This window comes from Eucalyptus grandis, chromosome 5 (assembly GCF_016545825.1).
Source record: "Eucalyptus grandis isolate ANBG69807.140 chromosome 5, ASM1654582v1, whole genome shotgun sequence".
In the NCBI taxonomy this organism is placed as follows: Eukaryota; Viridiplantae; Streptophyta; class Magnoliopsida; order Myrtales; family Myrtaceae; genus Eucalyptus; species Eucalyptus grandis.
In genome coordinates, this window is record NC_052616.1 from 58,039,912 (window position 1) to 58,182,941 (window position 143,030).

Sequence of the window (143,030 nt, forward strand, 5' to 3'; positions counted from 1 at the left end):
ACAGGACAAATTCAATGAACCTTTTCATTTTAGACTCGTGGTTATGACCAATTAATAGACATTATAAGTAGAGGGAGAAATAATAAATTGAGCCAATTCAACTGGGGAATTCAAAGTTGATTCACAAGGAGATTTATTCCCTAAATTGGGAACCGAATCGAGGTGGGTTCCTAATTTTATACTTGAAATTGGTTAGTTCTACTCGAGAATTTTCTATAAAGTTGATTCTAAGGTAGAATTTAGAACCAAACCATATTACCACTAATATTAAGTAAGGTTTTTTCTGCTTTTTTTTTTTATAATAAAATAATTTTTGGCAAATTTGACATATTGTCATCAAGCAAAAAAAAAAAATTATATTCAAATTGAACACATGCATATTATATATAATATATGAAACAAAAAATGCAAAATAAAAGTCTCGACTTATTCCAAAGTCAATAAAGTCAATTCATTGTCTGAAAAATTGGAAATCAAATTGGACAACATAGAATTCAAGTTTAGATTTGAAATCCATGCAACCTAAAATCAATTACCCTTAATCTTAACAAGCCTAAGATTGTTTTATGATATCGTGACATGTCTTATATAAGGATTGTGTGTTAAAAAAGGGGTTATAAATGTAAGGTAAAAATTATCTGGTTATTAAATATCAACTCCTGCGATTTATACCCAAAAAAAAAAAAAAAAAAAAAAAAAAGACTTAACCAAAAAAACTTACTGCGATTTATACCAGAGGAGTGGATAAGTCTTCCATGATGAAGAGGAGTTTGAATCTTGTTGGCTGCACGGGATTTTAAGTGCGACATCGGGGTGGTGGGTCCTCCACTAGCGTCGCCTCAGGATTTACCCCCGTTATCAGGGCTGTGTTTATCAATGTTGATGCGATCACGCGGGTTTTTGGGTCATCCAAAAAAAAAAAAACTTCTGCGATTTATACGTTACCAAAAAAAAACACTTCTGCAATTTATATTTTTACCAAAAAAGAAAAAAAACTTCTGCGATTTATATTCCTTTTAAAAAAAAAGATAAAATCTTTTGTCTGTTTCCACTTAGGTAATCTGTCAGATTCTACCAAGAATCCAGTACATTCAGTTCCAACTTAGAATTCCAAGCTCACCGACCAATTTTCTCTCGACCCAACGACAGATCCCTTCTCAGAAAACGCACGTCTGGTTCCTGGACCATCGATGTTCGAAGACCACCATAACATCATGGGACTCAGCAGCACAGGAACACCAGGGAAAGAGATGGGGTTGCTCCCGTTGCCGAGCACCACTCGGTAACGATGGGTTTTGATCTGAACAGAGGAACCCTCCTCCACCCACTGCGCTCCCTGTCTCACCAACCCAAAAAACAATAGGATAAAAGACTGCCCTTTTGTTAATTATCCACCATATTACGAAGCACCCATAAAAGGACATCCTTCATTCTATCACCAACCTCGTGCATTGATGCCCTGCTGGGCTTCGAGATTTGGTGGTCTTTCGTCGAGGAGCAGAGCGTGTTCTCGGGTGAGTCCTCTCTGTACGTGATGTTTTTGCTTAAATGCCTGAAAGATGAATTGGGTTCTGTTCTTTTGATCAACTCTTGGCGAAAGATCGGTGCTTTCTGTGTTGGATTCGAATCCCTCTGCAGGGCACTTTCGTTCTTGTCCTGGGAAAAGTGGGTTTTTGATAGGATCTGAATGTCATTTTGTGCTTTTGGTTGAAAATGAATGATATTCAGAGTTTGCTCCTCAGTTTTGAGACCATGTAGTGTATGTGTGTGCAATATGAAAGCCATATCTATTTGATATGTTTTCGGTGAATCAAGGCATCAGCTATTTTGGATGGGTTGGTTGTGTTTCTCATAGAATCTGAGGCTCTTTCATTAGTTTTTCTTTTCTTTTTTAGAGTATCTTTGGACAATATGGTTGGTCTGCTCAAAATGAATTCTAAGATTTAGAGGGCTGATGACCATTGTCTTATCTTGTGACCTTACATATGATGAAAGCCTGAGGTGATATAGATCTATTATTTGTTCTTTTGTTGTATGTTTTGTCTGGGTTGTGATGTCGTTCTTATGATGTTTTGCATGACCAAATGTTGCCAGTTTCTGAGAGGAATATAGCACCTGATGGGACTTACTGAAATGCTTAAGCTCCTTATGGAGTTGCCCGTGTGAACATGTAAAATCTCTGTCAAAGAATGTGCTTGCTCTTTCCACATTCGATTGTTTTAATGATGCATCATTTCATCCTTTTGCCGAAATATTCAAGTCACCATGTACACTTACCAAACCAATGCCCATCATCACTTGTCCTGATCCAATTAAAGCTGTTGTCTGGAGAATGGGAACTGAGGCGGAGAGGGGAAAAACTTAAATTGTCCTGGATGTCTTACTTATAACGTCTTCTATTTCTTTGACCAGATTTTTTTCATCTAAACATGAGAGGAGGAGGTTTGTGGCAGCTTGGCCAGTCAATCCGTCGCCAGCTTGCTCAGGCTGATAAGAAGTCTGTCGCACGTCGATACTTTGCAAGCGAAGCTGATCTCAAGAAGACAGTGCTTTATGACTTCCATGTCACTCATGGGGGAAAAATGGTGCCTTTTGCTGGGTGGAGCATGCCCATTCAATACAAGGACTCAATCATGGAGTCCACAGTGAACTGCAGAGAAAATGGTAGCCTCTTTGATGTCTCTCATATGTGTGGGCTTAGCCTTAAAGGGAAGGATTGCATTACTTTCCTTGAAAAGCTGGTCATTGGCGATGTCGCTGCGCTAGCTCCTGGCACAGGGACACTGTCTGTGTTTACTAATGAGAAAGGAGGGGCAATTGACGACACTGTGATCACCAAAGTCAAGGACGATCATATATACCTTGTGGTGAATGCTGGGTGTAGGGATAAGGACCTGGCCCATATCGAGGAGCATATGAAGGCTTTCAAGGCCAAAGGCGGGGATGTTTTGTGGCACATTCATGATGAAAGATCTCTCCTTGCTCTCCAGGTTGATCTTACTGAACACATCTTTTCCTAATTTCACAGTTTTTGGGCGGACATGCGGTTTTCACTACTTGACTCTTTATTCTTAAATAGATGGTTATTTTTTGTACTCAGAAATGGGCCAAGAAGACTGTCTGATCAACCTATCCTTGTCCTTCCAATTGAGTGATAATAATGTTGATACTAGAATTGAAAGCTTGGTTTAGGATAAGATTGAAAAAACTCTGAAAGTATCGTTTTTCAAGTAATCTGGCCTTGCTTTGTTTATTTATCTTATTATTTGTAGTTGATACTCCTGATTTCATAAATGAAATATGGAGGGACAAATGAAAGGTCACGCGCTCCGGTTTATAAAAGAATCTATTCTAGACTCGATTGTAACTGGGGGGACTGTTGTTTTCTTTATAGCCCTATCTGTCATGATTTCTGAATTCCAAAAGCAGCTTGATTTAGAAAGGGAAGTTTAAATGTCCCAAGTGTATCTCAGGGACATAACTATGATCCTCCTATCTTCTTTCATATAGGGTCCTCTTGCCGCCCCAGTTCTCCAGCACTTGACAAAAGAGGACTTGAGCAAGATTTATTTCAGCGACTTCCGCATCATTGATATCAACGGTGCTTCCTGCTTTCTCACCAGAACAGGGTACATGAAAATTTTCTCAGTTGATCCTTTTATTGCCTTTTACTTCATAAAAATGACCATAATTCTTGTATCTCCACTATCAGCTTGTCCTCCTATATTTGGTCCTGAAAGATCATGTCTTGTGGAAAGGCCTCTCTTGTCCGTCTATAATTTCATGTTCCTCACAAGTGAGCAAAGAAAATGATCCAAATATATCTAGTCAGCTGGATTGATAGTTCAAATTCTCTTCATATTTATGCCACTTCCCTATTCTCATCCAACTAGCATGAGAGCCTATTGGATGGTTTTCTGTGTTTTTGCAGTTACACTGGTGAAGATGGATTTGAAATCTCAGTTCCTTCAGAGCATGCCGTGGATCTGGCCAAAGCGATCCTGGAGAAGTCAGAAGGGAAGGTGAGGTTGACCGGCTTAGGTGCTCGGGACAGTCTCCGTCTTGAAGCTGGACTTTGTTTATATGGCAACGATATGGAACAGCACATAACTCCGGTGGAAGCCGGACTGACATGGGCCATTGGGAAGAGGAGGAGGGCTGAAGGCGGATTCCTTGGAGCTGAGACAATCCTCAAGCAGCTCGAAGAGGGTCCAAAGATCAGGCGTGCCGGATTCATCTCTTCAGGCCCGCCTGCTAGAAGCCACAGCGAGATCCAGAATGATAAGGGAGCAAACATTGGCGAAGTCACGAGCGGAGGGTTCAGCCCTTGCTTGAAGAAGAACATAGCCATGGGGTACGTGAAATCTGGGTCACACAAAGCTGGAACCAAGGTTAAGATCCTGGTCCGAGGAAAGGCCTACGACGGCGTCGTCACAAAAATGCCGTTCGTCCCCACAAAGTACTACAAGCCATCTTAATTGTTGGATGGTACATGAGCCTCATGGACATTTTCCTGTTCTTCCTGATGTCTCTCTGTTTTTGATTTGCTTTGAATAACTTGACATTGACGGTTGCAATCAATGATAAATCTTCATGTTCATACTTGATTCATAGATAGGTCGTATGACGTGGTTTTTGCAGGGCTTTTTTTCCCGGAATTTTTCATGATTTTCGAAATTTACTTAAAGGAAGAATGACATAAATGATATATGAACTTTGACCAAATATGTAATATGGTTTAATTTGTTCAGTGTCTCCTAAACTTTAGCCTAATTTGTAATGTGATTCCTAGACTTTTAGTAATGTTCAAACTGGTCCTTGGACTATATGAGAACATTCAAGTTGTCAAACAACATTAAACATTTTAATATAATGTATGGACTAGTTTTAAAATGTACCAAAAATTCAGGAGTCATACTGAACATGTTAAAAATGACATTGCATATTTGGCTAAAATTCATAAATTGTATTTGACGTATTAAAAGTTCAGGGACCATATTGTATATCGAACCATAGTTCATAAATCATTTATGTAGCTATCCCTAACTTAAATCAAGATAAACCATCGTTATAAAAGTATGCGTCGTGTTGTTTAACTAATAAAGATTAACATCAATCGGCCTTTCTTGACATTTTCAAGCAAAGCAGGCTAAGTTACACCCCTGCGTCGAATTGACCGCTCGCCACATTATAGCCACAGCTTGAAGAAGAAGCCAAAAGTGAAAGGCCAGAAATTTATGTTGACTTCAACGCCAAAATGACGAACTCAAGCCAAAAAAAATTGACCAACGCCATATTGAGAAGAATCAATTTCATTCTACTGGACCAAATTAAATCTCAAGATTTGCTCAAATAAAAACTATATTAATAATTTTATCATGAAATTTGAGCCTGAAAAAACACTTTTTTCAATGATTGAATATAGTCATCCCCCTCCTATTTTATGCAAAAGTGATCTTTTTGAATGTTGATTGTGTTTTGAATATTGTTTCAAGTATTCAACTAAATTGGGTTTTGATACCCGAGTTGAAATTTGTGACAACTTAATTTGAGAAAAATGGATAGAAAAAAAAATGTCTTTTAAGGTTTTCCAAGACACCTTTTGTAATTCTTAAATTTCCATAGTGAGATTTGCCTTTCCTTTCCTCGCGGTTTTTCCTATAAGAGTTTTGCACGTAAGTTTGAGTGTTCTTTTATTCTTTTTAGTTTTGTTGTAATTTCTGCATTAGTCATAACACATAAGTGTTACTTATAAATAAAAGATACACTAACCTAATTCTCGAAATTAGAATAATGAATAATGTGACAAATTGCCATGGTCGAAATTGAGTACCACTCACATACCTACATGTTCACTTGCACTATGTGGTATTCGTGGAAAAGTCAAATAAAAGAAACCTAGTACCATTATTAAAACATAAGCGATGACGCATTTCACGTATATAGATGGGATTTAAGAGTGGTTTTCTCCTGCTAATTTACGTAGCATTTGGATGTTTGAAATGTCCGACATCTAGAAAAGGTCAGGCCGTATGGGCAGATTCAACTCCTTGCGTTCTAAGTCAAATTTTCAAAACTTACGACCGTTTCTTCATGTTTACATCGCGTACTTTGCATGCATAAATACGAGCCCAGAAGATCCTCCAACCTCCCTAAACCAAAAGCACTCCAATCCTCAAGCGATCCTCTAAAAAACCATCGCATTCAAACGCTAGAAACACGCAAAATCCAACAGCAACACAAGACTCAACGACTCCATTAATGGCCGCTTTACAAGCTTGCTCTCTCTTAGTTCCTTCTTGTTCTTCCTCTTCGGGTCGTTCTTTGAAGAGAACGATCACTGCTTCGATCCAAGCCCCGAAGCCCTTGAAGCTTAGCCTTGACAATCGCCAAGGCGCTGCGATCACGAAGAAGCTAGTCGAGGAATTGAGTACCAGGAATGGTTATGCCTTCACGGAGCCATTACAAATGGACGTCATCCAGAATGATAGGGTTTTGGAGCCGCGCCTATCACCTACTTCTGTCAAAACGATCAAGAAGCTCTATGCCATCTTAGAGGCTGTTGAAGATAGAGTGGAGATGCACAATAACGTCGGCGAGCAGCGAGACAACTGGAACGAGCTCTTGTTGAACTCGGTCAACATGATGACTCTCACTGCCACCACCACGGCAGCGATGGCTGTGGCCACGCCGACTCCATCGCTGAGAGCATGCTCTGCTCTCTTGTTTACAGCGGCCACTGGGATGTCGCTCGTCATGAGCAAAATCCAGCCCTCACAGCTGGCTGAAGAACAACGCAAAGCCTCGAGGTTGTTCAAGAAGCTCCGGAGTGAGATAAAGTCGATGCTCATGCTCCAATCCCCGACTGAGTCAGACGTGAAGGAGATGATGGAGAAGGTGCTGGCCCTTGATAGGGCTTATCCGCTGCCTCTGCTAGGAGCGATGCTCGAGAAGTTCCCCGAGAAATTTGAGCCTGCCGCATGGTGGCCTAGGGTTTCCGACAAACACAGCCAATCCAGAGGGAGGAAAACCGTTGTGAAGACGGAGCGAAACGGATGGAACGAGGACCTAGAAGTGGAGATGAAAGCCATCGTCAAAGTCCTCAAGAGCAAAGACAAGCAAGACTACTTGAGGCTCGGGAATCTGGCTCTAAAATTGAATAAGATGTTGGCGGTTTCTGCTCCTTTGCTAACCGGCATTGCTGCAGCCGGCTCAGCCTTCAGTGGCTCGACAGCCATGACGGTGGCAGCCATCGCCGGCACGATGGCGGCAATCACAAACAGCTTCGAGCATGGAGGCCAAGTTGGTATGGTGGTGGAGATGTACAGAAACAACGCAGGGTTCTTCGATCTCATGGAAGAGACGATTGAAGCGAGGCTTGAGGAGAGAGACTACAGCAAGAGGGAGAACGGAGAGATGTTCGAGATGAAGGTGGCAATGAAGCTGGGACGGAGCTTGTCGGAGCTCCGAGATTTAGCAAGAAAATCAATGGCTTCTTGTACAGAAGGGACTGAGGTGGATGAGTTTGGAAGCAAGCTTTTCTGACTCCTTTGAACCAAGATATATAGTGTATATACTATACATGTACATGAGGCTGATTAACATGATTATTTTTATTATTTTATTTCTTGGTGCATAATTGTATCAATTAATTCCACAAAATAAATAATCAAAAGCATTAATTGATATGCGGGTCTGGTTTTCACAACCCCATTTTCTTTCGTTAATTAATTAGCCTGTTGATTCTATTGATTCCTTTTAGTTTGACTGTGTAAATAATTGCCAAACGGACAATGCTTTTATTATATATCATGGTAGAAAAGTTTGGTACTAAAGGCTTTTACTAAGACAAAATGAATCCATCTTTATTACATATAAAATGCGAAAGATCATGGGCTTTACTTCTTAACATATGAACCAATAGAAGAAGTTGCCAGTAGGGAAAAAATTGTTTCTAAAATGTGGTCTTAACATATTATCATGAAGTATATACTGTATAATTCTATGTGCGCAAATGGTCAAATCTTGATTAAATAATATGAAGTATATACTAATAGAATCATATGATTTCTTGTGCACAAATGGTCAAATCTTGATTAGATACTCAGGTAAAGATAATATAAGCTCCTAGCCAGAATTCCACATCTAATCTAATATTCCGCTTCTTAAATAAAAATTCAGTTATTCTATTTTCTTATTAAAGGATGAAGCGTTTTTATAAGGCCATGTCTTTAATTTTCATATGGGTAAGATTTGTAAAGAAAAACGAAGGGCCGTGCGTCAAACCTTTTTCACGATGTGGACGCAATCAAATGGTTGAATTCTTCAATGTCTCCTGCCACACAAACGGTCTCCGTGCGAAAGCCGCTTTTAATTTTCTGAAAGAGTTGACATCATTGACACATTCGGGTCTCTTCACCCGTTGTTCTGGACGTTGGCTTTTGCCTTGTTAGAGTATTTAAATATGTTAGAGTATTTAAATATTAAATCATACTTTCATCTAACAACTTAAACTTTTAAAACAATTAACTGTGATTCTATAATATCTCATATACTATCAGAGCTGGAAATCCTATTTTTGAGTCTTTCCAAGCCCTTTTTGAGGGTTGAATGTTTGTCAGGGCTAGAGGACTCAGGTAAGGAGTGGATTTGGGAAAACTTATAGGATGACAATAAGGAAAGTATTGAACCAAATTGTGCATCCAACTGAGGGAAAGCATTCCAAAGATATATATGTGAATTTGGAATTAATTCACAAGAAACACTTTTTTATATACGACAACATTTAGCATTGGAACACCAATGTTAAGCATGCTCAATTGAGAGCATTATTAAAATAAGTAACCTCCGAGGAAAGTGCCCATCTATACTTCAAAGGACGAAACATTGAGGCTTGGTATAGAATGGGTTAAAACGGTCAATACATCGAGTAAGTTGATCCAAGGGTGTTATAATATGGTATTAGAACAAGATCCTCTCTAGTAGGTGTATGGTTCAAGGATAAACCACACATAAACTAGTGGGTCCGTAACGACTCGGTTCAACAAGGGCAAGAGGTGTTCATGAGGACTAAAGTGCTCGGGCGAGGAGTGACTCCCGACAATCTAGTAAGATGGCTAATGGAGAAAAAAAAATTGAATTATGCAGCTAATTATGAGAGAGTGTTCTCGAGATATATATGTGAAACAGTAATTAAGTCACAAAAGATGTTCTTTGACATAACAACAACATTTGGCACTGGAATTCCAATGTTAAGCATGCTCAGGTAAGAGCACTAATAAAATGGACAACCTTTTATAAAAGCTTTAACTTATTTTCTAAAGGACAAAACCGTGAGACTTGATATAAGAAGGGCCAAAATGGATAGCGTCTCAAATAAGTCAATCCAAAAGTGTCATAATATGGTATTAGAGTAGGACCTCTCTTGTAGGTGTGCTGTTGAAGGACAAACTATGAGGAATCTAGTGGGCCTGTAATGACTTGTTTCAATGTCGGCCAAGAGTGCTTGCTGGGTTTGGGGGGCCCAGACAATGAGTGGTTCTTGGCATGCTTTTAGGATGGCAAATGGAGTAGAAATAAACCAAATTACTCATAAGATAGCTTGAGATACATATGTGAACATGAAATTAACTCACAAAAAGCATTTTTTGACCTAACAGTAACCTTTAGCATTGTAACTCTAATGTTTGTTTAGAGTGTTTAGATGAGAGCACTATTAGGATGGGTGATTTCTTGGGAAAATACCCACCCATATGCCAAAAGGACAAAACCGCAAATCTCAATATGGTAAGGGTCAAAACAGACAATATCTAAAGTGAATTAATCTAGGAGGGGCCATGATTAAACTTTTCAATAATTCTTAAAGCAGTTTTTCTAGTTTTGTGTATAAGTTTATGAGCGACATTCATATTATTTTAAACATGATGGTCAAATAAGCCAGCTTCTTGCTTAAACATATTTAACAGCTAATACGATAACAGTATAGTGGGTCTTCAAATAACCATGATATTTACGACGCCACTCATTTTCACGGCCTGGAAGTTCATTTATTTAAGATAGACTGTCTTCATAAAAGTATGTGTTGCGTTATCCAACATCTAAGGTTAACGAGAAATATAATTAATATCTAATTATACTTTTATCCACCCTTTTGTCAATCGGACTTGACATCTTCAAGCAAAGAAGGCAAAAGTTCACCCAGCATCGAATTGACTCGCTCACACATTATAGCCAATTTGAAAGAAAAATCAAAAGATTCAAACGCCCGAAAATTAGGTTGACTTGATCGCAAACATAATGAACTCAATCCAAGGCTGTCCAATGCAAAATCAGACACCGACCTGACCTAAAACCCGATGCTCTTTGAATCCAACGAAAATTCCATTTCAAGAAATGTTCAAACCCCAAGTAACTCAAGAGATTTGACTTGACAATTCTTCTCAACAATTCTACAGTTTTCCAATGAATTTTCATATAAGCAATATGCATATAGCCTAGCAAATCAATATCAGAAGGCCATTTGTAACAAGAGCATATCATATGTAATTCGAATTGGGTTCGCCAATAAATATGAATAATTAACTAATTATTTATGTATAAGAAATTGCATCGAATTGACTCGCCCACACATTATAGCCAATTTGAAAGAAAAGTAAAAGATTCAAACGCCCGAAAATTAGGTTGACTTGATCGCAAACATAATGAACTCAATCCAAGGCTGTCCAATGCAAAATCGGACAGCGATCGACCTAAAACCCGATGCTCTTCGAATCCAACGAAAATTCCATTTCAAGAAATGTTCAAACCCCAAGTAACTCAAGAGATTTGACTTGACAATTCTTCTCAACAATTCTACAGTTTGCCAATGAATTTGTCATATAAGCAATATGCATATAGTCTAGCAAATCAATATCGAAAGGCCATTTGTAACAAGAGCATATCATATGTAATTCGAATTGGGTTCGCCAATAAATATGAATAATTAACTAATTATTTATGTATAAGAAATTGCATCGAATTGACTCGCCCACACATTATAGCCAATTTGAAAGAAAAAGTAAAAGATTCAAACGCCCGAAAATTAGGTTGACTTGATCGCAAACATAATGAACTCAATCCAAGGCTGTCCAATGCAAAATCGGACAGCGATTTGACCTAAAACCCGATGCTCTTCGAATCCAACGAAAATTCCATTTCAAGAAATGTTCAAACCCCAAGTAACTCAAGAGATTTGACTTGACAATTCTTCTCAACAATTCTACAGTTTGCCAATGAATTTGTCATATAAGCAATATGCATATAGTCTAGCAAATCAATATCGAAAGGCCATTTGTAACAAGAGCATATCATATGTAATTCGAATTGGGTTCGCCAATAAATATGAATAATTAACTAATTATTTATGTATAAGAAATTGCATCGAATTGACTCGCCCACACATTATAGCCAATTTGAAAGAAAAAGCAAAAGATTCAAACGCCCGAAAATTAGGTTGACTTGATCGCAAACATAATGAACTCAATCCAAGGCTGTCCAATGCAAAATCGGACAGCGATCTGACCTAAAACCCGATGCTCTTCGAATCCAACGAAAATTCCATTTCAAGAAATGTTCAAACCCCAAGTAACTCAAGAGATTTGACTTGACAATTCTTCTCAACAATTCTACAGTTTGCCAATGAATTTGTCATACAAGCAATATGCATATAGTCTAGCAAATCAATATCGAAAGGCCATTTGTAACAAGAGCATATCATATGTAATTCGAATTGGGTTCGCCAATAAATATGAATAATTAAGTAATTATTTATATATAAGAAATCCCTAAAAGATAATATATGTGAACCATAAGTGGGAAAAGGGTGGAGAGGTCTAACTATTTGGGCTGGCCTGGTTGACAAAAGAGGCATAAGCTCACGGGCCGGTGGCGCATGTGACATGTGGTAATATCAAGTTTTTTTTTTTTTTTTTTTTTTTGGGTAAGGGAAAGAAAAGAAAAAGTAATATCAAGAAATTTGATCGTATGACAACACTTTTTTAATCAAAGAATGCTTCCATTCATTTCTAATAAGGACTGGTGATCTTTGTAAGCATTACCTAAAACTAAAAAGTATACTAATACTGATTTTCAGAGTTATTATATTAATTAAATAATATGATAAATTGTCGCTTTCAAAATTGGATACGACTTGCATGTCTAAATGCTTCCATGCAATATATAGCGTTTATTACGCATTTCGGCTACTAATATTGATTCTACTTCAGGAACGTATGGATGACATGATGTGATGTAAGAATTCGACATATACAAATTCAAATAATAGAAAAGGTCAGCCGTATGGGCTGAGTCAACACCTGGCGTTCTACAGTCAAATTTTTAACAATTCCGACGTCTTCTTCATTCGACATCGCGCACCTCGCATCTATAAATACGCACGCGAAGGAGCCTCCAACCACCAACCTCCTCAACCAAAACCACTCAAATCCTCAAGGAATCCTCTCAAAATCATCGAATTCGTTAATGGCGGCTTTACAAGCTTCCTCTGTCTTAGTTTCTTCTTCTTCCTCCTCCTATTCAGGTTGTTCTTCGAAGAGAACGATCACCGCTGCGATCCAACTCCCGAAGCCCTTGAAACTCAGCATCGCTGATGATCCAAGCGTTGTGATCACGAAGAGTCTAGTCGAGGAATTGAGCACCAGGAATGGTTACGCCTTCACGGAGCCACTACAAATGGACGTCGCCCGGAAAGATATGGTCTTGGAGCAGCGCCGATCGCCTACTTCTTCAGTCGAAATGATGAAGAAGCTCTATGCGATCCTGGAGGCTGTTGAAGATAGAGTGGAGATGCACGATAACATCGGCGAGCAGCGAGACAACTGGAACAAGCTCCTGTTGAACTCGGTCAACATGATGACTCTCACTGCCGCCACCACAGCCACGATGGGTACGGTTGCACCGGCTCCATCGCTGAGAGTATGCTCAGCTCTCTTGTTTACGGCGGCCACCGGGATGACGCTCGTCATGAGCAAAATCCAGCCCTCCCAGCTGGCTGAAGAGCAACGCAATGCCTCAAGGTTGTTCAGGAAGCTCCAGTGTGAGATCAAGTCGATGCTCGTGCTCCAATCCCCGACTGAGTCAGACGTGGAGGAGACGATGGAGAAGGTGCTGGCCCTTGATAGGGCTTATCCGTTGCCTCTGCTCGGAGCGATGCTCGAGAAGTTCCCTTCTAGATTCGAGCCCGCTGCATGGTGGCCCAGGGTTTCCAATGACTGCCGCCAATACCGAGGGGGGAAAACCGTTGCAAAAACAGAGCGAAATGGATGGAGCGAGGACCTAGAAGTGGAGATGAGAGCCATCGTCCAAGTCCTCAAGAGCAAAGACAAGCAAGACTACCTGAGGCTCGGGAATTTGGCGCTAAAATTGAATAAGATGTTGGCGGTTTCTGCTCCTTTGCTAACCGGCATTGCTGCAGCCGGCTCGGCCTTCGGTGGCTCGACAGCCATGACAGTGGCAGCCATCACTGGGGCGATGGCCGCGATCATCAACAGCTTCGAGCACGGAGGCCAAGTCGGCATGGTGGTGGAGATGTACAGAAACTGTGCGGGCTTCTTCGAGCTCCTGGAAGAGACCATCGAAGCGACGCTCGAGGAGAGAGACTATAGGAAGAGAGAGAACGGAGAGATGTTCGAGATGAAGGTGGCGATGAAGCTGGGACGGAGCTTGTCGGAGCTCCGAGATTTAGCAAGAAAATCAATGGCTTCTTGTATAGATGGGAGTGAGGTTGATGAGTTTGGAAGCAAGCTTTTCTAAACTTCTTTTGAACAAAGATATACAACAGTGTATATACGATACATGTACAATGAGGCTCATTAACATGATTCTTTCATTATTTATTTCTTGGTGCTTAATTTGTATCGATTAATTCCACAAAAGAATTAATTAAAAGCATTAATTGATAAACGGGTCTGATTTTTTAGTTTGCACAAATGGTCAAATTTTAATTAAATACTCAGGTAAATATAATATATGCTCCTAGTCTGGTTTCGACCCATATAAGAATTCAACATCTTATCTAATATTCCACTTCTTAAATACGAATTTAGGTAGTCTATTTTCTTACTAAACGATGAAGCATTTTCATAAGCCGTGTTTATAATTTTCATAAAGGTAAGATTTGTAAAGAAAAATGAAGGGCAATGCGTCATACCTTTTTCACGATGTGGACACAATCAAATGGTTGAATTCCTAAATGTCTTCTGCTGCACAAACGGTCTCCATGCGAAAGCGGCTTTGAATTTTCTGAAAGAGTTGACCTTAGTGATGCATGCAGTTTCTCTTTGCCCCTTGCCCTTGGGCGGTGACTTTTGCTTTTTTCCACCCTGTAGCAGCAATTTGAGCATATTTCATTAGTGCACAGAACCCGGTCAAAAGTTTAAATTGATAAGTAGAGAAAAATCACACGTATATGAAAAATATACAAATTCAAGGACATAAGATTTGTGATATTTAACACCATGGATCAAGAATGACAAATGAAATTTGATGAATGAGGGTTGAAACATAAAATAAACTGGAATAGAACCTGCCTTTAATATGATATCAAATTGTCCAATAAATTTGAAGTTATATATGAGGGGATATTACATGAATATGAAAAACATATAAAATCTGTACACAAGCATGAGGTATTCAATACTTAGTCAAATGTTTGAGACTTTTTATCTTTTTTCGAAAGTTCTTTTTTCCCTTCGCTTTAGTCTTTTGTGTTGTTAAAATAACCACATCGCTTGACTACGTGATTTCTATACTCTTTATATACACGTGTTCTCTCTCCATCTCTCAATTTAAGTTTTTGGATTGGACATTTTAATATGTGTTAAATAGCTTAAATGGTTATGTCCTTAATACGAGTGTTTCTTAAAATACGCTAGTTATTTAGACTAAAAATTACCTCTAGCTTTTCGCTTTTTAGCATATGAGGGTTTAACTCTGGTTAGTACTGAGCAACCTAATCATTTGAAATCATGTTAATGTTATAATTTTGATTCTACAAGAGGGGAATTTTTGTTTAGGCCAGAGGGTATGGATAAAAAGCAGCTCTCGGAAGATACCTAGGATGGAGAATAGAGCAGTATTGAACCAAATTGCTCATCAAACTAAGGGAAAGATATGTATGTGAAATTATTTAAAATATATGATTTTTTATGTAACGACAACGTTTAGCATTGAAACACCAATATTAAGCATGCTCAGGCGAGAGCATCATTAGAATGAGTGACATCTTAGGAAAATGCCCGCCTATACCTCAAAGGATGAAACCTTGAGGCTTGGCATAGGATGGGCTAAATCAGATAATACACTGGGTGAGTTAATCCAAGGATATCACAATATGGTATTAGAGAGAGATCCTCTCTAGTAGGTGTATGATTCAGAGATAAACCACATAAAAGCTAGAGGGTCTATAATGACTCCGTTTGATGAAGGCAGGAAGTGGCCATGGTCGCTTCAGCAAGGAGTGACTCTTGGCAAACTTCTAAGATGGTAAACAAAGCAAAAATTAACCAAATTGTGCACCCAATAATGAGAGAGCATTCCTGAGATACATATGTGAAATTGAAATTAACTCACAAAAGGTATCCTTTGACGTAACAATAATGTTAGGCATTGGAACTCTAAAGTTAAGCATACTCATATATGAGCACTATCAAGATGAGTGATCTCTTGTGAAAGTTTCAACTTGTACGCTAAAGGACAAAATCATGATATTTGATATAAGATGGGCCAAAGTGGACAATAACTCAAATAAGTCAATCTAGAAGTGTCATAATATAGTATTAGAGTGACACCCTCTGTAGGTGTGTGGTTTGAGAACGAACTACACGGACACTGGTGGGCCTATAATGACCCGATTTGATGAGAGTAGGGAGTGTTTGCCAAGGCTAGAGGGTCCGAACGATGAGTGGTTCCTAGCAGGCTTACAAGATGGCGAATGGAACATGAATAAATCCAATTACTCACTAGGCAGGAGAGAGTGTTCTTGAGATGTGTGCGCATGTGCGCTATTGACACCTAATTTTGACTATGCTATTTACTTGTTACATTAAGCATTTCATAGCATTGCATTTAGGTAATAATAACATTTAGGATCAAACTTATATTTTAGAAAAAAAAAATAGCGGATAATAAATAACATATAAAATAAAAATAAAAAAACATTTGGAGGGAGATTTTGGAAATTTTTGAATAATGAAGCATTTTTCTTGTTAAACATATCTCCTCATTTCAAAATTCAAAAAAATTAGTTGTGTGATTTTGGAGCCATTTTTTTGTTAAGTGGTTAAGTGAATATCTTATTTGCAAAAACAACTTCGAGTTTTCCTCTATAAATAAATGATAAGAGGTTTCCAAACAAGTGGCAGAGAAAAAGGGACGTGACAGAGACAGGTGAGAGAGAGAGAGAGAAAAAAAAAAAAGGAAAAAAAAAGAAAAAAAAAAAACAGAATACTGTTCATCTTCCTCGCCGTTCCTCGCTGCCCGATCCGCCGCGCCTCCACAGTCACCGATTCCACGCCGGCCACCGCACCGGCGTTTCCTCCGCCAGCCCGTCGCCGTTCGTCCGCGAAGCCGCCCCCGCCTCTGCACCAGCGCCGTCGCAGCAGCTCACCCGTTCGTCGCTACTGGTCGCCGCACCTCCGCACCACCATCCCTGACGCCAGCAGATCCGAGCCAGTCGCCGGGCCGCCAGTCTTCGCCGCCCGCCGTCTGCAACCTGACGTCGCCACTCGCCACCGCTCAGACAGCCTCCGCTCGCCCACCCAGCGACCTCCGCGTCTCCGTGCCTAGTAGCGCCGGACGCCAGAAGCCCCGACGCCGACGCTCCTGCTCCGCCTCCACCGGCAGCGCTTGAAGACCCGCGCCGCATCCTCTCCGCTCGACGCCGCGAGCAGCGACCTGCTCGCTTCCAGTTGCAGCGCCGCTCGAACGTCGCCGCCACCTGCGCCTGCGCCTCTGCCCGACGATCGCGCCAGCAGTTCGCCCGCAGCCCGACGCCCACGGCCAGCCTCTATCTCTGTCCTCGGCGACCACCCAACGCCGGCAGCCGAGCCGCTGATCCCCGCGACGCTGCACCAGCCCGAGATCCGCCCGACGACCTTGCAGCGCCCCCGCTGCCATCTCCGCCTGCCAGCCTCGGCGCCCGACGACGACGCCCCTTTTCTCGCCGACGCTGCGCCACCACCCCAGCCCTCGCCGGAGTCCCGACGCCGGCCACCGTCCGCCCGGCGCCGATCAACCTGCTGTCCCACTTTCCTTAGGTTGCTCATTTTTTATTATTTATTTTTATCTTTCATTTTATGTTATTTTACTTCATTTTATTTCTTTAAGTTTTACTATTATTGTACAAGTTTGAATATTGAGAGGTGATTTTCAGGTTATGAATATTATAGGCATTAACCGCAGGAGTTTTGTCCAAAATTGTTATAATTATTAATTTGATCCGTAAGGCGTCATATCATTTTTTAATTATATTAATTATTGGGCATTTGGATAGTATTTTAATTGTTAAATTATTATAATTATTAATTTGGTCCGTAAGATTTCGGATTATATTTTTAATTATTTTGAACCCTTTTATATGTCGTGATGTTTAGGATTAGAGTAATCGTTAATTTAACTTGTGAGACAACATTTTTTTTTTTTTTTTTGAATATTTTTATCCTTTATTTGTTGAATATCTTGATTGTTTAGATTTAATGTTTATTTGATAATTACTTGTCTTGGAAAAACACTAAAAAAAATAATAAGAAAATCAAAAAAATCAAAATCTTGCATCAAAGCACTTAGGTTTAATAAATTAGACATGTAGGATTAGGTTTATGAAATTTTGGTCATCTAGTGATTGTTGCTAGGTTCATTTAGTTAAAAATTGCTTGTCATTAGAATTTCAAAATCTTGCATTTCTTTAATTTCGAATTTCATGGAAAATACAAAAAATTTAGAATAAATTAATTTCATGCTTTGGGATAGATTGCATGCTTATTCATGTTATATAGTTTAGATCATATTATCACGTCATATCATTTCATGTTAAATTAGTAGCATGCATTGCATGATTCTCATTAAATAGAGTGAAAACCAAAATTGAGTGATTGTATGTTAATCAGAAATCATATCTAGAATTGTCGATATGAAGTCTGAGCTAACATTGCAAATGCTTTCGTTGTTACGAGGTAAGTCATGCAATTTATTCATTGCTTCATTTGGGCGTTTAATTGGCGGTTTGCGCATCTGTATGATCATCTCATATGTTAGGGAGGTAAATTAAAATCAATTCAAGCTGTCTGCAAAATATTTTTAAAATAAAAAGGGAAAGGTATTAAAAGGGCGTTAGAGAAATCTAGCGTAATCAAGTCCCCGAACTTACAATCTCTGGTTCGTAAGAGTAAAGAAAATCTTCCGTTACTTTACTTGGGTTTCCAATCGATCCACCAGAAATAGATTAGTAGCAACTCCTAATTAAAAAATCAATTGCATGATAACAACTTGAACCTAAATCGCGAATTGGTATGGGCTTGGGAGAGTCCGAGCTAAGTTTAGGCTTAGTAATCCATTAGCCTAATTTTAGATGTTAGCCTAATTTTAGGTTGTGCACCCGAAAATTTGGTCGCGACATGTGCGCGTGTGAACCTAAATTTAACTCACAAAAAGTTTTTTTTTTTTAATTTACAATAACTTTTAGCATTTAAACTCCAGTGTTTTCTTAATGTGTTTAGATTAGAATACTACTAAGATGGGTGGCCTTTTAGAAAAGTTCCCACCCGTTTGCCGATGGACAATAACATGAAACTCAATATATGATGAGTTGAAGTAGACAATATCTTGAGTGAGTTAATCCAAGATTACCACACTTAAACTTTTCAATAATTCTTGATGTAGTTTTTCTAGTTTTGTGTGCGTAAGTTAAGGAGTGACCTTTGTATTATTTGGAAAATGACGCGGTCAAAATTGGCCTACGTCTTATATAAACATATTTGCCAACTAATGCAATAACATTACAGCTGGTCTTCAAATAACCATGACATTAATGAAACCACTCGTTTTCGTGGCTTCAAAGTATACTTATTTAAGGTAGATTGTGTTCATAAGAGAATGTGTCGCCTTATCCAACTACTAAGAGTAACAAGAAATATAATTAATATCTAACCAGGCTTTCTATCCACCCTTCTATCTTTCGGACTTGACATATTCAAGAAAAGCAGGCTAAAGTTCACCTTACATTAAATTGACTCGCTCACACATTATAGCCACTTTGAAGGAAAAAACATAGAGTCAAACGCCTGAAAATTAAGTCGACTTGCCGCAAAAGAATATTACAAATTGTCCTTCTAAAATTTGAATATAACTTGTATGTTTAAATGTTTATTTTTAACATGTTGTGATTCATTAATATATGAATTATCTAAACGGAATTGAAATACATTGCATGATGAAAATTATATTTAGTGACACATTTCACGTATATGGAGGTGACGTGACGATGTTTCTATGCTGCAAATTCACGTAGAATTTGGATGTTTGAAATTTACAAAATCAGAGAATAGACAAGGTCAGCCTCATGGGCTGGGTCAGCCTCTGTGTTCTACGGTCAACATTTTCAACAGCCACGACCTCTTCTCTCCCCATGCACGTCGCTTGCTTCCCGCATATATAAGTACAACCCAGAAGAACCCATCTTCCATAACCAACACCACTCCAATTCTCATTCAATCCTCTCAAAAACCATCACATTCACACGCTGAAAACTAACAGCAATACCAGACCCGTCATCTCCATTGATGGCCGCTCTACAGGCTTCCTCTCCCTTAATTTCTTCTTCTTCCTCTTCGGGCTGTTCTTCGAAGAGAAAGATCATGGCTTCGATCCAACACCCGAAGCCCTTGAAATTCAGCCTCGCTGATCCAAGCGCTGCAGTCACGAAGAAGCTAGTCGAGGAATTGCGCACCAGGAATGGTTACGCCTTTGCAGAGCCTCTACAAATGGACATCGCCCAGAAAGATAGGGCTTTGGAGCCACGCCTATCGCCTTCCTCTTCTTCCATCCAAACTACCAAGAAGCTCTATGCAATCTTGGAGGCCGTCGAAGATAGAGTGGAGATGCACGATAACATTGGTGAGCAGCGAGGCAACTGGAACGAGCTCTTGTTGAACTCGGTCAACATGATGACTCTTACTGCCACCACCACGGCAGCGATGGCTGTGGCCGCGCCGGCTCCATCGCTGAGAGCATGCTCTGCTCTCTTGTTTACAGCGGCCACTGGGATGTCGCTCGTCATGAGCAAAATCCAGCCCTCACAGCTGGCTGAAGAGCAACGCAATGCCTCGAGGTTGTTCAAGCAGCTCCGGAGTGAGATAAAGTCGATGCTCATGCTCCAATCCCCGACTGAGTCAGACGTGAAGGAGATGATGGAGAAGGTGCTGGCCCTTGATAGGGCTTATCCGCTGCCTCTGCTCGGAGCGATGCTCGAGAAGTTCCCCGTGAAATTTGAGCCCGCCGCATGGTGGCCTAGGGTTTCCAACAAACACCACCAATCCAGAGGGACGAAAACCGTTGTGAAGATGGGGCGAAACGGATGGAGCAAGGACCTAGAAGTGGAGATGAGAGCCATCGTCCAAGTCCTCAAGAGCAAAGACAAGCAAGACTACTTGAGGCTCGGGAATCTGGCTCTAAAATTGAATAAGATGTTGGCGGTTTCTGCTCCTTTGCTAACCGGCATTGCCGCAGCCAGCTCAGCCTTCGGTGGCTCGACAGCCACGACGGTGGCAGCCATTGCCGGCACGATGGCGGCAATCACCAACAGCTTTGAGCATGGAGGCCAAGTTGGTATGGTGGTGGAGATGTACAGAAACTGCGCAGGGTTCTTCGATCTCATGGAAGAGACGATTGAAGCGACTCTTGAGGAGAGAGACTACAGCAAGAGAGAACGGAGAGATGTTCGAGATGAAGGTGGCGATGAAGCTGGGACGGAGCTTGTCGGAGCTCCGAGATTTAGCAAGAAAATCAATGGCTTCTTGTATAGATGGGAGTGAGGTTGATGAGTTTGGAAGCAAGCTTTTCTAAACTTCTTTTGAACAAAGATATGCAACAGTGTATATACGATACATGTACAATGAGGCTCATTAACATGATTCTTTCATTCTTTATTTCTCGGTACATAATTTGTATCGATTAATTCCACAAAAGAATTAATTAAAAGCATTAATTGATAAACGGGTCTGATTTTTTAGTTTGCACAAATGGTCAAATTTTAATTAAATACTTAGATAAATATAATATATGCTCCTAGTCTGGTTTTGACCAACAAAAGAGTTCCACATCCTATATAATATGGCACTTCTTAAATACGAATTTAGGTATCTATTTTCTTACTAAATGATGAAGAATTTTCATAAGTCGTGTTTATAATTTTCATAAAGGTAAGATTTATAAAGAAAAACGAAGGGCAATGCGTCATACCTTTTTCACGATGAGGACACAATCAAATGGTTGAATTCTTAAATGTCTTCTGCTGCACAAACGGCCTCCATGCGAAAGCGGCTTTGAATTTTCTGAAAGAGTTGACCTTAGTGATGCGTGCAGTTTCTCTTTGCCCCTTGCTCTTGGGCGTTGACTTTTGGTTTTTTCCGCCCTGTAGCAGCAATTTGAAAATATTTTATTAGTGTGACAGTACCGAGGTCAAAAATTTAAATTGATAAATAGAAAAGTCACATGTACATGAAAAGTATACAAATCCAATGACATAAGATTTGTGAAATTAAACACCACGGATCAAGAATGATAAATGAAATTTGACGAACGACGGTTGAAACATGAAATAAACTAGAATATGAAAATGATATCAAAATGTCCAATAAAATTTGAAGTTGTATATGAGGGATATCACATGAATATGAAAAACATATAAAATTTTTACACGAGCGTGATGTATGCTATACTTAGTCAAAATGTTTGAGTCTATCTATCTTTTTTTCAAAAGTTTTTTTTCCCTTTGCTTTAGTCTTTTGTGTCATTGAAATAACCACATCTCTTGACTACGTGATTTCTGTACACTTTATATACACGTGTTCTCTCCATCTTTCAATTTAAGTTTTTGGATTGGACATTTTAATTTATGTTAAATAGCTTAAATGGTTATGTCCTTAATACAAATTCTAGTTAATTAGACTAAATTTAACCTCTAGCTTTTCACTTTTTAGCATATGAGGTTTTTGGTCAGTATTGAGCACTAATCATTTGAAATCATGTTAATATTATAACTTGATCCTACAAGAGGGCAATCTTTGTTTAGGCCAGAGGGTCCGGATCTAGGATGGAGAATAGGGCATTATCAAACCAAATTGCTCATCAAATTAAGGGAAAACAATCCTGAGATATATATGTGAAATTAACTCACAAAATATGTTTTTTTATGTAACGACAACATTTAGCATTGAAACACCAATATTAAGAATGCTCAGGTGAGAGCATTATTAGAATGAGTGACCTTTTAGTAAAATGCCCACCTGTACCTCAAAGGATGAAACCTTGAGGCTTGGCATAGGATGGGCTAAAGCAAATAATACATTGAGTGAGTTAATCCAAGGATGTCACAATATGGTATTAGAGTGAGATCCTATCTAGTAGGTTTATGATTTAGAGATAAACCACATAGAAGCTAGTGGGTCTATAACGACTTGGTTTAATGAGGGCGAGAAGTGGCCATGGCCGCTTGGGCAAGCAGTGACTCTTGGTAGACTTTTAAGATGGTGAACGGACCAAAAATTAACCAGATTGTGCACCCAATAATGAGAGAGCATTCTTGAGATATGTATGTGAAATTGGAATTAACTCACAAAAGGTATTCGTTGACGTACAATAACGTTAGCCATTTGAACTTTAAAGTTAAGCATACTCAGATAAGAGCACTATCAAGATGAGTGATCTCTTGTGAAAGTTTTGACTTGTACACTAAAGAACAAAATTGTGAGATTTGAATAGGATGGGCCAAAGTGGACAATAACTCAAATAAGTCAATCCAGAAGTGTCATAATATGGTATTAGAGTGAAACCCTCTCTGTAGGTGTGTGGTTTGAGAACGAACTACACGGACACTAGTGGGCCTATAATGACCCGATTTGATGAGAGTAGGGAGTGTTTGCCAATCCTAGAGGGCCTAGCTGATGAGTGGTTCCTAGCAGGCTTATAAGATGGCGAAGGGAACATGAATGAATTGAATTACTCACTAGGTAAGAGAGACTGCTCTTGAGATGTGTGTGTGTGTGCACACACGAACCTTAAATTAACTCACAAAAAGCATTTTTTGAATTTTCAATAACTTTTAGCATTTGAAACTCTAGTATTTGCTTAATGTGTTTAGATTAGAACACTACTAAGATGGGTGACATCTTAGGAAAGTTCCCACCTGTATGCCGATGGACAATACCATGAAACTCGAGATAGGATGGGTCAAAGTAGACAATATCTTGAGTTAGTTAATTAAGGAATGCCGCGCTTAAACTTTTTAATAATTCTTGAAGTAGTCTTTACAGTTTTGTGGGCGTAAGTTAATGAGTGACCTTTGTATTATTTTGAAAATGACGCGGTCAAAATTGGCCTACATCTTATATAAACATATTTGCCAACTAATGCAATATTACAGCTGGTCTTCAAATGACCACGACATTTATGGAACCACTCGTTTTCGTGGCTTCAAAGTTTACTTATTTATGGTAGATTGTGTTCATAAAGGAATGTGTCGCCTTATTCAACTGCTAAGAGTAACAAGAAATATAATTAATATCTAACCAGGCTTTCTATCAACCCTTCTGTTATTTGGACTTGACATATTCAAGAAAAGCAGGCTAAAGTTTACCTTGCATTAAATTGACTCGCTCACACATTATAGCCAATTTGAAGGAAAAAAAACATATAGTCAAACGCCTGAAAATCAAGTCGACTTGGCCGCAAAATAAAGAGCTCATCTAAAACTGCCCATGCGAAAACTCGATACTCTATGAATCCGAGGAAACTCCATTTCAAGAAATGGTCAAACCTCAAACAACTCAGAGGTTTGACTTGACAGTTCTTCTCTCCAATTCTACAGTTTGCCAATGAATTTGTCACATAAGAAATGTGCATAGTCTAGCAAATCAATACCAAAAGCCATTCGTAACAAGAGCAAATTATATGTAATTCGAATTGGGTTCGCCAATAAATATGAATAATTAACTGATTACTTCTATAAAAGATATCCTGAAAAATAAGTTATGTGAATTATAAGTGGGAAAGGGTAGAGGCCTAACAATTTGGGCTAACCATGTTGACAAAAGAGGCATCGGCTCTCGGGCCGGTGGTGCATGTCCCATGTGGTAATATCATGAAATTTGAGCAGATGATAACACTTTTTTAATCAAAGAATGTAGTCATCCGTGTCCAGTTAATGCTACCAGCGAAATTGATATTTCATAGTGCTAGCAAAAAAAATGATTATCTTTCGTAAATATGACCTAAAAGTAATAGGTATAATAATACTGAATTTCAGAGTGATTATATTAAATAATGTGATAAATTGTCTTTTTTTCTTAACCGACCAAAAAAAAAAAACTGTCTTTTTTTAAAATTGAATACGACTCGCTTGTCAAAATGCTTAGTTGCAATCTACCGTGTTTATATACTTATTTCTGCGACTAATATTGATTCTACTTCAGGAACGTACGGATGAATTGATGTACCAATTTGACATATACAAATTCAAATAATAGAAAAGGTCAGCCCCGCGGGCCGAGTCAACACCTTGCGTTCTCCAGTCAAATTTTCGACAATTCCGACCTCTTCTTCATTCTGGATCGCGTACTTCGCATGTATAAATATGCACCCACAGAAGCCTCCAACCTCCGTAACCAAAACCGCTCCAATCCTCAAGCAATCCTCTCAAAACCATCGCATTCACATCCAAAATATTAACAGCAACACAAAGCTTGTGACCTTCCTTAATGGCCGCTTTACAAGCTTCCTCTCTTTTAGTTTCTTCTTCTTCTTCTTCTTCTTCCTCCTCCTCTTCAGGTTGTTCTTCAAAGCGAACGGTCACTGCTTCGATCCAACTCCTGAAACCTTTGAAACTCAGCCTCACTAATCAGCCAAGCACTGTGATCACGAAGAAGCTAGTCGAGGAATTGAGCACCAGAAATGGTTCTGCCTTTGCGGAGCCGCTACAAATGGACGTAGCCCAGAAAGATAGGGTTTTAGAGCCACGCCTATCACCTACTTCTTCTATTGAGACAACCACGAAGCTCTATACGATGTTGGAGGCTGTCGAAGATAGAGTGGAGATGCATGATAACATAGGCGAGCAGCGAGACAACTGGAATAGGCTCCTTTTGAACTCGGTCAATATGATGACTCTCACTGCCACCACCACGGCAGCGGTGGCTGCGGCTACACAAGCTCCATGGTTGAGAGCATGCTCCGCTCTCTTGTTTACAGCGGTCACTGGGATGTCACTTGTAATGAGCAAAATCCAACCCTCGCAGCTGGCTGAAGAGCAACGCAACGCCTCAAGGTTATTCAAGCAACTCCAGAGCGAGATCAAGTCGATGCTCGCCCTCCAATCCCCGACTGAATCAGACGTGAAGGAGACGATGGAGAAGGTGCTGGCCCTCGACAGGGCTTATCCATTGCCTCTGCTCGGAGCGATGCTCGAGAAGTTCCCCACGAAATTTGAGCCCGCTGCATGGTGGCCTAGGGTTTCCAACAACCACCGCCAATCCCGAGAGTGCAAAACTGTCACGAACACAGAGCGAAACGGATGGAGCAAGGAGATGGAAGTGGAGATGAGAGCCATTGTCCAAGTCCTCAAGAGCAAAGACAAGCAAGACTACTTAAGGCTCGGGAATTTGGTCCTAAAACTGAATAAGATGATGGCGGTTTCCGCTCCTTTGCTAGCCGGCATGGCTGCGGCTGGCTCAGCGTTTGGTGGCTCGACAGCCATGACAGTGGCAGCCATTGCCGGTGCAATGGTGGCTATCATCAACGGCTTCGAGCACGGAGGTCAAGTCGGTATGGTCGTGGAGATGTACAGAAACTGTGCAGGGTTCTTCGATCTTATGGAAGAGACCATCGAAGCGACGCTAGAAGAGAGCGACTACAGCAAGAGAGAGAACGGAGAGATGTTCGAGATGAAGGTGGCGATGAAGCTGGGGCGGAGCTTGTCACAGCTTCGAGATTTAGCAAGAAAATCAATGGCTTCTTTTATAGAAGGGAATGAGGTGGATGAGTTTGGAAGCAAGCTTTTCTGAACTTCTTTGAACAAATATATTCAGTGTACGTACTATACATGTACAATGAGGCTCATTAACACGATTCTTTCATTCTTTATTTCTTGGTGCATAATTGTAACACTTAATTCCACAAAATAATTATTGAAAGCATCAATTGATATGCAGGTCTGTTTTTCACAACCCCGAATCATTTCATTAATTAATTAGCTTGTTGATTTTATGGATCCCTTTGGCCCTGCATGGTTATGTTCTTTTTCTTGTTTTGAACAAAAAATTTGTTTTTTTGTTCCCGGGAAAAAAAAGAACAAAAACGCGTTTGTTTGCGTTTTTGTTCAAAATCCGTTTTTTGTTCTCGGAACAAAATTGGAACGGAAATGAGAAACAAAAAAAAAAATTGTTTTTTTTTTGTTTCAGAAACACTTTTGAAGAACATTTTTTCTCTCTCTCTTCTCTTTTCTTCTTCTTTTTTCTTTGGTCGGTCGCTGGCCTCGGCTATGGCCGGTGACCGGCCGTCGAGGGCCGGCGACGCCGTCGAGGGTCGGCGACTTCGTTGGAGCGTCGCCGGCCCTCGGTGAGGCTCGGCCTCGTTGGATTTGGGCAAGCCCGAGCTCGCCCGGCCAAGGTAAGGCCGAGCCTCGCCCAACCACGGCAGGCTCGGCCTCGCCGAGGGCGGCGAGCCTCGCCGTGGTTGGCGAGCTGCCGGCCCCGTCGTCGGTCCTTTGGAGGCCAACGACCGGTCAAAAGAAAAAAAAAGAAAAAAAGAAAAAGAAAGGAAAAAGGAAAAAATGAAAAATAAAATAAAATTATTTAAAAATTAAAAGAAATAAAAAATAATATAAATTTACCAAACGTGTTTCTATTCATTTTTTATTCCCGAACAAGTTTACCAAACGCGTCTTTACGGTCAAAATTGTTTCTCAAAACAGAAATAGTTTTTCTATTTCGTTCCCGGAATAATTTTTGAATAGAAATGTTACCAAACGTGCCCTTTTAGTTTACCTGTGTAAGTAAATGTCAAACAGACAATGCTTTTGTTATATATTATGGTAACAAAATTTGGTACTAAAGGCTTTTTTAAGATAAAATGTGTCCATCAATATTACATTTAAAATGTGAAAAATCAAGTGTTTTGCTTCTCAAAGTATGAACTAAATGACAAAGATGCCTGTAAGGAATCATTGTTTGGTCTTAACATATTATCATGAAGCATATACTGATAGAGTCATAAGATTTTATGTGCACAAATTGTCAAATCATAATTAAATACTCATGTAAATTTATGTTCCTAGCCTGGTTTTGACCCATATGGACATTCCACTTCTTATCTGATATTCCACTTATTAAATAGAAAATAATTTTTTTTCTATATTCTTACTAAACTATTAAGCTTCATATGGGCATGGTTTTAATTTTCATAATGGTTAGATTTATAAAGAAAAACGAAGGCCAATGCGTGATACCTTTTTCAAGAGGTGGACACAGTCAAATGGTTGAATTCTCAAATGTCTCCTACTGCACAAACGGTCCCCATGCGAAGGCGGCTTTGAATTTTTAGTTGACACTATTGAAACATTCGGTTTCGCTTTGCCTTTTGTTCTTGGGCGTTGGCTTTCGCTTTCTTCCATCCTAGAGCAGCGACTTTAGCATATTTCTTAGCGTTGCAATGCCCAGCTTTAAAGTTTAAAGTAATAAGTGGAGAGAAATTGTGTGTCTATGAAAAAATAAACAAACCCAACACGATGTGTGATATTTAGCGCCATGGATCAAGAACGACAAATGAAATTTGACGAACAAGTCAAAACATGAAATAAATAGGAACAAAACCTGCCTTTAATATGATGTCATAATGTCCAACAATAACTCAAGTTATATGTGAAGGAATATTGCATGTATATGAAAAGGATATAGCACTTGTACACAAGCGATATGAGGTATTTAACACTTATGCAAAAGTTTGTGACTTTTTATCTTTTTTCAAAAGTATTATTTTTATTTTTGTCCTTGCTTTGGTCTTTTGTGTTGTTGAAATAATTACATGGAATACATGTGTTCTCTCTCCATTTATCAATTTAAGTTTTTGGGTTGGAGATTTAATGTATTAAATGGTTTTTTTTTTGTTAGTCCTACTCTATGCCTACTCTACACTCACTCTCAGACTATTGTCCTGCCTTTTGCAGGGCGTGAGAATCGAAACCCACTCCTGAAACTTACTCGTCCCCACCCTATCCCCCTAAGAAGGTGGGGATTTGAACCCATCACCTCCCCCTTCCATGTTGGAAGGGTGGCCACTGGGGCGAATCCCAGTGGTTGTATTAAATGGTTTAAATGGTTATGTTCTCAATATGAATGTTTCTTAATATACTCAAGTTGTTTGCACAAAATTTTACTTCTAGCTTTTCACTTTTTAGTAAATGATGTTTTAACTTTGGTCGATATTGACCAACTTGATCATTTGAAATCATGTTAATTTAACGACCCAATCCTATGAGGGGGAATGTTTGTCAAGGCTAGATAGCCTAGAAAAAGAGCGGCTCCTGGCTGATTCCAAGGATGGCAAATCAAGAGATTTGCGCGCGCGCGCGTTAGCGCATGTGTGCGTGTGTGCTGCATGTGAGTGCGCGGGTGCGTGCGTATGTGTGTGTGTGTGTGAAATTAACTCACAAGTGATATATTTTTTTTTAATGTAAAGACAACATTTAACATTGAAACACAAATATTAAATGTGCTCAGGTGAGAGTGCTAGTAGGATGAGTGAGCTCCTAGGAGAGTGCCCATCTGTACCTCAAAGGATGAAACCTTGAGACTCGGTATAAGATGTGCTAAAGCGGACAATTCATTAAGTTAGTTAATCTAAGGGTATCACAATACAATATCAGAGTGAGATCTTCAATAGGCGTATGATTAAGGGATAAACCACACATAAGCTAGTAGGTTCGTAATGATTTGGTCCGAGGGGGACGGAAAGGGTTAGTAGGGGTTCAACCACACATAAGCTAGTAGGTTCGTAATGATTTGGTCTGAGGGAGACGGAAAGGGTTAGTAGGGGTTCGTAATGATTTGGTCCAAGGGGGACGGAAAGGGTTAGTAGGGGTTAGAGGGCATGAGCAAAGAGTGATTCCTGGCAGGTTTCTAAAATAGTTAATGAAACATAAATAAACTGAATATTGCACTCAATAATGAGAGAGCGTTCCTAAATATATATGTGAAATTGAAATTAACTTATTAAAAGTGCGCTTTTTTTTTTTCAGTGTATGACCACCCGGTATCCGAAGCTTTGGCCCCGACTAATCTGGATGTGAGCACTGTCAGACCCATAATGGTGGGGCTCTCCCAATGCTGTCTACTCCATACACAAGGCTTGAACTCGAGACCTTCCTTAAGGGAACCCAAGCTCCTTACCACTTCAGCCAACAGACATTAGTTCAAAGTGTTCTTTGATGTAACAATAACATTTGGCATTGGAACTCTAATGTTAAGCATGCTTAGGTGAGAGCACTATTAAGATGGATGAACTCTTGCGAAAATTCAACTTGTATGCCCAAAAACAAAACTGTGAGACTCGATATAGGATGGGCCAAAATGGATAATACCTCAAGTAAGTTGACCCTAGAGTGTCATAATATGGTATTAAAGCGAATTCCTCTCTCATAGGTGTGTGGTTTAAAACAAACCACAATAAAGCCGGTGTGTCTGTAATAAACCGATTCAACAAGGGCGGGGAGTGTTCGTCGAGGTTAAAGGGCATGAAGAATGAGTACTTCCTAGCAGGCTTGTAGGATGGCGAAGGGAGTATGAATGAACTCACCGAACAGGTTCCTTTACCAAAAAGAAAAAAGAAAAAAACTCACCAAACAGGTAAGAGTGTTCTTGAGAGATGTGAAGCTAAAACTAACTCACAAAAGGTATTTTTTTACTTAATAATAACCTTTAGCATTAGAACTCCAATGTCTGTTTAGCGTGTTTAGATGAAAGTACTATCGGAATGAGGGGGCCTCTTAGGAAAGTGCTCATCCGTATGCCAAATGACAAAACCGTAAAATTCAATATAGGATGTGTCATAATAGATAATATCCTAAGTGAGTTAATCTAAGAGAGCCATAGTTAAACTTTTCAATAATTTTTGAAGTAGATTTTTCCAGTTTTGTGTGTAAGTTTATTAACGACTTGTATATTATTTTGAAAATGATAATCAACATAGGCCTACTTCATGCTTAAACATATTTACAGATAGTAACATTACAGTAGGTCATCATATAACCATGACATTTATGACATTACTAATTTTCATGATTTCGAAGTTTACTTATTATTGTCCTAATAAAGGTATGCATCACGCTATTTTACGACTAAATTTAATGAGAAATATAATTAATATTTAACTATACTTTCGATCCTCCCTTCTGTCATTCGGACTCGACATTTTCAAATAAAGCAGGCAAAAGTTCACCTTGCATCGAATTCACTCGTCCACACATTATAGCCAATTTCAAGGAAAAAGAAAAAAAAAGTCCAATGTCAGAAAATTAAGTTGGTTTGACCGCAAAATAATGAACTCAATCCAAAACTGTCCAATGCGAAATTGGAAGATCCAAAATCCGATACCATCCCAGGAAACTCCAGGTCAAACCTCAAACAATTTAGAGATTTGATTTGACAGTTATTATCCCCAATTCTATAGTTTGCTAAGCAATATATCTATAGTCTGGCAAAAGCATATCATATGTTATACAAATTGCGTCCGTAATAAATGTGAATATTTAATTTATGATAGTGCATAACAATTCGAATTAAATTACCTAATAAATAAGAATTATTTATTTATTTATTTTGTAAAAAAATCCCTAAGATAAAATATATGTGAATTATAAGTGGGAAAGAATTGAGAGGGGTCTAAATATTTGGGCTAGCCAAGTTGATAAAAGAGGCATGGGTTCACGAGCCAGGGGCGCATGTGGTAATAGTAAATGATTTCATAAAGTTCATTCTATTTGACCAAACTAATTTTAAGATTTACTCAAATCAAAACTAGATTCCTTACCAAAAAAAAAAAAAAAAAAAAAACTAGATTAATAATTATATCATGAAATTTGAACATAGGATGCATCGGATCCTATATATTGTCCATGTAACACTGCCGCTCATTTCATATACTAGAACCACTTTAATTTATGCAAAAGTGATAATCATAAGTATCACCTACAATTAAGAGATACATCGACACTAATTCTTGAAATTAGGATATTAAATAATATTACAAATTGTCCTTCTAAAATGTGAATATAACTTGTATGTTTAAATGTTTATTTTTAACATGTTGTGATTCATTAATATATGAATTATCTAAACGGAATTGAAATACATTGCATGATGAAAATTATATTTAGTGACACATTTCACGTATATGGAGGTGACGTGACGATGTTTCTATGCTGCAAATTCACGTAGAATTTGGATGTTTGAAATTTACAAAATCAGAGAATAGACAAGGTCAGCCTCATGGGCTGGGTCAGCCTCTGTGTTCTACGGTCAACATTTTCAACAGCCACGACCTCTTCTCTCCCCATGCACGTCGCTTGCTTCCCGCATATATAAGTACAACCCAGAAGAACCCATCTTCCATAACCAACACCACTCCAATTCTCATTCAATCCTCTCAAAAACCATCACATTCACACGTTGAAAACTAACAGCAATACCAGACCCGTCATCTCCATTGATGGCCGCTCTACAGGCTTCCTCTCCCTTAATTTCTTCTTCTTCCTCTTCGGGCTGTTCTTCGAAGAGAAAGATCATGGCTTCGATCCAACTCCCGAAGCCCTTGAAATTCAGCCTCGCTGATCCAAGATTTGCAGTCACGAAGAAGCTAGTCGAGGAATTCCGCACCAGGAATGGTTACGCCTTTGCAGAGCCTCTACAAATGGACATCGCCCAGAAAGATAGGGCTTTGGAGCCACGCCTATCGCCTTCCTCTTCTTCCATCCAAACTACCAAGAAGCTCTATGCAATCTTGGAGGCCGTCGAAGATAGAGTGGAGATGCACGATAACATTGGTGAGCAGCGAGACAACTGGAACGAGCTCTTGTTGAACTCGGTCAACATGATGACTCTTACTGCCACCACCACGGCAGCGATGGCTGTGGCCGCGCCGGCTCCATCGCTGAGAGCATGCTCTGCTCTCTTGTTTACAGCGGCCACTGGGATGTCGCTCGTCATGAGCAAAATCCAGCCCTCACAGCTGGCTGAAGAGCAACGCAATGCCTCGAGGTTGTTCAAGCAGCTCCGGAGCGAGATAAAGTCGATGCTCATGCTCCAATCCCCGACTGAGTCAGACGTGAAGGAGATGATGGAGAAGGTGCTGGCCCTTGATAGGGCTTATCCGCTGCCTCTGCTCGGAGCGATGCTCGAGAAGTTCCCCGTGAAATTTGAGCCCGCCGCATGGTGGCCTAGGGTTTCAACAAACACCACCAATCCAGAGGGACGAAAACCGTTGTGAAGATGGGGCGAAACGGATGGAGCAAGGACCTAGAAGTGGAGATGAGAGCCATCGTCCAAGTCCTCAAGAGCAAAGACAAGCAAGACTACTTGAGGCTCGGGAATCTGGCTCTAAAATTGAATAAGATGTTGGCGGTTTCTGCTCCTTTGCTAACCGGCATTGCCGCAGCCAGCTCAGCCTTCGGTGGCTCGACGGCCACGACGGTGGCAGCCATTGCCGGCACGATGGCGGCAATCACCAACAGCTTTGAGCATGGAGGCCAAGTTGGTATGGTGGTGGAGATGTATAGAAACTGCGCAGGGTTCTTCGATCTCATGGAAGAGACGATTGAAGTGACGCTCGAGGAGAGAGACTATAGGAAGAGAGAGAACGGAGAGATGTTCGAGATGAAGGTGGCGATGAAGCTGGGACGGAGCTTGTCGGAGCTCCGAGATTTAGCAAGAAAATCAATGACTTCTTGTATAGAAGGGAGTGAGGTTGATGAGTTTGGAAGCAAGCTTTTCTAAACTCCTTTTGAACAAAGATATACAACAGTGTATATACGATACATGTACAATGAGGCTCATTAACATGATTCTTTCATTATTTATTTCTTGGTGCTTAATTTGTATCGATTAATTCCACAAAAGAATTAATTAAAAGCATTAATTGATATACGGGTCTGATTTTTTAGTTTGCACAATTGGTCAAATTATAATTAAATACTCAGGTAAATATAATATATGCTCCTAGTCTGGTTTCGACCCATATAAGAATTCCACATCTTATCTAATATTCCACTTCTTAAATATGAATTTAGTTAGTCTATTTTCTTAATAAACGATGAAGCATTTTCAAAAGCCGTGTTTTTAATTTTCATAAAGGGAAGATTTGTAAAGAAAAACGAAGGGCAATGCGTCATAACTTTTTAACGATGTGGACACAATCAAATGGTTGAATTCTTAAATGTGTTCTGCTGCACAAACGGTCTCCATGCGAAAGCGGCTTTGAATTTTCTGAAAGAGTTGACCTCAGTGATGCGTGCAGTTTCGCTTTGCCCCTTGCTCTTGGGCGTTGACTTTTGCGTTTTTCCGCTCTGTAGCAGCAATTTGAGCATATTTCATTAGTGTGACAGTACCTAGGTCCAAAGTTTAAATTGATAAGTAGAGAAAAGTCACATGTATATGAAAAATATACAAATCCAAGGACATAAGAATTGTGATATTTAATACCATGGATCAAGAATGACAAATGAAATTTGATGTACAAGGGTCGAAATATGAAATAAATTGAAATAGAACCTGCCTTTAATATGATATCAAAATGTCCAATAAAATTTGAAGTTGTATATGAGGGGATATTACATGAATATGAAAAACATATAAAATCTATACACAAGCGTGAGTTATTCAATACTTAGTCAAAATGTTTGAGACTTTTTATCCATTTTCAAAAGTTCTTTTTCCCTTTGCTTTAGTCTTTTGTAGTTTCGATGTGAAGCTAAAATTAACTCACAAAAGGTATTTTTTTACTTATGACACCACTTGTTTTCATGTCTTCGAAGTACTTATTTTTGTCCTAATAAAAGTATGTGTCGCGTTATTCTACGACTAAAATTAACGAGAAACATAATTAATATTTAACTATGCTTTCGATCCACCCTTTTGTCAGTCGGACTTGACAATTTCAAATAAAGCAGGCAAAAGTTCACCCTGCATCGAATTGACTCATCCATACATTATAGCCAATTTGAAGGAAAAAAAGAGAGTCAAATGTCAGAAAATTAAGTTGGCTTGACCACAAAATAATGAACTCAATCCAAAACTGTCCAATGCGAAATTGGAAGACCCAAAATCCGATACCATCCCAGGAAACTCCATTTCTAGAAATGGTCAAACCTCAAACAATTCAGAGATTTAATTTGACAGTTGTTGTCCCCAATTCTATAGTTTGCAAATGACTTTGTCAAGCAATATATCTATACTCTAGCAAAAGCATATCATATGTTTTATACAAATTGCGTCCGCAATAAATATGAATATTTAATTTATTGGAGAGCATAAAAATGTAATTCGAATTGGGTTGCCTAATAAATATGAATAATTTATTCATTTTTTTTGTAAAAAAATCCCTAAAATAAAATCTATGTGAATTATAAGTGGGAAAGGATTGAGAGGGGTCTAACTATTTGGGCTAGCCAAGTTGACAAAAGAGGCATGGGTTCACGAGCGGATGGCGCATGTGGTAATGGTAATTGATTTCATAAAGTTCATTCTATTCGACCAAACTAATTTTAAGATTTACTCAAATCAAAACTAGATTAATAATTATATCGTGAAATTTGAGCATAGGATGCATTGGATCCTATATATATTGTCCATGTAATGCTACCACTCATTTCATATAGTAGGACCACTTTAATTTATGCAAAACTAGTTAGTAGGAAAGGCTTTTAATATGTTGATGCATGTGGTTGATAGCTGCTTGGTAGCTTGTTTGTGGGGTCACTCAAATTCTAACCTGATGTTGGAATCGGAAAACAGGCGTCGATAAAGAGCCTGTAGGATGAGTGACCAGGAGTGGAGAACTCTTTGGAGGAGGTCGATAGGACCTGTACCTCAGGGTAGGACGCTGACAAGAGTTGGTACCCGAGGTAAAGTGCAGGCTTAGACCAGCGCGAGTGTGAGAGTACCGCTGCAAGTCGGTACTGTGAGTGTAGCAGCACCGAATGATCCTAGGTTCATCGGGATTGTTTAGGCGCCAAAGTCTTTGGGAAGTATTTTGGGTTCGTTAGCTCAGGATCGAGCCGCCGCTGTTACCGTTGTCTCTACTGCTGCCAGTGTTGTGACTGCTGTTGTTGTTGCGCCTGTTGAGGCCTAATCTGGAGTTGTGATCGAGGATCAAGCCACCGTATCTAAGTCAAGGTTCAAATTTAGTAGAGATGGAAATTAGTTGAGGAAGAAGTCTAATCGTAGAAAAGTATTCCATTCCGTCCATTTGGAAAAGTGGGATGGTTAGGTCAGCATGGAATCAGATTGGAGTGTGTTATGTTGACAGAAGCCAACATGGATCCGCTCAGTGTCCTGGTAAGACGGGTGCTTGTTCTGTGTGTGACCATCAGAGTTACTTGGCCAGAAACGGTCTTGGAAAGCCGATGGGATAGATTGAAAGGAGTGCGCCATAGAACACATTTTTTTTTTTTAGAACAGGCCTTCAGCACAAGAAAGAGCGCATGCTGTTACCTGATAGTAGGCAGGGGACTCGCTAATTGTGTGCCGAGATTGTGGAAAGGAGGCTTGAGTCAGCCTAGTGTCAGAGTAAAAAGGAGAACATGCTTTGAATGTGGCCAACACGGCCGTCAGGTTAGGAACTGTCCGTGTAAGTTTAAGAGAGCGTAAGCACTGTTACTGTAGAGAGGACGCCATTAGGATGGCTAGAGGAGCATGAAGGGATCGACCATGCATCAATAAGAAGAAGAATGTTTTTGAGATGTTTTTATCAAAGTAATGCAGCAGAATTTTCAGTGAAGGTTGTAAGGTTTTCGTTGTGGTAATAAGGTAATAGAAATGTGAATCTCTGACTATAATTGTACTTGCGGGGGTTTGCTTAAGTATGACTTGGAAGTCATTTATAAAAAAGTTTGGCTCAAGGAGCTTTCTGCTGTTTTGAATCGCGGTAGTGATATAATTCAGTTTGTTCAGCTAGCGAGCGAAAGTTTTGAGTCACTGAAAGTTAAAGAGGAACTTCAATCCTTGTTATTCGTCATTGAAGATGACCTGGTTATGGTTGTTGGTTACCGAATCTACATGGCAACTAAAGTGGATGTGTCAGTTGAGGGACCGAATATGGAGATCATAATCGTGGTACAGGAGTTTTCTAAGGTATTTTCTAGAGAATTGTCAGGTTTGCAGTCAGAAAGAGAAATAGAGTTCGTGATTAAATTGACACCCGGAATAGAGCAAGTCCCTTAGACTCCTTACCGAATGGTGTTACTCAAGTTAAAAGAACTGAATGTGCAGATACAAGAATTGTTGAAGAGGGGATTCATACATTCCAATGCATAACCTTTTGGAGCACCAGTTCTATTCATGAAGGAGAAATGTGGTTCGTTGTGGTTGTACATCGATATTCTTCAAGATCGACTTGAAGTCAGAGTATCATCAATTGAGGATCAGGAAGAAAGACATACCGAAGTTAGCATCTCGCACTTGATATAGTAGTTATGAGTTCACTGTAATGCTGTGTGGTTTAATGGACACCCTAGCTGTTTGTTTGGGTCTGATGAGCATAATGTTTAAGGACACTTGAATCAGTTGTGATCGTGTTCATTGAAGTCATCCTGGTGTGTTTGAAGAGTGCCGAGGGGCACGAGAGACATTTGAGGAGGGTACTTCAGACCTTGAGTACTCTTGGATTTTACAATAAGCTTAGCAAATGCGAGTTTTGGATGACTCGTGTTGTGTTCCTAAGTCATGTGATTTCAGGAGAAGGAATCTCCGTAGACCTCGTCCGAGATTAAAGCAGTGAACAATTGGCTGATATTGACTACAGTGACAGAGATCAAAAGTTTCTGAGGATTAGCAGGATATTACAAAAGTTTTATGGAAGGGTTTTCAGTGTTAGCATTGCAGTTGATTCGACTACTGAGGAAGTAAGAAAAGTTTGTGTGGATAGACGAGTGCGAGCGTAGTTTTTAAGAGCTTAAGCAGAAGCTGACTACCGCACTTGTGCTGATCATTCCATCTGGTCCTGAAAGTTATGAGATCTGCAATGATGCGTCGTTTAAAGGATTTGGTTGCTTGTTGATGCAGCATGATAGAGTTATTGCATACGCGTCCCGTCAGTTGAGATCTTGTGAGTTAAATTATTCGACGCACATCGTAGAACTTGCGGTAGTTATGTTCGTTTGGAATTTTAGAGGCACTATCGGTACAGAGGAATATCTCATATCGTCAATGACTATCAAAGTCTCAAGTATGTATTCTCAAAAAAGGAGTTGAATATGAGACAGCATCGCTGGATGGAACTCCTTAAGGATTATGACTATGATATTTCGTATCACTCTGGAAAGGTGAGTAAAGTCGCAGATGCACTGAGTCGAGAGTCCTTAGTTGCACAATTGGTACCCAAGGATTGGATCTTACTCGAGAAAGTTCGAAATTCGATTTTCAAATCTATAGTAGGCCACCTTTTGAATCTTATGACTACCCTTAGAATTGAGCCGAGAGTTCAGATCAGAATCAAATCGCTTCAGTGGACAGATTCAGAAATTCAGAAGATTCTATAAGAGAATGCAGACGAGATAAAGGTTGATTTTCAGATTTCTGAATATAGGATGCTAAGGTTCTGAGGATGATTGTGTGTAATTGACGATACAGAGATTAAATAAGAGATCTTATGGGAAGCTCATCATAGCAACTTTAGCATTGTCCATATAGTAAGAAGATGAGTCAAAATCTACATCATTGGGATTGGTAGATCGGCATGAAGATAGATATCGCCAATCAAGTTGTAAGTGTTGGATGCGCTAGTAAGTGAGAATTGGGTAATGTAAGCTAGGAAAGCTTTTTCAAGTACTAGAGAGAGTTCTGTGTGGGAATGAAAGTATAACATGATGGAATGTTATGACAGGTTATTAAGGAGTCAAGAAGAGCATTGATTCCTTATGAGGTTGTAGTCGACAGATGATCAGAGTCAACTCACCTTAGTGCAGCATGAAAAGAATCCCAATTAGAATAGGTATACCGAAGTGTGTGTATATCATATAATTCATCTGCATGGAGTGCCGGGGATGAATTGTTTTTCAAATATAGATAAGATGTTCTGAGTTGGCAGAGCTTTCAGATGGTTCTTTCTTAAGCAGTGTATAGCAGAGAGTGCGGAATTTCGATTGCTGAGGTGAAGTTGGGGAAAGAAAGATCGCAGGCCAGGGTCAGTACATTAGTCAGTGATTGCAATTGCCGAGATTAGTGTCAGAGTTATATTAGATCTTGACCAGAGGTTCCCAGTTTCAATAGATCAGTCAGACAGTTTCTTGTTAATCAGTGCATAATAGAGTATTCAGGACTTCAGTCGGTTGCGATGAAATCAGAGATCAGAAAATCGCAGGTCCAGAGTTGGTTCAGAAATCAGTGATTCAGTCACAGTTAGCAGAGACAGTCTTGAGACCGCTCAGAATCGCCAGTTTAGCTTCGCAGATTTTGTGTTGAAGACCTTTGGAATTTTAAGTGGACAAGTGTTTAGTATTTTGGATCCAAAGTGGTTTGGGCAAGATAGCAGTGATCTGGCAACATTGGTACAGAAGGAGCAACTTGAGAAAGAGAAGATGATGTGAGACGACTGTACCCCCACCTTTTTGTTAAGAATTGGTAAAGGTTTAAATTTCGAGGACGAAATTTTTATAAGAGGGGAAGAGTTGTGACATCTCGATTTTCTGATTCTATTTTCAATTAATTGAGACGGGCATTTCATTGGCATGCATATAGTTTCTTTCCTTGAGTCGGCCACTCATGTGGAAACTAGTTTATCGGATGAAGCTATTAAGAATTTCTAATGCATCAGACTCGAGAATTTGACCAGGAAGCGACCTTTCGACCGAGCTAATCTGCAAGAGTCATTACGGCACAAATAAAAATCGATTAGAGACCGGAGGTAGGTCGACTCGACAGAGGCATGTGATCGAGTGTGGGTGATTCCACCAGATCGCATAATCCTTGTCGATCGACACTAGGCCGACTTTTCTATCAATTGGGTACCCTATGTTCGTATTTGAAATCTTGAGATTACCCCGACAATCGAAAGTCGCCAATGTTTCAAAGATGTACATTGTGGCTTGAGATGATCAACCACATGTCAAATGCATGAAAATTTCTAAAGGCTACTCGGTAGGTTGGGCCGTGCTAGTAACGTGCCAAAGTGAAATTAACCGTGAAATTGAGATCGAATTCAGAAATTGGAAGTCTGGGTATGTCACAAATCATTTTAGGAACATTGACTAATCTTTGGAAGATTTTTCATGCAAGCCGAATTTTTCAGCAAGTAAATCAAAAAATGGCTAATTTGGCTCGAGAAATTAGTAGGCCCGCTTTTGATCATACTTTTGAGACTTAAGTTGGTTCTATGGACAAGTGAGGATGTGAATTGAAGTGTGGTGACATTGGATTAATTTTATAGACTTTAATTTGGACTCAATTGGAAGAGAATTAATGAGAATTGAATAAATGGAATGTACAAGAATTGGACCCCGGCGGAAAATGAAAGTGCAACCATTGGAGAAGTTGTGGAGGAATTGAGTGAGTGGAAGATGACATGGGATGATGTCATGATGGTGGGTCATTTTGTTGGATTAAAGAAAAGGAAAAGAAAGAAATTTGCCCCCTCCTTCTCTCTCCTCCCTCTCTTCTCCCTCTTCCTTCCGTTGGTTTCTCCTCCATCTTCTTTGTGCGAAAGACCAGAAAGTTTGCAGAGGAAGAAGCCGAAGCAGTCCCTCGCCGTCCGCCTCCTTCGCCGCTCGTCGCTCGCCGTCGGTGCTATCATTGTCGCCGCCGTTCGCGCGCGCAGCCACGCGTCCGCTCACCGTCGCCCTCTCTCCTCCATCTCGGGTTCTTGCTCGAAGACCCATCAGATCTGAGCTTGTCGAAGAAGCTGCAGCCATGGCCGTCGCTCGTCGCCCGTTTGCCGGAGCTCGCCGTCGCTGCCCGTCCGCCCGCGCTTGCCCGCGCTTGGCCGACGCCCAACTGTCTCCGTGGGCCTCTGCTTGTGCATCCCGGGGGCTGTTCGGCCAGCTCAGGCCGCGATTCAGTCACCTCCGGTCACCGTGAGTCCCGCCGGAGCTGCCGCCTCGCTTGCCAAGCTACAGCCGCCGCTTCTCTGCCGTTCCTCCGCCCATTCCGGCGCCGGATCCGCCTCCTCCAGCCCCAAATCAGTGGCTGCAAAAATGGGTATGGCAGCACCTATTTGGCCCGTTTTGGCCGTCTTCCCGAGCTCGGATGCTCGGCCCGCCTTGAGGAAAGTCGATCCTCGCGTCGTCCTCGTCGTTTTGGTCTGCTTGGCTCGCTAATCCGGTGAGTTTAACTCACTAAATCTTGATTAGAGAGTTAATGATGCCCTAAGTATGCTTAGTCTAAGTTAAGTAAGTTTAGGTGGTTAGATTAGTTTATTTGGTTGATGATTAGATTAGGGTGTTTAATTAAGTTAAAGTGTGTTTAGTTTAAGGTTAAGTATGTTTATTTTTAATATAAAGCCTTGATGTGACATAATAGGGCTTTATTTTTGAATTATTTAATGATTTCGAATTCTGGAATTTATAATATTATATTATATTCTGAAATTATTAAAATATTATTACTTATAAAAAAAACAGAAAAATTATTTTTGACCCCGGTTGCTCAGAATTTCGTGCCGATCGCTGCTTTGTGTTGTCGTATTTTGAAATTGATGATTGGATATTATAAATTGAGCGTGGATCGTGAAAAATATGGATATTATTATTATATTAAATTTCGAAATAAATTTAATTATTTAATAAATTCCGAAAAATTATGTTGGGACCCTAAATTCTCAGAATTTCGTCTTTGATCGCTCTTTGTGCATTTAAAATTTGAATTTGATGAATGGATGTGGCAAATTGAGTGTTGATTGCGATAAATATGGATTTTATTCATAAAAACCCAAGTGTCGGGTTTTGATGCAAAAATTGGATTTTAATTATTATATTAAATAGTGGGGTTTGAAAAAGTGAGATATTGGCTTTTGATTCGAAATTAGCGTGTCCCCACACACGTGAGTAATTTCTGGAATATTTTTAATATGGAGAAAAATGGCCGGGATCACTATTTTAAGTGGAAGCATTGAGTGAAATATAAAGTGTCATGTGGCCGAGTATGCTTTGACTGTGTGATAACTAAGAGGAATCGTCTGGTACATTGTTGAGCCATTCTTGCCCCTATATGGGATGCCCACGCGGTGGATCTTTGGTTTGCGATTGATTTTGGGCCCATGCTCCTTCGGGAACGCCGTCGATGTACTGACGAAACCGCGCTCCAAGGTGGGAGGCGATGCCTGGCTATATGCCAGTAGATAGCCGAACTGCGAGTAGGCTATGCCCTTGTGTGGCAGTGAATAACAATTGGAATGCATGTTGAGTGTTATTGATGTGTCGGATTATGGGACGGAATTGTGTGGCATGGAATTTGACGTGTCATAACGATTTAGTTTTATAATCAGGACCCCCGCGGTTGTTGGTTATATGAAAGAGAATGCATTCCGGTTGTTTAAGTTTATATTACTATCTGTGGTTGAGTGATTTGAATTGCGCTAACCTGCAGGAAGGAACTGAGGCGAGGTAAGTCTTCTGTGTGATGTGGCTAGGCCACCCGGGGTATATTTTCTTTCTAATAGGGGTTTAGGGGGTTGAACTTGCTGAGACATCGTCTCATCCCGGTTGTGGGATTAAAATTTCAGGTCCTTGGTGGACGGAGCGACCAGATAGCTTTGGTTCGCCTTGAGGAGTTGCAGAGGTGAAGTCATAAGATTGGTGAACATGTCCGACTTGTAGGTCGTAGGACAGTTCCTTTTTAAGAGCCGGTCTTTTGTAAACTTTCGGCGGTAGGCTTCTATTTGTAATTCTGTTGAATTATGAAAGTGTTATGTTGTGGTTTTGCTTCCTGCCTTTCTATCCTGTATTTCATTGTCAAGGGTTTTATAATACGTTCCGCTTGCGCAAAAATAAATGAATGGGTCGGTGACATATCCTGGGATGTCGCATATTTGATTGACCGCTGTGGGATGTGTGCGCGCTCGGGGTTCGGGGCGTGACATTGTCAGTCGAACTTGACAATTTCAAATAAAGCAGGCAAAAGTTCACCCTGCATCGAATTGACTCATCCATACATTATAGCCAATTTGAAGGAAAAAAAGAGAGTCAAATGTCAGAAAATTAAGTTGGCTTGACCACAAAATAATGAACTCAATCCAAAACTGTCCAATGCGAAATTGGAAGACCCAAAATCCGATACCATCCCAGGAAACTCCATTTCCAGAAATGGTCAAACCTCAAACAATTCAGAGATTTGATTTGACAGTTGTTGTCCCCAATTCTATAGTTTGCAAATGACTTTGTCAAGCAATATATCTATACTCTAGCAAAAGCATATCATATGTTTTATACAAATTGCGTCCGCAATAAATATGAATATTTAATTTATTGGAGAGCATAAAAATGTAATTCGAATTGGGTTGCCTAATAAATATGAATAATTTATTCATTTTTTTTGTAAAAAAATCCCTAAAATAAAATCTATGTGAATTATAAGTGGGAAAGGATTGAGAGGGGTCTAACTATTTGGGCTAGCCAAGTTGACAAAAGAGGCATGGGTTCACGAGCCGATGGCGCATGTGGTAATAGTAATTGATTTCATAAAGTTCATTCTATTCGACCAAACTAATTTTAAGATTTACTCAAATCAAAACTAGATTAATAATTATATCGTGAAATTTGAGCATAGGATGCATTGGATCCTATATATATTGTCCATGTAATGCTACCACTCATTTCATATAGTAGGACCACTTTAATTTATGCAAAAGTGATCTATCATAAGTATCACCTATAATTAAAAGATACATCGACATTGATTCTTGAAATTATGATATTTAATAATATGACAAATTGTCGTTCTAAAAATTGAATATGACTTGTATGTTTAAATGTTTATTTGTAACATGTCATGATTCATTAATGTACAAATTATGTAGATGGAATTGAAATACGTCCTATGATGAAAATTATATTTAGTGACGCATTTCACTTATATGGAGGTGACGTGACAATGTTTCTATACTGCAAATTCACGTAGCATTTTTTTTTTTTTTGAACAAAAAATTCACGTAGCATTTGATTGTTTGAAATGTACACAATCAGAGAACAGAAAAGGTCAGCCTCGTGGGCCGGGTCAACCCCTGTGTTCTACGGTCAACATTTTCAAAAGCTACGACCTCTTCTCTCCCCGTGTACGCCGCTTGCTTCCCCTATATATAATTAGAACCCAAAAGAACCTCCATCTTCCATTACCAAGACCACTCCAATTCTCATTCAATCCTCTTAAAAACCATCACATTCACACACTGAAAACGAACAGCCACACCAGACCCGTCACCTCCATTGATGGCCGCTCTACAAGCTTCCTCTCTTGCAATTCCTTCTTCTTCCTCTTCAGGTTGTCATTTGAAGAGAATGATCACGGCTTCGATCCAACTCCCGAAGCCCTCAAAACTGAGCCTTGTTGATCCAAGCGCTGCAATGACGAAGAAGCTAGTTGAGGAATTGCGCACCAGGAATGGTTACGCCTTTGCAGAGCCACTACAAATGGACGTCGCCCAGAAAGATAGGGTTTTGGAGCCGTGCCTATCACCTACTTCTTCTATCGACACGACCACAAAGCTCTATGCGATCTTGGAGGCTGTCGAAGATAGAGTGGAGATGCACGATAACATTGGTGAGCAGCGAGACAACTGGAACGAGCTCTTGTTGAACTCGGTCAACATGATGACTCTCACTGCCACCACCACGGCAGCGATGGCTGTGGCCACGCCAGCTCCATCGCTGAGAGCATGCTCTGCTCTCTTGTTTACAGCGGCCACTGGGATGTCGCTCGTCATGAGCAAAATCCAGCCCTCACAGCTGGCTGAAGAGCAACGCAATGCCTCGAGGTTATTCAAGCAACTCCAGAGCGAGATCAAGTCGATGCTCGCCCTCCAATCCCCGACTGAATCAGACGTGAAGGAGACTATGGAGAAGGTGCAGGCCCACGAAAGGCCTTATCCACTGCCTCTGCTCGGAGCGATGCTCGAGAAGTTCCCCACGAAATTTGAGCCCGCTGCATGGTGGCCTAGGGTTTCCAACAACCACCGCCAATCCCGAGGGTGCAAAACTGTCACGAACACAGAGCGAAACGGATGGAGCGAGGACCTAGAAGTGGAGATGAAAGCCATCGTCCAAGTCCTCAAGAGCAAAGACAAGCAAGACTACTTGAGGCTCGGGAATCTGGCTCTAAAATTGAATAAGATGTTGGCGGTTTCTGCTCCTTTGCTAGCCGGCATTGCCGCGGCTGGCTCAGCGTTTGGTGGCTCGACAGCCATGACAGTGGCAGCCATTGCCGGCACTATGGCGGCAATCACCAACAGCTTCGAGCACGGAGGCCAAGTTGGTATGGTGGTGGAGATGTACAGAAACTGTGCAGGGTTCTTCGATCTTATGGAAGAGACCATCGAAGCGACGCTAGAAGAGAGCGACTACAGCAAGAGAGAGAACGGAGAGATGTTCGAGATGAAGGTGGCGATGAAGCTGGGGCGGAGCTTGTCACAGCTTCGAGATTTAGCAAGAAAATCAATGGCTTCTTGTATAGAAGGGAATGAGGTGGATGAGTTTGGAAGCAAGCTTTTCTGAACTTCTTTGAACAATAATATACAGTGTACGTACTATACATGTACAATGAGGCTCATTAACACGATTCTTTCATTCTTTATTTCTTGGTGCATAATTGTAACAATTAATTCCACAAAATAATAATTAAAAGCATCAATTGATATGCAGGTCTGTTTTTTCAAAACCCCGAATCATTTCATTAATTAATTAGCTTGTTGATTTTATCGATCCCTTTTAGTTTGCCTGTGTAATTAAATGTCAAACGGACAATGCTTTTGTTATATATTATGGTAACAAAATTTGGTACTAAAGGCTTTTTTAAGACAATATGTACATCAAAATTCGTAGCCACCATCTTGGTAGATTGGGGAGACCCTCTCCCGGTGCTCAACCAAGAAGATGACCGTCTCCTCTGGCTTGGTCATCCCTCAGGCAGCTTTTCTACTGCTTCCGCTTGGAATTTAATCTGCCCCATACGGCCTATAGTGCCCTGTGAGAGTGCTAGTATGAACACCTAGAGGGGGGGTTGAATAGCTGTTTAAGATAATCTTGGCAAATATATGCGGAATAAAATAAAATTTAAACAAAGGAGTTAGGGAAGAGAATAAGAACACAGGAATTATAGTAGTTCGGCTTAATCCAAGCCTACGTCCACTCTCCCACGCTAACAGCCTTCTTGGCTGGATTCCACTATGCAATCAACAAGAGATTACAACTTCGAGTGCAAACACTTAGTAGATCACACTATCTCACTAAGTCACTCTTTTGGTATTTCTCTCACGATCACAAACGTTTAAGCTCTCAAGAGACAAGTGTATGATCGAAGGTTGCTCAGACTTTGGAATTATAAATTCTACGCTCTATCTCTTACTTACTCATCGGTCCTTCATCTCCTTAAATACTCCTCCACTTCCAAACTACCCGTTGGACAGTATCTTGAGGATCGTCTTCCAATATACCCATTGGACAGCTCTGTATCTAGAAGATTTGGTAGCCGTTGAGTGACAAAGGTAGAATCCCAAATTGATTCCGATCGCCCATACAAACGGAATCTTGGTTTCCATAAGTAAAGCTTCTTCGTATAGAAAGATCTTGTCTTCAAGATCCAATTGTCAATCAATTAGATTGAGTCAATCAAATCAATCTTGATGTGGAATCCAAACCAGATCACTAGCCGTTATATGATTGGGCTTGAGTTACGTTCTGTCGAATCTGGATGTAAAGTCTGAGAGCAATAGACTTTATAATCTGAGTCGAGTGCGATAGACTTTGCAATCGAGTCCGAACATATTCTGCTTACGAACAGATTTAGTTTTAAGGTCTGTACCCGGTTCGGCTTGAGCATAGAGTCGTCTTCGGTTCATCATTCACGTTCGATGGAATTTGTCAAAATGAGCAGACTTTTGATGTAGAACAGACTTTGACACTAAAGTCTGGTAGTCTTCAGACTTTGACACAGAAGTTTGGAAATCTTCAGAATATACTTTGGACATATGTTACGTTCAGTCTTCTGGTCGTCTTCACATTTTGACAATATCCTTTACATGTTCTATCATCTGCATGGTCTTTTCCTTAACCATTAAACATGTTAGTAGCATTTGATTTATTTTGTCATCTTCAAAACATCATAAGGGATTTCTCTAACACCCTGGTCTTCCTTTGTTTGGAATCCCACTTTGCTTCCTCGTTATCAGACTCTCCTATGGCTGATCACGCACAACCGGCTACCGACTCGGGTAGCACTTCTCTCTTATGGCCGTATCTCTTCTGCGATGTGCGCCTGTTGCTCTCGCAGGCCTGACTCGGCTGATAATTGGTTTTTTGGATGCCAAATTACTAGTACCCTTGCGCTTTATTGGGCGGCTAAGTGTAATTTAGCCTAGCAAAACAAATGGTGGGTTGATAATATTGCTTGAGTTACCAAACATCTTGCTGACAATAGTTTCCACCAATCCTTGGCTCGCTTTGCTTTTGGAGCTTTATGCTATCTTATTTGGAAGGAATGAAATGAGATTATCTTTTGCAATCGCCCCCTTTTCCTGCCGGCGTTGAAGATGCATAAGGATAAAGCCTTGTCCTTCAATCATGTCCCAGACATTCCCTGGAATAGAAGACTACAACAAAGTTGGGAATTGCCGTCGTCAATCTTTGATTGATTGTGTTCTTCCCCTTCTTGTTGTTGTTTTCGCCTCCTAGTGGCTGTTTGCCTCTTCTTCTTTTTTTGTGATACCACGGCACCCTACACTCTCTTGACTCCTTTGTCTTTTGAGTGTTTGTTTTGTTGGTGCCGGGCTTCCTCTCCTTGTATTTTCGTTTGGTAAAATCTATATTATACTTATCTTTACCAAAAAATATATATATCTATTACATTTAAAATGTGAAAAATCAAGTGTTTTACTTCTCAAAGTATGAACTAAATGACAAAGATGCCTGTAAGGAATCGATTGTTTGGTCTTAACATATTATCATGAAGCATACACTGATAGAGTCGTATGATTTTATGTGCACAAATTGTCAAATCATAATTAAATACTCATGTAAATTTATGTTCATAGCCTGGTTTGGACCCATATGAACATTCCACTTCTTATCTGATATTCCACTTATTAAATAGAAATAATTTTTTTTTTCTATTTTCTTACTAAACTATTAAGCATTTTCATATGGGCATGGTTTTAATTTTCACGCAGGTTAGATTTATAAAGAAAAACGAAGGCCAATGCGTGATACCTTTTTCAAGAGGTGGACACAGTCAAATGGTTGAATTCTCAAATGTCTCCGACTGCACAAACGGTCCCCATGCGAAGGCGGCTTTGAATTTTTAGTTGACACTATTGAAACATTCGGTTTCGCTTTGCCTTTTGTTCTTGGGCGTTGGCTTTCGCTTTCTTCCATCCTAGAGCAGCGATTTGAGCATATTTCTTAGCATTGCAATGCCCAGCTTTAAAGTTTAAATTAATAAGTGAAGAGAAATTGTGTGTCTATGAAAAAATATACAAACCCAAGGACACACGATGTGTGATATTTAGCGCCATGGATCAAGAACGACAAATGAAATTTGACGAACAAGTCGTAACATGAAATAAATTGGAACAAAACCTGCCTTTAATACGATGTCATAATGTCCGACAATAACTCAAGTTATATGTGAAGGAATATCACATGTATATGAAAAGGATATAAAACTTGTACACACGCGATATGAGGTATTTAACACTTATGCAAAAGTTGTGACTTTTTATCTTTTTTCAAAAGTATTATTTTTATTTCTGTCCTTGCTTTGGTCTTTTGTGTTGTTGAAATAATTACATGGAATAAATGTGTTCTCTCTTCATCTATCAATTTAAAGTTTTGGGTTGGAGATTTTAATGTATTAAATGGTTTAAATGGTTATGTTCCCAACATGAATGTTTCTTAATATACTCAAGTTGTTTGCACAAAATTTTACTTCTAGCTTTTCACTTTTTAGTGAATGATGTTTTAACTTTGGTCAGTATTGACCAACTTGATCATTTGAAATCATGTTAATGTAACGATCCAATCCTATGAGGGGGAATGTTTGTCAAGGCTAGATAGCCTAGAAAAAGAGCGGCTCCTGGCTGATTCCAAGGATGGCAAATCAAGAGATCTGCGCGCGCGCGTTCGCGCATGTGTGCGTGTGTGCTGAATGTGAGTGCGCGAACGCGCGCGTACGTGTGTGTGAAATTAACTCACAAGAGATACTTTATTTATTTATGTAAAGACAACATTTAACATTGAAACATAAATATTAAACATGCTCAGGTGAGAGTGCTAGTAGGATGAGTGAGCTCTTAGGAGAGTGCCCATCTGTACCTCAAAGGATGAAACCATGAGACTCGGTATAAGATGGGCTAAAGCGGACAATTCATTAAGTTAGTTAATCTAAGGGTATCACAATACAATATCAGAGTGAGATCTTCAATAGGCGTATGATTAAGGGATAAACCACACATAAGCTAGTAGGTTCGTAATGATTTGGTCCGAGGGGGACGGAAAGGGTTAGTAGGGGTTAGAGGTCATGAGCAAAGAGTGATTCCTGGCAGGTTTCTAAAATAGTTAATGAAACATAAATAAACTGAATATCACACTTAATAATGAGAGAGCGTTCCTAAATATATATGTGAAATTAAAATTAACTTATTAAAAGTGTTCTTTTTTTCAGTGTATGACCACCCGGTATTCGAAGCTTTGGCCTCGACTAATCTGGATGTGAGCACTGTCAGACCCATAATGGTGGGGCTCTTCCAACGCTGTCTACTCCATACACAAGGCTTGAACTTGAGACCTTCCTTAAGGGAACCCAAGCTCCTTACCACTTCAGCCAACGGACGTTAGTACAAAGTGTTCTTTGATGTAACAATAACATTTGGCATTGGAACTCTAATGTTAAGCATGCTTAGGTGAGAGCACTATTAAAATGGATGAACTCTTGTGAAAATTCAACTTGTATGATCAAAAGACAAAACTGTGAGACTCAATATAGGATGGGCCAAAATGGATATTACCTCAAGTAAGTTGACCCTAGAGTGTCATAATATGGTATTAAAGCGAAATCCTCTCTCATAGGTGTGGTTTAAAACAAACCACAATAAAGCTAGTGTGTTTGTAATAAACCAATTCAACAAGGGTGGGGAGTGTTCTCGGGGTTAAAGGGCATGAAGAATGAATACTTCCTAGCAGGCTTGTAGGATGGCAAAGGGAGTATGAATGAACTCACCGAACAGGTTCCTTTACCAAAAAGAAAACAGAAAAAAAACTCACTAAACAGGTAAGAGTGTTCTTGAGAGATGTGAAGCTAAAATTAACTCACAAAAGGTATTTTTTTACTTAATAATAACCTTTAGCATTAGAACTCCAATGTATGTTTAGCGTGTTCAGATGAAAGTACTATCGGAATGAGGGGGCCTCTTAGGAAAGTGCTCATCCGTATGCCAAAGGACAAAACCGTAAAATTCAATATAGGATGGGTCAAAATAGATAATATCCTAAGTGAGTTAATCTAAGAGAGCCACAGTTAAACTTTTCAATAATTTTTGAAGTAGATTTTTCCAGTTTTGTGTGTAAGTTTATTAATGACTTGTATATTATTTCGAAAATGATGGTCAACATAGGACTACTTCATGCTTAAACATATTTACAGATAGTAACATTACAGTAGGTCATCATATAACCATGAAATTTATGACATCACTAATTTTCATGATTTCGAAGTTTACTTATTATTGTCCTGATAAAAGTATGCATCGCGCTATTCTACGACTAAATTTAGCGAGAAATATAATTAATATTTAACTATACTTTCGATCCACCCTTCTGTCATTTGGACTCGACATTTTCAAATAAAGCAGGCAAAAGTTCACCTTGCATCGAATTGACTCGTCCACACATTATAGCCAATTTCAAGGAAAAAGAAAAAAAGTCCAATGTCAGAAAATTAAGCTGGTTTGATCGCAAAATAATGAACTCAATCCAAAACTGTCCAATGCGAAATTGGAAGACCAAAAATCCGATACCATCCCAGGAAACTCCATTTCAAGAAATGGTCAAACCTCAAACAATTTAGAGATTTGATTTGACAGTTATTATCCCCAATTCTATAGTTTGCGAATGACTTTGTCATATAAGCAATATATCTATAGTCTGGCAAAAGCATATCATATGTTATACAAATTGCGTCCGTAATAAATGTGAATATTTAATTTATTATAGAGCATAACGTATGTAATTCGAATTAGGTTGCCTAATAAATATGAATAATTTATTTATTTATTTTTTGTAAAAAATCCCTAAGATAAAATATATATGAATTATAAGTGGGAAAGAATTGAGAGGGGTCTAAATATTTGGGCTAGCCAAGTTGACAAAGAAGGCATGGGTTCACGAGCCATGGGCGCATGTGATAATAGTAAATGATTTCATAAAGTTCATTCTATTTGACCAAACTAATTTTAAGATTTACTCAAATGAAAACTAGATTCATAATTATATCATGAAATTTGAGAATAGGAAACATCGGATCCTATAGATTGTCCATGTAACGCTTGTTGGAGAAATCTTTCCAGAATATTTTGAAGCTGACAAAACGTTTCTATCAGTCTAGTCTGGATAAGTACAAATCTTCTATGTTGAGTCTGAAGACTTTCAGATCACCAGACTCAAGACCCAACACTCAACACTCAAGACTCTAGACTATTCTCATTGACAATGTTTCTAATCCAGTGACGAAGGCAATCCAGAGCCGAAGTATTTGGTTGAGGATTTAGTCCTATCCTCTGGAGAAGATCTCTTGGTTGGATAAATATAACGGATTCTTTTATTCGTAATCAAGATCGTTTGAAGATCCAATGATCGACGAAATATTCTTTGAAGGTTCTATTCTTGGAAACCAAGATCCTGATTGTATGGGCGAACAAGATTGATGGGCTATCGTCAGGTTCCTTTAATAGCTCGAATGATCTTCTTAATTGATTCCGTCCAACGGGTAGATTGGAGGAATTCCTTTGGTAAGTACCAACGGGTATGATGGCATAAAGGAGTATAAAAGGAAGACGTTCTAGTTACTTTAGTGCATGATCGATAGAGAAATTCCAGAGTCTGAAGCACCTTGATTATCAGTCGATACATTTTGAGCAAAATTGTACTCACAAAGAGTGTTCATACTTAGTGATACCTTGAGGAGTGTAGTAGATCATCTACACCGTGAAAGCAAGGGAGAACAACACTGTAACATCTCTTTATTCATAGTGGAATCCAGCCAATAGACTGTCAGTGCAGAAGAGTGGACGTAGGCTTGACATAAGCCGAACCACTATAAACCGCGTGTTCAATTTTCTCTTCTCTCAGTCTTACTTTGATTATCGTTTGTCTCAAATCTATCAACTGTCTAGTATTGTGCAATTATCGAGAAAAATTCTTTATATACCTATTCACCCCCCCTCTAGGTACTTATACTAGCTATATCAACGCTGCCACTCATTTTATATAGTAGAACCACTTTAATTTATGCAAAAGTGATCTATGATAAGTATCATCGATAATTAAAAGCTACATCGACACTAATTCTTGAAATTAGGGTATTAAATAATATTACAAATTGTCCTTCTAAAATTTGAATACAACTTGTATGTTTAAATGTTTTATTTTTAACATGTTGTGATTCATTAATATATTAATTATGTAAACGGAATTGAAATACATTGCATGATGAAAATTATATCTAGTGACACTATACTGCAAATTCACGTAGAATTTGGATGTTTGAAATTTACAAAATCAGAGAATAGACAAGGTCAGCCTCATGGGCTGGGTCAACCCCTGTGTTCTACGGTCAACATTTTCAACAGCCACGACCTCTTCTCTCCCCATGTACGTCGCTTGCTTCCCCCATATATATAAGTGCAACCCAGAAGAACCCATCTTCCATAACCAACACCACTCCAATTCTCATTCAATCCTCTCAAAAACCATCACATTCACACGCTGAAAACTAACAGCAATACCAGACCCGTCATCTCCATTGATGGCCGCTCTACAGGCTTCCTCACCCTTAATTTCTTCTTCTTCCTCTTTGGGCTGTTCTTCGAAGAGAAAGATCATGGCTTCGATCCAACTCCCGAAGCCCTTGAAATTCAGCCTCGCTGATCCAAGATTTGCAGACACGAAGAAGCTAGTCGAGGAATTCCGCACCAGGAATGGTTACGCCTTTGCAGAGCCTCTACAAATGGACATCGCCCAGAAAGATAGGGTTTTGGAGCCACGCCTATCGCCTTCCTCTTCTTCCATCGAAACTACCAAGAAGCTCTATGCAATCTTGGAGGCCGTCGAAGATAGAGTGGAGATGCACGATAACATTGGTGAGCAGCGAGACAACTGGAACGAGCTCTTGTTGAACTCGGTCAACATGATGACTCTCACTGCCACCACCACGGCAGCGATGGCTGTGGCCGTGCCAGCTCCATCGCTGAGAGCATGCTCTGCTCTCTTGTTTACAGCGGCCACTGGGATGTCGCTCGTCATGAGCAAAATCCAGCCCTCACAGCTGGCTGAAGAGCAACGCAATGCCTCAAGGTTGTTCAAGCAGCTCCGGAGCGAGATAAAGTCGATGCTCATGCTCCAATCCCCGACTGAGTCAGACGTGAAGGAGATGATGGAGAAGGTGCTGGCCCTTGATAGGGCTTATCCGCTGCCTCTGCTCGGAGCGATGCTCGAGAAGTTCCCCGTGAAATTTGAGCCCGCCGCATGGTGGCCTAGGGTTTCCAACAACCACCGCCAATCCAGAGGGACGAAAACCGTTGTGAAGACGGGGCGAAACGGATGGAGCAAGGACCTTGAAGTGGAGATGAGAGCCATCGTCCAAGTCCTCAAGAGCAAAGACAAGCAAGACTACTTGAGGCTCGGGAATCTGGCTCTAAAATTGAATAAGATGTTGGCGGTTTCTGCTCCTTTGCTAACCGGCATTGCCGTAGCCAGCTCAGCCTTCGGTGGCTCGACGGCCACGGCGGTGGCAGCCATTGCTGGCACGATGGCGGCAATCACCAACAGCTTTGAGCATGGAGGCCAAGTTGGTATGGTGGTGGAGATGTACAGAAACTGCGCAGGGTTCTTCGATCTCATGGAAGAGACGATTGAAGCGACGCTTGAGGAGAGAGACTACAGCAAGAGAGAGAACGGAGAGATGTTCGAGATGAAGGTGGCAATGAAGCTGGGACGGAGCTTGTCGGAGCTCCGAGATTTAGCAAGAAATTCAATGACTTCTTGTATAGATGGGAGTGAGGTTGATGAGTTTGGAAGCAAGCTTTTCTAAACTCCTTTTGAACAAAACTGTACAACAGTGTATATACGATACATGTACAATGAGGCTCATTAACATGATTCTTTCATTCTTAATTTGTTGGTGCATAAGTTGTATCGATTAATTCCACAAAAGAATTAATTAAAAGCATTAATTGATATGCGGGTCTGATTTTTTAGTTTGCACAAATGGCCAAATTTTAATTAAATACTCAGGTAAATATAATATATGCTCCTAGTCTGGTTTTGACCAATAAAAGAATTCCACATCTTATCTAATATGGCACTTCTTAAATAAAAATTTAGTTAGTCTATTTTCTCACTAAACGATGAAGCATTTTCATAAGCCGTGTTTTGAATTTTCATAAAGGTAAGATTTGTAAAGAAAAACGAGGGGCAATGCGTCATACCTTTTTCACGATGAGGACACAATCAAATGGTTGAATTCTCAAATGTCTTCTGCTGCACAAACGGCCTCCATGCGAAAGCGGCTTTGAATTTTCTGAAAGAGTTGACCTTAGTGATGCGTGCAGTTTCTCTTTGCCCTTGCTCTTGAGCGTTGGCTTTTGGTTTTTTCCGCCCTGTAGCAGCAATTTGAGCATATTTTATTAGGGTGACAGTACCGAGGTCAAAAATTTAAATTGATAAATACAGAAAAGTCACATGTATATGAAAATATACAAATCCAATGACATAAGATTTGTGATATTTAACATCACGGATCAAGAATGACAAATGAAATTTGACGAACAAGGATCGAAACATGAAATAAGCTAAAATAGAACCCGCCTTTAATACGATTAAAAAATGTTCAATAAAATTTGAAGTTACAGTAGGTCTTCATATAACCATGACATTTATGACACCACTTGTTTTCATGTCTTCGAAGTACTTATTTTTGTCCTGATAAAAGTATGTGTCGCGTTATTCTACGACTAAAATTAATGAGAAATATAATTAATATTTAACTATGCTTTCGATCCACCTTTTGTCAGTCGGACTTGACAATTTCAAATAAAGCAGGCAAAAGTTCACCCTGCATCGAATTGACTCATCCATACATTACAGCCAATTTGAAGGAAAAAAGAGAGTCAAATGTCAGAAAATTAAGTTGGCTTGACCACAAAATAATGAACTCAATCCAAAACTGTCCAATGCGAAATTGGAAGACCCAAAATCCGATACCATCCCAGGAAACTCCATTTTCAGAATTGGTCAAACCTCAAACAATTCAGAGATTTGATTTGACAGTTGTTGTCCCCAATTCTATAGTTTGCAAATGACTTTGTCAAGCAATATATCTATAGTCTAGCAAAAGCATATCATATGTTATACAAATTGCGTCCGCAATAAATATGAATATTTAATTTATTGTAGAGCATAAAAATGTAATTTGAATTGGGTTGCCTAATAAATATGAATAATTTATTCATTTTTTTTGTAAAAAAATCCCTAAAATAAAATCTATGTGAATTATAAGTGGGAAAGGATTGAGAGGGGTCTAACTATTTGGGCTAGCCAAGTTGACAAAAGAGGCATGGGTTCACGAGCCGATGGCGCATGTGGTAATAGTAATTGATTTCATAAAGTTCATTCTATTCGACCAAACTAATTTTAAGATTTACTCAAATCAAAACTAGATTAATAATTATATCGTGAAATTTGAGCATAGGATGCATTGGATCCTATATATATTGTCCATGTAATGCTACCACTCATTTCATATAGTAGGACCACTTTAATTTATGCAAAAGTGATCTATCATAAGTATCACCTATAATTAAAAGATACATCGACATTGATTCTTGAAATTATGATATTTAATAATATGACAAATTGTCGTTCTAAAAATTGAATATGACTTGTATGTTTAAATTTTTATTTGTAACATGTCATGATTCATTAATGTACAAATTATGTAGATGGAATTGAAATACGTCCTATGATGAAAATTATATTTAGTGACGCATTTCACTTATATGGAGGTGACGTGACAATGTTTCTATACTGCAAATTCACGTAGCATTTTTTTTTTTTTGAACAAAAAATTCACGTAGCATTTGATTGTTTGAAATGTACACAATCAGAGAACAGAAAAGGTCAGCCTCGTGGGCCGGGTCAACCCCTGTGTTCTACGGTCAACATTTTCAAAAGCTACGACCTCTTCTCTCCCCGTGTACGCCGCTTGCTTCCCCTATATATAATTAGAACCCAAAAGAACCTCCATCTTCCATAACCAAGACCACTCCAATTCTCATTCAATCCTCTTAAAAACCATCACATTCACACACTGAAAACGAACAGCCACACCAGACCCGTCACCTCCATTGATGGCCGCTCTACAAGCTTCCTCTCTTGCAATTCCTTCTTCTTCCTCTTCAGGTTGTCATTTGAAGAGAATGATCACGGCTTCGATCCAACTCCCGAAGCCCTCAAAACTGAGCCTTGTTGATCCAAGCGCTGCAATGACGAAGAAGCTAGTTGAGGAATTGCGCACCAGGAATGGTTACGCCTTTGCAGAGCCACTACAAATGGACGTCGCCCAGAAAGATAGGGTTTTGGAGCCGTGCCTATCACCTACTTCTTCTATCGACACGACCACAAAGCTCTATGCGATCTTGGAGGCTGTCGAAGATAGAGTGGAGATGCACGATAACATTGGTGAGCAGCGAGACAACTGGAACGAGCTCTTGTTGAACTCGGTCAACATGATGACTCTCACTGCCACCACCACGGCAGCGATGGCTGTGGCCACGCCAGCTCCATCGCTGAGCATGCTCTGCTCTCTTGTTTACAGCGGCCACTGGGATGTCGCTCGTCATGAGCAAAATCCAGCCCTCACAGCTGGCTGAAGAGCAACGCAATGCCTCGAGGTTGTTCAAGCAGCTCCGGAGTGAGATAAAGTCGATGCTCATGCTCCAATCCCCGACTGAGTCAGACGTGAAGGAGATGATGGAGAAGGTGCTGGCCCTTGATAGGGCTTATCCGCTGCCTCTGCTCGGAGCGATGCTCGAGAAGTTCCCCGTGAAATTTGAGCCCGCCGCATGGTGGCCTAGGGTTTCCAACAAACACCGCCAATCCAGAGGGACGAAAACCGTTGTGAAGACGGAGCGAAACGGATGGAGCGAGGACCTAGAAGTGGAGATGAAAGCCATCGTCCAAGTCCTCAAGAGCAAAGACAAGCAAGACTACTTGAGGCTCGGGAATCTGGCTCTAAAATTGAATAAGATGTTGGCGGTTTCTGCTCCTTTGCTAACCGGCATTGCCGTAGCCAGCTCAGCCTTCGGTGGCTCGACGGCCACGACGGTGGCAGCCATTGCTGGCACGATGGCGGCAATCACCAACAGCTTTGAGCATGGAGGCCAAGTTGGTATGGTGGTGGAGATGTACAGAAACTGCGCAGGGTTCTTCGATCTCATGGAAGAGACGATTGAAGCGACGCTTGAGGAGAGAGACTACAGCAAGAGAGAGAACGGAGAGATGTTCGAGATGAAGGTGGCAATGAAGCTGGGACGGAGCTTGTCGGAGCTCCGAGTTTTAGCAAGAAAATCAATGGCTTCTTGTATAGAAGGGAGTGAGGTTGATGAGTTTGGAAGCAAGCTTTTCTGACTCCTTTGAACCAAGATATACAGTGCATATACTATACATGTACAATGAGGCTCATTAACATGATTCTTTTCATTCTTTATTTCTTGGTGCATAATTGTATCAATTAATTCCACAAAATAATTATTAAAAGCATCAATTGATATGCAGGTCTGTTTTTCAAAACCCCGAATCATTTCATTAATTAATTAGGTTGTTGATTTTATCGATCCCCTTTAGTTTGCCTGTGTAAATAAATGTCAAACGGACAATGCTTTTGTTATATATTATGGTAACAAAATTTGGTACTAAAGGCTTTTTTAAGACAAAATGTGTACATCAAAATTCGTAGCCACCATCTTGGTAGATTGGGGAGACCCTCTCCCGGTGCTCAACCAAGAAGATGACCGTCTCCTCTGGCTTGGTCATCCCTCGGGCAGCTTTTCTACTGCTTCCGCTTGGAATCTAATCCGCCCCATACGGCCTATAGTGCCCTGGTCTTCCTTTGTTTGGAATCCCACTTTGCTTCCTCGTTATCAGACTCTCCTATGGCTTATCACGCGCAACCGGCTACCGACTCAGGTAGCACTTCTCTCTTATGGCCGTATCTCTTCTGCGATGTGCGCCTGCTGCTGTCGCAGACCTGACTCGACTGATAATTGGTTTTTTGGATGCCAAATTACTAGTACCCTTGCGCTTTATTGGGCGGCTAAGTGTAATTTAGCCTAGCAAAACAAATGCTGGGTTGATAATATTGCTTGAGTTACCAAACATCTTGCTGACAATAGTTTCCACCAATCCTTGGCTCACTTTGCTTTTGGAGCTTTATGCTATCTTATTTGGAAGGAATGAAATGAGATTATCTTTTGCAATCGCCCCCTTTTTCCTGCCGGCGTTGAAGATGCATCTTCATAAGGCGATTAAGGATAAAGCCTTGTCCTCCAATCATGTCCCAGACATTCCCTGGAATAGAAGACTACAACAAAGTTGGGAATTGCCGTCGTCAATCTTTGATTGATTGTGTTCTTCCCGTTCTTGTTGTTGTTTTTGCCTCCTAATGGCCGTTTGCCTTTTTTGTTTTTTTTTTGGTGTGATACCACGGCACCCTACACTCTCTTGACTCCTTTGTCTTTTGAGTGTTTGTTTTGTTGGTGCCGGGTTTCCTCTCCTTGTATATTTGTTTGGTAAAATCTATATTATACTTACCTTTACCAAAAAATATATATATATCTATTACATTTAAAATGTGAAAAATCAAGTGTTTTACTTCTCAAAGTATGAACTAAATGACAAAGATGCCTGTAAGGAATCAATTGTTTGGTCTTAACATATTATCATGAAGCATACACTGATAGAGTCGTATGATTTTATGTGCACAAATTGTCAAATCATAATTAAATACTCATGTAAATTTATGTTCATAGCCCGGTTTGGACCCATATGAACATTCCACTTCTTATCTGATATTCCACTTATTAAAAAGAAATAATTTTTTTCTATTTTCTTACTAAACTATTAAGCATTTTCATATGGGCATGGTTTTAATTTTCACACAGGTTAGATTTATAAAGAAAAACGAATGCGTGATACCTTTTTCAAGAGGTGGACACAGTCAAATGGTTGAATTCTCAAATGTCTCCTACTGCACAAACGGTCCCCATGCGAAGGCGGCTTTGAATTTTTAGTTGACACTATTGAAACATTCGGTTTCGCTTTGCCTTTTGTTCTTGGGCGTTGGCTTTCGCTTTCTTCCATCCTAGAGCAGCGATTTTAGCATATTTCTTAGCGTTGCAATGCCCAGCTTTAAAGTTTAAATTAATAATGTCACGCCCGAACCTTGAGCGAGCACATCCCACTGCGGTCGATCAAATGCGACATTCCCAAGTAGTGTTGCCAACCCCATTCATTTATTATTGCACAAGCGGAACGCATTATAAAACTCCTGACAATAAAATACGAAATAGAAAAGCAGGAAACAATTTCACAACCAATCACTTACACAAACCAACGGAGTTACAGACGAAGGCCTATAGCCAAAAGTCTACAAAAGACTGGCTCTTAAAAATGAACTGTCCTACGACCTACAAGTCGGACACGCTCTCCAATCCTTATGATTTCACCTCTGCAACTCCTCAAGGCCAACCAAAGCTATCTGGCCGCTCCGTCTACTGGGGACTTGAAATTTTAATCCCACAACCGGGATGAGACGATGTCTCAGCAAGTTCAACCCCCTAAACCCCTATTAGAAAGAAAATACGCCCTGGGTGGCCTAGCCACATCACACAGAAGACTTACCTCGCCTCAGCCTTCATCTACAGGTTAGCACAATTTATATAATTCAACCACGTGCAATTATGATAACCAAACAACTGCGGCACAATCACATCATCAGAACAATTCAACTACTTGGATCGTCTCAGCAATCAATCGACTCAGCCGATTACATGTCATTATTGCAAATCAATCATTGCTCTCAATCACGGCCCCACTCGGCACGACCTTTAAAAATGTGGTAGATTACAGCCCGGTTGGGCGCGACCTCTAATAGGTGGTATATCACGGCCCCACTGGGTGCGACCTTTATCAGGTGGCATATCACGGCCCCACTGGGCGCGACCTTTATCAGGTGGCATATCACGGCCCCACTGGGCGCGACCTCTAATAGGTGGCATATCACGGCCCCACTGGGCGAGACCTTTATCAGGTGGCATATCACGGCCCCACTGGGTGCGACCTTTATCGGGTGGCATATCACGGCCCCACTAGGTGCAACCTCTAATAGGTGGCATATCACGGCCAATCGCCCATTCATTTCCACACTTAGGATTTTATAAATAGTCCTTATATATCGCAATCACACTCAATTTGCCACAACCAATCATCAATATCAAATTCTAAATGCACAGCAGCGATCGGCACGAAATTCTGAGAGTTTAGGGTCCTGACAAAATTTTCGGAATTTATTAAATAATTAAATTTATTCCGAAAATAATTAAATAATAATATTCATATTTTTCACGATCCACACTCAATTTATAATATCCAATCATCAATTTCAAAATCCAACTACACAAAGAGCGATCAAAGACGAAATTCGAGCAAGGGATCAAAAATAATTTTTCCGTTTTTTTTAATAATAATATTTTAATAATTTCGGAATTAATAAAATATTATAAATTTCCAGAATTTTGAAGCAATTAAATAATTCAAAATTAAAACCCTATTATGTCACACCAAGGCTTTATATTAAAAATAAGCATACTTAACTTTAAACTAAACACACTTTAACTTAATTAAACACCATAATCTAATCACCAACCAAATAAGTTAATTTAACCACATAAGCTTACTTAACTTAGGTTAAGCACACTTAGGGCATCATTAACCGTCTAATCAAGATTTAGTGAGTTAAACTCACTGGATTAGCTAGCCGAGCGGACCAAAACGACAAGGACGACGCGAGGGTCGACTTTCCTCAAGGCGGGCCGAGCATCCGGGCTCGGGAAGGCGGCCAAACACGGGCCAAACACGGGCTGCCATACCCACTAAAACCAGCTGCTGTCCAAGCTCGAAGGAGGGCCGTCCGGCGGCGGTTCGGGCGCGAAATCGGTGAAGGAGGACGGTGGATGCTCGAACGGTTGCTAGCGGTGGCTCCGGCGGCTTTCCGGCGGTCTTGGCGACGGCGGACAGCTCGGGACGACGAAGGATGATGGCTGGGATGCGCGGATGAAGGGAAGATGGCACGACGGTGTAATGGCGAACGCACACGCGAGGCTTCGTGTGCGAATGGGCGGCAACGGCGATGGCTCCGGCGACATGCGGCGGCGTCGAGCGAGCGGAGGGGGCATGCGTGCGGGCTGAGCGAGCTGCTGGTTTCCGTTCACCCCTCTCTCTCTCCTCTTTTTCAAAATCCAACAAGCTCCCTTGATTCAAGGAAGAAGATGATGGTGATAGGCTACCTTTCCAAGAGCAAATCCTCACCCTCCACTTGTCAACATCCTAGCCACTCTTGCCCCACACCATGACATCACCAAGTGATGTCATACTCCACTAACTCAATCCTCCCACAACAATATTCAATAGTGTTAAATTTATTTTTCCGTAGGCGCATAAAATCTTGTACAACAAATTCTTCAATTTCACTTAATTCTCTTCCAATTGAATCAAATTGAAGACCATAAAATTAATCCGATGTCACCACACTTCAATTCACATCTTCACTTGTCCATAAAACCAACTTAAGTCCCAAAAGCACAACCAAGGGCGGGCCTACTAATTTCTCGAGCCAAATTAGCCATTCTTTGATTTAATTGCTAAAAAATTTTGATTACATGAAAAATCTTCTAAAGATGAGCTAATATTCCTAAAATGATCTGTGACACACCAGACTTCCAATTTCTGAATTTGATCTCAATTCCACGGTTAATTTCACTTTGGCACGATACTAGCGCGGCCCAACCTACCGAGTAGCCTTTAGAAATTTTCATGTCGACCTGTGGTTGATCATCTCAAGCCACAATGTACATCTTTGAAACATTGTCGACTTTCGATTGTTGGGGTAATCTCAAGGTTTTAAATACGGACACAGGGTACCCAATTGACAGAAAAGTCGGTCCAGTGCCGATCGACTAGAATTGTGCGATCTGGTGGAATCACCCACACCTGATCACATGCCTATGTCGAGTCAACTTATCTCCGATCTCTAATCGATTTTTAATTGTGCCGTAATGACCATTGCAGATTAGCTCGGTCGAAAGATCGCTTCCTGGCCAAATTCTCGAGTTGAATGCATTAGAAACTCTTAACGGCTTCACCCGATAGATTAGTTTTCACATGAGTGGCCAACTCAAGGAAAAGAACTATATGCGTGCCAACGAAATGCCCGTATCAATTTATTGAAAATAGAATTGGAAAATCGGGATGTCACAAATAAGTGGAGAGAAATTGTGTGTCTATGAAAAAATATACAAACCCAAGGACACACAATGTGTGATATTTAGCGCCATGGATCAAGAACGACAAATGAAATTTGACGAATGAGTCGAAACATGAAATAAATTGGAACAAAACCTGCCTTTAATACAATGTCATAATGTCCAACAATTACTCAAGTTATATGTGAAGGAATATCACATGTATATGAAAAGGATATAAAACTTGTACACAAGCGATATGAGGTCTTTAACACTTATGCAAAAGTTTGTGACTTTTTATCTTTTTTCAAAATTATTATTTTTATTTTTGTCCTTGCTTTGGTCTTTTGTGTTGTTGAAATAATTACATGGAATACATGTGTTCTCTCTCCATCTACCAATTTAAGTTTTTTGGGTTGGAGATTTAATGTATTAAATGGTTTAAATGGTTATGTTCTCAATATGAATGTTTCTTTGCACAAAATTTTACTTCTAGCTTTTCACTTTTTAGTAAATGATGTTTTAACTTTGGTCGATATTGACCAACTTGATCATTTGAAATCATGTTAATTTAACGACCCAAACCTATGAGGGGGAATGTTTGTCAAGGCTAGATAGCCTAGAAAAAGAGCGGCTCCTGGCTGATTCCAAGGATGGCAAATCAAGAGATTTGAGCGCGCGCGCGTTAGCGCATGTGTGCGTGTGTTGCATGTGAGTGCGCGGGCGCGCGCGTATGTGTGTGTGTGAAATTAACTCACAAGAGATACTTTTTTTTTAAAAAAAAAAATGTAAAGACAACATTTAACATTGAAGCACAAATATTAAACGTGCTCAAGTGAGAGTGCTAGTAGGATGAGTGAGCTCCTAGGAGAGTGCCCATCTGTACCTCAAAGGATGAAACCTTGAGACTCGGTATAAGATGGGCTAAAGCGGACAATTCATTAAGTTAGTTAATCTAAGGGTATCACAATACAATATCAGAGTGAGATCTTCAATAGGCATATGATTAAGGGATAAACCACACATAAGCTAGTAGGTTCAATGATTTGGTCCGAGGGGGACGGAAAGGGTTAGTAGGGGTTAGAGGGCATGAGCAAAGAGTGATTCCTGGCAGGTTTCTAAAATAGTTAATGAAACATAAATAAACTGAATATCGCACCCAATAATGAGAGAGCGTTCCCTAACTATATATGTGAAATTGCAATTAACTTATTAAAAGTGTTTTTTTTTTTTTCAGTGTATGACCACCCGGTATCCGGCTTTGGCCCCGACTAACGGGATGTGAGCACTGTCAAACCCATAATGGTGGGGCTCTCCCAACGCTGTCTACTCCATACACAAGGCTTGAACTCGAGACCTTCCTTAAGGGAACCCAAGCTCCTTACCACTTCAGCCTACGGACGTTAGTACAAAGTGTTCTTTGATGTAACAATAACATTTGGCATTGGAACTCTAATGTTAAGCATGCTTAGGTGAGAGCACTATTAAGATGGATGAACTCTTGTGAAAATTCAACTTGTATGCTCAAAGACAAAACTGTGAGACTCGACATAGGATGGGCCAAAATGGATAATACCTCAAGTAAGTTGATCCTAGAGTGTCATAATATGGTATTAAAGCGAATTCCTCTCTCATAGGTGTGTGGTTTAAAACAAACCACAATAAAGCTGGTGTGTCTGTAATAAACCGATTCAACAAGGGCAGGGAGTGTTTGTCGGGGTTAAAGGGCATGAAGAATGAGTACTTCCTAGCAGGCTTGTAGGATGGCGAAGGGAGTATGAATGAACTCACCGAACAGGTTCCTTTACCAAAAAAAAAAAAAAAACTCACCAAACAGGTAAGAGTGTTCTTGAGAGATGTGAAGCTAAAATTAACTTACAAAAGGTATTTTTTTACTTAATAATAACCTTTAGCATTAGAACTCCAATGTCTGTTTAGTGTGTTCAAATGAAAGTACTATCGGAATGAGGGGGGCTCTTAGGAAAGTGCTCATCCGTATGCCAAAGGACAAAACCGTAAAATTCAATATAGGATGGGTCAAAATAGATAATATCCTAAGTGAGTTAATCTAAGAGAGCCACAGTTAAACTTTTCAATAATTTTTGAAGTAGATTTTTCCAGTTTTGTGTGTAAGTTTATTAATGACTTGTCTATTATTTCGAAAATGATGGTCAACATAGGACTACTTCATGCTTAAACATATTTACAGATAGTAACATTACAGTAGGTCGTCATATAACCATGAAATTTATGACATCACTAATTTTCATGATTTCGAACTTTTTTTTTTTTTTTTGGTACCCAGGGAACCTCCGCACTGCCGCTTCGCGGCGAAGAGTAAACCCTGGAGCTCAGGGCCTCCCACCACTAGTCCCTTTCGCAGTTAAGACGCGCGTTTGTGCATGACACACTGCGTCCACGAAGTTTCGAACTCTTCCCCTCTTGCGAAAAGGGTACCAAGCTCTCAACCGCGCGGCCACCGCGGGTGGTGGTTATGATTTCGAACTTTACTTATTATTGTCCTGATAAAAGTATGCATCGCGCTATTCTACGACTAAATTTAATGAGAAATATAATTAATATTTAACTATACTTTCGATCCTCCCTTCTGTCATTCGGACTCGACATTTTCAAATAAAGCAGGCAAAAGTTCACCTTGCATCGAATTCACTCGTCCACACATTATAGCCAATTTCAAGGAAAAAGAAAAAAAGTCCAATGTCAGAAAATTAAGTTGGTTTGACCGCAAAATAATGAACTCAATCCAAAACTGTCCAATGCGAAATTGGAAGATCCAAAATCCGATACCATCCCAGGAAACTCCAGGTCAAACCTCAAACAATTTAGAGATTTGATTTGACAGTTATTATCCCCAATTCTATAGTTTGCTAAGCAATATATCTATAGTCTGGCAAAAGCATATCATATGTTATACAAATTGCGTCCGTAATAAATGTGAATATTTAATTTATGATAGTGCATAACAATTCGAATTAAATTACCTAATAAATAAGAATTATTTATTTATTTATTTTGTAAAAAAATCCCTAAGATAAAATATATGTGAATTATAAGTGGGAAAGAATTGAGAGGGGTCTAAATATTTGGGCTAGCCAAGTTGATAAAAGAGGCATGGGTTCACGAGCCAGGGGCGCATGTGGTAATAGTAAATGATTTCATAAAGTTCATTCTATTTGACCAAACTAATTTTAAGATTTACTCAAATCAAAACTAGATTCCTTACCAAAAAAAAAAAAAAAACTAGATTAATAATTATATCATGAAATTTGAACATAGGATGCATCGGATCCTATATATTGTCCATGTAACACTGCCGCTCATTTCATATACTAGAACCACTTTAATTTATGCAAAAGTGATAATCATAAGTATCACCTACAATTAAGAGATACATCGACACTAATTCTTGAAATTAGGATATTAAATAATATTACAAATTGTCCTTCTAAAATGTGAATATAACTTGTATGTTTAAATGTTTATTTTTAACATGTTGTGATTCATTAATATATGAATTATCTAAACGGAATTGAAATACATTGCATGATGAAAATTATATTTAGTGACACATTTCACGTATATGGAGGTGACGTGACGATGTTTCTATGCTGCAAATTCACGTAGAATTTGGATGTTTGAAATTTACAAAATCAGAGAATAGACAAGGTCAGCCTCATGGGCTGGGTCAGCCTCTGTGTTCTACGGTCAACATTTTCAACAGCCACGACCTCTTCTCTCCCCATGCACGTCGCTTGCTTCCCGCATATATAAGTACAACCCAGAAGAACCCATCTTCCATAACCAACACCACTCCAATTCTCATTCAATCCTCTCAAAAACCATCACATTCACACGCTGAAAACTAACAGCAACACCAGACCCGTCACCTCCATTGATGGCGGCTTTACAAGCTTCCTCTCCCTTAATTTCTTCTTCTTCTTCTTCCTCTTCGGGCTGTTCTTCAAAGAGAAAGATCATGGCTTCGATCCAACTCCCGAAGCCCTCGAAATTCAGCCTCGCTGATCCAAGCGCTGCAGTCACGAAGAAGCTAGTCGAGGAATTGCGCACCAGGAATGGTTACGCCTTTGCAGAGCCTCTACAAATGGACATCGCCCAGAAAGATAGGGTTTTGGAGCCACGCCTATCGCCTTCCTCTTCTTCCATCGAAACTACCAAGAAGCTCTATGCAATCTTGGAGGCCGTCGAAGATAGAGTGGAGATGCACGATAACATTGGTGAGCAGCGAGGCAACTGGAACGAGCTCTTGTTGAACTCGGTCAACATGATGACTCTCACTGCCGCCACCACGGCAGCGATGGCTGTGGCCGCGCCGGCTCCATCGCTGAGAGCATGCTCTGCTCTCTTGTTTACAGCGGCCACTGGGATGTCGCTCGTCATGAGCAAAATCCAGCCCTCACAGCTGGCTGAAGAGCAACGCAATGCCTCGAGGTTGTTCAAGCAGCTCCGGAGCGAGATAAAGTCGATGCTCATGCTCCAATCCCCGACTGAGTCAGACGTGAAGGAGATGATGGAGAAGGTGCTGGCCCTTGATAGGGCTTATCCGCTGCCTCTGCTCGGAGCGATGCTCGAGAAGTTCCCCGTGAAATTTGAGCCCGCCGCATGGTGGCCTAGGGTTTCCAACAAACACCACCAATCCAGAGGGACGAAAACCGTTGTGAAGATGGGGCGAAACGGATGGAGCAAGGACCTAGAAGTGGAGATGAGAGCCATCGTCCAAGTCCTCAAGAGCAAAGACAAGCAAGACTACTTGAGGCTCGGGAATCTGGCTCTAAAATTGAATAAGATGTTGGCGGTTTCTGCTCCTTTGCTAACCGGCATTGCCGCAGCCAGCTCAGCCTTCGGTGGCTCGACAGCCACGACGGTGGCAGCCATTGCCGGCACGATGGCGGCAATCACCAACAGCTTGGAGCATGGAGGCCAAGTTGGTATGGTGGTGGAGATGTACAGAAACTGCGCAGGGTTCTTCGATCTCATGGAAGAGACGATTGAAGCGACGCTTGAGGAGAGAGACTACAGCAAGAGAGAGAACGGAGAGATGTTCGAGATGAAGGTGGCGATGAAGCTGGGACGGAGCTTGTCGGAGCTCCGAGATTTAGCAAGAAATTCAATGACTTCTTGTATAGAAGGGAGTGAGGTTGATGAGTTTGGAAGCAAGCTTTTCTAAACTCCTTTTGAACAAAATTATACAACAGTGTATATACGATACATGTACAATGAGGCTCATTAACATGATTCTTTCATTCTTAATTTGTTGGTGCATAAGTTGTATCGATTAATTCCAGAAAAATTAAAAGGATTAATTGATATGCGGGTTTGATTTTCACAACCCCTTTTCATTTAATTAATTCATTGGACTGTTGATTTTATTGATTCTTTTTAGTTTGCCTGCGTAAATAATTGTCAAATGGACAACGCTTTTATTATATGTTACGGTAGTAAAATTTGGTACTAAAGGCTTTTCTAAGACAAAATGTGTCCATCACCATCACATATAAAACGTGAAAAGTCAAGTGTTTTAGTTCTCAAAGTACGAACTAAATGACAGAGGTGCCTGTAAGGAAACAATCGTTTCTATAATGTTGTCTTAACATATTATCATGAAGTATATACTGATGGAATCATATGATTCTATGTGCACAAATTGTCAAATCATAATTAAATACTCATGTAAATTTATGCTTCCAGCCTGGTTTGACCCATATGGACATTCCACATCTTATCTGATATTCCAATTCCTAAATGGAATATAATGTTTTTCTACTTTCTTGCTAAAAGATCGAGCATTTGCGTACGGCCATGGTTTTAATTTTCATGAAGGTTAGATTTATAAAGAAAAACGAAGGGCAATGCATCATACCTTTATCACGATGTGGACACAATCAAATGGTTGAATTCTCAAATGTCTCCTACCGCAAAAGGGTCCCCATGCAAAAGCGGCTTTGAATTTTCTGAAACAGTTGACATTATTGAAACATGGATCAATAATGACGATCAAGTTGAAACATTAAAAAAGAAAAAGAAAAAGAGAAACAGAACCTGCTTTTAACTATTAGAATGTCCAACAAAAACTCAAGTTATATGTGAAGGGATATTGCATGTATATAAAAAGCATATAAAACTGTTACACAAGCAATATGAGACATTGAACACTTAGTCAAAATGTCTGAGACTTTTTATCTTTTTTCAAAAGTTTTATTTCCCTTTTGATTTAGTCTTTTGTGTTGTTGAAATAACCACATGGCTTGATTACGAGGTTTCTATACTCTTTTATATGCATGTGTTCTCTCTCCATTTATCAATTTAAGTTTTTGGGTTGGACATTTTAATATGTGGTAAATAACTTAATTGGTTATGTTCTCAATAGGAGGGTTTAATAATATACTCAAGTTGTTTAGACGGAATTTTTACTTTTAGCTTTTCGCCTTTAAATGTATGATGTTTTATCATTGGTTAGTATTGAGCGACCTGATCATTTGAAATCATCTTATGATCCTATGAGGGGGAATGTTTGTCGAGGCTAGAGAGCCTAGAAAAAGAGTGGCAATATAGAACCAAATTGAGCATCAAACTAGGGGAAAGCGTTCCTAGGATGTGTGTGTAATTGGAATTAACTCACGAGAGATGCTTTTTTATGTAATGACAACATATAGCATTGAAACACTAATATTAAGTATGCTCAAGTGAAAGTATTACTAAGATGAGTGACCTCCAAGGAAAGTGCCCACCTATAGCTCAAAGTATGAAATCCTGAGGCTTAGTATAAGATGGGCTAAAGAGGACAATACAATGAGTGAGTTAATCTAAGGAATATTAGAGTGAGATCCTCTCCAATAGGTATATGATTCAAGAATAACACATAGAAGTTGGTAGGTCTATAATGACTCAGTCTAACGGGGGTGGGAAGTGTTCATGGGGGTTAGTGGGCCTGGGCAAAAAGTGATTCCTGACAGGCTCCTAAAATGGTGAACGTGGCAAAAATAAATCGAATTGCGCACCCAATAATGAGAATGCATTCTTGAGATATATATGTGAAATTGAAATTAACTCACAAAAAATGTTCTTTGACGTAACAATAACATTTGGCATTGGAATTCCAATGTTAAGTATGCTTAGGTGAAAGCACTATCAAGATGAGCGACCTCTTGTGAAAGTTTCAATTTGTACGCTAAAAGAGAAAACCATGAGACTCGATATAGGACATGCCAAAATGGACAATACCTCGAGTAAGTCAATCTAGGAGTGTCATAATATGGTATTAGAGCAAAATCCTCTCTCGTAGGTGTGTGGTTTAGGACGAACCATGAGAAAGCTGGTGAGTCTATAATGACCCGATTCAACGAGGGCAAGGAGTGTTCCCTGGGGCCGGCCCAGACAATGATTAGTTTCTAGCAGGCTTTTAGGATGGCGAAAGGAGCATGAATGAACTGAATTACTCACCGGACATGAGAGAGTGTTCTTCAGATATATATCTTAATCTAAAATTAACTCATATAAGTGTTTTTTGACCTAACAATAACCTTTATCATTGGAACTCCAATGTTTGTTTAGCATGTTTAGATGAAAGTACTACCAAGATGGGTGACCTCTTGAAAGTGCCATATATCAAAGGACAAAACCATGAAACTCGATATTGGATGAGTTAAAGCGGACAATATCTTAAGTAAGTTAATCTAGAAGAGCCACGGTTAAACTTTTCAATAATTTTTGAAGTAGTTCTTCCAGTTTTGTATGTAACCTTATGAATAACTTGTATAATATTTTGAAAATGATGGTCAACATAGGCCTACTTCTTGCTTAAAATATTTACAGACTAATGCAATAATATTATAATAGGTCATCAACTAATCATGACATTTATGAAATCACTTGTTTTCATGTCTTCAAAGTTTACTTATTATTGTCTTCATAAAAGTACGCGTCACGACTAAGATTAACAAGAAATATAAATAGTATCTAACTATTCTTTCTATCCACCCTTTTGTCATTTGGATTTGGCATAATCAAGTAAAGCAGCCAAAAGTTCACCCTGTATCAAATTGACTCGCCCACACATATAGCCGATTTGAAGGAAAAAGAAGAAAGTCAAATGCTCTAAAATTAAGTTGACTGGATCGCAAAAATGATGAGCTCAATCCAAAGATGTCCACTGCGAAATCGGAAACCGCCCCGACCCAAAACTCGATACCATGCGAAGCCTCCATTTCAAGAAATGGTCAAACCTCAAACAATTCAGATATTTGATTTGACAGTTCTTGTCCCCAACCGATTATATAGTTTGCGAATGAATTTGTCATATAAGCAATATTTCTATTGTCCAGCAAGAGCATATCATAGGTTATTCAAATTGTGTCCGCAATAAATATGAATATTTAATTTTTATAAAGCATAAGTATGTAAATTCGAATTGGTTGCGCAGTAAATATGAATATTTAATTTATTTTTTTGCAAAAACATCCCTAAAATAAAATATATGTGAATGGTAAGTGGGAAAGGGTTTAGAGGGGTTTAACAATTTGGGCTAGCCAAGTTGACAAAAGAGGCATAGGTTCACAAGCCGAGGGCGCATATGGTAAGAGTAAATGATTTCATAAAGTTCATTTTATTTGATCATATTAATTTTAAGATTTACTCAAATCAAACTATATTAATGATTATATCGTGAAATTCAAGCATATGCTAACAATTTTTAATCAAAGAATAGAGTCATCCGGATCCTACATATTGTCCATGTAATGCTACCACTCATTTCATATACTTATTTATGCAAAAGTGATCTATCATATATATCACCTGTAATTAAAAGATACACCAACACTGATTCTCAAAATTTTAATATTAAATAATGTGACAAATTTTCTATCTAAAAATTGAATATAACTTGTATGTTTAAATGTTTATTTACAACATGTCGTAATTCATTGATGTACTAATTATGCAGATAGAATTGAACTGTGATTTGACAATGTTTCTACATTGCAAATTCACGTAGCATTCAGATGTTTGAAATGTACAAATTCAGATAATAGAAAAGGTCAGCCTCATGGGCTGGGTCAACCAATGTGTTCTTCGGTCGACATTTTCAACAGCTACGACCTCGTCTCTTCCCATGAACGTTGCTTGCTTCCCCCACATATAAATACAACCCAGAAGAACCTCCACCTTCCACAACCAAGACCGCTCAAATTCTCATTCAATCATCTCAAAAACCATCACATTCACACACTGAAAACTAACAGCAACATCAGAACCGTCATCTCCATTGATGGCCGCTTTACAAGCTTCCTCTCTTGCAATTCCTTCTTCTTCCTCTTCAGGTTGTCATTTGAAGAGAATGATCACTGCTTCGATCCAACTCCCGAAGCCCTCAAAATTCAGCCTTGCTGATCCAAGCGCTGCGATCACGAAGAAGCTAGTCGAGGAATTGCGCACCAGGAATGGTTACGCCTTTGCAGAGCCACTACAAATGGACGTCGCCCAGAAAGATAGGGTTTGGGAGCCACGCCTATCACCTACTTCTTCTATCGACACGACCACAAAGCTCTATGCGATCTTGGAGGCTGTCGAAGATAGAGTGGAGATGCACGATAACATTGGTGAGCAGCGAGACAACTGGAACGAGCTCTTGTTGAACTCGGTCAACATGATGACTCTCACTGCCACCACCATGGCAGCGATGGCTACGGCTGCGCCAGCTCCATCGCTGAGAATATGCTCCACTCTCTTGTTTACGGCAGCCACCGGGATGTCTCTCATAATGAGCAAAATCCAACCCTCACAGCTGACTGAAGAGCAACGCAATGCCTCGAGGTTGTTCAAGCAGCTCCGGAGTGAGATCAAGTCAATGCTTGTGCTCCAATCCCCGACTGAGTCAGACGTGGAGGAGATGATAGAGAAGGTGCTAGCCCTTGATAGGGCTTATCCGCTGCCTCTGCTTGGCGTGATGCTCGAGAAGTTTCCCGCGAAATTTGAGCCCGCCGCATGGTGGCCTAGGGATTCCAACAACCACCGCCAATCCAGAGGGAGGAAAACGGTTGCGAACGTGGAGAGAAACGGATGAAGCGAGGAGCTAGAAGTGGAGATGAGAGCCATTGTCCGAGTCCTCAAAAGCAAAGACAAGCAAGACTACTTGAGGCTGGGAAATCTGGCTCTAAAATTGAATAAGATGTCGGCGGTTTCTGTTCCTTTGCTAACCAGCATTGCCGCTGCCGGCTCAGCCTTCGGTTGCTCAACAGCCATGATGGTGGCAGCCATCACCGGGGCAATGGCCGCAATCATCAACAGCTTCGAGCACGGAGGCCAAGTCGGCATGGTTGTGGAGATGTACAGAAACTGCGCAGGGTTCTTCGAGCTCACGGAAGAGACTATTGAAGCGACACTCGAAGAGAGAGACTATAGCAAGAGAGAGAACGGAGAGATGTTCGAGATGAAGGTGGCGATGAAGCTGGGACGGAGCTTGTTGGAGCTCCGACATTTAGCAAGAAAATCAATGGCTTCTTGTATAGGGACTGAGGTTGATGAGTTTGGAAGCAAGCTTTTCTGAACTCCTTTTGAACAAAGATATACAACAGTGTATATACGATACATGTACAATGAGGCTCATTAACATGATTCTTTCATTATTTATTTCTTGGTGCTTAATTTGTATCGATTAATTCCACAAAAGAATTAATTAAAAGTATTAATTGATATGAGGATCTGATTTTTTAGTTTGCACAAATGGTCAAATCTTAAGTAAATACTCAGGTAAATATAATATATGCTCCTAGTCTGGTTTCGACCCATATAAGAATTCCACATCTTATCTAATATTGCACTTCTTAAATAAAAATTTGGTTAGTCTATTTTCTTACTAATCGATGAAGCATTTTTATAAGCCATGTTTTTAATTTTCATAAATGTAAGATTTGTAAAGAAAAACGGAGGGCAATGCGTCATACCTTTTTCACGATGTCGACACAACCAAATGGTTGCATTCTTAAATGTCTCCTACTTTACAAACGGTCCCCATACGGAAGCGGCTTTGAATTTTCTGAGAGTTGACCTTATCGATACATGCAGTTTTCTCCTTGCCCCTTGTTCTTGGGCGTTGACTTTTGCTCTTTTCCACCCTGTAGCAGCAATTTGAGCATATTTCCTAATGTTACAGTGCCTAATGCCAAAGCTTAATACCTCGGATCAAGAACGACCCATTAAATTTGATAAATTGAGGCCATAATGTGAAATAAACTATAATAGAACCTAACTCTAATACAATATTAGAATGTCTAATAAAAATTTAATTGATAAATGGAGGAAGATCACATAAATACAAAGAATATATAAACTTTGTAGACAAGTGATGTGAGATAATCAATACTTAGTGCTTGTTTAAGTGTTTGAGACATTTGATCTTTTTCAAGAGTTTTATTTTTCTTTCTTCAGGCTTTTGTGTTTAAATTCTCATATTTCTTGATATGATGATTATATGTTTTTTTTTTTTTTCATATTAATGTGGTTTTCTTTCATCTATTAGTTTAAAAATTTTAAATTGGGTAATATGATATCGAAGTAGAACTCTCTCTAGTAGGTGGGTTGTTCAAGGATGAACCGCGAGAAAGCCAGTGGGCTTGTAATGACTTGATTCAACAAGGGTGGGGAGTGTTTGCTGGATCCAAAGGGCTTGAACAATAAGAAACCCCTAAAAATGCTTCCAAGATGACGAAGGGAGCAAGATTGAATCAAATTGCACACCAAACATGGAGAGAACATTCTTGGATTATGTGAAATTGGGATTAACTCACAAGATGCGTGATGTAATTGAAACGTTCCAATCTTAAAGCGTGCTCAAGTAAGAACATTATGAAGATGAGTGATCACTTGGAAATGTGCCTATCCATACATGAAAGGTGTGACATCCTGAGATTCGATCATGTTTTTGATAAAGTGAAATAGGCATTTCGTCGACGTGCTTATGGTTCTTTTTCTCTGAGCTGATCACTCACGAGTTAACTAACCTATTGGGTGAAGCCATTAAGGGATGTATTTGTAGTAAAATCCCTGAAAGCTACTCAATTGGTTAGATCGGACTAAATCGCGTTTGATTGATTCTAACCATGAAATTTAATTTAGTTTCGGGAATCGAATATTTGAGTGTGTCACAATTCATTTTTCGGACCCCTGTCTCATCGTCCGTCAAATTATTGACGAGTCCGAAATTTCAATAAAGAAATTATGGGAGGAAAATTGAAGACCGAAAAAAAAAATAAAAGGGGAAGAGAAAAGAAAAGAAAATAAATTTACTTTTTCTTTTTCTCTCTCCCTTCTCTTTTCTTTTTCTCTCTCCTCTCCTCTCCCTCCCCCGACTCTCCCGACTTCTCTCTCCCTCTCTTCCCTTTTGACCGGTCAAGCCCTATCTTTTTCTCTCTCTCTCTTTCTTCTTCTTCTTCTTCCTCCCCGTGCGTCCGAACAAGCGAACCAGAAGCAGAAGCTCGAGCAGAAGCTGCAGCTCGCCGCTCGCCGCCGTCCCGCCGCCGCACCGCACGCCCGCGCACGCCGCGCGTCCGCCGTTCGCCGCCCGTGCGCCGCTTGCGCCTGCCGCCCCTCCCCCGCGCGATCCAGCTCTGCTCAGCCCTGTTCGCCTCTGTCCAGCCCCCGTCCGGCCACCTCCGGCCGCCGTTCGACCCCGCCGGACCTCCCCGGTGTCCCCCTCACCCTTCGCCGGCCCCGCCTCGCTGTTTTGGCCGCCGGACTAGCTCCGGCCAGCCAAGAACAGCAACCCACGAAGTGGGTTTCCAGCGGCTTTAGGCCCGCTTTTGGGCCGTTTCCGGGCCCCGAACCCAAGGCCCGCTTTGGAGTTTGTTGTCCCTCACGTCGTCCCGTCGGATTGATTCATTTTGCGCTAAAATCCGGTGAGTAATCTCACTAATCCCTGATTAGTTGACTAATTATGCTTAAGGTTGGTTTAGTTTTAATTAATTAGGTTTAAGTGGTTAGATTAGTATGGATTAGTGTTTATTAGCCAATTGTAATGCGAATTAGACAAATTGATTGTGCAATTAGCAAGTAGACGTGGTCTACTATTTATTTGAAGTGTCTCGGGATTTTTCCCGACCCTTAGTGGGCTCCAATTAGGCTTTTCGAGCCTAAGCGGAATTTTTGGTATTTAAATACTAATTTTCGGAATTAAATTAAATAATTATTTATTTTCCGAAAATTCATCTGGGATGGCCCGAGACCGGAATATTATGCTGATGACCGTGGTGAAGTCCGTTTATTTAATCGGGCTTTATTTGAGCTAAATCGAATTTTTAATATTAATTATTTAATTTTCGAAATTAATTAATTATTTATTTATTTTTCGAAAATTCAATTGAGTGGCTAATGACCAGAATATTATGCTGATGACCGTGGTAAAGTCCGTTTATTTAATTGGGCTTTATTTTGTGCTAAATTGAATTTTTAATATTTATTAATTAATTATTTTTCGAAAATTAAGATTGAGATGGCCGATGACTGAAATCCCGTGCTGATTGTTGTGGCACAGTTCGTTTATTTATTTGAGCTCTACGTTGCATGGAATTAAATAAATTGTGATGTTTTAGGATTTATCCTAAATTGATTTGGAATTGATTGAGATTGAATGATTTATTGGTAGTAGACCCGTTAAAGGAGTGGGTCGTCGGGTTTGGGTTGGGTCATAAATTGTCCGACCCAAATTGACCCATTTAACCCGTTTATGACACGTTTATTGCAATGCAAAATTTTTGACCCATACCCGACCCATATCCAACCCATACCCGACTCATTTAATTAAACTTAATTTATTATATATATAGATATATATATTTAAAAATGGTATTGCTAAAATAATTTTATACAACACAAATTTAATGGACAATTTTTATAATTTTAAAATAATTATTTTAAAAAATGGAGTTTTAATTATTTTTTTAAATAAAATTTTAATTTTTTAATTTTTTAAATATAACTTTTCTTTTTCTTTTTCTTTTTCTTTTTCTTTTTCTTTTTCTTCTTCTTCTTCTTCTTCTTCTTCTTTTTATTTGGCCGGCCGCCGGCCACGACGAAGGCCGGCGGCCGGCGGCGCGCCACGGGCGAGCCTCGAGCTCGCCCGACTCGCCGACGCCGGCGAGCTCGAGTCTCGCCGGATTGGCGAGGCTCGAGCCTCGCCAAACGTCGCCGAGGCCTCCGCCTCCCAGATCTAGCGAGCTCGAGGCTCGCCGGCGTCGAGCGAGGCTCGAGCCTCGCCGATCCGGCAAGCCTCGAGGTCGCCGGCCGGTCGCCGCCATCGCCGTGTCGGCGACCGGAGGAAGAGGAAAGGAAAAAGAAGAAAGAAAAATAAAAATAAAAGAAAGAAAAAAAAAAAAAAGAAAAGAAAAATAAATGGGTTGCACAACCCATCTTTAGACTTTAATGGGTTTGTAAATGGGTCCATTTATTTTAGTTCTTTTATTTTTAAAACCCATCGTGGTACCTTATTTCTCAAGGCCTGACCCATTAATGACCCATTTATGCTTAAATGGGTCCATAAATGGGTTGCACAACCCATTTAACACCTCTAATTGGTAGATGGCTGAATATGTTTATTTAGCATTTATAATGCTTTGATGAGTTGTAAAGTGGATGAAATCATGAGAGTGAATTGGAAATACTTTGAGCTATAGCTGATCAGACATGGTGTATGGGCCTACGTGGTTCGGTGACTAAGGATGTTACTGGCGAAAATGACGCCTTAAAGAACACATGTACCGGTCTAGTACATATCCCATCATAGACATACGTGATTCGGTGATTAAGGATATCACTAGCGAAAATGGCGCCTTAAAGAACGCACGTAGCTGTTTATTGAATACATGATTATAGGCATGTGTGGTTCGGTGATTTGGGATATCACTGGCGAAAACGACGCCTTAAAGAACGCACGCAATTGTCTATTGAACAAATCATTGTAGGCATGTGTGGTTCGGTGATTTGGGATATTATTGGCGAAAACGGCCCCTTAAAGAACGCACGCAATTGTCTATTGAACAAATCATTGTAGGCATGTGTGGTTCGGTGATTTAGGATATCACTGGCGAAAACGGCGCTTTAAAGAACGCACGCAATTGTCTAGTGGATACGTCACCTTGGCGAATAGACGCCCAAGAGCATTATTGTAGCTTTGTAACTGAGTGTACTATTGGGGATTATATGGTGTGGAGTGAGATGACCTAGAAATGGTCCAACTGACATGTAATCGACTAGGTCGATTGATCATTGCTTTGATCTGATGTTGTGAAATGACGGATTGAATGGAAATGACCGTGAGTGGTCTTGTTGGCGTGTGCTTGACTGGGTCGATTGATCGAGATATCGATCTGTGATGTGATTGCTTAGGTGCCTATTGAACTGTGCTAATATGCAGGTGGAATCTGAGGCCAAGGTAAGTCCTCTGCCCTGTACGTGTTTAGGCAGCCTATGGTATAATAGTTTACTAATCAGGCCTTAGTGGGGTAGAACTTGCTAAGCCATAGTCTCATCCCAGTTTGGGGAAAACATTTCAGGACCCCGATGAGAAGCTGAGGAGGAGGAATCTGAGTGGGAGAACTCTGAGGTAAAGCCTGAGGAGAAAAATTTTGGAAGAAGAGGATAATCTTGAGAGGGGCCTTGAGTACGGCTCGGATGGACTGAGATTCCATCTTCTTTTGTGAACACCATTTTGATGTGAATAGTTATTGTCGCGACCTAAATTTTCAGGGGCAATCCTAAAGTTTAGGTTAATGGATTACTAAGTCCTAAGACTTGGCTCGGACCCTCCCAAGTCCTACCAATCGCGACTTGAAATTAATCTATTTAAACATGCAATTCTATTCAATTTGGAGCCGCCACTAATCAATTAGGTTGATTAGAAACCCAAATAAAGTATGGGAGAATACTTTATTTTTACGAACCAGAGATTCAATAGGTCCGGGGACATGGTTACACTAGATTAGTCTAACGCCCTTTCGGTACCTTTTATTTTAATTTTAAAAAAAATATTTTGCAGGCAATGTTGATTAATTTAAACCTAAGTTACTAACATGCAAATGGTGGTCATGCGGGTGCGTAATCAATAAAATAACATTCAAATAAAAATGCTAATAAAAATGCATGTCCTAAACATGATTTCTAAATGACATGACACCTAATTTTTCTTTTTTCCTTTTAAAAAATTAATTATATGCAATCTTAATCTAAATTTAATATGCATGGATTTTACTTTAATGATATGTGAGATGCAATTTATATGGTATGACTTAAACTTATTACTATATGTATGCAATCTAATTTTTATAATCCTAAATATGCGTATGCTACATGATATGGGATGAATGACATGATGTTTCTACATGCATGCTCTTTTTTATGATTTTTTTTTATGATGATTCATTTTTTAATGCATATATGCAACCTATGCTAAATAATGATGATATGAGATTAATTATGAATTAACCTATTAACTAACCAAGGAAATGACTTTTGTGTTTTCTTCTTCTTTTTTAATATGACTTAATAATTCTTATTTAAAAAATAATATAACGATGGAATACTAATCTTTTTTTTTTTTTTTATTATTTTAAAAACTACATGATGGGAATATTAAAACATTAATCTATGACCTACTAACTAGAGTGCAACATGTGGTGTGATTTATATGACCTAAATACCATTTTTATTTCTTCTTTTTTTTTTTATTAAAGGAAAATCATCCTAATTCTAAATGAATCTTACAAAATGCAAAAGCTTTAAATATGAAATGCATATGGACCTAAGTACTTAAATTCTAGATATGCATAATATGTGAGGAGCAAATAATGATGATGCACCAAAATATAATTCATCAATGTATATCAATGACATATATCTTAATGCAAGTCAATAATGCAAAGCAAACCATAAATTTATCATAAAGATTAAAATAATCAAAAATCTAACCCGACGTCTCGCGGCTTAATATTTTTGATTATCATAACTTAATATGACAAATTTTCCAATTGGATAATAAATCAAAACAAATCAAGTTAGAATAAAAATAATAAGTAAATAATAATAAAATAAAAACTATGAAACCAAATACCTAAAAATTTACCTAGTCTAACTCACGGTGGGACTTGAAGAAATGGCGAGGAAGCAAGTAATGGCTGAACTGCGATGGTGGCTCGCTGTTCGGAACAAGGGCTATCCGTCGGAGCTCCGGCGAGGTTCGGAAGTCACCGGACCCGCAGCAAAAGAGAGGAGGCAGCAAATGGTCCTGTTCGGGCGTGGAGCCGGCGTCGGTTGCTGCAGAGGTGAGGATGCGAGCTGTGGTAGCGGCAGCGGTGCTGCGAATGCACGAGCAAGCGAAGGTCGCGGTGAAGCAAGCCTCGGATACCGGTGCAGCGGAGCAGCAGGCCCGGTGCGGCGGTGGACGGTAGGAGCTCGAGGCGGTGGCGTCGGGTGTCGCCGGGAGGGCAGCACGGCGAGAAGTCCGGCGGCGGGTCGGAGGAGGGCTCGCGGGCTGGTGCGTCGGAGGCGTCGGTTCGGCGTCGGGCGCCGCGGCTGCTGGCGTTGCGACGAGAGCAGTGAGGTGGACTTCGGCCACGGGGACATCGAGGTGATGCGGGGCGTCGGGCACCGGACCGAGGCGGAGTAGCGCGGGCTACCGGGCGAAGTGGACGGCGGTGGTCGTCGGGATCGCGATTTGCAGCAGCGAGGAGTGTGGGGTCGTCGTGAGGGTGCTCGCGGCTGTGGAGTTCCGGCGGCAGATGCTGGTGGAGTTGAGCGGCGGTGCGAGCGGAGGATCTTGGACCGGCGGCGATGTGGGGGCGCAGAGCGGCGGCAAAGCAGTCTTGGCAGCGGGGAAGAAATGGGCAGCAGGGACAGAAACTTACGAGGAAGATGAACAAGAGTCCATCTTTTTGCCCTTTTTTTTTTACTTTCTCTCACCGACACTTTTTCTCACCTGTCTCTCTCTCGCCGATCCCTCGATGTCCCCCTCACTCTCACTTTTTGCTTTCCCTCACGTCACCTCTCTCGTATCTTCTCTTCTCTCCACCTTTTCTTTTGACTTTTCTCCTCTTCTTCTTTTGTTTTTCCTTTCTCCCTTTTTTCTTCGACCAACAATCAAGAGAACCCCCCAAGGTGAAGAAGAACCCCTCTATTTATAAAGCGAAAATTCGAGTTTGTTTCGCCGGTAGAGATTTTTGCTCAACCTCTCGCCGGTGGAGATTTTCGCTCAACTTCTCCAACAAAGAAATGGCTCCAAAATCCGGCTGTTGAATTATTTTGAATTCAAAATTTCTTTTCAAAATTTCCCTCTAATCTTTTATTTTCTAAAAATTGAATCTAAATTAGGTGTCAACAGCTGCCCCTCTTTGAAGGGAGCTCGTAGAGGTTTCCATCAAAGATAAATGACACCTAAATTTAGACCATGTAGAATGAATGCAAAATGAATATGAAATGCATATGCAAATGTTAATGACCTCTTTTTCAAATAAATTTAATTCTTTTTGAAATGCAAGGTTATGCAATAATGCAATGATTTGGTCAAGAATGTAGATCTCAATGTGTCTATGCTCAATGAAATGCAAATGCAAAATGAATGCAAAATGAATATGAAATGCATATGCAAATGTTAGTGACTTCTTTTTTCAAATAAATTTAATTCTTTTTGAAATGCAAGGTCATGCAATAATGCAATGTAAATGCAATGATTTGGTCAAGAACGTAGATCTCAATGTGTCTATGCTCAATGAAATGCAAATGCAAAATGAATATGAAATGCATATGCAAATGTTAGTGACCTCTTTTTCAAATAAATTTAATTCTTTTTGAAATGCAAGGTCATGCAATAATGCAATGTAAATGCAATGATTTTATCGAGAGCATATATTTCTATGTGTCCATGCTTAATGAAATGCAAAATGCAAAGAAGCACACGTACCTGTCATACTTATCTGGAGATTCAGAAAAGTATTATTAGGTGTGAAATGATTCCTATAAGACCTAACCAACATCTGGAAATCTCTTCAGATAATTGAAAGGCTCAAAGTCTTTAGAGATCTGGAACTCTCATCAGATCCTAAGCACTTGGAAATCACATTTAGATGTTTGAAAATACAAATACTTGGAAGTCACATCAAGCATTTAAATATTCAAATTCTGGAATTCATGCTGGACATTTGAAAATATCTGGAAATCACATCAGACATTTTAGAAGGACAAACACTTGGTATCACATCAAGCGTTTAAGGGTTCAAATATCTGGGGTTTTTACTAAACATCTGGAAGTCACATCGACGTTTGGAAAGACAAACACTTGGTATCACATCAAGCGTTTAAGGGTTCAAATATCTGGGGTTTTTACTAAACATCTAGAAGTCACATTAGACGTTTGGAAAGACAAACACTTGGTATCACATCAAGCGTTTAAGGGTTCAAATATCTGGGGTTTTTACTAAACATCTGGAAGTCACATCAGACGTTTGGAAAGACAAACACTTGGTATCACATCAAGCATTTAAGGGTTCAAATATCTGGGGTTCACACTAGACATTTGAAAATATTTTACAAATTGGTACTTGGAATTCTCATCAAGCACCAAGATGACTGAACAAACTCGGGGTTTCAAAGACAATTTTTTTTTTTTTGGTCTTTGAGGAAAAATTCAATGATGGCTTTATCAAGCTTCTACTGGAAAAATTATCAAGAGGACAATTTTCAGTTATAGTGTGAATCTCTTGAACATGCTAAATGAGACACTTTTGGTGTGAAAAAGGCTTTTTCACTCGCTCTCATTTAAGAGGGGTTATTTGTCCCGACCATTGATGCGGGAATATATCACTCAATCTTATTATCATCTTGTCGACAAGAGTTCGAATTTTCTTGCAATCAGTACGACCTTACCAATCTGAGAGGTCTTTGACAAGGATTGTAATGTGGGTTTGGTCAATGGCTTAGCAAAAGAGACTCTTTGAATCAAGGCTATTGAAAGAACAATTCTGTAATCATCTCCGGGTTTACAAGTCAAGAACCCTGCAAAATGAGAAAGAAATAATCTTGCTCGCACTTCTTCGAGCAATGCTCAAAACATGTGAATTCCTACGTTAATTTAAGTGCCTTAATCTGAAGAGACTTTGTAAGGGACGTAACATAGGCTTGGTTCTTGGGTTTGAGAAATGAAAGGATCGTTAGGCTCAAAGATGTGTGTAATGGGTAAGAGTTGGTGATCATCTTGACATTACTACTAGTTTTCTTCGCCACCGATTGTCTTCTTGACAAATTTCTTTATTGGCTCAAGAGTTTATCATGATGCCAATGATTATTCAATCTGGAGATCATTTTCTTTGATGATAGGCATCGATCAGCACACGCTCTTTTTCATGCCCCCAATTCATCGGTCATTTCTCTCTTCTTTTCACGGGCATTGGCCTTGCTTTTACCAGGCACACTACTTTTTCTTGCCCCTTATTTTTTTGCATTTATTTTCTCTGGACTCACACAGTTTTCTTTCATCAGCATTTTAGACCATGCTATTCGAATGATTGTCTTTCATCTTGCCCCAGTGTAGGGGATGATCACCAACTGGGTTTGACATGAAATGAATTCATAGGCTCAAGTGGGATATGCAAAGGATATAAGTGTGTAGGATAAAGAAAGAACTGCTCTTCGTCATCCTAAGGCACTTAAATTATCACATGAATTCAATGTAATAGCACAACTTGAAGATTGATTCAAGTGAAAGCAAGAAAATTTCAACTCATTTTCCTTCTCCTTCAATGTCAACTTACCTCCATTTGCCCCAATGTGGGGTGGTTCTTGACAGGGGTAGTATGAAAGAAATTCTTCAAGTATTTGGGCTCAAAGAGGGGTTAAACAAGGGTTCATTGATAGAGAAATGAACTGCCCCTCGTCATTTTAGTTGTCGTACTTTCGCAAGAAAACTCTTCACCTTGAAGTACAAGACGTTTTCATACTCACCTCACAATGTATAAACAAGGGACTGTGTATGGGATAAAGCTTGCCTTTCACACCTCATTTAACATGTTCAAGTAATTCGACATCTTTCACTGAATTATCCATTTTGATAAATTTCAAGTGGAATTGACAAATTGCACAATATCATGTGGAAGCATTCTATGATGACAAAAAGGCCATGCTCTATCAAATCATAAAGTCAAAGCTGTTAAGTGTCTATGTCTTGCCCCTCTTTGCAAAGGAGCTCATAGAGATTCCTTAAATGTGCGCAAAGCTGCACCTGAAACATAAAGCAAATAATTAAATGAAACAAACAGGGTAAATTAGATGCATGCTGGAAGATGATTTTATTTTGAAATTTTTTCAAGGGAACATGAAGAAGCCTAGCCTTCGAATTAGCTCATTGCCGTTTTCTTTTTGTAGGATTTCATCACGGGGCTAGTTTGGTATACTTCAACATGCCCTTAAAACATGAAAATCTCCATGCATTTTATTGGATGAAAAGCAAATTACATTATTGAAATAAGGGAAATGCTAGAATTGAAAATGCAAATATGCAAATATGGAAAGCAATAAAGACTCCTGCAAGCAGAGGAGTGTGCAAATAATTAACATTTTCCTACTCTTGAGCTTTGTCGATGACAAACACTAAATTCTCTTTGAATAGTTTAGTCATTCCTTGAGTGCATCATCGAGCTCTCAATCTTTGAGGTGCGGGATCATCTATGCCACCCCATCCATCTGGGATGATATCCCGTGGGTCGAAGTAGGAGCTGGGAGGAGCTGAATACTTTACATAATAATCGAATTTGCCACTTGGTTGCCCCAGGGTGTCCATCACTTCTTTATCTCTCAAATCGGCCACAGGAGTATGTTGTGGTAACACCACTTCAACTTGCGGAGCTTGTGGGGCAATGTTTGCTTGGAGAGAGTCGATTTTCTTAGAGAGCTGCTCAAGAACATTCAGGACTTGCTTCATCTCTGATTCAAGAGCAACACGAGCTTGTTCAGCAACACGTGTTTGTTCAGTGTTGCCAGCCATTGTTGTCCTAGAACGAGTACGGATTGGTGATCTTGGATTAGCCGTGTTGTCACCTGTCAATGTAAAAATAATACAGTAAGTATCATAACAAATGAGATTGGTCCATGACAACGGTCAATCGCTTATTTTATTAAGTGAAATCAAATTCCAAAGACATCAACTTAAAATGCTAACATAACTCCCTAGGAAATTAAATTCCTAAAACATCAATCTAAGAAATTGAAATAACATCATAAAGCTTGAATTAAACTCTTAAATCTAGCGACTCTTTTCTATATACAATTGGGAGATCACAGTCTTTCAAAGCTTCTTGTTCTGTCGAACCAACTCAGAAATACGAGCTTCTTTCCTTTCCACCGTTTCTTCAAGATTTTCAATTTGTGCTTTACGAGTGGGCTTCATGGTCACTTCAGGTATCACGGGAAGTAGAGCTTGAGGGATCTCGTGATGATGGATATAATAATCCGAGGCATGAAAAATCTTCTCATTTCCTTTCAATCTTCTAGGCACCACTATCTTTTCCGGATGGCATTCCTTCCATGCATTTTCAAGATGCTCGATCTCATCGAGGTATTTGTGATCCTTGTGCACGAAGTGGGCTTGAAACAGATCCACTCGGAGAGGAGGTGGGATATCTTGAAGCACTCGACATGGCGGGCCACTCTATAAGGATAGTAAGATGTTGCACCAGTAATTCCCATCGTTGGAATTGGATTATCTGTCTTGTGAGAGAAACGAGCCACGCTAACATGGAACCATTTAGCATACCATAGGAAGCCCTTGAGATCTGGATTTTTAAGAAAAGTCACCCAATCGAAAAATGATTTTCCGGTATACTTTTTTTCTAAGATTGAAAATCTCTTTATTGGGTAACTAGAATCATCAATTTCACCTCGACGCATGAAATGACCAAACTCCTTCATGTGAGAAAGAAACCAAATCTGTAAAAGCTCGGGAGAGGCATTCATGACTTTTTCTCCATTTTGTTTAAAACGGTTGAGGGATAAAAATGTCTCAGCTAAGATCATGTTTATAAAATTCATGCCGGCACATGCTTGTCGACCACCCATGCAATCGAAGGATTAATAGCATTTCTTCGATGAGGAAATATTATAAGTCCAAAGAATGCTAAGATGAATATCCTACCCTTTTGGCGCATTGAAGATTGATTTAAAAAATGATTAGCCAAAAAAGAGAAAGGGCATGCATTACAATTAGCTTTCAACACTTTCTTAACCTCGTCAATTTTAATTCTTAAAAATTGAGATAAAATTGATGTGGGTTCCATACCAAGAGGTGGCCTAACAAGTTCAGTCTCAAGGGGCATTCCTATGATGACGCTATACTCTTCCGGTGTTGGAGTTAGCTCATTCTTACCGAAAATAAATGTAGCCGTCTCGGGACACCAAAAGTGTGATATAGCTTGCAAAACACCACTATGGACTCCGATATCCAAAAGGGGGATGAGCCGTCCAAGATCGACTCCACATAATCTTGACCTTTTTTACTTAAATTGTTCCACCACCCTCTCGAGCTCAATCTTGGGAGTTGGAATGAATTGAACATCGGATCTCCCCATTGCATATAAAATAAGACCGACGACGAAACCTAGTGTCATGGACCAACGAAATTGCAAGTAAGTAAATTGCAATAGCGAGAATTTAAACAACTTACTTTTACTGGGAAGAGATGACAATCACATAGACACACGCATGAGACGTGAGGCTCGATTTCTATCTAGATGGCTTAACAAAATGGAGCTAAGAGGATGATCTGACCGTTGCAGTCTCGCATTAACGTGTCAGGTCCTCCTAACCCCGGCTCAGTCGAATGAAATGTCTAATATCACGCAGTCTCGCGGATATGGACAAACACATTCGACACCATGAAGAACTTTCGGGGAAGAGAAGGTCAACCTCTATATAGCGGTCTCGCTTTAGAGGAAGTATCATTCTCAACACCATCCTAAGAATCTATCGCAGCTCAGGTCCGGCAGCAGGTTGTGTGTGCTATAGTGTAGTGATAAAAACAATAAAACATGCACAACAGTTTAATTGCAAACAACACTTCTATAGTTCAACCATTCATCCTTAACTCCAACCTGCAAAACAAGGGTTAGCAAAGACTACTCCCCTTATACCTCCAATCTGCAAAAACATTTAACACTTTATGTTAGAGCGTACCTTGTTTCCATGCTGCCAAACAAAATATTTTTCTTAAAAATAAAACAGGCCTATGTCCACTATGAGTTTTAACTCGTCCGCCGGAGTCGCCTAAGTCGTCGCGACCTAAATTTTCAGGGGCAATCCTAAAGTTTAGATTAATGGATTACTAAGTCCTAAGACTTGGCTCGGACCCTCCCAAGTCCTACCAATCGCGACTTGAAATTAATCTATTTAAACATGCAATTCTATTCAATTTGGAGCCGCCACTAATCAATTAGGTTGATTAGAAACCCAAATAAAGTATGGGAGAATACTTTATTTTTACGAACCAGAGATTCAATAGGTCCGGGGACATGGTTACGCTAGATTAGTCTAACGCCCTTTCAGTACCTTTTATTTTAATTTTAAAAAAAATATTTTGCAGGCAATATTGATTAATTTAAACCTAAGTTACTAACATGCAAATGGTGGTCATGCGGGTGCGCAATCAATAAAATAACATTCAAATAAAAATACTAATAAAAATGCATGTCCTAAACATGATTTCTAAATGACATGACACCTAATTTTTCCTTTTCTTTTAAAAAAATTTAATTATATGCAATCTTAATCTAAATTTAATATGCATGGATTTTACTTTAATGATATGCGAGATGTAATTTATATGGTATGACTTAAACTTATTACTATATGTATGCAATCTAATTTTTATAATCCTAAATATGCGTATGCTACATGATATGGGATGAATGACATGATGTTTCTACATGCATGCTCTTTTTTATGATTTTTTTATGATGATTCATTTTTTAATGCATATATGCAACCTATGCTAAATAATGATGATATGAGATTAATTATGAATTAACCTATTAACTAACCAAGGAAATGACTTTTGTGTTTTCTTCTTCTTTTTTAATATGACTTAATAATTCTTATTTAAAAATAATATAACGATGGAATACTAATCTTTGTTTTTTTTTTTATTATTTTAAAAACTACATGATGGGAATATTAAAACATTAATCTATGACCTACTAACTAGAGTGCAACATGTGGTGTGATTTATATGACCTAAATACCATTTTTATTTCTTCTTTTTTTTTTTATTAAAGGAAAATCATCCTAATTCTAAATGAATCTTACAAAATGCAAAAGCTTTAAATATGAAATGCATATGGACCTAAGTACTTAAATTCTAGATATGCATAATATGTGAGGAGCAAATAATGATGATGCACCAAAATATAATTCATCAATGTATATCAATGACATATATCTTAATGCAAGTCAATAATGCAAAGCAAACCATAAATTTATCATAAAAGATTAAAATAATCAAAAATCTAACCCGACGTCTCGCGGCTTAATATTTTTGATTATCATAACTTAATATGACAAATTTTCCAATTGGATAATAAATCAAAACAAATCAAGTTAGAATAAAAATAATAAGTAAATAATAATAAAATAAAAAACTATGAAACCAAATACCTAAAAATTTACCTAGTCTAACTCACGGTGGGACTTGAAGAAATGGCGAGGAAGCAGTAATGGCTGAACTGCGATGGTGGCTCGCTGTTCGGAACAAGGGCTATCCGTCGGAGCTCCGGCGAGGTTCGGAAGTCACCAGACCTGCAGCAAAAGAGAGGAGGCAGCAAATGGTCCTGTTCGGGCGTGGAGCCGGCGTCGGTTGCTGCAGAGGTGAGGATGCGAGCTGTGGTAGCGGCAGCGGTGCTGCGAATGCACGAGCAAGCAGAAGGTCGCGGTGAAGCAAGCCTCGGATACTGGTGCAGGCGGAGCAGCAGGGCTTCGGTGCGGCGGTGGACGGTAGGAGCTCGAGGCGGTGGCGTCGGGTGTCGCCCGGGAGGGCAGCACGGCGAGAAGTCCGGCGGCTGGGTCGGAGGAGGGCTCGCGGGCTGGTGCGTCGGAGGCGTCGGTTCGGCGTCAGGCGCCGCGGCTGCTGGCGTTGCGACGAGCAGCAGGTGAGGTGGACTTCGGCTACGGGGACATCGAGGTGATGCAGGGGCGTCGGGCACCGGACTGAGGCGGAGTAGCGCGGGCTACTGGGCGAAGTGGACGGCGGTGGTCGTCGGGATCGCGATTTGCAGCAGCGAGGAGTGTGGGGTCGTCGTGAGGGTGCTCGCGGCTGTGGAGTTCCGGCGGCAGATGCTGGTGGAGTTGAGCGGCGGTGCGAGCGGAGGATCTTGGACCGGCGGCGATGTGGGGGCGCAGGAGCGGCGGCAGCAGTCTTGGCAGCGGGGAAGAAATGGGCAGCAGGGACAGAAACTTACGAGGAAGATGAACAGTAGTCCATCTTTTTGCCCATTTTTTTTTACTTTCTCTCACCTGACACTTTTTCTCACCTGTCTCTCTCTCTGCCGATCCCTCAGATGTCCCCCTCACTCTCACTTTTTGCTTTCCCTCACGTCACCTCTCTCTGTATCTTCTCTTCTCTCCACCTTTTCTTTTGACTTTTCTCCTCTTCTTCTTTTGTTTTTCCTTTCTCCCTTTTTTCTTCGACCAACAATCAAGAGAACCCCCCAAGGTGAAGAAGAACCCCTCTATTTATAAAGCGAAAATTCGAGTTTGTTTCGCCGGTAGAGATTTTTGCTCAACCTCTCGCCGGTGGAGATTTTCGCTCAACTTCTCCAACAAAGAAATGGCTCCAAAATCCGGCTGTTGAATTATTTTGAATTCAAAATTTCTTTTCAAAATTTCCCTCTAATCTTTTATTTTCTAAAAATTGAATCTAAATTAGGTGTCAACAGTTATGAAATTCTCTGGTTTGTGTTTTGTATAAAAGTTTGGTTATAAGTTTCAATATGAAAAATATGGCATTGCTTTTCTATCCCATTGATTTACTATCTGGGGATTTATAACTGCTTCCGCATATGCTTAATAAATGAAATGGTCGGTGATATAAAGTTCTGGGATATCGCATTATAAAATCGACCAATATAGAAGGATGTGTGCGTGCCCGAAGATCGGGGAGTGACAAAATGACAAAATTATGAAACTCGATATAGGATAGATGAAAGTGAAGAATACCTTGAGTGTGTTGTGGTTAAACTTTTCAATGATTCTTGAAGTAGTTTTGCTAGTATTAGGTGCACAAACATGACTAAATAGAGATAAATGCGAGAAAGAGAAATCAGGCACAACGTTTATCTTGTTTTACCCTTAAATTAGAGTTATATTTAGTAGAGGATTCCGCTATATTAATACATCCCACCTCTCTCTACATAACTCTCAATTATAAGAGAAATATATTATATATAAGTGGCACAAGAAAACCTTAGGAGCCGAGAAGACCCTAGGCCACTTAGTAATTATTTTTGAACTCAAGTCCAACCAATAAAATATGGATCAAACTATAAAATTCCTCTGGCTGCCCAAGGGCATTGCCCCCTGCAATCATCGTGCTTTCTTGTTGATGGGGAGTATGATCCACACTTCAACAAATTTTTTGAGTTTTGCGTCTATAAGTTTATGAATGACCTTTATATAATTTTAAAAATGACGGTCAAAATAGGCCTACTTCTTGCTTAAACATACTTACTGACCGACTAATGCAGTAACATTATAGTGGGTCTTCAAATAACCATGACATTTGTGACAACACTCGCTTTCATGACTTCGAAGCTTACTTATTTAAGATAGATTGTCTTGATAAAAGTATGTGTCGCTTTCTCATCGGCTAAGATTAACGAGAAATATAATTAACATCCAACTACGCTTTTTTATCTACCCTTCTGTCATACGGACTTGACATTTTCAAGAAAAGCTGGCAAAACTTGAACCCACATCAAATTGACTCGCCCACACATTATAGCCAATTTGAAGGAAAAAACAAAAAGTGAAATGCTAAAAAATTAAGTTGACTCGATCGCAAAAATAATGAACTCAATCCAGAGCTGTCCAATGCGAAATTTGGAAACCGACCCGACCCAACCCAAAACAACCCCATACTCTTTGAATCCGAGAAAACTCCATTTCAAGAAATGGTCAAACCTGAAACAACTCAAAGATTTGACTTGACAATCCCCTCCCTCTGGGGCCATTCTATAGTTTGCTAATTAATTTTTCGTATAAGATATAGTCTGGCAAATCAATATCAAATGGCCTTTCATAACAAGAGCATATCATATGTAATCCGAATAGGGTTTGCCAATAAATACGAATAAGTAATTAATTATTTTTATGAAAGATATCACGAAAAGATAATACTATGTGAGTTATAAGTGGGAATGGGTAGGAGGTCTAACTATTTGGGCTAGCCAAATTGATAAAAGAGGCTCACAGGCAGTGGCGCATGTCACATGTGGTAATAGTATATACTTTTTAAAATTGTCATTCTCGTTATTTAAATATTTATTTGCAATATACCGTATTCATTTCCGCATTTCTGCCACTAAAAGTGATTCTACTTCAGGAACGTACGGACGAAGTGATGTGATGTATCAATTTGACATATACAAATTCAAATAGAAAAGGTCATCCTCATGGGCGGAATCAACTCCTTGTGTTCTACGGTCAAATTTTCAACAATTCCGACCACTTCTCATTTTACATCGCGTACGCGGACTTCGCATGTATAAATGCGCACCCCAGAGAACCTCCAACCTCCATAACCAAAGCCACTCCAATCCTCAAGCAATCCTCTCAAAACCATCGCATTATACACTCGAAAAACACAAAAAGTTAATGGCCGCTTTACAAGCTTCATCTCTCTTGGTTTCTTCTTCTTCCTCCTCCTCCTCTTCAGGTTGTTCTTCAAAGCGAACGACCACCACTTCGATCCAACTCACAAAGCCCTCGAAACTCAGCCTTGTGAATGATGCAAGCGCTGTGATCACGAAGAAGCTAGTCGAGGAATTGAGCACCAGGAATGGTTACCCCTTCGCGGAGCCACTACAAATGGACGTCAGCCGGAAAGATCGGGTTTTGGAGCCGCGCCTATCGCCTACTTCTTCGGTTGAAATGACGAAGAAGCTCTATGCAATCTTGGAGGCTGTCGAAGATAGAGTGGAGATGCACAATAACATCGGGGAGCAGCGAGACAACTGGAATAAGCTCCTGTTGAACTCAGTCAACATGATGACTTTCACTGCCACCACCACGGCTGCGATGGCTGCAGCTGCGCCGGCTCCGTCGCTGAGAGTATGCTCCGCTCTCTTGTTTACAGCGGCCACTGGCATGTCCCTCGTGATGAGCAAAATCCAGCCCTCACAGCTGGCTGAAGAGCAACGCAATGCCTCGAGGTTGTTCAAGCAGCTCTGCAGCGAGATCAAGTCAATGCTTGTGCTCCGATCTCCAAAAGAAACAGACGTGAAGGAGACGATGGAAAAGGTGCTGGCCCTTGATAGGGCTTATCCGCTGCCTCTGCTCGGAGGGATGCTCGAGAAGTTCCCTGCGAAATTTGAGCCCACTGCGTGGTGGCCTAGGGTTTCCAACAACAGCTGCCGATCCCAAGGGCGGAAAACTTTTGTAAACAGTGAGCGAAATGGATGGAGCGAGGACCTAGAAGTGGAGATGAGGGCGATCGCCCAAGTGCTCAAGAGCAAAGACAAGCAAGACTACCTGAGGCTTGGGAATCTGGTGCTTAAATTGAATAAGATGTTAGCGATTTCAGCTCCTTTTCTAACCAGCATTGCTGCGGCTGGCTCGGCCCTTGGTGGCTCGACGGCCACAATGGTGGCGGCCATCGCAGGGGCAATGGCTGCGATCGTTAACAGCTTCGAGCACGGAGGCCAAGTCGGTATGGTCGTGGAGATGTACAGAAACTGTTCAGGGTTCTTCGAGCTTATGGAAGAGATGATCGAAGCGACACTTGAAGAGCGAGACTACAGCAAGAGAGAGAACGGACAGATGTTCGAGATGAAGTTGGCGATGAAGCTGGGGCGGAGCTTGTCGGAGCTCCGAGACTTGGCAAGAAAGTCAATGGCTTCTTGTATAGAAGGGACTGAAGTAGATGAGTTTGGGAGCAAGCTTTTTTGACTCCTTTGCACAAAGACGTTCGGTGTACATATTTTATGTATATTTTGCGGCGGAGAAAGATAGATGATCGAAGTATCGAAATTTTTATTTCCCTTTTTAATTATTGAAATGGATATGTGCTTTAATCTAGCTCGACACAATATAACTTTTTTTCACGATGTGGACGCGATCCAATGGTTGAATTCTTTAATGTCTTCCGCCGAAAGCGGCTTTGAATTTTCCGATGGTGTTGACCTCATTGGCACATGCAGACTCTCTTTGCCCTTTGTTTTTGGGCGCTGACTTTTTGCTTTGCTGTCCCACTTAGAACAGCAATTTAATCATATCTTAGTCCTTGATCAGAGTGTTTAAAATAGCACGCGGAGTGTAGGGAGGCCAGACGCGTGCCCCGTGGATAAACGTCGTTTGATACTTTAACAAAACATTTTTACATGCTAGAAGGTCCAACCTAAAGATTAAGCTAATAGATGGAGGAAGACTAAATAAAACTCATAAATAAGCGACGTAGAATGCTTTAACAACTTCAATCTTTTGCGTCAAACATTATAGCTTAAAATCGGTTTTGCCCTCACTGAGCTTGTTCATGAAATGCTCGAGTTACTGCTCTGTTCGAGTTCAAGCTCGAGCGTAACTTGAGCATTCCACTACAGAATATATGTTCCTAGTAATCTTTTGCTGCCCCCGAACTATTACACACATTATATAGATTGCCTCGTATTTTAATTAATTGTGACACCTTCTCTACTATATAAATCAACATCGTGATAATTACTCTCGAACAATCGTAAACTAATTAAGACCATCTCCCCTAAATCAACTTAGTCATAGTAGTCTGAACATACAATAGTACAAGGACGAATTTGCAGAAAAATTGGTCATAAAATGGAAAAAGAGGGGAAAAAACACACGCGTACGCGCATGGGTGTCGCCCCTCACGTGTTCAACATCAGCTGATCTCGAATGATTCGAGGTTTGAGGCTAAAATTGAATGACATAGCATGTTATTTCTGACTGGAGCGTCGTCGTTTTCCAGGCCATTTTGCATCCTGTCTCTCCCATTCCCATAAGATTCAACGGTCCACTGCTTTGTTGTTTTCTTGAAGTTCACATTTTGCATGACTTTTTTACCATAAGGAAGTATACCTCCTACAACGCGGGAGGAATTTCAAAGGATCATGGAGGAACGGATTCTTGATCTCTTGATGACCTTAGGATGACAAGGGAGTCGGTCTCACCCGTTTGATCGTAGAGTCCTTAGATTTTTGTATGTTGCGACATTTTATGTAGAGGTTATGAAAAGTTACTGTGAAATTACGGCCAATTATAGATCCGAGAATTCCTTTCTCGAGAGATTTTGTATGGAAGTCATGAAAAGTTACCAGAAATTATGGCCGGTCCAGATCCGGGGATTCCTTTCTCGAAAGAATTTGTATAGAAGTTATGAAAAGTCTCTCTCTCAAAAAAATTTATCAGCACAGAAAAAAACCATCTTCTTTTTTATAATAAATAATCGTCACATATGCTCTAGTACCATAATTAATGTGTCTCCAAAGGTAAATCCAAGTGGAATTTGAGTGAATAATTTTCAATTTAGTCAAAAATCAAAGTTAAACCAAAATGAGCAATTTAAGCTCCTATTCTTTGTTACAAGAATCAAGGAATGAAAGAATCATGTTAATGAGCCTAACTTGTACATGTTACATTATGTACTCCACTAATCTTGCTCAAAGAGAGTTTCAGAAAAGCTTGCTTCCGAACTCGTCCACCTCAGTCCCTTGTAGACAAGAAGCCATTGATTTTCTTGCCAGGTCTCGAAGCTGCGACAAGCTCCGCCCCAGCTTCATCGCCACCTTCAACTCGAACATCTCTGCCTTCTCTCGCTTATCGTAGTCTCTCTCCTCGAGCGTCGCTTCGATCGTCTCTTCCATGAGCTTGAAGAACCCCGCGTTGTTTCTGTACATGTCAACGACCATGCCGACTTGTGCTCCATGCTCGAAGCTGTTGACAATAGCCGCCATTGCACCGGCGATGGCTGCCACCATTGTGGCTGTTGAGCCACCGAAGGCTGAGCAGGCTGTGGCGATGCCGGTGAGTAGAGGACCCAAAACTGCCAACATCTTATTCAATTTTAGAGCTAAATTTCCTAGCCTCAAGTAGTCTTTCTTGTCTTTGCTCTTTAGGACTTGGACGATTGCTCTCATCTCCACTTCCAGCTCCTCGCTCCATCCGTTTCGCTCGGTGTTCGTGAAGGTTTTGTGCCCTTGGGATTGGCGGCGGTTGCCGGAAACCATTGGCCACCACACAGCGGGCTCAAATTTCGCAGGGAACTTCTCGATCATCTTCCCAAGCAGAGCCAGCGGAAAAGCTCTATCAAGCGCCAGCACCTTCTCCATCGTCTCCTTAACGTCTGACTCAATCGGAGATTGCTGCACGAGCATCGACTTTATCTCGCTCTGAAGCTGCTTGAACAACCTTGAGGCATTGCGTTGCTCTTCAGCCAGCTGTGAGGGCTGGATTTTGCTCATCACGAGTGACATCCCGGTGGCGGCTGTAAATAAGAAAGCAGAGCATGCTCTCAGTGATGGAGCCGGCACAGCCGCAGCCATCGCTGCTGTGGCGGCGGCAGTGAGGGTCATCGTGTTGACTGAGTTCAATAGGAGCTTGTTCCAGTTGTCCCGCTGCTTGCCGATGTTATCGTGCATCTCCACTCTATCTTCAACAGCCTCCAGAATCGCATAGAGCTTCGTGGTTGTTTCGATAGAAGAAGTAGGCGATCGGCCAGGTGAACGGCGCGCCTCAGAAGGACTAACTTTCTCCACGACCTCCATTTGCAAGGGCTCCGTGATGGTGTAACCGTTCCTGTTGCTGAACTCCTCCACCAGCTTCCGCGTCATCGCCGAGCTCGCATTGGAGAGGCGGAGTTGAGGGAGCTTCGGGACATGGATCGAAGCGGAGACCCTTCTCTTCGAAGGACAACCCGAACAACCCGAAGAGGAAGAAGGGATCAAGAGTGAGGAAGCTTGCAAAGCGGCCATCAATGGAGGCGATCGGTCTTGTGTCGTCGGTTTGGAGAGGGATTGGTTGAGAATCTGGAGTGGGTTTGGCTATGGATGTTGGAGGTTCCCATGTCGGTTTGCACTTATATAAGCTGGAGCAAGGGACGTGAAAGCGAGGGAGAAGAGGTCGTAGCTGCGGAAAACTTTGACTAAGGAACGCAGGGGTTTGACTCAGCCAGCTCCGTAGCTTGACGCGGTCGTAGGGACTTTTTCTATATTGCATATTAGGAATCAGCTTCAACCGTCAAGTTCAACGGCTCCGGTTTTAGCCCATTCAAAGGCTCGTTCTCAAGCGGTTTGCCCGGGTCTAGGCTAGGGTCTGCTCTCTTCTCGCTCTTGCATAAAATCACAAGAACCATGACCCCACCTTGCACATGTTAGACCTAAACCCAAAGATTGTAATGATTCAAATGCCTGAGACCATATCAGAACATATCAGCCGATTTGGTTTAGTTTTCGAGAGTGTTAATCTGATTCCCAATTCCTAAAAATGAAATCGGTATCCAAGCGGTCTGATTTTTTATTCCAAGAGAGAACTAGACCGAACCGATTAAATATGCATTTTTTTTTTTTATTTCTTTAAAAATTAATAAAATGTGAATGAAACACTATCTCGATCCGGTTTGAAGTGGTGAGAAAAAAAAAGTAATGGGAAAAAGCAGTGAAAAAAAAAATAGTGACCAGTTCCATTGAATTGGACTAATGGTATGGTCCGATTCCTAATTCCACCTTAGAATTGGACTAGAGGAACCGAACTTGATTGAGAATTGATCACCCATAATGATTACACACGAGGGTACGCATTTAGAATTCATCTTTAGGGAGCACGAAGGTAAGCCGATCTCTTTGCTCATATTCGCCCTCCCATCTCAACAATCCCCCCATCACGACAAGACGGAACTACACTCGAAACAATTCAATTAGATAGGCATTGTAATAGCTCTGGACGCGTACCTAACATCTAGAAAAGTCAGATTTTGTGTTGCCTATATAGATTGGACGGAATCACATGGATTTCACACTTACGTAGAAAGTCAGATTTCCAAGCATCTTTTTTAGCTGAAGGGTTTCGTTCAACTAGCAGCATACCTTTTTTCATAGAAAACAAAGGGCAAGTCTTAGGGCAGGTGGGAATTAGCTAGGTTGTAATCTGTAATCAAGTCGGTAATCTCCATTCTTTTAAGAAAGAGTAAGCAGGCTATATTAACCTTGTAGAAAAGAGTTTCTGATGCCGGCCATGAATGATGTGACTCCTTTTTGTTCGAGGAAATAGCCGGAAAGGGATTGAAAAGATTGAGTTATGATGTTGTTTTGATACTGGCGGCACCGCCGCGTGGGGGGGAGAGGGATAAGAACGCGTTATGACATTAATATTGGTTTTGGGAATTCATGAATAGATGTAAAATAAGGATATAAACAAGGAAAAAAAGAAGAAAGGAAACGAATGAGTTAAGACATTTTAATGTATTTATAAATAGATATAAAACAAGAATATGTTTGATGGTAACGACAAAACCTAAATAACTTTGTTTAGATCGGCCATCAAATTGACTAACCCTGACAATCCCCGTGATTGGATTAGTAATATGTTGATGATACGACAATATGGGATTAGCTATAGCTTTTAATTATTATCAAATAGAGAAAACCAAAAAAAAATGTCAAAAGATTTTCTTTTAACCCAAAGAATGATTTAGCGGAAATTATTCAATCGGTCCTAAATCTATTGTACCGACACCAATTTAGTCATAAATTTTCTAATTTTACCTATTTAGTCATAAATTATATGAAGTTCTAAATGTATTCCTTTTAACTAATTTTCATAAGAAGTTGCTAACATAGTGGTGTGTCATATACAACATCCAATGATAGCTTGATCACTCGACAACGACTTGATCGTCACATCCGTGATTTATAGTGAAATGATTACACTATAATTTTGGTAAATGTTTAGTAATAATTTAGTAAAATTTGAATTGAACTTACATTTGCACAGTAGATTCATAATTAATTATATAAATTACCAATAAGTTGTGACTGCTATTTGTATTTATGGATCAATATTAAAGACAATGTCTCTATAATCTATTTTTTTCACACAACACTAACGACCATTATTTGGAAATATTTAGAATTCTTCACTTGTAATTTGTTTTTTTTTTTTTTTTTTTTTTTGGGAATTCCTCAACTCCCAAGGTCAACCAAATACTATTCCTACAAAAATTGACATGTACTCCAAAAGGAGTATAGATCTAGCTTGGTAGAAGGCGTTGAAAGCGGATCGAGTCTTTTCATATATTTTTGTTTATTTAACATCCCAATAAAATATGGAAAAAGAAAATGAAGAAAGAGAAGGCACTTTGGTGGTTAGCCTAACCTCAACCTGAGGCAGCAGAACAGACGAGACCCCATAATCTGCATAATCTATTTCCATAAGAATAAAACAAGAATGAATCAACCTGATTCCTTTAATAATAATAATAATAATAATAATAATAATAATAATAATAATAATAATAATAATAATAATAATAATAATAATAATAATAATAATAATAATAATAATAATCTATTTCCATAAGAAAAGTTTAAAAATAAAGAAAGAATCAGCAAAAAGTCATCCATATTTTAGATGGAGATTCTTATGGTCCCTACAATGTCGCTATAGTCTCAACCATAAGTATTCAGAATCAAATAGAAAGAAGAGAGACAATTCATCAATTAAAATTGAGTAATTGCGTGAAAAATAAGTCTGCCGTGCATGAAGAAATAACTTTTACTATTTATCCCTACATTAAATAATAAAAAGATATAATTATCATTTCTAACAAGTTCCATTTTCTACTTTTTGGTTCCCAAAGTTAATCTTGCATGGAAAAATAAAATTGCCCATTATTCTCTTCATTAACCTCTCGATATACACGAGTTTATAATTACCCACTGCTTATCCACTTAATTAAATAATCACTTAATTCTTTTAAAAAAAGAAATCAGTTCTCTTCATGAGTGCGTGAAAACCAGTTTATAGTGATTAGGAAAGCATTGTTAGGAAAATTCCAGTTTTTTTTTATTTGATTGATTCGAATTGCGATCCATCCATATTGATCTATCGACACAAAAAGCTATAAATAAATGAAAATTGAACTTGGATAGACAATTTTAGAATGTTAGTCTCTACTATTGAAACTGTGACTTGCTCTCTTGATGAATATCACTAATACAAAATGGATTTTCGAATGAACCATAAGTCCAATTATATAATGTATGACACAAAAAATATATCTCTGATAACACGGTCTTAAAATATATTAATAGGATTCCTCTCATGATACCCCCACGTTATCCTTTTTTATCTTCTTGATTATAATTTAATTAAGATTTTCATGGGCACAGAGACATTGCATTATTTAGTCATTGTAAAGTCGGAAAGAGCTCCCAGTGATTGGTGGATCGTTCTTTTAAGACCTTTGCTTAAAAAACCTTAAACTAAAAATATTTTACATGATAATAAATAACATCGCGAGTCTTTTGGAATAGATTTGAAAATATATTATAATTTTTTTCAGGATTTAATGAAAATGGAAATATTTAATGCTAACCCAGCACAAAGCTCGTGCCTTTTCTGGGAAAAGGCAATCATGAGTACACGAAGTTCCCCACTTGCCTATGAATTTGTAAATATATATGCTATATTCTTCAGAAAAATATTCGATATACTAAGATTGATTTACAAAAATGATTTATAAAGTAATGTGTTTATATTCTAATGGAGTATCTAACATCAATATCAATATTTAAGACATTCTTCCTATACCTAGAATTCTTATTTCTCGTGTTTTGTTGGGAAATGCAAATTGTAGTTTTTAAAATTAAGGATGCATAAAGGGGTGGGACACCGAAGATGGTTTTTGAATTTTTTTCCCAAACTAAAGTGAAGCTTTGTTGGTCATCATCGATAATGTAACCTGTGATAACTTGAAACTACCTATGAGACAATTTTAGCTAAATTACAAATTTTCAAGAAAAGGGTAAGGACTTTATTATATTTCTTGGGAACGATTCCAAATTTAGTTGCATCAATTAAAAGATTTCGGATGTGGCTGTTTGGAAGATAAGTTCAACCTAACTAATATTGATGGTACCGACCAAATAGTGTCCTTTCATTACACCTTTTAATATAGAAATGTAAAGAGAATTTTGGGGTTTTATCAACCAAAAATGGACTCAAGACATCTACAAAAATTTCTTTAGAGATGGGATAAAATGAGGAGGCCCTTCCAAACTTATGATGCCTTAAAATCAAATATCACAAATAGCCCTAAAATTAGGGAATCACATGCACAAATCTCTAAATCCAATGTAGCGTCCAAATGAGAGAATGTTGGAAATTTCCTATAATATGGGCTTACATTAATTAATTAAAATTATTTTAAATAATTGGGTTAATGGATATTCAATATTTGTTAAACCCTTAAGTGATTTTATTCAATTGGGTTTTGATATCTATTAATAATGAGTTTAGTTGAGCAGCAAAGTGTAGGCAATTGTGTTTAACTGAAGTCTGTAATGGGAAAGGCCTAGTTGACACGCTATTGATTAGAGTTTGCTAGGTCTTCTCTCTAGCCTATAAAAGGGTAGTTATACCTATCAGTTGTTTAATCCCATTGAAAGCTGTTATATTAAAATAGGTCATAGAGAAGATGATCTGGCATTCCAATAGATTTTTAATTATTAGGTTGATTTATTTTTCTTCAAGCGAAGTAATTACTCAAATATATACGTTTTAATTCCGTTGTGCTTATCGATTTCGGTGTTTTACAGTCATATATTAATCTGATTGTTCTTGATTAATTAATTATTTATGTGAATAATTTTCTACACATAATTCTAATTTGGAGAAACCATGAAAGAGGGAGGGAGGAAGGGATGGAGAGAGAGAGAGAGAGAGAGAGAGAGAGAGAGAGAGATCTTGTGGAAGACGGCAAGTGTTCTTCTTGGTCTCTGTGACTCTGCAGATCTCATCACCCTCTCTCTCTCTCTCTCTCTCTCTCTCTCTCTCTCTCTCTCTCTCTCTCTCTCCTATACACTCTTCATCTCTTTCTACTGGCTTTGCTTTTCTTGTTTTCTCCAAGGCATGTTCTTGTTTTAGCCTCTCAGTTGGGACCCACCCTTGACCTCCTCTTCTCCTTCCCCCATCATGATCTCCACATTCTCCTTCACCCTCATGCTTCTCCATTCCTCCTGATCTACAACACACACAAACATTCTCTCCCTCTAGAAAAGATGAAAACAAGGGACGGAGCGGCCATCCATCTAACTTATGTCTTTTTGGCATTTTTCATTTGTGCTCTCGTTTTTAGCATTCCAACAATAGGTGAAGTAGTAGTTGTTCTCATTTGTTCAACATATATTCTTTTACTTTTCCTTTCATTGTTTTACGAATCACTAGGACTTTGAGATAAAGATAGTTGCAGATATAAAGTGCATTGTCTTTGATTTGTTTATGCATGTGGTGGATAGTGTTGAAAATGTCTCGAGTTTGAGCCCGTAATGAAACCGGACTAACGAGAATATGTGAACTCGACCACGTGCGAGTCAAAGCAGCGCATGTGAATTGATCAGCCAAAATTGTCAGAAGAAGATTGCATGCGGATTTCATCTATGAGCCGCAAGCGTGAAGAGGCTAATGTGCGGCTTCTTTTATTGTCTTCTACTCATCTCTGCAGGTTGGACTTTTGAATGGAGGAAAGTGGACGGTGGCTGACTTGCTTTCAAGGATGGCTGTTCCCTTTCTTGTTTTTTGCCAATGCATCATTGTTGACTTTGTGAGAAGAAGAAAGAAAACTTCATACGTCCATTTTCTCCTCTCCTTTAATGCATGCACATGCATGGATGCCCATGGATTATGGTGGGCTTGCTCTGTCCTTTCTTTCTCTGAAGAAGACTTTCAGCATGTTGCAATAAATGATGAAGACTCTCTTTTATATTATAAAAGAGAGAGACGTCCAACGGAGAAGAGTGCGCCAAGCCAAGTTTCGGTGGCCGAGAGAGAGAGCTCTGAGATTGTAGAAGAGTGCAGAGAGTTCTATTGGGTGAGGGATTTTCTCGTTGTAAATTATACCCGAGTGTTTTAGTCAATTAAATTCTTGTGAGTAGAATTTGTTTAATTCATTGAATGAGTTTTCTCTAGGAATTGTGAAGGGCTAAACACTGTGTGAGTTATTTGGGTGTAATTTGGGGCTAGGAAACACTAAGAGTGTGTTTGAGTACTCGAGTGATTGTAATATCCGATATATTGCTTGTTTCTATAGTGGAATTCCATACTGCTCTCCCCATGGATGTAGGTTTCGATATTTGGACCGAACCACGTAATTCCAGTGTACGATTCCCTTTCCTTCATTCCGACAATTTTATCCGATTCATTGGTCCATATTCTGCGCAACAGATAGGTTGGGGGAAAAAAGGGGAGGAGGGGGGTCATGCGCTGAATAGGGGAAAAAAAAGAAGGAAAAGAAGAAGAGCAAGCTTCAAGATGCCAGAGATTGCAAGACATGTTCACCGTGTACACAGCTCATCTCTTTTTCTTGGATAATGAAACGGGATGCATTTCCAGTGCAATGGTTATATTTAAATCAACATCATAGAAGTACAGAAAATTAAGTTCATTTAGATCTAAACAAATTAGTAGGTTAAAGCTCAAGAAAAAAAGACCATAATTTTTCCTGCAGACGCAAACTTCTAGTTTAGTTTTGTTGGATTTTGCGGAAGCTTGTGTGTACAAATGTGTGTGAAACATGGCAAGGAACCATCAATGATGTGTATATGAGTGGACTATTATAGCGAGGGAACACAGGGTGACAAAAGAAAGACTTCTATTATGTTAGTTGGTTTTATAAAGGAAGGAGTGTTTATGGTTTTCAACTAGTTAGAGTAGACGTCCACCAAATCCTATTTATAGGCATAGGTCATTGCCTCTTTCTTGACTGACTTAGAAAGCTAGATAACACTAGACATTTCTTTACTCTTCAAGTTTTTCTCTACAAATATTGATCGGCATCTCTTGCTCACAAAGTCTAATGACTCGCCACTATTTTCAACTAATTCAGCTATCTTCTTGTTGGCTTCTCTTTCTTCCTACGTACACTGTTGCCAACTTGGACACATTTTTGCTACCGTCTCTTTCCTTCTTTCTCAAGCATACTTCATTCTTAAGCATGCGTAGGCTAGTGTATTCTAGGACTTTCCAAAACTGGATCAACTTTTAACACTCCTCCTTGATCCATTTTTGTGATTCTCTGAACATCCTTCTCAATGTCTCAAATTTTGTTGTTGGTAGTGCTTTAGTGAATATGTTGTGATTTGATCTTCAATCTTGCAATACTTCAGCTTGATCTCTTTGTTTTATACTTCACGAATGAAGTGATATTTTATGTTGATATGTTTAGTTCTTCCATGAAAGACTCGATTCTTTGATATGGCGATCATAGACTTGTTGTCACAAAATATTGGAGTTGATTCCATTTGTGGTTCTCCAATGTCTTCAAGAATTCTTGAAGCCACCTTGCATGACTAATAGTTGTAGCAGCTGTGACATACTTTGCACTGCAGTGGCTTATGCCACTGAGTCTTGGATTGGGCAATATCTCAAGTAAGTTAATCTAGGAGTGTCACAATATGGTATCAAAGTAGGACCCTCTTTAGTAGAGTGGAGTTCAAGGGCAAACCACAAGGAAGCCAGTGGGCTTGTAACAGCCAAATTCAAAGAGGGCGGGGAGTGTTCACCAGAACTAGAGGGTTTGGACAATAAGTAACTCCTAACAAGCTTCTAGAATGACGAAGGGAGCATAATTGAATCAAATTGCACACCAAACATGGTGACAATATTCTAGGAATATGCATGTGAAATTGGGATTAACTCACAAGGTACATTTTTTCACATTACAGAAATGTTCCAATGTTAAAACTTGCTCAAGTAAGAACACTATGGGTGCATTTATTTGTGTTTCGTTTAAAAATTGTTCTGGGAACAAAAACATAAAAAACTATTTATGTTCCGGGAACAGTTTTTGACCAGAAAAACGTGTTTGGTAAACTTGGTCCGGGAATAAAAATGAATAGAAACACGTTTGGTAAATTTGTGTTCTTTTAATTTTTTTAATTTTTTAATTTTATTTTTCCTTTTTTTTTTTTCTTTTTTTTTTTTCTTTTTTTCTTCTTTTGGCCGATTGCCAGCCTCGGCCATGGCCCGCGACCGGCCGATGAGGGCTGGTGGCCTCGCCCAGCCATGGCGAGGTTCGCCAGCCCTTGGCGAGGCTTGGCCTCGCCTTGGTTGGGCGAGCCCGAGCTTGCCTTGCCTTGCCTCTCACAAGCGAAGTCGAGCCTCGCTAGGGGCCCGTGACGCACGGTGAGTTGTCGCCGGCCGTGGCCGAGGCCAACAACCAGCCAAAGAAAAAAGAAGAAAAGAAGAGAAGAAAGTGTTTCTTGTGTTTTTGTTCTTTCAATTCTTCAAAAAGTGTTTCGGAAAAAAATAACTTTTTTTTTTTATTTCTTATTTCTATTCTTTTTTGTTTCTGGAACAAAAAAACAGGTTTGGAACAAAAACGCAAACAAACGCGTTTCTATTCTTTTTTGTTAACGGGAACGAAAAAAAAAAAACAGAATTTTTGTTCATAAACAGAAAAAAAAAAAAAAAACACCACCATGCACGACGCCCTATGAGGATGAGTGATCTCTTGGGAAAGTGACTACCCAAACGTCAAAGGACAAAATGGTGAAACATGGTATAGGACAGATGAAAGTGAAGAATATCTTGAGCATGTTGCAATTAAACTTTTCAATAATTCGTGTAGTTTTGTTAGTATTAGGTGCACAAATACAATGAAACAGAGAGTAAATATGAGAAATTGAATTTGAGAAACAAAGTATATTTCATTTTTACCCTTAAATTAGGGTTACATTTAGTAGAAGATTCCGCTATAATTAGCAACTCCCACCTCTCTTCATATAACTCTTAGTTATAAGAGAAATAGATTATAAATAAGTGGCACAAGAAAATTCTAGGGGCCGAGAAGACCCTAGACTACTCAGTAATCATTTATGGGTTCAAACCCAAACTATCAATAAAATACAAGTCTAAACTATAAAATTCCCCTAGCAACCCAAGGTTGCTGCCCCTTGCAATCCTTGTCTTTCTGTCGATGAGGAGTCTGAATCAAACTCCAACAAATTATTCCAATTCCATGTGTGTAAATTTACCAACCGACTAATACAATTACATTACAATGGGTCTTGAAATAACCATGACATTTATGACACAACTCGCTTTCATGACTTCGAAGCTTACTTATTTTAGATTGTCTTAATAAAAGCATGCGTCACCTTACTCAACACCTAAGATTAACGAGAAATATAATTAATATCTAACTATGTTTTTTATCTACCCTTTTGTCATTCGGACTTGACATTTTCAAGCAAAACTGGCAAAAGTTCACCCCACATCGAATTGACTCAACCACAAATTATAGCCAATTTGAAGGAAAACGGAAAAAGTTAAATGCACGAGAATTAAGTTGACTTGATCGCAAAAATAATGAACTCAATCCATAGCTGTCCACTGCAAAATTTGAAACCGACCCGACCCATAAACCCCATACTCTTCGAATCCAAGAAAACGTCATTTCAAGAAATGGTCAAACCTCATACAGCTTATAAATTTGTCTTGACAGTCCCCCCTCTGGGGCAATTCTATAGTTTGCTAATTAATTTTTCATATAAGATATAGTCTAGCAAATCAATATCAAATGGCCATTTGTAACAAGAGCATATCATATGTAATTCGAATAGGGTTCACCAATAAATACGAATAATTTACTAATTATTTCTAAGAAAGAAATCCCTAAAAGAAAATATTATGTAAGTTATAAGTGGGAAAGAGTAGAGAGGTCTAACTATTTGGGCTCGCCAAATTGACAAAAGAGTCGTAGGCTCACAGGCGGTGCCGCATGTCACATGTGGTAATAGTAAATACTTTTTTAAATTGCAAAATTTCAAAATTGAATATAACTCGTTTATTTAAATATTTGTTCGCAAAATACCATATTCATTTCCGTAGTTCTGCCACTTGTTTATTTACATATTCATTTCTGTGATTCTACGCCAGGAGCATAAGTATGAAGTGATGTGATGTGACAACATTTACGCAGCATTTGGATGTTTGACATTTACAAATTCAAATAATAGAAAAGGTCAGGCTCATGGCCGGAGTCAACTCCTTGTGTTCTACGGTCAAATTTTCAACAATTCCGACCTCTTCTCATTTTACATCGCGTACGCGTACTTCGCATGTATAAATAAGCAACCTAAAGAACCTCCAATCTCCATAACCAAAACCACTCCAATTCTCAAGCAATCCTCTCAAAACCGTTGCATACATACATTTGAAAAACACCAAAAAATTAATGGCCGCATTCCAAGCTTCCTCTCTCTTAGTTTCTTCTTCTTCCTCCTCCTCATCGGGTTGTTCTTCGAAGCGAACGATCACTGCTTCAATCCAATTCCTGAAGCCCTCAAAACTCAGGCTCGTAGGTGATCCAAGTACCGTGATCACGAAGAAGCTACTCGAGGATTTGAGCAACAGGAATGGTTATGCCTTCACAGAGACACTCCAAATGGATGTCAACCGGACAGACAGGCGTTTGGAGCTGCGCCTATCGCCTACTTCTTCTATTGAAATGACGAAGAAGCTCTATGCGATCCTGGAGGCTGTCAAAGATAGAGTGGAGATGCACGATAACATTGGCGCACAGCGAGACAACTGGAATAAGCTCCTGTTGAAATCAGTCAACATGATGACTCTCACTGCCACCACCATGGCTGCGATGGCTGCAGCTACGCCGGCTCCATCGCTGAGAGTATGCTCCGCTCTCTTGTTTACAGCGGCCACTGGTATGTCGCTCATCATGAGCAAAATCCAGCCCTCACAGCTGGCTGAAGAGCAACGCAATGCCTCGAGGTTGTTCAAGCAGCTCCGGAGTCAGATCGAGTCAATGCTCGCGCTCCAATCTCCGACTGAAGCAGACGTGAAGGAGATGACGGAAAAGGTGCTGGCCCTTGATAGGGCTTATCCACTGCCTTTGCTTGGAGCGATGCTTGAGAAGTTCCCCGCAAAATTTGAGCCCGCCGCATGGTGGCCTAGGGTTTCCAACAACAGCGACCAATCCCGAGAGGGGAAAACTTTCGCAAACAGTGAGCGAAATGGATGGAGCAGGGACCTAGAAGTGGAGATGAGAGCCATCGTCCAAGTCCTCAAGAACAAAGATAAGCAAGACTACTTGAGGCTCGGGAATCTGGCGCTAAAATTGAATAAGATGTTGGCGGTTTCCCCTCCTTTGCTAACCAGCATCGCTGCGGCTGGCTCAGCCTTTGGTGGCTCGGCGGCCACCACTGTGGCAGCCATCGCCGGTGCAATGGCAGCGATCATCAACAGCTTCGAGCATGGAAGCCAGGTTGGTATGGTCGTGGAGATGTACAGAAACTGCGCAGGGTTCTTCGATCTCATGGAAGAGACGATGGAAGCAACCCTTGAAGAGCGAGACTATAGCAAGAGAGAGAATGGAGAGATGTTCGAGATGAAGGTGGCGATGAAGCTGGGGCGGAGCTTGTCGGAACTCCGAGATTTAGCAAGAAAATCAATGGCTTCTTGTATAGAAGGGACCGAGGTGGATGAGTTTGGAAGCAAGCTTTTCTGAACTCCTTTGTACAAAGATATTCGGTGTACATATAATACACGTATCAAACATGAATATTTTTCATTTTTTATTTCTCGGTACACATGTATATTTTGTGGCAGAGAACGAAAAATGATCGAAGTATCTAAATTCTTATTTCCCTTTTAATTATTGAAATGGATATATGCTTCAAGCTAGCTTGATACGATATACTCTTTTTCATGATGTGGACACAATCCAATCGTTGAATTTTTTAAATGTCTCCTGCCGAAAGCCACTTTGAATTTTCTGAAGGTTTTGACCTCATTGGCACGTGCAGACTCTTTGCCCTTTGTTTATGGGAGTTGACTTTTGCTTTGTTGTGTCCCCCTTTAGAACAGCAATCTGAGCACGTCGTAGTCCTTGATTAGAGTGTTTAAGATAGCACGCCGAGTGGAAGAAGATCACACACATGTTCCATGAATAAACAGCATTTGATACTTTGATACGACAGTTTTTGCACATTAGAATATCCAACCTAAAAGTTAAGCTAATAGGTAGAAGAAAGGGAAAATGTCACAAATGGTCCCTATACTATTACTTAATGTGCAATTTTGTCACTGAACTTTCAATTGACTCAATTTGGTCCCTGAACTATTAATAAATGCCCGATTTGATCCCTAAATTTTTTATTGGCTCAATTTGGTTCCTGAACTATTGATAAATGTCCGATTTAGTCTTTCGTTACTATTTTTCCTTTTTTCTTTTTACTTATAGTAACGAAATTGAAAAAATAACAAAAAATAACAAAAAGAAAAGAAAATATAGTAACAAAAAAACGAAAAGAAAAATAACAAAAAAAATAAAAACGAAAAGAAAAATAACAAAAAAAATATTATCGAAATATCTCAAATAAAATAAAATAAAATAAACTTGCCTAAAAAAAAAGAAACCCTAGTGAGTACGGTTCGGAACTCTAGCATCTTCCTCGCGGAAAGCGAGGGTTGCCCGCACCGGCCAATTATGCATTGCCCGCACCGGCGAGATTGGGACAACGATGTTGTCACAGGTCGGCACGGGCTGGGTGTTCGGGCGGGGCGTCGAGCGCTGGGTCGCTTGAGCGGCAGAGGATCGGCTTGGCGAGGTGGCGGGTCAAGTGTCAAGTCGTCGAAGTGCGGGTCATCGGGCGGCAAAGCGTTGAGGTGCGGCGGGGACGCGGAGGTCGCCGGATCTGGAAGTTGCGGGCGGCGAGGCGTTGCAAGGTCGACGGGCGGCGGGCGAGATCGGTGGAGTGGCGATGGAGCAGAGAGGGCTCGTGGGTTGCCGGCGCAGTGGCCGGTGCGGGCAAGGCTGCATCCGTGAGGAAGATGAACGATGCACCCGCTAGGGTTTTTTTTTTTTTTTTTCGTTACTATTTTTTTTTTTTTTTCATTATTTTTTTTTTTCAATTTCGTTACTATAAAAAAAAAAAAAAATAGTAACGAAGGACTAAATCAGACATTTATCAATAGTTCAGGAACCAAATTAAGCCGATCGAAAATTCAGAGACCAAATCGGGCATTTATCAATAGTTCATGGACCAAATTGAGCCGATCGAAAATTCAGGGATTAAATTGCACATTAAGTAATAGTATAGGGACCATTTGTGACATTTTCCCTAGAAGAAAATCAAATGTATGTAATAAACAATTTTAGTCTTTTTGTATCAAATATTGTAACTTAGATTTTTACCATATATATTGTGACTTAGAATCGGTTTTGCCCTCAAGGCGCGTGTGTTCCTTAAATGCTCAAGTTACTACTCCATTCAAGCTCGAGCTCAAGCAATCCACTAGAAAATATATGTTCCTAGTAACATTTTGCTGCCCTCGAACTAATAGATATATTACATAGATGGGCTCATATTTTAATTAATCACAACACCATTCCTACTATACATATCGACATCGTGGTAATTACCCTCGAACAATCTTAACCTAATTAAGACTATCTCCCCTAAATTAACTTAGTCATAGAAGTCTGAACATACGATAGTAGAAGGACGAATTTGCCGAAAAATTGGTCATAAAATTGAAAAACAGGGGAAAAAACACGCGTACACGCACGCGTTTCGCCCCTCATGTGTCCAACATTAAGTGATCTCGAATGATTCGAGGTTTAAGGCTAAAATTGAACGACATAGCATGTCATTTCTGACTGGAGCGTCGTGATTTTCCAGGCCATTTTGTTTCCTGTCTCTCCCATTCGCGTAAGATTCAACTGGGCACTGCTTTGTTGTTTTCTTGAAGTTCACATTTTGCATAATTCTTTGACCTTAGGGGAGTATACCTCCCACCACGCCGGAGGAATTTTGAAGGATCTTTGAGGAACGGATTCTCGATCTCTTGATGACCTTAACAAGAGGGTCGATCTCACCCGTTTGATCGTAGAGTCCATAGATTTTTGTATGTTGCGACATTTTATGTAGAGGTTACGAAAAGTTACTGTGAAATTACGGCCAATTAAAGATCCGAGAATTCCTTTCTCGAGAGATTTTGTATGGAAGTTATGAAAAGTTATCAGAAATTATGGCCGGTCGAAATCCGGGGATTCCTTTCTCGAGAGAATTTGTATAGAAGTTATGAAAAGTCTCTCTCTCTCTAGTATACCCACGACGCATCAAGGGTAGGCAAAAAGGAGCATCTTAACAACGGTTATCTAATACTTATCAACTCTTTCAAAAAGTTTCACCGGCACGGAAAAAACCATCTTCTTTTTATAATAAAATAATAGTCGCATGTGCTCTAGTACAAAAATTAACGTGTCTCCAAAGGTGAATCCACGTGGAATTTGAGTAAATAATTTTCAATTTAGTCAAAAATCAAAGTTAAACCAAAATGAGCAATTTAAGCTCCTATTCTTTGTTACAAGAATCAAGGAATGAAAGGATCATGTTAATGAGCCTAACTTGTACATGTTACATTATGTACTCCACTAATCTTGCTCAAAAGAGAGTTTCAGAAAAGCTTGCTTCCGAACTCGTCCACCTCAGTTCCTTGTAGACAAGAAGCCATTGATTTTCTTGCCAGGTCTCGAAGCTGCGACAAGCTCCGCCCCAGCTTCATCGCCACCTTCAACTCGAACATCTCTGCCTTCTCTCGCTTATCGTAGTCTCTCTCCTCGAGCGTCGCTTCGATCGTCTCTTCCATGAGCTTGAAGAACCCCGCGTTGTTTCTGTACATCTCAACGACCATGCCGACTTGTGCTCCATGCTCGAAGCCATTGATGATTGCCGCCATGGCACCAGCAATGGCTGCCACTGTTGTGGCTGTCGAGCCACCATAGGTCGAGGTGGCTGCGGCGATCCCAGTGAGTAGGGGACCCAAAACCGCCAACGTCTTATTCAATTTTAGAGCTAAATTTCCGAGCCTCAAGTAGTCTTTCTTGTCTTTGCTCTTGAGGACTTGGACGATTGCTCTCATCTCCACTGCCAGCTCCTCGCTCCATCCGTTTCGCTCAGTGTTCGTGAAGGTTTTGTGCCCTTGGGATTGGCGGTGGTGGCCGGAAACCATTGGCCACCACACAGCGGGCTCAAATTTCGCAGGAACTTCTCGATCATCTTTCCAAGCAGAGCCAGCGGAAAAGCTCTATCAAGCGCCAGCACCTTCTCCATCGTCTCCTTAACGTCTGACTCAGTCGGAGATTGCTGCACGAGCATCGACTTTATCTCGCTCTGAAGCTGCTTGAACAACCTCGAGGCATTGCGTTGCTCTTCAGCCAGCTGCGAGGGCTGGATTTTGCTCATCACGAGCGACATCCCGGTGGCGGCAGTAAATAAGAGAGCAGAGCATGCTTTCAGTGATGGAGCCGGCACAGCCACAGCCATGGCCGCCGTGGTGGTGGCAGTGAGGGTCATCATGTTGACCGAGTTCAATAGGAGCTTGTTCCAGTTGTCCCGCTGCTTGCCGATGTTATCGTGCATCTCCACTCTATCTTCAACAGCCTCCAGGATCGCATAGAGCTTCGTGGTTGTTTCGACAGAAGAAGTAGGCGATCGGCTAGGCGAACGGCGCTGCTCAGAAGGACTAACTTTCTCCACGACCTCCATTTGCAAGGGCTCCGTGATGGTGTAACCGTTCCTGTTGCTGAACTCCTCCACCAGCTTCCGCGTCATCGCCGAGCTCGCATCAGAGAGGCGGAGTTTAGGGAGCTTCGGGACATGGATCGAAGCGGAGACCCTTCTCTTCGAAGGAGAACCCGAAGAGGAAGAAGGGATCAAGAGTGAGGAAGCTTGCAAAGCGGCCATCAATGGAGGCGATCTGTCTTGTGTCGTCGGTTTCGAGAGGGTTTGGTTGAGAATCTGGAGTGGGTTTGGTTATGGATGTTGGAGGTTCCCATCTCGGTTTGCACTTATATAAGCTGGAGCGAGGGACGTGAATGCGAGGGAGAAGAAGTCGTAAGCTGCGGAAAACTTTGACTAGGAAACGCAGGGGTTTGACTCAGCCAGCTCAGTAGCCTGACGCGTTCGTAGGCAGCTTCAACCGTCAAGTTCAACGGCTCCGGTTTTAGCCCATTCAAAGGCTCGTTCTCAAGCAGTTTGCCCGGGTCTAGGCCAGGGTCTGATCTCTTCTTGCTCTCGCATAAAATCACAAGAACCATGACCCCACCTTGCACATGTTTGACCTAAACCCAAAGATTAGTAACAATTCAAATGCCGGATTACTAGGGTTATACAAAACGGACCACTCAAACTGGAAACCACCTAGATCAGACCAGAACGGATCAACTGATTTGGTTTAGTTATTGGGAGTGTCGGTCTGGTTCCCGATTCCTAAAATTGGATTCAACATCCGGATGGTTTGATTTCTGGTTCCAAAGGGAAACTACATCAAATTGACTAAATATACATTTTTTATTTTATTATTTCTTAAAAAAACAATAAAACATTAACTAAACACTATCTTGATATGATTCCAAGTAGTGAGAAAAAAAGTAATAGAAAAAAAGTTGTGGAAAAATTAGTGACCGGTTCCATTGAATCGGCCGATAGTACGGTCCGATTTCCAATTTTACCTTAAAATTGGACCAAAGAAACAAAATTGGACTAAGAACCAATCAACCCTATTAATTGCACACAAGGGTATAGGTTTGGAATTTATCTTTAGGGAGTAGGAAGGTAAGACAATCTCTTCGCTCATATTCCCCCCTCCCATCTCAACAATTGCCCCATCATGATGGGATAGAACTACACGCCCCATAGCACGATTAGATAGGCATTGTAATAGGTCCGAACGCATACCTAACATCTAGGAAAGTCAGATTTCGTGTTGCCTACTTAGATTGGACGGAATCACATGGATTTCACACTTACGTAGAAAGTCAAATTTCCTTATCTTTTAACTCAAAAGGGTTTTGTTCGACAAGCAGCATACTTTTTTTTGTAGAAAACAAAGGGCAAGTCTTGGGGAGTTCTGAGGTGGGTCGGTAGCTAGCTACTCCTAGCACTTAAGATAGATGGGCTAGGTGGAAATTAGCTAGGAATTGATTGATAATCAAGTTGGTAATCTCCATTCTTTTAAGAGTAAGCAGGCTATATTAACCTTGTAGAGAAGAGGCTTTTGCTGCCGGAAATGAATGAGATGGTGCCTTTTGCTCTAGGAAATAGCCCAAGAGGGATTGAAATGATGGAGTTTATGATGTTGTTTGATATTAGCGAGGGTGAAAAAAGAATAAGAACGTGTGATGACGTAAATACGGTTCTCGGGAATCATGAATAGATGTAAAATAAAGATATAAGCGAGGGAAAAAGAAAGAAAACAAATGAGTTATGACATTTTATATATTTATAAATAGATATAAAATAAGGGTATGTTTGATGACAACGACAGAACCAAAATAACTTTGTTTAGATCGGCCATCAAATCGACTAAGCTCAACAACCCCCTGACAATCCCCACAATTGGATTAGTAATATGTCGACAAATAAAAAATATGGGATTTTTATAGCTTTTCATTATTATCAAATAGAGAAAACAAGAAGAAATGTCAAAATATTTTCTTTTAACCAAAAGAATAAATTGGGGGAAATTGTCCAATCGGTCTTAAATCTATTGTACCACTATTAATTCAGTCATAACATTTTTAATTTTGCCAATTCTAAATATATTTCTTTCAGTCAATTTTCACAAGAAATTGCTGACATAGTGGTATGCCATGTAATACGTTCGATAATAACTTGATTACTCAGCGATGACTTGACTGTCACATCTATGATTTCTAACAAAAATTGATGGAAATGATTACATTGGAATTTTGATAAAGGTTTGTAAAAAAAAATGATAAAATTTGAAAGTTTTGGACAAAAATTTACATCCACACAATAGATTTATAATTAATTATATAAATTACCCGTAAGTTATGATTGTTATTTGTATTTAGGGTTAATACCCTAAAAAACCCCAAACTTGTACACTTGTGATGAATTTACTCTAAACTAATTTTTTTATCACAAAAAATCCTAAACTAGTATATCTTTGACAAATTTACTCAAAACTGGTATACTTGTGACAAATTTACCCTCTATTAATTTCCTTTAAATTTTTATGTCAAATTATTAAGTTGAATGGCACGTAACAAATTGGTCGATGTATTAGTTTAGGATGTGATTCTGACCTTTTCTCGCTTGAGGACAGTTTTTGGCAAAATGTCCTTTCTAATTGCAAACGTAGCAACAGTTTAATTTTTTGTGGCTTGTGCGATCCTTCCTTTGCGTAGGTATCGCCATTTCTTCTTTTTCCGGAAATGCTTGGAGCCATGTTTGGATTTCTTTATCCAAAACTTCTTGTAGTGTTTTTTCTTCCGGGAATACTTGCCACATGTACCGTCACAGTCACTGTTAGATAATTTTTCATGATTTTCTGTGGTATTAATCAAATTTAATGGAGGGTATATTTGTCATAGATACACTAGTTTGGGGTTTTTGGTGATCGAATAAATTAATTTGGGGTTAATCTATTGCAAGTATATCAGTTTGAAGTTATTTATGGTCAATTATAATAAATTTGTCATAGATGTACCGGTTTGGGGTTTTTCATAGTTAAAAATATAGTTTATGGGGTATATTTATCACAAGTGTACCGATTTGGAGTTTTTCAAAATATTAACTCTTGTATTTATAAGTCCATACCAAAGACAAAGTCTTTGAATCTATCTTTTTACACAACACTAACGACCTTTGTTTGAAAATATTTAGAATTCTTCACTTGTATTTTTTTTTTTTTTTGGGGAATTCCTCAACTCCAAAGGTCAACTAAATACTATTCCTAGAAATGTTGACATGTACTCCAAAAAGAAGTATGGATCTGGCTTGGTAGGAGGCGTTGAAAGTGGATCGAGTCTCTTCATATATTTTTGTTTACTTGATATCTCAAGAAAAATTGGAAAGAGAAAATGAAGAAAGAGAAGGCACTTTGGTGTATAGCCTAACCTCAACCTGAGCATCAGAACAGACGAGTCCTTTAATAATAATAATAAACAAGAATGAATCTGCATATTCTATTTCCATAAGAAAAATTTAACAATAAAGGAAGAATCAGCAAAAAGTTATCCATATTTTAGATAGAGATTCTTATGGTCCCCACAATGTTGCTATAGTGTCATCCATATAAGTATTCAGAATCAAATAGAAAGAAATATAATTCACCAATTAAAATTGAGTAATTGCGTGCAAACTAAGCCTGCCTTGCATGAAGAAATAACTTTTACTAATTATGCCACATTAACTAATAAAAGATATAATTATCATTTGTAATAAGTTCCATTTGCTGCTTTTTGGTTCCCAAAATTAATCTTGCATGGCAAAATAAAACTACCCATTATTCCCTTCATTAACCTATCGATTTATACGTGTTTATAATTACCAACTGTTTATCACTTAATTAAATAATCACTTAACTCTTTTAAAAAAAATAAATTAGTTCTCTTCATGAGCGTGTGAACACTAGTTTATGGTAATTAGGAAAGCATTGTAAGGAAAATTTCATTTTTTATTTGATTGATTTGAATTGCAATCTACCCATATTGATCTTTTGACACGAAAAGAGATAAATAAAATTTTTGAACTTGGACAGACAATTTTAGAATGTTAGCTCTACTATTGAAACTGTGACTTGTTCTCTTGATGAATATCACTAATACAAACTAAAGTATATTAATTTGATTCCTCCCATGATTCCCTCATGTTCTCCTTTTTTATTTTCTTAATTATAATTTAATTAAGATTTTCATGTGCAAATAGACATTGCATTAATTAGTCATTGTAAAGTCAGAAAAAGCTCCCAGTGAATGGTGGATCGTGCTTTTAAGGCTTTTGCTTAAAACTTTAAACTAAAAATATTTTACATGATAATAAATAACATCGCATGTCTTTAGATATAGATCTGAAATATATTTTAATTTTTTGAGGATTTAATGAAAATGGAAATATTTAATGCTAACTCAGCACAAAGCTCGTGCCCTTTCTGCGGGAAGGCAATCATGAGCACACGAAGTTCCTCACTTACCAATGAATTGTTAATAATTCTTTAGAAAAATATTCGATATACTAACATTGATTTACAAAAATGATTTATAAAGTAATGGGTTGATATTCTAATGGAGATTCTAACATCGTTATCAATATCTAAGACATCTTTACTATACCTAGTATTCTTATTTCTCGTGTTTTTTTTTTTTTTTTTTGGAAATGCAAATTGTAGTTTTTAAAATTAAGGATGCAGATTGATATAGGGGTGGGACACTAAAGATAATTTTGAACTTTTTGTCAAACTAATATGAATCTTTCTCTATCATCATCGATAATGTAACCTGTCCTTGTGACAACTTGAAATTACCTATGTGTCGGTTTTAGCTAAATTACAAATTTTCAAGAAAAGAGTAAGGACTTTATTATATTTCTCGGGAATGATTCAAAATTTAGTTGCATCAGTTAAAGATTTTGGATGAGGCTGTTTGGAAGATAATTTCAACCTAACTAATATTGATGGTACCAACCAAATGGTGTCCTTTCATTACATCTTTCAATATAGAAATCTAAAGAGCTTTTTGCAATTTTGTCAATCATAAATGGATTCCAGACATACACCAAAAATCTCTTTAGAGATGGGGTAAAACGAGGAGGCCCTTTCCAAACTTATGATGCCTTAAAATCAAATATCACAAATAGCCCTAAAATTATGGAATCACATGCATTAATCAGTGAGAGGAATACACAATACATTTATCCTTAATATATTTTCTTCACTCAACTTTCTTTCATGGTATTACAGTTACCTCTTTTATAGACCTAGCTTCCACATATTGACTCTGTCAGGCCAATTTTCACCTTAGATTTCCCTTTTTGTCACCATTCTTCAGATGCAACCCGTTGATAATTTTTTTTTTTTTGCTTATACCCCTTTCGCAATGAGGAGAGACCATGACCAAAGATCAAACTTCAAGATCCAGATCGTTCGAGCACCCTTAGATCCACAATCAACTCTTGTGGACGAAAACCAAAATGAAAAAGAAAGCCAAATATGGCCCACCAACGGGCTTCAAGAATCTATTTAGCCCAATCCAAGGCAATTTTTTTTAGGGAGTGTATGTGCAATAGATCCTTGTTTAAGTTCAACCCGCCCAGAATACTATGGATCCTACGGAAAGGGCCCGTGCAGAGAAGATTGGGCCAGGATGAGGCCCAACAATAGCCACTGGGTACAACCCAGGATTTGAGCACAACCTAGGATCCAAGTCCGGTTGGTCCTACTCGAGCCCGAATGGTTCTGGTCCGATGGGTTTTCCTCACCTGAGATTTGGACCCAATATTTTTCCTCTTGCTGGCACCTCCAACGGCCAGCTAGAGCCAGAAGACGCCTTGTGCACGATTGCTGCAGATGGTCCTGAGCTCTGGTTAATTTCACAACAACTCTCAAGGCTGGAGAACTACTCCGTTTAGTCCCAAGAGCTTCGGCAAGCACTAATCACAAAGGATAAAGACAGGTTTATTGACAGGTCCGTCCCAATTGTGGCCGACAAACGACTTGCTCGACACCGGAGGAAATGTAACTAGTTGATCCGGACTTGGATCGGAAACTATCTCACCTAGAGTGCTTTCGTCTATAATTATGGATGTGTTTTGCCAGAATTTAATCGACGACGAAATATCATTCACCAAAAGTCATTCTTTCGGCTTTTAATGAGAGGGGATAGGTTTTGTGATGATTCCATATAGAAAATATCCAAACCATGCTAGATTTCAATCGACCACAAACAACACAAAACACGAACTATGCCAGAATTGAATTGACGACAGAGCTTGAGAATGTGCAAATATGTAATGCTAGAATTTAATCGGTAGCACAACACCTAGGATAGAGACACATTTGGAATTTAATCGACGACAATGAATTATAATAAAGATACGCGTCAAAATTTAATTGACAACATGAATCGAAAATCTACAGCTAAGGAAAAATAAAGTGCAGTGCATGAAAGTAAATATAATTAAGAGATTACATTATGATAGATTTGTCAGGGGCTCTCTTTCTGAATGACTAGTGATATTTATAATGGAAATGTGATAACCGTTCGACGGTTGTGTTTTCCCCGAAACTATCCTTGGCTTTGTCCACATTCTTTTTTTCCTGTAAATCACTCAGCCCATACCTCAGATAACTGTCTAAGTCATGATATGAGATTTGTACAATTATTGATGGCCATTCCAATTGGGTCCTCAAATAGCAACTACTCTTTCACAACATGTGCCTTTGAGTAATATTTAAAGGGTCTTTTATTGGAAAGTTTTCCGCCAAGGTCCATGCAAGCGGCTACCAACCATCCATCATCATATCTCAACAACTAGACATGTGGTATTTCCATATCTTGTCATCAACCACCGGGTGTTTGCCCCTATGTCTGTCGATAGTTAAGCATGTATCAAATACTACTCACATGTTGTGCATGTGACTGCAACCTATAACCCATATGTTATTTTTACACCTGTGACAAGCACGTGACTACCGAATCAATTTTGAGTGTCAATAGTATGTCTTTTGAAGTCTTTTCCCTTTCAGCTATATATAGAAATACGTTAGAAAAATGAAAAGTTTAGGATTGCATTGGTATTCGTGCAATAAATTTTGGACTGATTTGGTGCTTTCCTATGTTTTTATGAATGTCTTTTGGATTTTTTTTTTCCCTTTAGGCTAAGTATGAAATACATTAGAACAAGTTGACTATATAAGTTATGTTTTTGTTATAGGGATTTCTGATAGGATTTTTTTACCACTTTAGATGCATAATGGAGAATCTTAATCGTTGATTTTCTTTAGGGGGCCATTTCTCGATGCTCGATTATCGAACCAAAGATCCGTGCTTCACATGTTCAGGGGAAAAAAGATTGCAAGAATCTTGATCTCCAAAAGCAGGGATGAACCGGCTCCTTCTTTGGTTCCTCTTTTCAAGTGTGAATCTCTCTCAAACCGCGATCCCTGCGACTTTTCCTTAGTTTGAGCGACGTAAGTTTGAGGTTAAGCCGAAGCGCCAACCCTTTTTACCTTTGCAGCGTGGCTGACCACTCTCTCTCTCTCTCTCTCTCTCTCTCTCTCTCTCTCTCTCTCTCTCTCCCTTTAGCATTTTCCTGCAAAAGCCTCTCTTTTCCTTTGTTCAACATCGACAATAACACCATAATACTTTGTCGAAGCTGATGTTAACCTGCAATAACCATCGAGAAGCAGTAGACCGTTATGGTTGAGCAACTATTTGCGTTTATCTGTCCTGTTTTACTGGGGTTTTCTAATGGCCAAGACGAATGCGCAAGAGAAGCCATTGGCCTGCGAGCTTTAAGAGAAAACGGCCGTGCACCCGATTTATGGAACGAAGTCTTCTGGATGGTTTGGATCGGACATAAATGAGCAAGCAAAGAGACGAAAGCGTTCATTCATCTGCAAGGGGTCCGGCGCGTGATGAGTAAAAGAATAACCTAACTCAACCAATCTTTCCAACAACCTCAAAGTAATCTTATTTAGAATTAAATTGCATGAAATTGACTTGCAAGTTAATAATTTGGACCACAAGTCGCAAATTGGTGAATTTGAGAGAGTCCACGCTAAGCCTAGACTTAGCCAGCCATTAGTCTCCATGCACCCGCAAGAGGGCTCATAGGAGGTCACGACCAGGTATCAACCACTCTTCATTCACAAGCTGGGAGTTCGATTTCCTGACCCGACCGTCTTGAACGTTTTGTTGCTCTAGAGCATGCCTTTTTGCTCACGCTTGGCGAAGACTTGGACTTGGTTTTGGGTGAACTGGACGTATCGTTGCGCTTGGCGAGGACTTCTTGATTTGTAACAAAACATGCCTGTCTTGAAAAGAAGACAAATTACAAAAGCCCTCTTCATTTACATCGCGCACGCGGACTTCGCATGTATAAATCTGATGGTTTTAATTGGTGATGGGCTTAAGGCCCGTCCGCCCATGCTGGGCTCAAAAGGCCCGGCCCACGGGAATAGAGCTCGTGGATGGGGGAAGGTATAAAAGGGAGGAGAGAGAGAGAGAGATGACGCGGGTTGGAAACAGAAAACGAACGTACGTCTTTTCCCAACGCTCTCTCTCCCTCCAAAAAGAACAGTAAGCACAAGCCACGTTCTTCTTCCCTTCAAAGCGTCATCGGATCGAATAGCTCTTAGTTCCTCTTCCTCTATTGACGTCGGTGTCTAATCTGTGGCTAACAAGCTACGCTCGAATCCGTGGTGTGCTTTACGATCGGTGATACGTGTTTTTCCCGAGCTTCATCTTCCGCATTGATTTAGGGGTTCGATTTAGTGTCGAATCCGGTTTCGAGGATCCGTTATTCTCAACATTGGTATCGGAGCCCTAGTTCACGTTTTTCCCGACCTGTTTGATGTTTTGATTGATTTTTCGCAAAAAAAATTCAGCCGTACGGATCGGGGCAAGAAATCCCGACATCCGAGCACTGTTCATCGAATTTTTTGAGTTTCCGTAAGTCGAAATCGATTTCTGAATACATAGGGTAAAAGAGGTCGTCGAGGCGAGTCTGGCGATATGTTGTGCGCCGCCGGGCGACGACGCACGCGCCCACACGCACGGCCAGAAGCCGCTGCGCATGGGCGCGACACGCCTGAAGCGTTGGCATCGACCAGCGCGTGCGTCCCATGCGCCGGTCGACAAATCGGCATGTGCACGACGCCGGCGGCGAACCGGCACGCGCCGGTCGGCGGACCGACTCGTCTTGGCGTCGGCATGCGTCATCCAACGGATCGTAACCGCTGGGATGACGTCATCGCTGACGTTAGCGCCGACAACGGTTGGCCGGGCGGTCACCGGCCGGCAACCCGACCAGCGACTCGACTGGCGACCCGACCCGACCCGCACCGCGGACGCCCGGCACGCGCGCGGCGCGTGCCGTCGGTTCGCCCGAACCGGACCGACCGGCCCGACCGGTCCATCCAATTCGACCGGTCCGACGTTCGTGACCCATTGACCGAGACCGTTGACCGTTGACCGTTGACTTTGACCGTTAACTCGGAAAAAAAAAAAAGGATTTGTTTCTTTTTCAAAAATGTCTGTGGGTTAGAGGTAATCCATTTTTTATTCTGCATTTGTTGCATGAATCATGGAAAATTATGTATTTTCCATTTTGTTTATTGTGGATTAAAAGTGATCCATTTTAGTTTTGCATTTGTTGCAGAAACTATGATGCGTTATGCACGGATACCTGCAATCCCGAGAACGGACGAAGGAAGAGCTAAATTGAAAAGGCTGATGAAAGAGTTAGCTGATTATCGGTGGCTTGATGGTGATTTAAGTATCACATATGGTCAAGGTCAATCAGATGATACATGAAATCATCAGGAATGGTTATCTTATGCCGGATTTTGAGAAGGTGCCGGCTTTGATGAACACTCTTCCACCCGAATGGCAAGCAGTGTTAGATCGGCTATGGGAGGTCAGCGTGGTCCCGGATTATAGGAGACTAGTGGAAGCTTTTGTAAGAGAGTAGTACTATAGGATTGAGTTGGCCAAAACTTCAACCCTTAGATTGAGCACCACATGGCGCGAGTGAATGCGCCTTGGTGGCGACATGAGCTCTCCAAAAGTTTTTCCATGGTTGGCAAATGTGCCTTGATTTTCTCGGATACTTTGGTGATAGATTAGAAGGGACTTTCCCTATTTATTTCTTAGATTAGTTTGAGATGTTTTGAGTGTTGAATATCTCTTTCTATGTTGATATTTCTTTTTGGATATATTACTTAGTGTAATGAATTGTTGTATTATGTGAAAGCATTGTTATTCTATTGGATATTAAATTATCTGTTGCTTTATGTTATTGCTGATTGTTGTGGGTAGTTAGTTGTGGGTAGTTCATAGAAGTTTTTGTAACTTCACAGAATTTATTTTGCATAAGACAATTATATTAATAATAGTTTTAAGTTAGGATTTTTGGAGGATGATTGGAAACGTAGTGACCTTTTGATTCTGAAACCTTACTTGAAATTATTCATTGATATGATGGGTCTGTGCAAATTGGATGCATAAATGATAGGCATTAATTATTCGTGCATATATGTCGATGTGTTGATTGATGGATTCAGCAACTAAGGGCGTAATTGCTGATGTGAACGGCAACAATTGTGAAATATTGAATATGAAAATTCAATATGTGCTGGAAAAGCAAGAAGCACTAGAAGCTCTTGACCATGTTATGGAAGATCTTAAGGATGCTGTGCGCCACCTTGAGCTGGTAGAGGACCGCTTGATGGCATGTGAGTCGAAAATAGATATTTGCAATGCTGGTTCTAGCTCAGAAAGGGCTTTGAGCTCTAAGCGCAAACGTATTGATTCGTTCAATATGTGGGAAAGCAAAGGATCAAGTCCTTATTGCAAGAGATCAAGAGTTAACCAACACAAGAGACGAAAACGTCCTCAAGTGAAGAAAATGTCAAGGGTGAGGTGTTACAATTGTGACAAGAATGGTCATTATGCTCGCGACTGTCGTGAGCCAAAGAATGTATACACCTCTTGTACATTTGAGAACTTTGATTATGTGTCAAGTTCTGAATTATTGGCTGAATCCAATCCTTTGTGGACTGTAGATTTAGGAAAGACAGACCATGTAGCGAAGGATAGAGAATCATTCGTGGAATTCCGACGATACCGACTGGAACTAAGTGGATCTATGTGAGATATAACTTCATAAATGAAGTTAAAGGGATTGGCACCTGCCAATTGAACATGTGTGGTGGACGCATCTTGTTCCTACATGACGTTCCATATGCTCTAGAGATTCGTCGAAATTTAACGTCTGTTTTAGTGTTGATTAAACTTGTTCTTTATATGAACTTCCATAATAGAGGTGTAGATTTGTGTTTGGATACAAACTACTATAGTTGTGGTCACTTTCTGGATGGTTTCATTGTACTATATGTTGACTGTGGTGATGTCAATATTTGTTATTCCCTTGTTTCACGTCTCCTAATTCATATGATAATGATGTGATTATGTGGCATGCTAGACTTGGTCATATTGGCCAATAACGTATGAATAGACTAGCCAAAAATGGCTTGTTGGGCAACATTGAAAAAGTCGATTTGCCCATATGTGAGCATTGCCTAGTAGGGAAAACGACAAGGAAACCATTTGGAAAAGATAAAGAGCTGAATTTCCTCTGTATTTAATCCATTATGATGTCTGTGGTTCAATAAATGTGAGAAGAAGGCATGGGGCTGTTTATTTCATCACTTTTATAGATGATTATACTCGATTCGGATATGTCTATTTGATTTCTCATAAATTTGAAGCATTATGTTGTTTCAAAAGGTTTATGAACTTGGTTGAAAATCAATTAGACAATAAAATAAAAGTATTAAGATTCGATCGAGGTCGAGAATATTTATCCGATGAGTTCAGAAAATAATGTGATGAAAAGGAATAAAAATACAGTTGTCTATTCCATATACTCCTAAACAAAATGGTGTTGCGAGAGAGAAGAAACAGAACCCTACTTTGGAAATGGTTAGGTCCATGCTGGCGCATGCTAACTTACATATCACTTTTGGAGTGATGCGTTGTTAACTTGCTGCCTATATACTTAACCGGGTGCCTTTCAAATCAGTTAGTTCCACTCCATATGAGTTATGGACAGATAGAAAACCAGACTTAAATTTTCTTAAGCCATGGGGTTGTGCTGCCTATACTCATGAGTCCTCTCACAAGTTTGAGAAATTTGGTCCTAAAGGCAAGAAGAGTATTTTAATGAGATACTTCGAATACTCGAAAGGGTATGTGTTCATAGGTGAGCAGGGAAGTGAGAGTATAATTGAATTTGAATCATGGGATGTCACATTCTTAGTGGATGAATTTCCTAAGAATGGCGAAATAGGGGAAGTTTACTCCCTATTTAAAACCTTGGATCAATATAATGATATTAAAGGAGTTCGTCCAAGTGGGAGTAATATGAGAAGTGATGAATTGAATTCAACTCATTCTCAATTACAACCACATAATGAGATGATATCGTCATTATCTAATCCGAGTGGGAGCATAATGGAGAATGATGTGCTAAGTGTACATTCTCCCATATAGTGAACAAGTTGCCAAAGTATTCCCCGTCGACGTTTCGACATTGAATGGGAAACTTTTATGATTGCTCCACAAGATGAGGATGAGCCAAGAAATATTAATGAGGCTCTGAATTGCCCTAGTAAGGAAAAATGGATTTATGCAATGAAAGAGGAGATGGAGTCAATGAAATCAAACCAAGTCTAGGAACTGGTTGATCTTCCAAAAGGGACGCTTGAGCTATTGGGAACAAGTGGGTTCTCAAAATAAAGCGAAAAGCTGATGGCTCGATAGAAAGGCATAAGGCTCGCCTTGTGGCGAATGGGTATAATCAACAGGAAGGAATAGATTATGAAGATACGTTTTCTCCTATAGTAAGATTTATCTCGATTCGCATTATTCTAGCAATAATGGCTAGTATGGATCTTGAGTTACATCAGATGGATGTAAAGACTGCTTTCCTCAATAGAGAATTAGAGGAAGAAACATATATGGAACAACATGCTGGTTTCATAGTGAAAGGCCAAGAAGAAAAGGTATGTCGACTTTTGAGGTTGATATATGGCCTTAAGCAGTCGTTAAGACAATGGTATATACGATTTCATAATGCCATAATGCCATATGATTTTACAATGATAGATGAGGATCATTGTATATATATCAAAAGATCCATAGATCTATTTGTGATCATATCATTATATGTTGATGATATACCAATTGCCGGAAGCAATATGAAACTTGTCAATACTGTCAAGAGTTGGTTGTCTTCCAACTTTGAGATGAATGATATGGGATTGTAAACCCATAGACGCTCCTATTGCAAAAGGTGAAGGATTGAGCCATAGACTGTGTCCAAAGACTCCACAAGAGAAGGAACAAACGAAATATGTTCTTTATGCTAGTGCTATTGGGAGCTTGATGTACGCTATGATGTGTACAAGACCTGACATATGTTATGCAGTTGGAATGGTAAGTAGATACCAATCCAATCCAGGTCAAGCACATTGGAAAGCCGTTAAATGAATATTAAGGTATCTAAAGGGGATTGCTGATTATACGTTGAGTTATTATGGAAAGGATCTGCAACTCAAAGGCTATTCTGATGCTAATTGGAGAGGAGATTTAGATGAAAGAAAATCTACCTCACGGGTTTGTTTTATTACCGAATAATGGCACCATATGTTGGAGCAGTAAGAAACAAAAGTGTATAGCCTTGTCCACGATGGAAACTGAGTTCGTGGCATTATCAACAGCAATAAAAGAAGATGTTTGGCTTAAGAGATTATTAGATCATTTATGTGTTATTTGAAGTGCTGCAGATTCATTGTTGGTTAACTGTGATAGCCAAGCAGCAAAAGCGTACACCAAAAATCCAAAATATCATGGCAAGACCAAATATATAGATACCAAGTATACTTTTGTCAAGGATATGATTGCATGAAAAGATGTAAACTTAGAGTACATACTACGCATAGAATGGTAGCAGATCCTATGACAAAGCCAATACCTAGAGATGTGTTTTGTGGCCATATGAAATCTCTAGGATTGCGTAGAGGCTGATGTACTGAATATTGTAATTTCCCTAAGTGTTCACATTTATGAAATTTTGTTTTTCATTGATTAATGCCTATGAATCTTTGTTTGATCTTTATGCATATTAATACTCAGTGTATTATTTTAAGTTGAGAAAGTATGTCGGACAAATAAAAGATTAGCCCACTCACACGGGTAATCGCCTCTATTTATTGTGTGATAAATAGAGATGAGACTGTATTTAAGCTTATTATCTAGGTGATAATCGAGAGCTCAAGCTCAAAATACGCATGTCGCCTTAACTAAGTGTTAAGATGAGGACATAATACTCATGATGTTCGAAAGTAAAATACCCCACATATTTTACTTTATCTGTCTAAGATGCCAGATGTGAGTTCTGATGAATTTTGTAAAAGAGTAGATACGTGAACTCAAGTTAGACATTGGGTATGTCTGAACTGTCATCTGTACGGTATTGAAAAATGTAGACATACGCTCCATGGGAAAGGAGTTAATACCGTAATATGTATTTCATACTAATAAGACGACTATTAAGAGTGGCTAAAAGTTTGATCTCAACTTTTATGACGTGTAAGACTCTTGAGGAAAAGAGTTCCTCAAATTTTTTAGTGCCCTCATGACTTTTACTTATTCTCAAGGTTTCTATTTAGTGTTTGCTATCTTAGGATGTTGCCAATGGTCATGAGTTGATTCTATCTAATTGGACATTTCTAGAAAAGCAAGCTGAACTGAAATTGAGAGTTTGAAGGAAAGAGGAAGATCGATTTTGCAGAATCACATTGTAGTTTTGTATTAACTGGTCGACCAATTATGACTGTCTTTGTGATAATTATAATTGTGAATACAATATATATATATCATTGTTTAAAGGAGATCAAGAGAGATATAAATGTGATCGATCGATCTAGGGTACTGCATACTAAATCTACTCGGAGTGTGATGCCCATTATGAGCTGCTATATATTCCTAACAAATGTATAGCAACGAGTTCTCAAAGTATGCTGGTCGCACGGATTATTCACTGGTATGAATGTTGAAGAGAGGTAAAGAGAATCCTGTTCAGCCCACCATGTGCGAGTGGGAGATGATGGTTTTAATTGGTGATGGGCCTAAGGCCCGTCCGCCCATGATGGGCTCAAAAGGCCCGGCCCATGGGAATAGAGCCCGTGGATGGGGGAAGGTTTAAAAGGGAGGAGAGAGAGAGAGAGAGATGACACGGGTTGGAAACAGAAAACGAACGTACGTCTTTTCCCAATGCTCTCTCTCCCTCCAAAAAGAACAGTAAGCACAAGCCACGTTCTTCTTCCCTTCAAGGCGTCATCGGATCGAACAGCTCTCAGTTCCTCTTACTCTATCGACGTCGGTGTTTAATCTGTGGCTAACAAGGTACGCTCGAATCCGTGGTGTGCTTTACGATCGGTGATACGTGTTTTTCCCGGGCTTCATCTTCCGCATTGATTTAGGGGTTCGATTTAGTGTCGAATCCGGTTTTCGGGGATCCGTTATTCTCAACAAAATCCGCACCCAAAAGAACCTCCAACCTCCATAACCAAAGCCATTCCAATCCTCAAGCAATCCTCTCAAAACCATCGCATTAACACACTTGAAAAACACAAAAAATTAACGGCCGCATTACAAGCTTCCACTCTCTTAGTTTCTTCTTCTTCTTCTTCCTCCTCTTTGGGTTGTTCTTCGAAGCAAATGATCACTGCTTTGATCCAACTCACAAAGCCCTTGAAACTCAGCCTCATAAATGATCCAAGTGCTACGATCACGAAGAAGCTAGTCGAGGAATTGAGCACCAGGTATGGTTACACCTTCACGGAGCCACTCCGATGGACGTCACCCGGAAAGATAGGGTTTTGGAACCGTGCCTATCGCCTACTTCTTCTATCGAAACGATGAAGAAATTCTATGTGATCTTGGAGGCTGTTGAAGATAGAGTGGAGATGCACAATAACATCAGCGAGCAGCGAGACAAGCGGAATAAGCTCTGTTGAACTCGGTCAACATGATGACTCTCACTGCCACCACCACGGCAACGATGGCTGCGGCTGCGCCAGCTCCATCGCTGAGATTATGCTCCGCTCTCTTGTTTACAGCAGCCACCAGCATGTCTCTCGTCATGAGCAATATCCAGCCCTCACAGCTGGCTGAAGAGCAACGCAATGCCTCGAGGTTGTTCAAGCAGCTCCGGAGCGAGATCAAGTCAATGCTTGCGCTCCAATCTCCGACTGAACCAGATGTGAAGGAGATGATGGAGAAGGTGATGGGCCTTGATTGGGCTTATCCACTGCCTCTACTCGGAGCGATGCTCGAGAAGTTCCCTGTGAAATTTGAGCCCGCCGCATGGTGGCCTAGGGTTTCCAACAACAGCCGCCAATCCAAAGGGCAGAAAACTTTTGCAAATACCGAGCCAAACGGATGGAGCGAGGAGTTGGAATTGGAGATGAGAGCAATCGTCCAAGTCCTCAAGAGCAAAGACAAGAAAGATGTTGGAGAAATCTCTCTAGAGTGTTTTAAAGATGACAAAACGTTTCTATCGTCTAGTGCGGAAGGCATGCGGACCCTTGCCTTACGAAGACTTTCGGATCACCGAGACTCAAAGATACAAGACTCAAGACTCAAGACTATTCTCATTGCAGTTTCTAATCCGGCGACGAAGGCGATCCGAGCTAAAGTGTTTGGTTAAGGATTTGGTCTTATCGACTAGAGAAGATCTCTTTGCTGGATTTGATATAACGGATTATTTATTCGAAATCAAGATCGTTTGAAGATCCGATGATTGTGAAATATTCTTGAAAGGTTCTATTCTTGGAAACCAAGATCCGATTGTATGGGCGAACATGATTGATGGGCTATCGACATGTTCCTTTAATAGCTCGAATGATCTTCTTAATTGATTACGTCAACGGGAAGATTGGAAGAATTCCTTTAGTAAGTGCCAACGGGTATGATGGCATAAAGGAGTATAAAGGAAGACGTTCATTGTTCTAGTGTGTGCTCGATAGAGAAATTCCAGTACGAAGCTCCTTGATTATTAGTCGATTCATATTGAGCGAAATTGTACACGTAAAGAGAGTCTATACTTAGTGATACCTTGAGGGAGTGTGGTAGATCTTCTACACTGAGAAATCAAGGAAGAACAGTACTATAATATCTCTTTGTTCATAGTGGAATCCAGCCAGTGAGCTGTCAGTGCAGAAGAGTGGACGTAGGCTTGAAATAAGCTGAACCACTATAAATTTTGTGTTCAATTTTCTCTTCCCTACTCTCAGTCTTATTTTGATCGTTGTTTGTTTATTGATGAGAAAAATTGTCTCATTTCTATCAACTGTCTAGTATTGTGCAATTATCATAAGAAATTACACTTTATACCTATTCACCCCCCCTCTAGGTACTTATACTAGCCATATCAAAAGACTACTTGACGCTCGGAAATCTAGCGCTAAAACTGAATAAGATGTTGGCGGTCTCGGGTCCCCTACTCACCGGGATCGCTGCAACCACATCGACCTATGGTGGCTCGATGGCCACAACTTTGGCAGCCATTGCCGGTGCGATGGCGGCAATCGTCAACGGCTTTGAGTACGGAGGTCATGTTGGTATGGTCGTGGAGATGTACAGACATTGCGCAGGGTTCTTCGAGCTCATGGGAGAGACGATCGAAGCAACGCTCGAAGAGAGAGACTATAGCAAGAGAGAGAACGGAGAGATGTTCGAGATGAAGGTGGCGATGAAGCTGGGGCGGAGATTGTCGGAGCTCCGAGATTTAGCAAGAAAATCAATGGCTTCTTGTATAGAAGGGACTGAGGTGGATGAGTTCGGAAGCAAGCTTTTCTGAACTCCTTTGTACAAAGATATTCAGTGCACATATAATACAAGTGTCAAACATGAACGCTTTCATCTTTTAATTCTTGGCACATATAAATATAATTTGTGTGGCAGAGAAAGGAAAATGATCGAAGTATCGAAATTTTTGTTTCCCTTTTGATAATTGAAATCGATATATGCTTTAAGCTAGCGTGATACGGTACACTTTTTTCCACGATGTGGACGCAATCCAGTGGCTGAATTCTTGAATGTCTTCTGCCGAAAGCGGCTTTGAATTTTCTGATGGTGTTGACCTCATCGGCATCTCTTTGCCCTTTGTTTTTTAGCGTTGACTTTTTGCTTTGTTGTCCCCCCCCCCGGCCGAACAGCACTTTGAGCATACCTTAGTCCTTGATTACAGGGTTTAAGATGGCACGCGGAGTGGAGGTTGACCACATGCGTACCCCTACATAAACGGCTTTTGATACTATAACACGACATTTTTACATGCTAGAATGTCCAATCTAAACATTAAGCTAATAAGTAGAGAAAAGGCCAAATGTATATAATGAACATATCAATCTCATTAATGATGTAGATTGCTTAGAATCAGTTTTGCCCTCAAGGCATGTGTGTTCCTTAATGCTTGTGCTACTACTCCGTTCAAGCTCGAGCTCAGGCAATCCACTAGATTATATATGCTCCTAGTAACCTTTTGCCCCCTCGAACTATTACATACGTTACATAGATGAGCTCGTATTTTATTTAATTGCGAATATAAACTGACATAGTAGTAATTACCTTCGTAATAATTAAGACGATCTCCCTTAGTCAGTCTGAACATACAGTGGAACAAGGACGAATTTGCAGAAAATTTGGTCATAAAATAAGTACGCAGTCTTTGTGGGTAAGGGGCCACGCTACATAACAAAGTTACCTAAAAGTAATTAATCTTAAATATATGAACAGCCAGAAAGATATATATATATATATATATATATATATATATATATATATATTCATTTATATATTTATATATAAACATGCACGTGTACGCGCACGTGTGTTGCCCCTCACGTGTTCATCATCAAGAGATCTCGAATATTCGAGGTTTAAGGCTGAAATTAGATGACATAGCATGTCATCTCTGACTGGAGCGTCGTCGTTTTCCAGGCCTTTTTGCATTTTGCATCCTGTCTCTCCCATTCCCATAAGATTCAACGGCGCACTGCTTCGGTGTTTTCTTAAAGTTCACATTTTGCATGATTCTTTGACCATAGGAAAGTATACCTCTCGCCACGCGGGAGGAATTTTGAAGGATCTTTGAGGAACGGATCTCTTGATGACCTTTGGATGACAAGAGGGCCGATCTCACCCTTTTGATCGTAGAGTCCTTAGATTTTTGTATGTTGCGACATTTTATGTAGAGGTTATGAAAAGTTACTGTGAAATTACGGTCAATTAAAGATCCGAGAATTCCTTTCTTGAGAGATTTTGTATGGAAGTTATGAAAAGTTATCAGAAATTATGTCTGGTCGAGATCCGGGGATTCCTTTCTCGAGAGAATTTGTATAGAAGTTATGAAAAGTCTCTCTCGCTAGTATACCGGCGATGCATCAAGGGTAGGCAAAAAGGAGCATCTTAACAACGGTCATCTAATGCTTATCAACTCTTTCAAAAAGTTTTATGTTCACGGAAAAAACCATCTTCTTTTTATAATAAAATAATAGTCCCATATGTTCTAGTACCAAAATTAACATGCCTCCAAAGATGAATCCACGTGGAATTTGAGTGAATAATTTTCAATTTAGTCAAAAATCGAAGTTAAACCAAAGTGAGCAATTTAAGCTCCTTTTCTTTGTTACAAGAATCAAGGAATGAAAGAATCATGTTAATGAGCCTAACTTGTACATGTTACATTATGTACTCCACTAATCTTGCTCAAAAGAGAGTTTCAGAAAAGCTTGCTTCCGAACTCGTCCACCTCAGTCCCTTGTAGACAAGAAGCCATTGATTTTCTTGCCAGGTCTCGAAGCTGCGACAAGCTCCGCCCCAGCTTCATCGCCACCTTCATCTCGAACATCTCTGCCTTCTCTCGCTTATCGTAGTCTCTCTCCTCGAGCGTCGCTTCGATCGTCTCTTCCATGAGCTTGAAGAACCCCGCGTTGTTTCTGTACATCTCAACGACCATGCCGACTTGTGCTCCATGCTCGAAGCCATTGATGATTGCCGCCATGGCACCAGCAATGGCTGCCACTGTTGTGGCTGTCGAGCCACCATAGGTCGAGGTGGCTGCGGCGATCCCAGTGAGTAGGGGACCCAAAACCGCCAACGTCTTATTCAATTTTAGAGCTAAATTTCCGAGCCTCAAGTAGTCTTTCTTGTCTTTGCTCTTGAGGACTTGGACGATTGCTCTCATCTCCACTGCCAGCTCCTCGCTCCATCCGTTTCGCTCAGTGTTCGTGAAGGTTTTGTGCCCTTGGGATTGGCGGTGGTGGCCGGAAACCATTGGCCACCACACAGCGGGCTCAAATTTCGCAGGGAACTTCTCGATCATCTTTCCAAGCAGAGCCAGCGGAAAAGCTCTATCAAGCGCCAGCACCTTCTCCATCGTCTCCTTAACGTCTGACTCAGTCGGAGATTGCTGCACGAGCATCGACTTTATCTCGCTCTGAAGCTGCTTGAACAACCTCGAGGCATTGCGTTGCTCTTCAGCCAGCTGCGAGGGCTGGATTTTGCTCATCACGAGCGACATCCCGGTGGCGGCAGTAAATAAGAGAGCAGAGCATGCTTTCAGTGATGGAGCCGGCACAGCCGCAGCCATGGCCGCCGTGGTGGTGGCAGTGAGGGTCATCATGTTGACCGAGTTCAATAGGAGCTTGTTCCAGTTGTCCCGCTGCTTGCCGATGTTATCGTGCATCTCCACTCTATCTTCAACAGCCTCCAGGATCGCATAGAGCTTCGTGGTTGTTTCGACAGAAGAAGTAGGCGATCGGCTAGGGGAACGGCGCCGCTCAGAAGGACTAACTTTCTCCACGACCTCCATTTGCAAGGGCTCCGTGATGGTGTAACCGTTCCTGTTGCTGAACTCCTCCACCAGCTTCCGCGTCATCGCCGAGCTCGCATCAGAGAGGCGGAGTTTAGGAGCTTCGGGACATGGATTGAAGCGGAGACCCTTCTCTTCGAAGGAGAACCCGAAGAGGAAGAAGGGATCAAGAGTGAGGAAGCTTGCAAAGCGGCCATCAATGGAGGCGATCTGTCTTGTGTCGTGGGTTTCGAGAGGGTTTGGTTGAGAATCTGGAGTGGGTTTGGTTATGGATGTTGGAGGTTCCCATCTCGGTTTGCACTTATATAAGCTGGAGCGAGGGACGTGAAAGCGAGGGAGAAGAGGTCGTAAGCTGCGGAAAGCGTTGACTGGGGAACGCAGGGGTTTGACTCACAGCTCCGTAGTTTGACGCGTTCGTGGGGACTTTTTCAATATTGCATATTAGGGTTCAGCTTCAACCGTCAAGTTCAACGGCCCCGCTTTTAGCCCATTCAAAGGCTCGTTGTCAAGCAGTTTGCCCGGGTCTAGGCCAGGGTCTGATCTCTTCTTGCTCTTGCATAAAATCACAAGAACCATGACCCCACCTTGCACATGTTTGACCTAAACCCAAAGATTAGTAAATATTCAAACGCCCGATTAATTTTTAAAAATATTAATTAATTTCTTGGATTTTTTTTTTTAAATTGTGCTTAAGTTCTTGGAAGCAAATGTCAAATTGTTATTTGCATTTTCTTTATTCCAATTGTGCTCTTATGATGCATGGATTTCTATATCCTTAGCCTAGTTAGGAATTGAATCCTAGGACTCGCAATTGGTATAAAATGCTATATAAATGCTTTATTTGAAGTTTAAACAAAATTAGGTACCAATAGGGCATTAGTTGGTGTGATCAAATCCCCAATTCTAATTTCTCTTGTTACGTAGGAGTAAAATATTTCTCTTAGTCTCCGACAAGGAAGCGCTTTGGTGTAGATGGGTCCATTCCACGTTCTTAAAAAACAAGAATTTTTGGGTTGCTAGGAAGCCAACTTCTGGCTCCTGGGCCTGGAAGAGCTTGTTGACCCTAAGAAGGAATTTCAGGATGGCCTTCGTCTGGAAAATTGGCGATGGCCAAACAACCTCTCTACGTGGTTTGACAAGCTGGCATCCTAGAGGGCCCTTGAACTGTTCTTTTCAGACTCTCTTATCTATAGTTCGGGGCTCTCTAGACAAGCTTGTGTTCTGACCTCTTCTCGAGATGCTGGCCAAGCTCTTAGATTGGTGCTTCAATCGTGGGGGCAACCTCTTCCGACCACGACGAATGACCCGGATCGTTGCTGTTGGCGAGGAAGCTCTTCGGGCCAATTCACTATGGCATCGGCGTGGAACTTCATCGGGAAGAAGAGGACGCGGGTCCACTGGTACTCCTTTGTATGGGACAACGCCATAGTGCCTCGATATCAACTTAATCTTTGGCTCATGGCCAGACGTAGGCTTCCAACCCAGGACCTCCTTTTGGCCTATGGTATTATTGGAAATGCTACCTGTGCATTTTGCAAGAATGTGCCACGACTCTCTTGACCACTTGTTTTTGACTGCTTTGTGTCACGGCTAGCGTTGCCTTCTTTTGGGCGTCCGGATGCAATTTACCACAGGCGCAACGAGAGGTTGGGGGGGAGAATTTCAGGTGGGCAACTACCTATTTGATGGGGAAAGATTTCTATAAGTGCATAGCCCGTTTTTCATTTGGCGCGTTGTGTCATATCATTTGGAAGAATAGGAATGCCATCATCTTTAGAGACCAGCCTCTCTCTATTCCGGCCATTAAAACCACATCTTTAAAGTGGTTCGCGACAAGGCTATCACCTTCGGGAACGTCGAAGACAATTTCAGAAACGAAGGCTGCAGAGAAGTTGGAGTCTAGACCCGATTATTTTCAATGGGGACCCTTAGGTCCTAGATCGGCGATGGCCTCCTCTTTGTTTTTTGTCTCGCTTGATAGCTGGTCGAGCTAGCCGTGCTTAGTTTGGCCTTGTTGTTGTTGTTGTTGTGCCGCCTCTGCGGCTTTTTGCATCTCGTCACCCTTCCACTTCTTTTGGTACTACATTTGGAGTGCAAGTTACTGGTGACGAGATCTTTTTGTACATTTGGCTTTTCTTAATATATATCTTACCTTTACCAAAAAAAATATATATTTCTCTTAGTATTTTACTTGAGTTTCTAATTAACCCATCACAAATCAATTAGTGGTGAATCCTAATTGAAATTGACTTGCAGGTTAATAATTTGGAAACAAGTCGCAAATTGGTGAATTTGAGATATCGCACTAAGCCTAGACTTAGCCAGCCATTAGTCTCCATGCACCCACAAGAGGGCTCACAGGAGGTCATGACATCATGACAAGGTATCAACCACTCTTCATTCACAAGCTGGGAGTTCGAATTCCTAACCTGACTATCTTGAACAATTTGTTGCTCTAGAGAATGCCTTTTTTTTTTCTTTTTTTCTTTTTTGGTAAAGGGTAAGAATATATAGCTTGAACCAACCATTACAAAAGATCTGACACTACAAAACTTGCACTCAACAAAACAACAAGATAGTCAAAATGAGTGGAAGGGAGCCGAATGCAAAAGAGGACCGCAAGAGCAGGCTGAGGAAGCGGAAACAACCAAAACAATGGTCAAAGGAAAGGGAAAGCAGTGGGAGGCCATAGAAGGCCACAGAAGGACCGCATGCCTTTTTGCTCACGCTTGGCAAAGACATTGACTTGGTTTTGGGTGAACCGGTCGTTTCGTCACGCTTGGCGAGTTCTTGATTGTGACAGAACATGCTTGTCTTAAATTAATTAATTGCCTTATTTTACTGCATTTCAGATAAATAGAAAAATTTTAAATAATATATTTATTAATTTCTTGGATTTTCTTTTATAAAATTTGTGCATTAATTCTTGGAAGCAAATGCCAAATTGTTATTTGCATTTTCTTTCTTCCAATTGTGCCCTTATGATGCATGGATTTCCTTAGCCTAGCTAGGAATTGAATCCTAGGACACGCGATTGATATAAAATGCTACATAAATGGTTTATTTGAAGTTTAAATAAGATTAAGTACTGAAAGAGCATTAGTAAATGTGATCAAGTCCCCAATCCTAATTTCTCTAGTTACGCATGAATAAAATATTTCCCTAGTATTTTACTTAGGTTTCTAATTGACCTACTACAAATTGATTGGTGATTAATCTAAATAAAATTAATTTGCAGATTAAAAACTTGGACCATAAAGTCGCAAATTGGTGAACATGGGAGAACCCGCGCTATGCCTAGACTTAGCCAGCCATTAGTCTCTGCACCCCCGCAGGAGGGCTTAGAGGAGGCCGTGACAAGGTATCCACCAATCTTCATTCACAAGCTGGGAGTTCGATTTCCTGACATGACCGTTCGTCTTGAACGTTTTGTTGCTCTAGAGCATGCCTTTTTGCTCACGCTTGGCGAAGACTTTTGACTTGTTTTGGGTGAACTGGACGTTTCGTCGCGCTTGGCGAGGACTTCTTGATTTGTAACAAAACATGCCTGCCTTGAAAAGAAGACAAATTACAAAAGGCCTCTTCATTTTACATCGCGCACGCGGACTTCGCATTATAAATCCGTACCCGAAAAGAACCTCCAATCTCCATAACCAAAGCCATTCCAATCCTCAAGCAATCCTCTCAAAACCATCGCATTTACACACTTGAAAAAATCAAAAATAAAAATAAAAATAAAAAATGGCCGCATTACAAGCTTCCACTTTCTTAGAGTCCGTTCGTTTGAGGAAAATATCATGTTTCGGAAGATATTTTCTGGAAGTCATTTTCAGGAAAATGACTCATTTTCCGATGTTTTGCCAAAATCTAAAATTTAAGTGGAAAATATTTTCCACTGTTCGTTAACTCATTTAATTGTTAGGAAAAATTATCAAAAATTGAATTTGAATATTTTTAATTGACCAAAAAATTAATTTTATTTTTATATTTTTAAAAAAAATGAAATTTAATTATTTATATTTTAAAAAAATCGAAATTTTTTATTATTATTTTTCTTTCTTTTTCTTTTTTTTTTTCTTTCCTCCTTCCTCCTTCCTCCTTCCTCCTTCTTCTTCCTCCTCCTTCGCTACATTTTGCCTCCTTCTTGCCCGACGATGGCCGCCGCAGCCAACCAAGACCCGGTGGCGAGATCCGGCGAGCTCGAGGCTCGGCCCGATCTCGCCCGAGCTCGCTGCGAGCTCGCGGATCTAGCGGTGGAGCTTGGGCTCTGATCTAGGCAAGCCCGAGCTCCGCTGCCAGATTTGGCGAGTTCGCGGCTCGCCGTGAGCTCGGCGAGCTTGCGGCGAGCTTAGGCGGGCCGAGCCTCGCCCGGCTCGCCGGATCAGCGAGCCGCGAGCTCCGCCCAAGCCAGCAATAGCTCCGCCTCACCCAATCGGGCGAGGCCGGCAAGGTTGCCGGCTGCGGGTGATCGCCGGACGCCGCCGTGGCCAGTTGCTAGCCACCGCCAAAGAAGAAGATGAAAAGGAAAGAAAGAAAAGAAAAAAAGAAAAGAAAAGAAATTAAAAACTCGATTTAAAAATAAAGAAAAAGAAAAAGAAAGCATAAAAATAAAACGAAAATGTATTAATAAAAAGAAGTAAGAGGAAAGAAGTCATGGAAAATGTTTTCCACTTTTGAAAACGTTTTCCTCAAGTTGTTTTTTCTAATGATGGAAAACATTTTCTAACTAGTTCATTTTCCGTGAAACGAACACCGGAAAATTCGGAAAACATTTTCTCGGAAGTCATTTTCCGCAAAACGAACGGACCCTTAGTTTCTTCTTCTTCTTCCTCCTCTTTGGGTTGTTCTTCAAAGCGAATGATCACTGCTTTGATCCAACTCACAAAGCCCTTGAAACTCAGCCTCATAAATGATCCAAGTGCTACGATCACGAAGAAGCTAGTCGAGGAATTGAGCACCAGGTATGGTTACACCTTCACGGAGCCACTACTGATGGACGTCACCCAGAAAGATAGGGTTTTGGAACCGTGCCTATCGCCTACTTCTTCTATCGAAACGATGAAGAAATTCTATGTGATCTTGGAGGCTGTCGAAGATAGAATGGAGATGCACAATAACATCGGCGAGCAGCGAGACAACTGGAATAAGCTCCTGTTGAACTCGGTCAACATGATGACTCTCACTGCCACCACCACGGCAGCGATGGCTGCGGCTGCGCCAGCTCCATCGCTGAGATTATGCTCCGCTCTCTTGTTTACGGAAGCCACCAGCATGTCTGTCATCATGAGAAAAATCCAGCCCTCACAGCTGGCTGAAGAGCAACGCAATGCCTCGAGGTTGTTCAAGCAGCTCCGGAGCGAGATCAAGTCAATGCTTGCGCTCCAATCTCCGACTGAACCAGACGTGAAGGAGATGATGGAGAAGGTGCTGGCCCTTGATTGGGCTTATCCACTGCCTCTGCTCGGAGCGATGCTCGAGAAGTTCCCTGTGAAATTTGAGCCCGCCGCATGGTGGCCTGGGGTTTCCAACAACAGCCGCCAATCCAAAGGGCAGAAAACTTTTGCAAATACCGAGCCAAACGGATGGAGCGAGGAGCTGGAATTGGAGATGAGAGCAATCGTCCAAGTCCTCAAGAGCAAAGACAAGAAAGACTACTTGACGCTCGGAAATCTGGCGCTAAAACTAAATAAGATGTTGGCGGTCTTGGGTCCCCTACTCACTGGGATCGCTGCAGCCACCTCGACCTATGGTGGCTCGACAGCCACAACTTTGGCAGCCATTGCTGGTGCGATGGCTGCAATCGTCAACGGCTTTGAGCACGGAGGTCAAGTTGGTATGGTCGGGGAGATGTACAGAAACTGTGCAGGGTTCTTCGAGCTCATGGGAGAGACGATCGAAGCAACGCTCGAAGAGAGCCTTTAGCAGGAGAGAGAACGGAGAGATGTTCGAGATGAAGGTGGCGATGAAGCTGGGGCGGGGCTTGTCAGAGCTCCGAGACTTGGCAAGAAAATCAATGGCTTCTTGTATAGAAGGGACTGAGGTGGATGAGTTCGGAAGCAAGCTTTTCTGAACTCCTTTGTACAAAGATATTCAGTGCACATATAATACAAGTGTCAAACATGAACACTTCATTCTTTAATTCTTGGCACATATAAATATAATGTGTGTGGCAGAGAAAGTAAAATGATCCAAGTATCGAAATTCTTGTTTCCCTTTTGATAATTGAAATCAATATACGGTTTAAGCTAGCTTGATACGGTACACTTTTTTTCCACGATGTGGATGCAATCCAGTGGTTGAATTCTTGAATGTCTTCTGCCGAAAGCGGCTTTGAATTGTCTGATGGTGTAGACCTCATTGGCATCTCTTTGCCCTTTAGAACAGCACTTTCAGCATACCTTAGTTCTTGATTACAGGGTTTAAGATGGCACGCGGAGTGGAGGGAGACCACATGCGTACCCCTAGATAAACGGCTTTTGATACTATAACACGACATTTTAACATGCTAGAATGTCCAATCTAAATATTAAGCTAATAAGTAGAGAAAGGTCAAAATGTATATAATGAACTTATAAATCTCATTAATGATGTAGATTGCTCAACGATTTTGGTCTTTTATGTCAATCGTTGTGGCTTAGAATCGGTTTTGCCCTCAAGGCATGTGTGTTCCTTAATGCTTGTGCAACTACTCCGTTCAAGTTCGAGCTCAGGCAATCCACTAGATTATATATGCTCCTAGTAAGCTTTTGCCCCCTCGAACTATTACATACGTTACATAGATGAGCTCGTATTTTATTTAATTGCGACACCTTCCCTACTATATAAATTGACATCGTAGTAATTACCCTCGTAATAATTAAGACGATCTCCCTTAGTCAGTCTGAACATACAGTGGAACAAGGACGAATTTGCAGAAAATTTGGTCATAAAATAAGTACGCAGTCTTTGTGGGTAAGGGACCGCGCTACATAACAAAGTTACCTAAAAATAATTAATCTTAAATATATGAACAGCCAGAAATATAAATATAAATAAATATATATATATATATATATATAAACATGCACGTGTACGCGCACGTGTGTTGCCCCTCACGTGTTCATCATCAAGTGATCTCGAATGTTCGAGGTTTAAGGCTGAAATGAAATGACATAGCATGTCATCTCTGACTGGAGCGTCGTCATTTTCCAGGTCTTTTTGCATTTTGCATCCTGTCTCTCCCATTCCCATAAGATTCAACGGCGCACTGCTTCGTTGTTTTCTTAAAGTTCACATTTTGCATGATTCTTTGACCATAGGGAAGTATACCTCTCCCCACGCGGGAGGAATTTTGAAGGATCTTTGAGGAACGGATCTCTTGATGACCTTAGGATGACAAGAGGGCCGATCTCACCCGTTTGATCGTAGAGTACTTAGATTTTTGTATGTTGCGACATTTTATGTAGAGGTTACGAAAAGTTACTGTGAAATTACGGCCAATTAAAGATCCGAGAATTCCTTTCTTGAGAGATTTTGTATGGAAGTTATGAAAAGTTACCAGAAATTATGTCTGGTCGAGATCCGGGGATTCCTTTCTCGAGAGAATTTGTATAGAAGTTATGAAAATTTCCTCTCTCGCTAGTATACCGGCGATGCATCAAGGGTAGGCAAAAAGGAGCATCTTAACAACGGTCATCTAATGCTTATCAGCTCTTTCAAAAAGTTTTATGTTCACGGAAAAAACCATCTTCTTTTTATAATAAAATAATAGTCGCATATGTTCTAGTACCAAAATTAACGTGCCTCCAAAGATGAATCCACGTGGAATTTGAGTGAATAATTTTCAATTTAGTCAAAAATCGAAGTTAAACCAAAGTGAGCAATTTAAGCTCCTTTTCTTTGTTACAAGAATCAAGGAATGAAAGAATCATGTTAATGAGCCTAACTTGTACATGTTACATTATGTACTCCACTAATCTTGCTCAAAAGAGAGTTTCAGAAAAGCTTGCTTCCGAACTCGTCCACCTCAGTCCCTTGTAGACAAGAAGCCATTGATTTTCTTGCCAGGTCTCGAAGCTGCGACAAGCTCCGCCCCAGCTTCATCGCCACCTTCATCTCGAACATCTCTGCGTTCTCTCGCTTGTCGTAGTCTCTCTCCTCGAGCGTCGCTTCGATCGTCTCTTCCATGAGCTTGAAGAACCCCGCGTTGTTTCTGTACATGTCAACGACCATGCCGACTTGTGCTCCATGCTCGAAGCTGTTGACAATAGCCGCCATTGCACCGGCGATGGCTGCCACCGTTGTGGCTGTTGAGCCGCCGAAGGCTGAGCAGGCTGTGGCGATCCCAGTGAGTAGGGGACCCAAAACCGCCAACGTCTTATTCAATTTTAGAGCTAAATTTCCGAGCCTCAAGTAGTCTTTCTTGTCTTTGCTCTTGAGGACTTGGACGATTGCTCTCATCTCCACTGCCAGCTCCTCGCTCCATCCGTTTCGCTCAGTGTTCGTGAAGGTTTTGTGCCCTTGGGATTGGCGGTGGTGGCCGGAAACCATTGGCCACCACACAGCGGGTTCAAATTTCGCAGGGAACTTCTCGATCATCTTTCCAAGCAGAGCCAGCGGAAAAGCTCTATCAAGCGCCAGCACCTTCTCCATCGTCTCCTTAACGTCTGACTCAGTCGGAGATTGCTGCACGAGCATCGACTTTATCTCGCTCTGAAGCTGCTTGAACAACCTCGAGGCATTGCGTTGCTCTTCAGCCAGCTGCGAGGGCTGGATTTTGCTCATCACGAGCGACATCCCGGTGGCGGCAGTAAATAAGAGAGCAGAGCATGCTTTCAGTGATGGAGCCGGCACAGCCGCAGCCATGGCCGCCGTGGTGGTGGCAGTGAGGGTCATCATGTTGACCGAGTTCAATAGGAGCTTGTTCCAGTTGTCCCGCTGCTTGCCGATGTTATCGTGCATCTCCACTCTATCTTCAACAGCCTCCAGGATCGCATAGAGCTTCATGGTTGTTTCGACTGAAGAAGTAGGCGATCGGCTAGGCGAACGGCGCCGCTCAGAAGGACTAACTTTCTCCACGACCTCCATTTGCAAGGGCTCCGTGATGGTGTAACCGTTCCTGTTGCTGAACTCCTCCACCAGCTTCCGCGTCATCGCCGAGCTCGCATCGGAGAGGCGGAGTTTAGGGAGCTTCGGGACATGGATTGAAGCTGAGACCCTTCTCTTCGAAGGACAACCCGAAGAGGAAGAAGGGATCAAGAGTGAGGAAGCTTGCAAAGCGGCCATCAATGGAGGCGATCTGTCTTGTGTCGTCGGTTTCGAGAGGGTTTGGTTGAGAATCTGGAGTGGGTTTGGTTATGGATGTTGGAGGTTCCCATCTCGGTTTGCACTTATATAAGCTGAAGCAAGGGACGGGAAAGCGAGGGAGAAGAGGTCGTAAGCTGCGGAGAACGTTGACTGGGGAACGCAGGGGTTTGACTCAGCCAGCTCCGTAGTTTGACGCGTTCGTAGGGACGTTTTCAATATTGCATATTAGGGTTCAGCTTCAACCGTCAAGTTCAACGGCCCCGCTTTTAGCCCATTCAAAGGCTCGTTCTCAAGCAGTTTGCCCGGGTCTAGGCCAGGGTCTGATCTCTTCTTGCTCTTGCATAAAATCACAAGAACCATGACCCCACCTTGCACATGTTTGACCTAAACCCAAAGATTAGTAACGATTCAAACGCCCGATTATTATGGTTGTACAAAATGGACCGCTCAAACTAGAAACCACCTAGATCAAACCAAAATGGATCGACCAATTTGGTTTAGTTCTTGGGAGTGTCGGTCTGGATCCTGATTCCTAAAAATAGAATTGGTGTCCGGATGGTCCGATTCCTTATTCCAAAAGGAAAACTAGACCAAACTGACTAAATATACCTTTTTTATTTTATTATTTCTTAACAAAATCAATAAAATATGAACTAAACACTATTTCAATCTGGTTCCAAGTAGTGAAAAAAAAAAGTAATGGAAAAAGTAGTGGAAAAAAAATTAGTGATCAGTTCCATTAAATCGGATTAATGGTACGGTATGATTTCTAGTTTTACCTTGGAATCGGATCAAAGAAACAGGACTGGACTGAGAACCAATCAACCCTATTGATTGCACATGAGGGTATAGGTTTGGAATTCATCTTGAGGAAGCAGGAAGGTAAGCCGATCCCTTCACTCATATTTCCCCCTCCCATCTCAACAATTGCCCCATCACGATGGGACGGAATTACACGCGACACGGCACAATTAGACAAGCATTGTAATAGGTCCCGACATGTACCTAACATCTAGGAAAGTCAAATTTCGTGTTGCCTACTTAGATTGGACAAAATCACATGAATTTCACGTTTACGTAGAAAGTGAGATTTCCTTATCTTTTAACTCAGAAGGGTTTCGTTCCACAAGCAGCATACTTTTTTGTAGAAAACAAAGGGCAAGTCTTGGGGAGTTTTGAGGTGGGTCGGTAGCTAGCTACTGATAGCACTAACGGCAGATGGGGTAGGTGGGAATTAGCTAG

The 143,030-nt window shown here is 40.3% G+C and overlaps 18 protein-coding genes and 2 pseudogenes across 18 annotated transcripts; 15 read left to right on the forward strand and 5 right to left on the reverse strand.

The window, feature by feature from the left end:
• The first annotated feature begins 1,292 nt into the window (after positions 1–1,292).
• LOC104431073 (aminomethyltransferase, mitochondrial) lies at positions 1,293–4,607 on the forward strand. Its single transcript, XM_010043761.2, has 4 exons — positions 1,293–1,514; positions 2,413–2,990; positions 3,511–3,629; positions 3,932–4,607. The coding sequence occupies exons 2-4, from the start codon at positions 2,430–2,432 to the stop codon at positions 4,476–4,478; spliced, it is 1,227 nt and encodes a 408-aa protein (XP_010042063.2). The 5' UTR covers positions 1,293–1,514; positions 2,413–2,429; the 3' UTR covers positions 4,479–4,607.
• A 1,654-nt stretch (positions 4,608–6,261) lies between these two features.
• Positions 6,262–7,545, forward strand: LOC104431076 (probable F-box protein At4g22030). The gene has a single exon (XM_010043763.3). It carries the CDS (start codon positions 6,262–6,264, stop codon positions 7,543–7,545), a length of 1,284 nt encoding a protein of 427 aa, XP_010042065.1.
• Positions 7,546–12,519: 4,974 nt separating this feature from the next.
• On the forward strand, positions 12,520–13,809 carry LOC104447591 (probable F-box protein At4g22030). Its single transcript, XM_010061312.3, has one exon. The coding sequence runs from the start codon at positions 12,520–12,522 to the stop codon at positions 13,807–13,809; it is 1,290 nt and encodes a 429-aa protein (XP_010059614.2).
• Positions 13,810–19,907: 6,098 nt separating this feature from the next.
• LOC104447588 (probable F-box protein At4g22030) lies at positions 19,908–21,114 on the forward strand. The gene is given in 2 exon segments (XM_039313966.1): positions 19,908–20,939; positions 20,941–21,114. Coding segments are annotated over 2 exon segments (1,206 nt in total).
• Positions 21,115–25,025: 3,911 nt separating this feature from the next.
• Positions 25,026–26,327, forward strand: LOC104447585 (probable F-box protein At4g22030). The gene has a single exon (XM_010061305.2). It carries the CDS (start codon positions 25,026–25,028, stop codon positions 26,325–26,327), a length of 1,302 nt encoding a protein of 433 aa, XP_010059607.2.
• Positions 26,328–32,100: 5,773 nt separating this feature from the next.
• Positions 32,101–33,308, forward strand: LOC104431566 (annotated as a pseudogene).
• Positions 33,309–43,945: 10,637 nt separating this feature from the next.
• On the forward strand, positions 43,946–45,226 carry LOC104447580 (probable F-box protein At4g22030). The gene has a single exon (XM_010061301.3). It carries the CDS (start codon positions 43,946–43,948, stop codon positions 45,224–45,226), a length of 1,281 nt encoding a protein of 426 aa, XP_010059603.3.
• A 7,594-nt stretch (positions 45,227–52,820) lies between these two features.
• On the forward strand, positions 52,821–54,029 carry LOC104447584 (probable F-box protein At4g22030). The gene has a single exon (XM_010061304.3). It carries the CDS (start codon positions 52,821–52,823, stop codon positions 54,027–54,029), a length of 1,209 nt encoding a protein of 402 aa, XP_010059606.2.
• A 2,317-nt stretch (positions 54,030–56,346) lies between these two features.
• Positions 56,347–57,648, forward strand: LOC104431484 (annotated as a pseudogene).
• An 8,782-nt stretch (positions 57,649–66,430) lies between these two features.
• Positions 66,431–67,720, forward strand: LOC104447586 (probable F-box protein At4g22030). The gene has a single exon (XM_010061306.2). It carries the CDS (start codon positions 66,431–66,433, stop codon positions 67,718–67,720), a length of 1,290 nt encoding a protein of 429 aa, XP_010059608.2.
• A 4,098-nt stretch (positions 67,721–71,818) lies between these two features.
• LOC104447579 (probable F-box protein At4g22030) lies at positions 71,819–73,096 on the forward strand. Its single transcript, XM_010061300.2, is given in 1 exon segment — positions 71,819–73,096. A coding segment is annotated over 1 exon segment (1,278 nt).
• Positions 73,097–88,286: 15,190 nt separating this feature from the next.
• Positions 88,287–92,733, forward strand: LOC104447578 (probable F-box protein At4g22030). The gene is made up of 3 exons (XM_039313969.1): positions 88,287–88,437; positions 88,760–89,041; positions 91,502–92,733. Exons 1-3 carry the CDS (start codon positions 88,287–88,289, stop codon positions 92,731–92,733), a joined length of 1,665 nt encoding a protein of 554 aa, XP_039169903.1.
• A 1,736-nt stretch (positions 92,734–94,469) lies between these two features.
• On the reverse strand, positions 94,470–95,768 carry LOC104447577 (probable F-box protein At4g22030). Its single transcript, XM_010061298.2, has one exon. The coding sequence runs from the start codon at positions 95,766–95,768 to the stop codon at positions 94,470–94,472; it is 1,299 nt and encodes a 432-aa protein (XP_010059600.2).
• Positions 95,769–106,246: 10,478 nt separating this feature from the next.
• LOC120294074 (probable F-box protein At4g22030) lies at positions 106,247–107,536 on the forward strand. Its single transcript, XM_039313970.1, has one exon. The coding sequence runs from the start codon at positions 106,247–106,249 to the stop codon at positions 107,534–107,536; it is 1,290 nt and encodes a 429-aa protein (XP_039169904.1).
• Positions 107,537–110,490: 2,954 nt separating this feature from the next.
• LOC120294075 (probable F-box protein At4g22030) lies at positions 110,491–110,955 on the reverse strand. The gene has a single exon (XM_039313971.1). The coding sequence runs from the start codon at positions 110,953–110,955 to the stop codon at positions 110,491–110,493; it is 465 nt and encodes a 154-aa protein (XP_039169905.1).
• LOC104447575 (probable F-box protein At4g22030) lies at positions 110,952–111,779 on the reverse strand. The gene has a single exon (XM_010061295.2). The coding sequence runs from the start codon at positions 111,777–111,779 to the stop codon at positions 110,952–110,954; it is 828 nt and encodes a 275-aa protein (XP_010059597.2).
• Positions 111,780–127,688: 15,909 nt separating this feature from the next.
• Positions 127,689–129,488, forward strand: LOC104447574 (probable F-box protein At4g22030). Its single transcript, XM_039313972.1, has 2 exons — positions 127,689–128,138; positions 129,042–129,488. Exons 1-2 carry the CDS (start codon positions 127,689–127,691, stop codon positions 129,486–129,488), a joined length of 897 nt encoding a protein of 298 aa, XP_039169906.1.
• Positions 129,489–131,411: 1,923 nt separating this feature from the next.
• Positions 131,412–133,930, reverse strand: LOC120294076 (probable F-box protein At4g22030). The gene is made up of 2 exons (XM_039313973.1): positions 133,786–133,930; positions 131,412–132,754 (listed from the first exon to the last, which is right to left on the reverse strand). Exons 1-2 carry the CDS (start codon positions 133,928–133,930, stop codon positions 131,412–131,414), a joined length of 1,488 nt encoding a protein of 495 aa, XP_039169907.1.
• Positions 133,931–137,360: 3,430 nt separating this feature from the next.
• Positions 137,361–138,573, forward strand: LOC104447576 (probable F-box protein At4g22030). The gene is given in 2 exon segments (XM_039313975.1): positions 137,361–138,404; positions 138,406–138,573. Coding segments are annotated over 2 exon segments (1,212 nt in total).
• Positions 138,574–140,403: 1,830 nt separating this feature from the next.
• On the reverse strand, positions 140,404–141,810 carry LOC104447572 (probable F-box protein At4g22030). Its single transcript, XM_010061293.3, has one exon. It carries the CDS (start codon positions 141,765–141,767, stop codon positions 140,478–140,480), a length of 1,290 nt encoding a protein of 429 aa, XP_010059595.2. The 5' UTR covers positions 141,768–141,810; the 3' UTR covers positions 140,404–140,477.
• Positions 141,811–143,030: the final 1,220 nt, after the last annotated feature.

What these genes read in the sequence shown, in the direction of transcription:
- LOC104431073 (XM_010043761.2), top strand. Translation starts at nt 2,430, where the DNA reads ATGAGAGGAGGAGGTTTGTGGCAGCTTGGCCAGTCAATCCGTCGCCAG. An exon ending in GATCTCTCCTTGCTCTCCAG is followed by an intron (nt 2,991 to 3,510) that starts GTTGATCTTACT and finishes TCTTTCATATAG; the next exon opens with GGTCCTCTTGCCGCCCCAGT. An exon ending in TGCTTTCTCACCAGAACAGG is followed by an intron (nt 3,630 to 3,931) that starts GTACATGAAAAT and finishes GTGTTTTTGCAG; the next exon opens with TTACACTGGTGAAGATGGAT.
- LOC104431076 (XM_010043763.3), top strand. Translation starts at nt 6,262, where the DNA reads ATGGCCGCTTTACAAGCTTGCTCTCTCTTAGTTCCTTCTTGTTCTTCC.
- LOC104447591 (XM_010061312.3), top strand. Translation starts at nt 12,520, where the DNA reads ATGGCGGCTTTACAAGCTTCCTCTGTCTTAGTTTCTTCTTCTTCCTCC.
- LOC104447585 (XM_010061305.2), top strand. Translation starts at nt 25,026, where the DNA reads ATGGCCGCTTTACAAGCTTCCTCTCTTTTAGTTTCTTCTTCTTCTTCT.
- LOC104447580 (XM_010061301.3), top strand. Translation starts at nt 43,946, where the DNA reads ATGGCCGCTCTACAAGCTTCCTCTCTTGCAATTCCTTCTTCTTCCTCT.
- LOC104447584 (XM_010061304.3), top strand. Translation starts at nt 52,821, where the DNA reads ATGGCTTCGATCCAACTCCCGAAGCCCTTGAAATTCAGCCTCGCTGAT.
- LOC104447586 (XM_010061306.2), top strand. Translation starts at nt 66,431, where the DNA reads ATGGCGGCTTTACAAGCTTCCTCTCCCTTAATTTCTTCTTCTTCTTCT.
- LOC104447578 (XM_039313969.1), top strand. Translation starts at nt 88,287, where the DNA reads ATGGCTGAACTGCGATGGTGGCTCGCTGTTCGGAACAAGGGCTATCCG. An exon ending in CGGCGTCGGTTGCTGCAGAG is followed by an intron (nt 88,438 to 88,759) that starts GTGAGGATGCGA and finishes GAGGTGATGCAG; the next exon opens with GGGCGTCGGGCACCGGACTG. An exon ending in ACTTACGAGGAAGATGAACA is followed by an intron (nt 89,042 to 91,501) that starts GTAGTCCATCTT and finishes CCTCCTCTTCAG; the next exon opens with GTTGTTCTTCAAAGCGAACG.
- LOC104447577 (XM_010061298.2), bottom strand. Translation starts at nt 95,768, where the DNA reads ATGGCCGCTTTGCAAGCTTCCTCACTCTTGATCCCTTCTTCCTCTTCG.
- LOC120294074 (XM_039313970.1), top strand. Translation starts at nt 106,247, where the DNA reads ATGGCCGCATTCCAAGCTTCCTCTCTCTTAGTTTCTTCTTCTTCCTCC.
- LOC120294075 (XM_039313971.1), bottom strand. Translation starts at nt 110,955, where the DNA reads ATGAGAGCAATCGTCCAAGTCCTCAAGAGCAAAGACAAGAAAGACTAC.
- LOC104447575 (XM_010061295.2), bottom strand. Translation starts at nt 111,779, where the DNA reads ATGGCCGCTTTGCAAGCTTCCTCACTCTTGATCCCTTCTTCCTCTTCG.
- LOC104447574 (XM_039313972.1), top strand. Translation starts at nt 127,689, where the DNA reads ATGGCTGCGGCTGCGCCAGCTCCATCGCTGAGATTATGCTCCGCTCTC. An exon ending in AGAGCAAAGACAAGAAAGAT is followed by an intron (nt 128,139 to 129,041) that starts GTTGGAGAAATC and finishes CCCCCCCTCTAG; the next exon opens with GTACTTATACTAGCCATATC.
- LOC120294076 (XM_039313973.1), bottom strand. Translation starts at nt 133,930, where the DNA reads ATGGCGTTGTCCCATACAAAGGAGTACCAGTGGACCCGCGTCCTCTTC. An exon ending in ATTCGTCGTGGTCGGAAGAG is followed by an intron (nt 132,755 to 133,785) that starts GTTGCCCCCACG and finishes AACCCACTCCAG; the next exon opens with ATTCTCAACCAAACCCTCTC.
- LOC104447572 (XM_010061293.3), bottom strand. Translation starts at nt 141,767, where the DNA reads ATGGCCGCTTTGCAAGCTTCCTCACTCTTGATCCCTTCTTCCTCTTCG.